Source organism: Mauremys mutica, chromosome 7 (genome assembly GCF_020497125.1).
Source record: "Mauremys mutica isolate MM-2020 ecotype Southern chromosome 7, ASM2049712v1, whole genome shotgun sequence".
Classification (NCBI taxonomy): domain Eukaryota; kingdom Metazoa; phylum Chordata; order Testudines; family Geoemydidae; genus Mauremys; species Mauremys mutica.
The window spans coordinates 84927620-85071798 of NC_059078.1; the positions used below are offsets into that span (position 1 = coordinate 84927620).

The 144179-nt window shown below is 42.2% G+C and overlaps 3 protein-coding genes and 1 long non-coding RNA gene across 8 annotated transcripts in view; 2 read left to right on the forward strand and 2 right to left on the reverse strand.

Moving 5' to 3' along the window:
* SIRT1 (sirtuin 1) overlaps positions 1–957 on the forward strand; it is a 28625-nt gene extending 27668 nt beyond the window's left edge. The window contains exon 9 of the mRNA XM_045023051.1: positions 1–957. This exon is cut by the window's left edge and continues 1191 nt beyond it. The gene's annotated coding sequence lies outside the window, so the exon portion shown is untranslated.
* Positions 958–13088: 12131 nt separating this feature from the next.
* LOC123374057 (cytochrome c oxidase subunit 5B, mitochondrial-like) lies at positions 13089–22315 on the forward strand. 2 transcript variants are annotated; one of them, XM_045023486.1, is made up of 4 exons: positions 13089–13261; positions 18852–18922; positions 20634–20733; positions 22053–22315. In XM_045023486.1, exons 1-4 carry the CDS (start codon positions 13171–13173, stop codon positions 22163–22165), a joined length of 375 nt encoding a protein of 124 aa, XP_044879421.1. In that variant the 5' UTR covers positions 13089–13170; the 3' UTR covers positions 22166–22315. The 2 variants fall into 2 exon arrangements, with proteins under 2 accessions (XP_044879421.1, XP_044879422.1); XM_045023487.1 differs by lacking the exon at positions 13089–13261 and adding an exon at positions 15159–15276.
* Positions 22316–23325: 1010 nt separating this feature from the next.
* On the reverse strand, positions 23326–117361 carry HERC4 (HECT and RLD domain containing E3 ubiquitin protein ligase 4). Of its 3 annotated transcripts, XM_045023475.1 has the most exons (26): positions 117232–117361; positions 115733–115829; positions 113714–113814; positions 111102–111384; positions 102315–102474; positions 94852–94928; positions 92264–92485; positions 90260–90351; positions 86178–86308; positions 84606–84766; positions 84058–84134; positions 78846–78970; positions 76441–76500; positions 76183–76294; positions 75359–75548; positions 72081–72253; positions 67177–67296; positions 61144–61242; positions 59241–59408; positions 58939–59082; positions 50772–50938; positions 48981–49047; positions 48389–48471; positions 37268–37451; positions 31290–31392; positions 23326–24611 (listed from the first exon to the last, which is right to left on the reverse strand). In XM_045023475.1, the coding sequence occupies exons 4-26, from the start codon at positions 111325–111327 to the stop codon at positions 24403–24405; spliced, it is 3150 nt and encodes a 1049-aa protein (XP_044879410.1). In that variant the 5' UTR covers positions 111328–111384; positions 113714–113814; positions 115733–115829; positions 117232–117361; the 3' UTR covers positions 23326–24402. The 3 variants fall into 3 exon arrangements, with proteins under 3 accessions (XP_044879410.1, XP_044879409.1, XP_044879411.1); XM_045023474.1 differs by lacking the exons at positions 115733–115829; positions 117232–117361 and adding an exon at positions 115253–115623; XM_045023476.1 differs by lacking the exons at positions 90260–90351; positions 92264–92485; positions 94852–94928; ... (3 more) ...; positions 115733–115829; positions 117232–117361 and adding an exon at positions 86893–86911 and having other exon boundaries at positions 23327–24611.
* A 13268-nt stretch (positions 117362–130629) lies between these two features.
* Positions 130630–144179, reverse strand: part of LOC123374059 — a 14247-nt gene continuing 697 nt past the window's right edge. Inside the window, exons 2-3 of one of the 2 annotated variants that reach the window (XR_006580995.1) lie at positions 142217–142279; positions 130630–130703 (exon numbers count right to left, since the gene is read on the reverse strand). This is a non-coding gene — a long non-coding RNA (uncharacterized LOC123374059). The remainder of the gene's footprint in view (positions 130704–142216; positions 142280–144179) is intronic. The other variant, XR_006580993.1, reaches the window with a different exon arrangement.

The following is a 144179-nucleotide window of genomic DNA, read 5'->3' on the forward strand; positions in this document are numbered from 1 at the left end:
TCCTTTCTGATAAACTGCCAAGATGTTAAAATGCAAGCTATTATGAATTTGTAAATCTCTTACTTCCAGGAGATTGTAAGGAGGGGAAGATCTTTTCCCAAATATTTGAGTGTTTATCATTTAAACTTGTTTCTCCCCTTTCTATTACACAAAAAGTTGGCAATTAGCTGCTTACACTTCTAAAGTAATTGGTAAAATGCAGTTTAACCATAACTCAACCAGAAAGCATGCCTCTTGGAGGTTCTGTCTCCTGTTTGGGGAATGATACCTTATTACCTACTAGTTCAGTGTTTTTGTACTAGAAAACAAAGCAGCTACTGAAATTGGCTCCTACAGTATATCTTCAAATGCTAGGTTGCCTTAAAACTGGATGTCACAATTTTTTTTCAACTGCAGATTTGTTTCCATGCTTTTAGAATTAAATATTTTGTAAAATTGCAAAGTATAGGAGTAAGTGAAGCATTTGTTTTCTATAAACCACTTCCATGCAACACTGACCCAAAAGAACTCTACAGACGTAGATTATTCATACTTTGCTTTAATATTTATTATGTTTAGGAATATATATATATAGTAGCTGTTCTTTAAACATAAAATCTGTTAAGTAATTCAGAGACTTTCAAATGTATTAAGAATGGCCTTCTGTGTTCATCTAAAAAATGTTGACGTCTCATGGTCCAAATTTTAAGACAGATTTCATTTGGCTACATTAAAGAATGCAGTATGTTTAGTTTTCACTTGCATGTCACAATGTATTAGTTTGTGCTATAGGAGATATTTTAAATGGAAAGATTTTGTTTTAAATTATTTTTACAGTGAGGATTGTTTTCTGCTCTTTTATATTGTATATAGCGTCTTTTATGTAATCTACTGGCATATGTTTTGTAGAAGACTGTTTAAAATGACTGGCTCTCTTCCTGCAACTTTTGAAATACAAACCAGTGTTTTATACTCGTACACTCTGTTTTAAAGTCTATTAAAATTGTCATTTGACTTTATTCCTGTTAAGAATTTGTGTATAGAGCTTTAAGGTGTCTTATAAAAGTTATAAATTTGTCAACAGATGTCATGAAATATTTACAGGTTCAAGCTATGAAACATTTATTGTGGCTCCTCTTCTCCCTTATTTTATTTCAGTGAATGTGAAAAGATAGCCAAGTGCTAGCCCTAGAGCTTCTCTGTGTAGGACAGACATGGTAGTGCCAAAGAGTTTTTTTTTTTCCCTTACCCATTGAGTGGCCCCCTGAAAAAGAAAGCAGGAGTGGTGAATGAACAGCCTACTCTCAATTTCCGTGCAATCTTTAACCTCTTAAATAGTAAAGAACCATCTTCCCTGTGCCTTATTTCATATATAGCAAGCTACGAAAACCTTTAGTTGAAGGTGGGCAGCAATAAATTAACACACATACTTTAGTAGACATCTGTTTTGGTCACAACATTCAGCACAGTACCCAAGACCAGCTCTTTGCAAAGTAACTGCTCTAGAGGTATGTAACTGTGTAGAACTAGCAATCTAGCCAATTAGAAATTAATAATATGGCATTGGGTTGTTTGTTTTTTTTTATTACGGAATGGTAAGATCCAGTGTGTTTACTCTTCCTTTAAAGGGCTTTTTTACTTCTGTCTACTCCAAGGCATGTTAACATATTGGATTACGTCTAAAAGCATATAACCTCTTGGTACTTTGTCCCAAGTGCTTGTGTGAGACTTGCTATCCTGAGACCAAATAAAAAAGATAAATAAAAAAAAAAAGAAAATCAAATACAGAGGTACATTGTTCCTTAAAAGTATTGTAAAGTCAGAGCATTTAAATGACAAGCCTGAATTGACTATGACTGGCTGAGGGTTGTTATCTGAATTCAGAGTCTTTTATTTCATGATTAGCATTTCACTCTTCCTTCATGACGATTGTCTACACTAGCAAATTACAGTGTTATTACTAGAACACAGCCTTGTATAATCTTATTTGAAATGAACAGTCTTTGTGTCATTCTTGAACTAAGGCTTGCACTTTCTGGAGGGTGGGAAAAGCATAAGCAGCAGTTTGAAAATTAGGATGCTGAATAAGTGTTATTAGTTTATGCTGAGTGCTCTTGTGATCTCAGATGGGGAATTTGAACTCTTTGATTCCTCTATCGTATGAAATAGACTGAAAATTGATGCCAAGTGCATGTATATATTATATGGGTAAACAACCATCTGGAGGGGAGAGGGGAATGTTCTTCCTTGAACCATCCCATCCTATCTGTGAGTTTAATTATGGCATCCTGAAATTCTATAACCACCATTTATTGCAAACCAGATTAATTAAATAACATTAATCTGAAAGTGTAGCAATAAGCATACGAAGGCACTCAGATTTTTACACATCAATCATAGAATTCTGAAAGTGCTTTACAGGTGGGGGTTAGAACTAATTATAAATGTGGGGGGAAATTAAGTTAGAGTTGTCATATCTGTTTTTATCTCTGACTTAGCAGCAAGTGCTGCTTCTGCTCCTTAATAGCTCTGTTCCAGCAATATTTTGGCAGAAGCGGAGTCCCAAAACAAATCATGCCCTCTCCCTCCATTTTGCACACTGTAGCATGTCACTACATTATTAAACATTTTTATCAATGGAATTAAGTTCACATATTTTAGCTAGAGTTACAGGATAAATTTCCAGGAAAAAAATATTGACTCTCATAGTTCTTTATGTTTGCCGAGTGATCAGCATTCTATACTGCCTCTAATGTCTAGAAATCCAAAAGATATTGCTAATTGGCATTTACTGTTCTCTACCATTTTAAGATTTAAAACCCACTCTGTGAAGAGCTAACTATTTTCCAAATCCACTTTAAGGACCTTCATTATCCTTTCACAACATGCAAATGAAAAACAGAGTATCTATACATTTGGGACCAGAACTGTAACTTTTAGCAACAATTTAAACTCTTTAACTCAGCCATTACCCATTGTCTGTCTATTAGGAATTTATTTGAGCCCTATAACATAATTTGGATTGGGTCCTTAATGTGTATATCCAGGCAAATTAAAACCGAGTTTCTGGTCTCCAACTTCTTCTAAATGCATGTCAATTACTTTAACCTTTGGGCTGTTAATGTGACCTAACTCAGCCTGACATCTCTATCAACCTATTTCCCTCTTCTTTTTTATTTTTAAGATCCTCCTGCAGTTTTTCTTGCACAATGCCTTGACTTCCTCTACTCTAACCCCTACCTTGATCTGCTCCATTCCACTGAAACAGCCCTCACTAAGTGCTTGTCTACACAAAGCCCAACTTTTTGCTGTACATCAGATAACACACCACACAGAAGCCTCAGTAATAGTGTGCACAAGGGCTTGTGTGTCCTCTGTAAGTGCATGTCATGTACACACAGCAGTGGTGTGCTGTGGATTGAGAGTATAGCATTCTTAGAGGCTATCCCCATTGGCCTTTGCTGCTGAGTGTGCATTATGGGCTGCCAGTCTAGTTCACATTTTTTTAAATTCCATGATCAGCTATCTTCATCCTATACTTCCTTTATGGTTGGGCTAGTGCCATTTTTGAATTGCTGTTGGCCAGCATGGACCCAACTGCACCATGGCACTGTGCTGTCAACCTCAAATATATAGAGGCTGCCTGGCCTGTATTTTAGCATGTAAAGTCAGATGAGTTTGACTTTGGACTTCACCATCTGCACCACTGAGCAGATGATACGGTGGCAGCAGCAGGTGCTCCTCTAGTATCAGGAGGGTCTTCAACGGAGGTGGAACTGGGCTGTGGATGAGGAAGATCGCAAGCAATTGATAGTAGAGGACCAGTTCCTGAAGCATCTTCAGAACATGCAGTGCCATTTCTGGGCTTGGAAAACCGGCATGGATTGGTGGGAAAAGATCATTCTGCAGACCTGGAATGACTACCTGCAGTGAGAGAATTTCAGGATAGAGAAGGCAACTCTTTTGGAGAGCTGTGCTGAACTAATCTGGGAGCTGTAGAAGCAGTATACTGACATGCGATGCCCCATACTCAGGAACAAGCTGATTGCAACTGCCATCCAGAAGCTGGCCACTCCTGAATGCAGTTGATCTGTAGTGACCCAATTTGGTATGGTGAAATCAGTTTTGGGACCATTGTCATGCAGGTGTGTGATGCCATGGAAAAGGTACTGTTGCACTGGGTTAGAACATAAGAATGACCATACTGAGTCAGACCAATGGTTCATCTAGCCAAGTATCCTGTCTTCTAACAGTAGCAAATGCCAGTTGCTTAAGAGGGAATGAACAGAAGAGGCAATCATCGAGCGATCCATCCCATCATCCACAGGCTAGGGCCACCCAGCGCATGGGGTTACAACCCTAACCATCTTGATGTATAGCCATTGATGTACCTATCCTCCATGAACTTATCTAGTTCGTTTTTGAACCCTGTTATAGTTTTGTGCAGTTGGCCATCTAGCTGTTAACCCGTGTAGGGATGGGGTGATGTAGAAGTATTTTGTGTAGTTCAGTGTTGTTTATGGTGGGTGGAAGTACAATGTTTTGGAAATTCCTATTGTACCTTGTGTCTTTGCCAACATGTTTGTAAAACCTTATAAATTAATGCAAACTTTTATTTTAGGTGTAAAATTAACTGACTCCTTATGAATGAATTTTTAGACATTTTTATTATTAAACAACCTATTATGTAACAAACAAATGAAATGCAAAGTAATGCATATTGGAAAACATAATCCCAACTATACATATAAAATGATGGGGTCTAAATTAGCTGTTACCACTCAATAAAGAGATCTTAGAATCAGGGCTAGTTCTCTGAAAACTCAATGTGAAGCAGCAGTCAAAAAAGCAAACAGAATGTTGGGGATCATTAAGAAAGGGATAGATAATAAGACAGAAAATATCATATTGCCTCTATATAAATCCATGGTATGCCCACATCTTGAATATTGCATGCAGATCTGGTCACCCATCTCAAAAAAGATATTGGAATTTGAAAAGGTTCAGAAAAGGGCAACTAAAAATATTAGAGGTTGTGGAATGGCTTCTATTAATAAGACTGGGACTTTTCAGCTTGGAAAAAAGACAACTGCGGAGATAAAGGAAGAGGGAGGTACATGTCAGGACCCTAATTGGACCCTGGGTGATCACTACTTCTCACCACCCAACACAGATGTAATGAGGCTGAGTAGTGCCTGTATAAGAAAAATTAAAACTACTGATTATTCCTCAAAAAAGGTTTTTAATGACTTTTGACTATAAAAGCAAGACAGACAAAATAAGAAAAGCAAGAATAAAGACCAGCACTGAATAAGGATTAATATAAATGGCAAGTTATACTGAAGACAAGTACATGTAAAGTTATTACTCATTAGCTATTTACTACTATTCTTAACACTATAGTATCGATACAACTCAAGATCAATTCTGCCCGAGCAACCAGACTTCTTTACTCCATAACCTTACCCTGCATTCGCCTGAGAATGCGGTACCCTTCAGTCCGCCGTTTTCCCCACTGGCCAGGTACAGACGGTCGTGAAGTGCACGTCCCTTCAGTTCAGGGGGTGTGGGTCAGGTTTCCCTTATGACCGAAACACACACACAGTCCCGTGCCTACGTACTTTTTATCTGATCTGTCCACTATGTCTTAAAACAGACCAACCAATCAGAGTCAGCCAAATCTTTATTGTGGTTAGCGTTGTCACCTTGGCTGTATAATTTATGCTTACTTATCTCCTTGTGTCGCTTTGACCGTATAATTTATACTTATTTATTTTCTTGTAGCCAGTTGTTTTAATTGTGAGTTAGACAAGCTGTACCCAGGGGCACAACTTATCTCCTTTTATAGGAATTAGAATGTGTTATCTGGTTGCAGCGCATTTTGACCACAAGTCTTAGCTTATGTCTGCAAAGCATGCACTCTTCAAAGCGTGCCCTTTTTACCTTTGCTAAGCGGAAGTTTGAGGGCTAACACTGACAATACCTTTGTTCATTTTAAGCTTGGCAATACTTTTGCTCAGAGATTAATCACAACAACTAAGGGGGGATATGATAGAGATCTATAAAATCACAACTGCTGCAAAGAAAGTAAATAAAGAAGTGTTATTTACTCCTCATAACACAAGAACTAGGGGGTCACCAAATTAAATTAATAGGCAGCAGGTTTAAAACAAAAGGAAGTATTTTTTCACACAACGCATAGTCAACCTGTGAATGCCTTGCCGGAGGATGTTGTGAAGGCCAAGACTAGAACAGAGTTCAAAAAGGAACTAGATAAATTCATGGAGGATAGGTCCATCAATGGTGATAAGACAGGATGGGCAGGAATGGTGTCCCTAGCCTCTGTTTGCCAGAAGCTGGGAATGGGCGATGGGACGGATCACTTGATGATTCCCTGTTCTGTTCATTCCCTCTGGAGCACCTAGCGTTGGTCACTGTCAGAAGACAAGATACTGGGCTAGATGGACCTTTGGTCTAACCCAGTATGGCCGTTCTTATGTTCTTCCACTGAAATGATAAACTAAAAAAAAAACACAAAAAACCCTTGTCTAATTAGAAAGAACACTTTCATCAAACCAGCAATGAAAAAAACCAAAACAGTAAAGTGTAACAGTGATGTGCAGGGCACAATGCAAGTGGGGTGTTGGGCTTAAAGACACAGGCAAGTATACATCTTGGCTCTTACTCTTCTGTTTTATGGGACTTCTGACATGGAGTGCCATGTCAAAGTTACCAGAATGATAGAGGGATCAAAAGACTGCTGGGGTCCCAGGGGCCATAGTTCTTGGTGTCCTGGGCTGGGAGGGGAATGTCCTCTGGGAGCAGCAGTGCAAGAGTAGGGAGGAAGGGGATGTTTGTTTACAGTAGTCTGTGCTGTCCGGGGGCTGCATAACATGGCTGGAGGCTAGTCTGCAGTACAGAGGAGTCACATCATACGCGCTTTTAACTTACGCAATTTTAACTATACGCGCTAGGCAAAACAAAAACAAAAAAGAGAAAAATAATTTAAATACTGTACCTGTAGTGTGAGCGATTCCGCCCGCCATTACACTCAATGAGCATTTGACTATACGTGATTTTCGCTTTATGTGCTGCCTTAAGAAACTAACCCCCGCGTAAGATGCAACTCCCCAGTACTTCATTGCTGGTAACATGCACTGCAACAGGGCCTTTTGGCTTTGCATTGCCTCTGCGACTCCTTGTCTTCCTCCATACTGTCTTTGGCCATGGCAATGTTTTCTCTAGCACCTGCCATGCTGTCCTTTGCCACGGCAATGATCTCCCTGGAAAGCTCCTTATCAGTTTCCCTCCCTGTGTTCAGTTATTGCTTCCACCTCTCCACTTTTTTTTTTTGATTCTGTAACGATGTCTGCAAATATTTAATCCCAAGTTTTCCCATTTTTTCCCTCTCACATTTGTCAGCTGCTCAGCCTTACTCCTCATTATCTGGCCAGTGCAGTGCCATAGCTGTGGGGTTATTTTTTTTTTAAAAGGCAAGCAGTTATTTGTTTATATTCTAGGAAGGCTGTGATAGCATTCTTTTTTCATGCATTTCTGGCTTTTCCATTCTGAGATTCCTCCCAGATTTGGGGCAATCTCAGAGACAGTAAGTGATGTGTGCACTGGGATTTTTGTCTGTGCCATACATGCTGTGGGGTTTTGCCATTGCTACTTGGAAGCTGGGGTGGGAAATTATCTTCATGATCTGGGGATGGCATTGGGAATTATGTTCCCAGTCTGGCTTTGCTTTGCCTTGGAGGTGCTTATATGGTATAGGAGGGGTTATCAGGTGAATCTGGGGGTGAGTTTAACCGTAATCTCTACATCTCCTGTAGACTATCCTGACTCTGGATGATGATACATTGAGATGAGTGACTAGCAGTCTGTGACTGGCCTTATTCAAAAAGGGCATACCAGCAAGATACACTGTGAAATGATTCACCAAGATGGTTGGTCTTCCCCCCCAGAAGTGGAAAGGAGTCATGAACTGTACTGGAGGGAAAGGCTGTGCAGCTATTCCTCATAATCTCCTAACAACAAGCAATTTCTTAGCCTTAAATTTTGCTTTATTTCTCCTGCAGACATGTTGAAAGTGCAGAGAAAAATAGATAGGGTCCTTCAATGATTACTTGAAGCATTCACTGATACCAGTCTGTAAGCATGCATATTACAGGGCATTTACAGAAGAGCTGTACTCTTTGTGGCTTTGCAGGCATGCAATGTCCATGTCTACTCATGTAAAATGAGAACACCAACCACTTTTCCTGTAACCACTTTCTGAATAAACTTTACATTTCACACAAAATAATGTTTTCCCTATTCAAAACTCTTATGGGAGCACGTGGAGTAGAAACTGCAGTTGTGTCATCTTGCTGGCCGCCATCTTGCAGTGGTGAACGCATTTTATTTTTGGTTGTGTATGGTTTTGGGGGAGGGGGGGCATATCCACCAGGCACAACAGCTGAAGGAAGGGGGCGGGGGGAATAGATACGTGTGCACATGCCTTTCTCAGCATGGGCCTGAGAATAGTTGGTAGTTGGGGCTTTAGCATGAGATGAGACCAGTTGTCCAACTGGAGCAGCCATCACTTTGGAAAGGGGTACCAGTGAGGGAGGAGGAGAGGTGGGAGAAGGGACAGCATGGGCCAGTGGAGGGAGGGAGGGACATTGGGCTTAGAAAGGCTTCGAGCTGGTATTCACCTGCAATGGCTACAGCCATGGGGCACCCAGAACAGAAGCTAGCATGACAGTATATTATAATAATAATAATAATTAATAAAACTTAAATAGTAAAAATCATTAAAAAAATTAAAATATACATGTCGAGGTTCCCTCCATAGGATCAGCCTCCTTCGTCCTGGTTTGGGTTGCTGCCTGGGAGTCAAAGTTGGTTGCTGCAGGGCAGGAATCAGTCTTCAGCCTGGCTAGCAGCAGGGTCCTGAGTCCCAACAGATCAGTGTTTCCAGGGAGATCTCTTCACTGGCCTCCTTGTGCTCATGAATCTTGCTGATCATCCTTGGGGCGGGGTGTGTGTGCAGTGAGATTGCAGCCAGCAGCTTTCACACGCTGCCTGGGGTAGGTGGTCCTGTAGTTTGATAAAATCCTATCCAGCTCCTCAAAAAATTGGCAGGTTACTTGTCCCCTACTACATGTTTTCCTGCTGTCCCTCATTTTAATATAGGTGCTTCTGAGCAGTTTTCTTTTTATCCAGCACCATTTGGAATCTCAGTCATGGCCCCTAGCAGACATCGGCCTATCAGTACTACAAAAAGGTCTTTATGGTAGTGGCTGGCCACAAAAGCTTCCTGCCCCAACATAAGAACATAAGAATGGCCGTACCGGGTCCATCTAGCCCAGTATCTGTCTACCGACAGTGGCCAACGCCAGGTGCCCCAGAGGGAGTGAAACTAACAGGCAATGATCAAGTGATCTCTCTCCTGCCATCCATCTCCATCCTCTGACGAACAGAGGCTAGGGACACCATTCTTACCCATCCTAGCTAATAGCCATTTATGGACTTAGCCACCATGAATTTATCCAGTCCCCTTTTAAACATTGTTATAGTCCTAGCCTTCACAACCTCCTCAGGTAAGGAGTTCCACAAGTTGACTGTGCGCTGCGTGAAGAAGAACTTCCTTTTATTTGTTTTAATTCTCCCCAGAAGGCAATGAGACCCAGAGTCTCGGTGAGACTTCAAGCAGCTGCTCAAAGCACATTATAAGGCTTCTGAAGTATAGCAGGTATTGTGATTAAACAGGAATCCAGGAGCAAATAGACAAAATCTGACTATGCACCAGCATATAAATGGGGGAGAGGACAGCCGGGGATAATTTGGCTCCAGAGCAGGAGAGGAAGCACAGGTAAACCAATAAGTCAGTAACCGTCACCCGCAAAGCAGTGTAGGATAGCCATTGGAAGACTGCCAAAGTAATTCACAGCAACATTGTGTGCACACAAACAATAGTCACTTTGAAACAAAGGTTTGCACTTGAAACTGGACTCCAGAGTTTGCGATAAATGCAGAATTAGTACACTACAATGACTTACGTTGTGTATATGAAAGCATTTTCAAAGTGGATTAATTTGAAAAGTTCCAATTAAACCAACCTTGTACACAAGCCCTACATCACCATGACCGCTTCCTTTCAAAGTGTAAGGGTATATTCTCCATCATTCTCAATCTTTCGTCTACTGTTGATATCACCTACATACTTCTTGAAACTAGAGCTGGGCAAAATGTTTTTGTTGAAACTTTTTCTTCTACAAAAATTGGCTTTAAAATCCAAATGGAATTTTTTTAAACTTTAAACTTTAAAATTCTCCACCTTTGTGGATGAAATACCAGAAAATCAAAAAAGTTTTGTTAAAAAATGTTGGCTTTCCTGTTTCAAAAAATCTGAAAGAGTTACTGAAAACGTTTCAAATACTATATATTTTGGGGGAGAAGGATTCAATTTTCTACTGAAAAAATGAATAAATTGTGCAAAATTTGGCATTTTTTTGGTCAGCTCACCTTGACACCTCTTGGGCTTCTAGGTCTCTGTCCTTTCCTGAGTCATCATCTGTTTTGCTATCTGATCCCTTGGCATTATATTCATTATTTCCTCCCCTCTTTTGGTACTCCCCAGGGCTTTTCCCTTGTTGTCCTCTTTCCCACTTATGACATCATCTGCTCCTCTAACCTTCCAATACCTTTATAATGATACTTTTCTCCTCTGACCTCTCCCATTTAGTCCATGTTCAGTTTCTTATATCTCGCTGATAGCTCCTCATAAATATGGTGCCATTTTCTTTCCCACTAAACATAGCAAAAACAACTCAGCATTCCCTCCCTCCCCCACTACAGCTTCCACCATTGCTACCCTGTAGAGGAGCTGCATCAATGGTAGACCAAAGTTGAAGAACTGCTAAAAATTCTCACAATTCTCAGTGACTATGTCTTTTAAAAATTTTCGTTACAGCTATACATGTTATTGGTAATAAACACTAATGAGAGTTCTGATTCTGTTGGCATCTTTTCTTTGAAATTAACGGTAATCCCAAAAGCTTTTATTTTGGTAGTTGTAATGTTCTATTAAAAACTCAGCTCTGAATCTATAAGGACATTATCCTCAAATGGAGCTTCTTAAATACATTACAGCAAATAAGATAAAATATTTTTGCCCAAGTTACCAAAGTTACCATATTAACCAATGGCGACCTCACAATGATAAATGATGATATCCAGCATCAGAACAAAACTGAGGATTTTCAGCTCAGAGATGTTAGCACTGAGACTATGAGAGCTGGAGATCTACCAAAACATTTAGACAGAAAACCAGACACCTTCAAAAATAAGTGCCTACAAAAGATTCTATGCATTGGTTGGAAAACCTTCATCACCAACAAAGAGATCCAAGAAATAACCAACCAGCAGCTCATTTCCACCAGAATCAGAAGGAAGCATTGGGGAATGTATTTTGGATGCCAACACTGTAACATCAAATTAAGTTACCAAACTTGAGATAGAATGTACCAAACAAACCTGGGCATGCAATGTAGGGTTAGAATCAGCTACCCATCAGAATTAGCTATCTTGCTGTTACAGAGCATGCTCAAGCAATCTGAAGTCCCAACAGTGTCATGTTTAGATCCTGTTTTGAAACCAGAAAAGGTTGCAGCCAGGGTGGAGAAGATCATGCATTACAATGAATCCTCATGCCACCTCTGGAGGGTGAGGAGCCCCGGTGGGCCAGCCTGTACTCCACCCTGGTCCCGAGGCCCGTCGGGGATATCAGTTGGCGGCTCCTCCATGGGGCCGTGAGCATGGGCGTGTACTTGGCGCGGTTTACCCCTGTCCCAGACACCTGCCCCTTCTGCGGCGTGAGGGAGACCCTGGCGCACGTTTACACAGAGTGCGCCAGGCTGCAGCCCCTATACCGGCTCCTCACTAATCTCCTATTGCGTTTCTGGCTGCACTTTTCCCCCCACCTCCTTCTCCATGCACTCCCTATCCGTGGCCCCACGAAGTCGCGGGACCTCCTGGTCAACCTCCTCCTCGCCCTGGCAAAAATGGCCATCTACGTGACCAGGGAGAGGCGGTTGGCCAATGGAGACTCCTGCGACTGTGGGGCTTGTTTCCGATCTTTAGTCCGTTCACGTCTCCGGGCGGAGTTCCTCTGGGCGGCGTCCGCTGGCTCCCTTGACGCCTTCGAGGAGCAGTGGGCGCTGTCCGGGGTTCTCTGCTCGGTGTCCCCGTCAGGCTCCCTTCTTATGACCCTTTGACCGCACTCCTGTCCCTGTTCTTTTATTAGTTGTCCCCCGCAATTAGTGGGTTTCTGAGGCTCTGTGGCACCTCCCCTTAGGCTGGGGGGGGGGTTCCGTTAGCATGGGGCGGGCTTTGCCCGCCCCATTTCCTGGAAACCCAATAGATACAATGAATCCACACAGTTTAGCTCTGCACATCGAACCCAAAACACTATCAATCACTAGGGCCTTGTCCAGAAAATGTTTAACCCACACCCCACACATGTAACCCATATGCTTATATTGCAATTGTGTTTGGTTTTGTTTTTCGTAAGTCCAAAGAAAGAGACAGAAGAATTGGGAAGGAGAAATTGATTTCAGTTAGGATACTGTGGCCCACATCCTCAAAGGTCTTTAGGCTCCTACCGTCCATGGAAGTTCGGGGGGCGGGGAGATTTAGGGGTAGGTAAAGTAAACTGCAGGGGGGATCAGCTCAGTCTAACAGAGGAATATCTCATCCCTCAGCATACGCTCCCCTAGCAGAAAGTTGGGAGTGGGCGACTTAGATAGGGAAACACAAACTGATTTGTCGAGTCCAGCCAGCAATTTATTATTTAAAGGTGAGTTTGGCCAGAGGGAAAACAAAGAAATTGCTCTTCCTGCCCCAAACAACGTGGCTCTAAACCGCAGTAACTTTCCCCAGTTGTCATTTACCCGACAGACAGCGAGCACCGTGTGCTACTCTCCTCCCTCCACGGCAGCCAGCTCTCGCTGGACCCCGCCAGACACCTCCTACCGCCCCACGCCGGGCAAGGAGAGCCCGCCCTGCCTCCCGCCCTCGCCCTGCCGGGTTGGCTGCTGGGCCCAGCGCCTCCAGCCCCTCCCGCGGGCTGGCCGGGAATGTCCTCGCGAGCGCGGTGACCCCTCCGCCGCCGCCGGACTCTGACCTTGCACCGGGAAAGGCACCATGGCTTCCAGGCTGCTGCTCCGCGTCCTCCAGCGCGCCCTGCCCGGCGGCGGGCGGGCCGCAGCCCCCGCCAGAGCCATGAGCGCCGGGGGTGTGTACAGCTGGTAGGGGGGGTAGGTGCGTGGGGCGTGTGAGGGCTGGTAGGGGGCAGGCAGGCCAGGTGCATAGGGGCGTGTGAGGGCTGGTAGGGAGTGCGTAGGGGGCAGAGGGTAGGTGCGTGGGGCGTGTGAGGGCTGGTAGGGGGGGTAGGTACGTGGGGCGTGTGAGGGCTGGTAGGGGGGGTAGGTGCGTGGGGCGTGTGAGGGCTGGTAGGGGGGGTAGGTGCGTGGGGCGTGTGAGGGCTGGTAGGGAGTGCGTAGGGGGCAGAGGGTAGGTGCGTGGGGCGTGTGAGGGCTGGTAGGGGGGGTAGGTGCGTGGGGCGTGTGAGGGCTGGTAGGGGGCAGGCAGGCCAGGTGCATGGGGGCGTGTGAGGGCTGGTAGGGAGTGCGTAGGGGGCAGAGGGTAGGTGCGTGGGGCGTGTGAGGGCTGGTAGGGGGGGTAGGTACGTGGGGCGTGTGAGGGCTGGTAGGGGGTGCGTAGGGGGCAGAGGGTAGGTGTGTGGGTTGTGTGAGGGCTGGTAGGGGGTGCGTAGGGGGCAGGCAGGCCGGCCAGGTGCATAGGGGCGTGTGAGGGCTGGTAGGGGGTGCGTAGGGGGCAGAGGGTAGGTGCGTGGGGTGTGTGAGCGCTTGTAGGGGGTGGGGGTAGGTGCATGGGGCCTGTGATGGCTGGTAGGGTGGGCAATACAGGGGCGTGTGAGGGTTGGTAGGGGGTGCATAGGGAGCGGGGGGGTACGTGCGTGGGGCGTGTGAGGGCTGGTAGAGGGAAGCAAGGTAGGTGCATGGGGTGTGTGAGGGCTGGTAGGGGGTGTGTAGGGGCAGCAGGATAAGTCCATGGGGCATGTAAGGGCTGGTAGGGTGGGCAATATAGGGGCATGTGAGGGCTGGTCAGGGTTATAGGAGTGGGCCAGGCAGAATGGGGGTAGGGGCATGATGGCTGGGAACGTGGAGTGAGTGAGTGAGTGCGGGTGATCAAGAGATGAGATGCTGGGGGCAAGGGATAAGGTGTCAGCCCCTTATGGGTGTGTAGAGGATGAACAATCTTGGTAAAAGAGAGAAATTCCTCCACCACAGTTGTAGCCAATTAGTTGGGGGCACTGAATCTATGTTGGGACTCATAAAATAAGTTTTTTTCATCCAGTGCTTTAGGAATTTGGCTTTATGTTTATTGCCATTCAGCCAAGCCCCAGGAGCCCTGAAAGCCCATCATACACACAAGTAACATTAAGTTCTGTTCCTTGTATCTGGAGTGCCTCGGTGGCCGAGTGAGAGCTCATTGTGCTGCCATCAAAGGATAAGGGTTCAAATCCAGTTACTGATTTATAAACTGTCATACAGATGATTTAAGCTGGAAAATGGGCTAAAACTATAAAGCAAACAAAACAAATCAAAACAAAAATCAACAGACATGCTCTCTAGGGACATGTCTTCATTTGGGATTTTACACTGGTGTAGTTGGGGCAAAAATCCTTAATGTGTAGACAAACCTTAATTAAATTAGGAGACGGAGTGAAAATGGAAATATATCAGTGCTAGGAATTTTCCCACTTTTAGGGCTACTTGATGCACATTGGAAGCCAAATTGTTCTTCTATCACATTGGTGGAGTATCAACAAGAATCCTGCTTAAACTTTGTGTGTGTGGCTGCTTCTACTAATGATTAACAAACAGAATCTATCCAGGAGTAGGATGCTTTCAACAAGAGGCCCTTTACTCTGGAACTCTCTCTTGGTCCAACAACACATAAGGCTCCAATCCTGCAAGCTGCTCCATGCAGGTGCCCTTAGGTTTGTCTTGAGTCACACTAACTACACACAGTGTAAGATTAATTTATGATTGGCCTACACACAGGTGCAGGAGTCTGCCTGCATGAATCAGTTTGCAGATCTGTAGGCCTTAGTTGTGGACCTCTAAAGCCCTGTGCAAGATCCATCTATTCACATGGGATTTTCACAGGGGGATATTGGGAGGAATTTAAAGTTTGGAGTTTTACAAAGGGTGGAGGGAGAAGGTGAGTGTTTTAGTGAACAATTTGTAACTGTGTTGTTTTCAATTTTTGTAAAAGAACAATACTTCAGTGTAGGAGGATAGTTCATTAGCTAATGGTGTGGAGCAAATATGTATAAATTTGTGGATGACACCAAGCTGGGAGGGATTGCAAGCACTTTGGAGAACAGTATTAGATTTCAAAATGATCGTGATAAATTAGAAAACTGGTCTGAAATTAATATTATGAAATTCAATACAGACAAGTGTAGTATACTGCTCTTAGGCCAAAAAAAATCAAATGCACAAATACAAAATGGGGAATAATTGGATCAGCAGCAGTACTGAAGAAAAGGATCTGGGGTTTATAATGGATTACAAATTGCATATGAGTTAATACTGTTGTGAAAAGGGCAAATGTCATTCTGGGCTGCATTGACAGGTGTTATATGTAAAACACAGTAGGTAATTGTTCTACTATACTCAGCACTGGTGAGGGACCTCACCAGGATTACTCTGTCCAGTTTTGGGTGCCACGCTTTACAAAAGAGGTGGACAAATTGGAGTGTCCAGAGGAAAGCAACAAAAATGATTAGAGGTTTACAAAACATGATCTATGAAGTATAGTTGAAAGAATGGGGCATGTTTAATCTAAAAAGATGGCTGAAGAAGGAAATAACTCTTTATAACAGCCCTTGGTGTATCTGAAGACGACAATGATCAATTGTTCTCCATGTCCACAACAAAGTAATCAGCTTAATTTGCAGCAAGCAAGATTTAGGTTAGATATTAGGAGAAACTTTCCAACTATAAGGATACTTAAGCACTAGAACAGGGACATTTTTAAGAAGATGTTAGACAAGCATCTGTCAATAGGTATACTTAATCCTGCCTCTTCCTGGGGAGATGAATCTTGAAGTCACTTGCAGCCCTGCATTTCTGTAATTCTATGATTGGCCTCTGTGACTGCTAACAAAAGGTGCCAGCTGTGGTGGTGGTTTCTATTAGATGTGCAGTTGTCCACTAGGGATGGGACTGATGCTACCTTAAATGTTAACTTTTGGACACTATTAGCCAAGGCTGAAACTTACTTTTTATTAGAACAGGTGACAAAAAGTGAAAGTGTCTGAACTGGTGCATGGTCTCATTTGTGGAAGCAGTCATTGTGAGGGGATTTTATATGGCAAGGGCTGTAGCCTGTACTACCCTAATTTGATAGCTTTGAACTATCCCTTTGTTAGACCCAAAGAGGCCCCAGGCAATGTGAAAAGAACCACTGCCCAAAGAACAGTTAGATGGAATGGCTGTAATCTAACATCTAATGTGGGGGCCAGATTATCTCAAATTCACCTCTGGCAGGGTTCTCATACCTTTCTCCAAAAGCATCTAGTACTGATCACTATTGGAGACAGGATACAGGACATAAGAACATAAGAAAGGCCGTACCGGGTCAGACCAAAGGTCCATCTAGCCCAGTATCTGTCTACCGACAGTGGCCAATGCCAGGTGCCCCTGAGGGAGTGAACCTAACAGGCAATGATCAAGTGATCTCTCTCCTGCCATCCATCTCCATCCTCTGACGAACAGAGGCTAGGGACACCATTCTTACCCATCCTGGCTAATAGCCATTTATGGACTTAGCCACCATGAATTTATCCAGTCCCCTTTTAAACATTGTTATAGTCCTAGCCTTCACAACCTCCTCAGGTAAGGAGTTCCACAAGTTGACTGTGCGCTGCGTGAAGAAGAACTTCCTTTTATTTGTTTTAAACCTGCTGCCTATTAATTTCATTTGGTGACCCCTAGTTCTTGTATTATGGGAATAAGTAAATAACTTTTCCTTATCCACTTTCTCAACATCACTCATGATTTTATATACCTCTATCATGTCCCCCCTTAGTCTTCTCTTTTCCAAACTGAAGAGTCCTAGCCTCTTTAATCTTTCCTCATATGGGACCCTCTCTAAACCCCTAATCATTTTAGTTGCTCTTTTCTGAACCTTTTCTAGTGCTAGAATATCTTTTTTGAGGTGAGGAGACCACATCTGTACACAGTATTCGAGATGTGGGCGTACCATGGATTTATATAAGGGCAATAATATATTCTCAGTCTTATTCTCTATCCCCTTTTTAATGATTCCTAACATCCTGTTTGCTTTTTTGACCGCCTCTGCACACTGCGTGGACATTTTCAGAGAACTATCCACGATAACTCCAAGATCTTTTTCCTGACTCGTTGTAGCTAAATTAGCCCCCATCATGTTGTATGTATAGTTGGGGTTATTTTTTCCAATGTGCATTACTTTACATTTATCCACATTAAATTTCATTTGCCATTTTGTTGCCCAATCACTTAGTTTTGTGAGATCTTTTTTGAAGTTCTTCACAATCTGCTTTGGTCTTAACTATCTTGAGTAGTTTAGTATCATCTGCAAACTTTGCCACCTCACTGTTTACCCCTTTCTCCAGATCATTTATGAATAAATTGAATAGGATTGGTCCTAGGACTGACCCTTGGGGAACACCACTAGTTACCCCTCTCCATTCTGAGAATTTACCATTAATTCCTACCCTTTGTTCCCTGTCCATTAACCAGTTCTCAATCCATGAAAGGACCTTTCCTTTTATCCCATGACAGCTTAATTTACGTAAGAGCCTTTGGTGAGGGACCTTGTCAAAGGCTTTCTGGAAATCTAAGTACACTATGTCCACCGGATCCCCCTTGTCCACATGTTTGTTGACCCCTTCAAAGAACTCTAATAGTAAGACACGATTTCCCTTTACAGAAACCATGTTGACTATTGCTCAAGAGTTTGTTTTTCTATGTGTCTGACAATTTTATTCTTTACTATTGTTTCAACTAATTTGCCCGGTACCGACGTTAGACTTACCGGTCTGTAATTGCCGGGATCACCCCTAGAGCCCTTTTTAAATATTGGCGTTACATTAGCTAACTTCCAGTCATTGGGTACCGAAGCCGATTTAAAGGACAGGTTACAAACCTTAGTTAATAGTTCCGCAACTTCACATTTGAGTTCTTTCAGAACTCTTGGGTGAATGCCATCTGGTCCCGGTGACTTGTTAATGTTGAGTTTATCAATTCCAAAACCTCCTCTAGTGACACTTCAATCTGTGACAGTTCCTCAGATTTGTCACCTACAAAAGCCAGCTCAGGTTTGGGAATCTCCCTAACATCCTCAGCCGTGAAGACTGAAGCAAAGAATCCATTTAGTTTCTCCGCAATGACTTTATCATCTTTAAGCGCTCCTTTTGAATTTTGATCATCAAGGGGCCCCACTGGTTGTTTAGCAGGCTTCCTGCTTCTGATGTACTTAAAAAACATTTTGTTATTACCTTTGGAGTTTTTGGCTAGCCGTTCTTCTCTCTGATCTTCTCTCTGGACCTCTCTCTGATCCTTATGGTAATTCCTATGTAATGTCTTATTTCAATCAAAAATGCTTTGCAACTAAAAATTGAATGGACATTTATTTATGATGCTGTCCAGGACATGGGTTTAATGGTTTGCTTCAGTCATTATCTGAATCTGAATTTTGGATAAATAAATAGGAATAAAATACAGAAGTATTCTATTCCTATTTAGGTATTCCGAGTGATGAGGAACAGGCAACTGGACTGGAACGGAAAACTCTAGAGGCTATGAAAAAAGGACAGGTAAGTTTAATATTGAATAATTAATATTCAGACAAAATGAAAAGCATTATATTAGAGTTAAGGTTGTAAATATGTCAGTAACTTGAAGGAGGAAAATGCTGAATAGAATATTTTAATTAAAAACAAACCAAAGTCTGTAAGGCAAGACTTACACCCTGTAAGTATGAAAAAATTTGGGAAATGCAGAAATAAGGTCCCTTAAACCTTAACTTTGCATTCTTACCTCCTTACAGGGAGGCTGTGAAGCATAATTAAATATACATTTGAGATTCTTGTATGAAAAGTTCAATATAACTGCAAAGTACCATTTTCTATTGAGGAAGCAGACCTGGAGAGTCTAAAGCCCTGATTCTGCAGCTGGATCCACATGGGCGACCACACATCCACATGGAGGGCTCTGTGTTGGTCAGTGATCCACACATGGAGCTCCAGTTGCAGGATTGGGACCTAAGTGAACTATCTGGCTCTGGATTAGGTATGAGACTAAATGTTACACCTGTGTTTCAAACCTAGATTGATCACTCTTTATGTGGCCTTGGACAATTCCCTTAACTCTCACTGTGCCTGTTTTCTGGTCTGTAATATTTGCCTCTCACAGGGATGTTTGAGGCATCATCAATGTTTTAAAGCATTACAGAACCTAGGATGAAGGTTGTTTTATAGAAAATAAGCATTTATAAAGCCACCATGTGTGGCGGAGCAGCAAATAGAACTTAGAAGTTCCTTGCTCCTACCCCTCCATGCAATTCCCTGGAACACACTGCCTCTCCATATATTTCTTCTCCCTGCTAACTTCCTCCCCACACAAACATACTATTTCTGTAGAGGTCTCCTTCTCTCCCCCAAGCTAGTGATTCTTAGAGTGCTTTAGGAAGTTGGCATCTAGCTATTGGCCATACTAAGGCTTGTAAAGAATGCACAAACTGCTTTTAAGAACTGCACCTGTGCAGAGCGCAGTGCAGGGTTGGGCCCTTAAATAATGAGCTCCACCCTTCGATCTATTTGAAGACGGACCAACACACCGAGTTTCTAGAGTAAGCTGGGTTTAATGTGTGATGAGCCAAAGTACCCTCACAGAAGTAAAAGTAACCAAACTGTTTACAAAAAGGAGAAAGAAGGAGAAAATCTCTTTTGGAAAAACTCTCTCAAATACTTCATTTCTCTCAGGTTTCTCAGAATATTGCACATGGAAGTTCAGGCAGATTAGCCTTTATTGGCTGTCAGGAGGGGGGAATCAAAATAATCATGTATTGGAGTACTGTATTCAACCCTGACTAGGGAGAGACTAGTGTGCCTTCATAAAAAGGGACTATAAATAGCACGTAGCACCCCTGTGCTTTAGGCAGCTAGTATGCTGTCATGAGTTCAGCATGTATTTTTAGTGGCACAAAAGCTGCCACTAATAGTTGATACTCTAAACTGATTCTTGCATGTGAACTGACACCCTGCACAGTAACTTCAACATATTAGCTCTCTCCCACTTGACAAATCAGTATCTAACACAGTAAGGTTTGACATTCCTCATCTTCCCTTCTATTAGTTTCATGTACCTGTATGCTGGTATTCTAAAGATGATCTATCTGTGTTTGGCTGATAGAACAGCAGCAATTTAATTACCTTTATTATATACGTGTTACACAATCTTTGATACAACTGGTTAACAATGATCTTGGTCTAGTAACTGAGATTCATGTTTTGTTCTTCTCTCAAGGATCCATATAGCATACTCAAACCCAAGGGATATGCAGGAACTAGAGAGGATCCTCATATTGTTCCATCCATCAACAAGAAGAGGCTAGTAGGCTGTATCTGTATGTATCAGAACAACTGTGTGTATGTTCTTTTAGGTCACATACTATCTAATGTTATAAAACATGAATTGTTTTATAGTAGGTTTTTGTTTTAATACATCTATATTAATACTTCAAAAAAGTTCACACTCAAAATTAATCCTCTTTTCTCTATGGGTATTCAGTCATATCTGCCTATTTTAGTGACAAAAATTCATTCTCATTTTTTAATGCTTTTGCTAACATGGTAGAGTGAATATAGCTAAGAGGGAGTGAGCTATTTATGTATCATCGCCTGGGAGAAATCATGTTGAGTTAGCAGTTTGGAGCATGTTTACTTAGAAGTTGAGATATGACAACCTGCAATGTCATTTTTAATCATAAAAGAGCACTTATTTGGGGCTAGTTATCCATAAGGAGAGTCAAAGCACTGGCATTAACAACTAGTGTGTTTTAGGCATTAAACTGATTTGAGGTTGGAAAACTAGTAAGTGGAGTAGAATTCACTGCAACTAATGTGGGGGTGGCAGTTGCAATATGACGCTAGCAAAGGAATTTACATAGTTAAGGAAAGTTGCTTGCTAGGTTTGGAACTTAATCACTGCAGTGGTGCATATGCAGGGCTGAAGACGTCTACCAGTACCAGACACAAATCAGCAAGGGTGTATTGTAATGGTCAGCTTACAAAGTGGAAATTAGTATAACTAGTGTCTGAGGCATGACTGAATGAAAATCAAGATACCCTATTCTATTTCCAGTTATGAAAATGGTCCCACTTTGAATAGGGGTTATGGTCTCAAAAGATTACAGAAATCATGGTGGGTATGTTACTTTTACTAATTCCTTAAAAGCATATATTTTTCAGTAAGACAACAAAAGTAGCAGGAGGTCATTCTAGGGGTACAACTGTACTATTTGAGTTCTCTGGTGCCTGCCCAGTGCAAGATTAAGCATTTTAAGGTGTATGTATGTTTTTCCAAAAGCTAGTTTCCTCCCCCCCCCCGTGAGAGTGATCACTATGCACTTATTCAGCCACAAGTAAGCCTTAAAGTTCATCACCTGTTTCACCCCCCCAAAAATCCAATACGTTGCACATTAAAATATAGACCAATAGTGATGGAAATTGCCATTGACATGAGAAAGGAATGATGATAGGGTTCCTCACTTTCTATGTTGATTCAGTTATTGACTCCTTCACTGAAACTTTCTGTTAAGATGCCCACTGGGTTAAGAATTCTAGCCCACAGGACACTGTAGAATGCACATGTGACAGAAGACTTGAATCTGACAAATCGAAAGAGGAATGAACATTTAATTTTGCTTTTCCTTTCTCACACCAGGTGAGGAGGACAACTCTGCTGTCATTTGGTTCTGGCTGCATGCAGGAGAAAGCCAACGTTGCCCATCATGTGGTGCTCACTACAAGCTTGTCCATCATGATGTCCCACATTGAAAATCTATGTTGTTTAACTGAACCAAAGTGGCTTTCACTGTGTCTAAACTGCACAATATGATGTGCACTTAAATCTGCATGCAAAATATTGACTACCTTCATATTTGGTTTCTATTGGATTTCATTAAAAACTCCAATCTTGTTGTTTTACTCTAGGTTAATTAAAACTAAATGCACAACACTGCAGAAACATGTCATGGATTATCATCCTTCATAAAACTGAGGAGAGTTTAGGAAGAAGTGTTTTAATAGTACTGGTTAATAAATGTGGGTTGGTTTTCTTTCTCCCATCTCTAATAAAATTCTTTAGTTTTATGACTAAACCCCTACCAAATTCACAGCCATGAAAAAACACATCATGGACTCTGAAAAATCTAGTCTCCCCTGTGAAATCTGGTCTTTAGAGTACTTTTACCCTGTACTATGTCTGGCATGGCACAGTATTGCCATCCTTACATCTATGCTGCTGGTGACGGTGCTGCCTTCAAAGCTGGGCACCCAGCCAGCAGCTGCCGCTCTGAAGGCAGCAAAGTAAGGAGGACAATACCATGACACCCCCACCCCACAGCCTTGTTACCCCATGTTGGATCAGGACACCCCCCCCTTTGAGAAATGCTGTATCTTAAGGACTTTACATGTTTATATTTTGTTGTTTTTAAATACATATTTGTGGCTTGTTACAACACCATGAAATTTAACTTTTAAATATCTGAAACCTTGCAATTCAGGATTTTAAAATGTTATGATTGTGAAATTTACAAAAATGGACTGTGAATTTGATAGTGCCCTACTTATGACCAAAACATTTTCATTGGTGTTGGTTTCTTGACTCTCACATGATGGGAATATGCCTCCCAACAGTAGTATGTGAAGAAAGTTAGAGGTCACACGTGAGCTATAGGCATTTGCATGTATAAGGTCATGGCTGCAATCATACACCACCAGGAGACAGTTATAGCCTTATTTACATTTTCCCTGTGTGCTGAATTGTGTCAATACAACAGTCACAGCCAGGATGGTCTCAATATTCTAACTAGTCTTTTGCTTAATGAAGTTACCTTCTGATTAAAGAAATATGCATGATATGTGCATCCATACATGAACACGTACATGAAGCAACAAACTTTCATTTAAGTATTTTATTTTAGCTTTGTTTTCACTGCATTTTAAAAATCTAAAAAAAAAAATAAATATTTGTTTCACAGGTGAAAGTCACATATGTATCAATAAGACATAAGTATGCTGGAACTTAACCAGACCAGGAAAGTCAAATCTGAATACGTTCCATTAAGCACAGTCATCTCAGAGTACTTATATTAAAATTCAAAAGAAGTTCCAAAAAGGGTATTTCAAATGCATTTTAGCTGGAAAAAGGTGACCAAAAACTACACTTTCAACATTTAAAAATGAAATGTTTAAACTCTTGATAGGAACTGCCTTGCTCCTCATTTATGTTTTTAACCTATAGCTGCAGAAGTTGGATTCTCAATGCTAAATTAATCCCTTATAATTTTATCAATTTAATTATACCATCGGTAATAAAATGAAATGGCCTACTGAGTCTTCTCGTCCATCTTAACATAAGCCAAATTTGCAGTTTTGCAGCAGCACGAATAAGTGATTGCGCCATGGAAATTGGACTGTACATCATAAAGGGCAGCTCATTTCAACCATCATTGCTTTCATTAAGTTTTCAAAAACAAAAACACCCCACCACCAGAAAAAGACATCTCCAGAATCCCACTTCTTTTGTTAAGCCATAAAATAAGCTCAAGTTTAATTACACACAATAGAAACCACACTGCTATCAGAACTGAAACTATTTTATTACAAAGCTTTATTTACAAAATGAAATATAATCAAATGGGACTATCATAATAGGAAGTGTTTTCACTCTGTGATTGAAAAAAAATAAGCAAGTCTTTCATGCACTCACACGCTAAATTGTTTTTATAATATGTGAAATGTTGAAATTCATGTTTGTGAAACTTGAGTCTCATTCACAGTCTCATTTTTATTTTAAGATGACAAAAACATGGTTCTATACAAGCTGTGTATTAACAGTTCATTTTTGTAAGGACTTTTTGCCTTCCATGAATATTCATATCACTGAACATTTTGTAAATAACCAGTTGTTACATTGTCAACTTGTCCACTGAACTTACCACCACAAGAAAGACACAAAGAATTAGTTTAATGCTCCCACATTAAACAACTACAATATCTCACTTCTAAAGTTATACTAAACTGAAACCTTCATTGTGATCTATTGCCTGGATCAGCTTAGATTTTAGGGTTTCTTTGTCTGTGTATTTTGGAAGATCAAGAAGATTAAAGCAAGTGTGAGATACTGGAAGATACCCTTCTCCACCTCCTGTTGGCTGGATGACTAGTTTAAGACACTTCATTCCAAGAATAGGAATACGATCACTGCCTGTTAAAAACACTGCCAAGGAAAACAGAAAAATGAAAGCTGAAGAGAAAGTGACTACACTCTGTTTCACAATGACAGTTCCATGCAATATTACACTTCTAAATCACTATTTTCATTTTTAAATTCTTCTATTACATGGCTAGCTTTTTACATTAAAGTAGCATGGCTTTGAAATTAAAAATAGTAAATGAATGCTGCTTTGTACATGTAAACTCTGATTCATGTACGTCTTATTCTGTTTATATTGTTAAATGTGTATCAAATAGAACAAAGTCCCTCTTGTGCCACAGTTTACTTATTTAAAGAGCAGTGAGTTCACATCATTTTTGTGGACACTATCATATTTGCAGCTAACTAAGTAACCAGGTTGTAATTTGTTCAATGTCAAATGTGTCTGCCCTGTATTTGAAATGACTGCATGAGCCATTACCAACAACTTTGTTTCTGAGTAAGGGAATTTCGTATGCAATTGTCCTCCTTTTATACATTCCTGCAGCCCAGCATCTCCCACAATTCTGCTGGGCCTGGGCTATTCCCCTCCTATGCAGTTCCAGCGGTGGTTTAAAGCTGCAGCACAGCTCATGCTGGCCACACTCCCTTTTCTCCAGCTTGCTGCCAAATCTGCTGCCTCTGCAGAAACAGTCAATCATAGTTCTCTTTGCTCCTGGCCTTTCCTGTGTCTTTATTTTTGGGGTAGTAGTGAGCAGCAGTCTTTGTTTTCTACTCCTCTCAGTCTGGGTAGTCAGCAATGCAGTCAGTGGCTGAGCTCCTCTGCCCACTTTCAGGAATGGCACAGTAGCCACACAAGCACACGGATAAGCCCAAATAAGGCTGCCTCACAGATGGAGCACTAACAGGGTGCATGGAGGGTAAATTATGACCTTGCTTCTCAGCCATCTGATCCTACCACCATGGCACAGCACTTTGAGTTGGATGGATATGTTAGGACCTATCTGCCCGCCCCCCACCCCCCCCAAGCTGCAACTCTACTACAGAAAAGCCTGACTGAGGGAGACTGAGCAGAACTTGAAGAGGCTCTAAGACTGAGGAAAATTTCATTCAGCAAGGGGCTGAGTCCTGGAGCAATTCAAGACCACAAGGATAAGTTCCTAGGAGGGCACCAAGTCCACCACAAAGTCCTGAAATGGGTTCCAAATGCTCTGGGGAAAGAAGCAGGGCTCAAAATCGGTCCTCCCTCCTCCCAGCTTGAGTCAGAAAACTCTTGCAGTGAGTCCCCCATCCTGGGAAAGTGAGAATTTACAGGGGAGGACTCCAAGGGAGAATTTTCCAGAGGGCTCAGCCCTGTGCAAGGCTAGCCATGTACATGCATGAATTTTTTTAATGAAGTCCAAAAAGAACAAAAAGGATAAGAAAAAGCCCCAAAGATATTAGTCCTCCAATTCAGACTCATACTTTACCAAGGAAGGAGAGCCACCAGACTGATTCTGAGCAGAACATAGACAAAATGCAGCATAGACTTTTCCCCCTGAGGACTCTGAAACGAAGTGCATAAAGGTTGTATCAACTATGCACATCCAAACTGAGCAGCCCTTTGAGGACAAGCCTCAGAGCACATAACTTCCTGCTAAATCCTCTCCAGAGGCTGCATTTCTCCCTGATTACCCTCTCAAAAGAAGTGGGAAGCTCCTGAAAAGGGCAGGCACTTTAACAGGCGCACACACAGATTCTACAAGCTCCAGGAGCCAAAATGTCATAACTGATGTGCTGAAGGTCAATGCTGCAGTAGCATCTCTAGCTTATGTGATTATTCCATCCAAAGGAAACTTCTTTCCCAAGAAGCCAATGGATAAGGTGAAAGTTACCCACAGAAGGGACTTTGATGCTTCCTCACCAACTTTCAGAGCATTTCTGACAGCCAATTGGTTTCCTTAAGTTACAATGTCATGGAGCTGGAGGACCTGAAAGCCCTTAAGGACAGAAACCAAACTTACTAAGTCTATATTTAAGAAGATCTCTTCAGCAACAGCATTAATGGCAGATGCTTTAATGGATGCTACGAGGTTTTCTGCCAGGAGACACATATGACTGTCTTTTGAAAGTAGACACTTCAAACATGTTTCGTGCTCTTCTAAATTCATAATATCTCTCTTCTTCAGAGAAAAACTGGACAAGACAGTGACTGAAAATGTGACTAAAATCAAATAATCCTTCCCCACTCAACTTAGTACTCTAAGGGACTACAAACCCCAGAGACGCTCCTTTTGTCATCTTCCTCACAGAGGTTTCAGAGAAAACCAGATACAGATACATCAAGGGAAAACCTTGGAACCAAGGAGCAAGAGGAAAATCTAGAGGAGCTCCTGCAACCTTCAAAAGCCCTTTACGACAACAAGCAAACGTGCCTCCACCATGACCTAAGCAGCAGGATTTCCCATTTTCCAGATGAATGGTTTGTTTCAACCACAGAAAGGTGAGTGTGTTCCAGGAATACTCTCTTGAGCAAAGGGCTCCACCACCATCCCTTCTTCATCCAGTCTCCCGCAACCCTGCAAAAGTGCAAGCTGGTCCAGAACAAGATTTCCTAACTTCTGGCCATGCAACAATAGGAGAAGTTCCCGCAGGAGAGTATTGCTCAGGGTTTTACTCCATCTACTTCCCTGCTCAGAAGCACACTAGAGGAGTCAGGGCCATCCTCAACTTCAAAAGGCTCAACAAACAAATGGAGGAAAATAAAGTTCCAGATGGAAACTAACTTTGATAGTGACATCCCTGTGTCAGGGCACTTACTAACCTCATGCAATTTGGCAGATGCATACCTTCAAACTCCAGTGTGCCCCTGCAGTCTTCTGAGATTTGCTGCTTATATCATGAATCACTATTAGTACTTAAGACTTCCAATCGGTGTCTTATCAGCCCCCAGGGTATTTATGATGATGCTGGTGGTGACCATAGCCAGACTCAGGTCCCAGGGTATTCACCTATACCCCCTTTTTGATGAGTCCTTAATCAGAGCCCCATCTCAGGCGATAGCACACAGCACCACAATTCAAACTCTGGATATCCTGCAAGCGCACGGATTCATAATAAACATGAAGTAAAGTTCCTTGAATACGATATCCACACTGGCCAAGTGAAAGAGCTCACCTATTGTTCCCTGCCCTCAGCTTCTGGGCCGCCTGGTCTCACGCACAGGGGTCACCCATTGGCAAAAATCACACATCAGGTGCCTTCACGCTTTTCTTCTGAAAGCATGAGACTACTCCCCCAAACTCATGCAACTTCACTTACACGTCCAAAACAGGTCCTCAACTCCCGGATATGGTGGAAAGTCTGGGGAAACATCCTCAGGGTTCTTTCCGTATGCTTTCAAGACCCGTAGGTTCTCACGACTGATGCCAGCATGAAGGGATGGGGAACACATCTGTGACCTAGAAGGGTACGAGGCTGTAGCTCCTTTGCCTGGGGTTTCAGATGCATCTATCACTTGGAACTCAGGGCAAACTAGCTCTTCTGAGATTTGAGGGCCACCTGGATGGAAATTGTGTCCTGGGCATACATAAAACAACCAAGGAGGGACAAGGACTGCAGCTCTACATGCAGAAGTGATGGAGATAATGGAATGGGCAGAAATGACTCTCCTTTCCCTAAAGGCAATCCACATACAAGGGGAACTGAACCAAAAGGCAGACTGGCTCAGCCAGCGCAATGTCAGCAACTCAAAATTGTGCCTAAAATCAGAAAGTCTTCAACCTGATCTCACAGGACATTCAGTTTCATCAGTTGACTTGTTTGCCAATCTCAAGAATGCAAAGCGGCCAAAATACTTCACCAGGGAAGGAGACTCTAAGTCTGAGGACAGATACTCTGTCACACAGATGGCCATAAGACCTGCTATATGCTTTCCTGCCCTTTCCTCTCACAAGGAAAGTGACCCAAACATAAGGTCAGAGGATGCAAAGGTGACAAGTGTTAACTCCCACACTGGCCAGGGATACTCTGGTTCTCTGACCTAACAGAACTACAGCTGGAACCACCATTGCAAGTACCATTCTTTACCAGGGATCATTCTTCCATCCAGACCAGACCATCTTCATCTAACAGCCTAGCTATTGAAAAAGGAAGTACTAGCCACACTCAGCCTACCTTAAAAAGTGATAGGGACTTCGCTCTCTTCTAGAGCTTCCACTCTAAAAGCCTACCCATCCATCTGTAATAAATTCAGCCTTTCGTGTCAAGAGCATAGAGCAAACTCACAGCATCCCAGGATTCAAGTTATTCTAGACTTCCTTCAAGAAGGAATGATAAAAGAACTTCAGCCAAGCATCATTATGTGCTAGGTGTAGGCCTCAATATTGTACTGTTCGCAGGATATTCAGGCTCCCTGGTCAAGAACCCTCAGGTATCCAGGCTCCTCAGAGCTGTCATATTGCCCAAACCAGCAGTCAGACTCATCTTTCCTAAACAGGATCTACTCCGGTGTTGACAGCCCTAACCACTCATTCTTTTGGACATGATTTCTGCATAGCCATTTTACCTCTGCCTCAAAACCTATTTTCTGGTGGCTATCACAACTGCCAGACAGGTTTCAGAATGGGCACCTATCTATGCATGAAACTTACCGCACGTTTCATGATAAAGTGGATTTCAGAAATGTTCTTGCCAAAGGTAAACTCTCTTTTCCATTCCTCGCAGGGAAATGTCCCTCACATTATGTCTGAAGCCACAGTACCTAACTGAGAAGCCGTGGCACACTTTAGATGTCAGAAAAGCATTGAAGATTTACATCAAGCACACAGAACCCACAAGGAAGTCAGGCGTTCTGCTTATCTCCTTCCATCCAGAGGCTCATGGATTCAGTCTCCAAGCTCTCCTTGCTAGATGGATCAAGCGATGTATCGATGAGACATACAAGGCAGCTAATGTTCCTGTCCCAGAAAGCATCAAGGTGCACTCCACAAGACCAATCGCAACCTTGTGGGCTGAAAGAGCACATGCTTCCACCACAGAGATCTCCAAAGCAGCAACATGGTCACTGGCTAACATCTTTATCAGATGTTGTAGAGTGGACTTAACCTTCTGCAGAGGCCTCCTTTGGCAGGAAGGTGCTGGAGGCATTGATCCAATAATAACCTTGCTGCTTGAGCAATGCTGTAAAAAGGGAGGGGCTTCCCCCCTCCATTTTCCTTTTGTTTGTTCTCTTACCCTCCCCTACCCCTATTCACTGGCTCACTCTTTCCCATGCATAGAAGAACTGTGGAAGATGCTGGGCTGCAGAATGGAAAATTTCTTACCCAATAATTTCTTTCTGCTAGCTGTGTCTCCCCCATAATTCTACCTATCCTGGACTGCTCATCAGCCGATGGTCAACATTTTATTTGTATAAGTTATCTTATAAGCAAGGTCTTCTATGTATAGTTGCTTGATTGGCATTGGAATTATTGTTCCTATTTTCCACAAGTTTTTACACAGCTTTAGAAAGAAAGAATCATCTGGCAGCAGCCAGAGAAAGGGCCAGAACAGGCTGTGCTGCAGTGCTGATCCACCTCCAGAACTGCACAACAGAAGGAAATAGCTAACACGTAGTAAAACTGTGGTAGATGCTACAAGCAGAAATGAAATTATTGGATACGTTTTCAATTATTCTCCTATAGCTATAATCTTTTAGCTTTACAATCAGTGATATCAAATGATATTTCCACCTAAGAAAAAAGTAAGTCTTGTAGGTAATGAAAAGGAGCCTATTCCGGGATGGACAAAATTCCTAGATTTATTGGACAGATGAGAATGGTGATTTCAGTCTTTTTCAGTTATTTAAAATTTACTGACTGCCATGAATAATAATCCAACCACTTCATATTTCCCCAAGCACCTGTTCAAAAAGTTGAGCACTGCAACATATTATGAAGAGCAACAAATTTGGACTATTACAGATCATTGAGTGAACAGGGAAATCAACAAGGGCTTTCTTGAAAAGTGTCCTGATGAGAGCTCCGTTACAAAACCAAAGGTGCTCCAGAGTGAGCACTTCAATTGGTCACAGCTGTAGCAATACTTCATGAGGAGAAAGAACAGTGTAAACAGTTCTGTCTGAATGTGCTTGATTTTTTTTCTGTACAATAACCTGAAATTTCTTCACTGGGGAGGGATTTGCATCAGCAAACCAAATGAGAACAGTCTGAATTAACCAGGCTATCCACCACCTAAAATAAATCCACTTATCAAGACCTGGTGAATGCAGTGGTAAATGCCATGGCCTACGTATTAAAATAAATAAATAAATAAATATCAAAGTGCATGGCAGTGCTGTTCTACCCTGTTGGCCACTGTGAAGTGATCAAAGGGCCATTCAAATAAGGAAATCCAGAACAAGATACACGATTATCATTGCCAACCATCCACTCACTAATTAATGAAGCACAATAGATTGTTGCATAGTCAGTAACGGCAACCAACTATCCAAATGTGACGATAGCCCTCCAGATACCAACCCAGAGCCTCACAACTCAAACCTTTTGTGACCGTACAAGACTCTCACACAAAGTTATTGACAAAGACTCCCTGCTCAGACAGACTTCCTCCCCCATGATGCATTCACCTTAAAAAGTAGGTAGACATAATTATTAGTTATTAAAATTAGGTGTAATTTGTTTTGTCCCCTTCTAGAAAAGCATCCAGCTACAGTAATCCTTCTAGGTTTCCTATTTCCATACATTAGTTTCAAATACTTACACAGAAACTGCTTTTTCTTTTCCAGTGGTAACTCGTGAAAAACATCCCAAAATATTTTAATTGTAGGATGGTCTGCCCAATATTCTCCTTTATATTCTGTATTCTGAAGTGACCAAAATATGTGATTATTAGTCAAATTCACAAAATATCAGGACACTGAATAAGTAAATACTGTATGTAGAAAGAGACAACACATTGCTACTGAGTTAAACATAACTACAAATGTCATTGTTCTATACACATTTTTATTTTTTTCACCAAGTTTACTTTATGTTTTTATCTCTAAAGATATGTTTTCTCCCACATTGGATACTAGTTAACATCCTACTACTAAAGTAATTCTAACACTAGTAAATCCTAATCATGGTATTTACACTCTGCCTATATAAATATCTCTTGCACTTTCAGTTGAATACATTATTATTTACCGGAACTTCTTGTTCTGAACTACTTGACTGTACACAGTAACATTGTTTAACCACCACCACATTTCAGTGGTGGATGTACAGTGACGCATAAAGGACTTTGGGATCTTCCTGAAAGTTAAGAAATTTCTTGTGTCCATTTAATATAAAATCCTAGCTTCTAACAAAAATCCTAAAGACTTCCCAGTAAAGTGTACATCTACTACTCTGAACACTAGAACTGGGTGTCTTTTTCTGTTATTTTATCCAACATAAGCAGGATTTGTAGCATTACATGAGAAGTCTACGAAATGTGTGTGTATTACCACTTGTTAACATCTACTGTTCTCAGCTATGGTACACAGAGTACAGGGATAGGCACCTCTTCATCACCAAGCTTTTTATCCAAAAAACACAAAATGAACCAAGAGACCTAGTGGAAAGTTCTACATTAGAGCTATTGTTTTTAATACTATAAAACTACTGTCCTCATTTATTAACAGCATGGATTAGTATTTGTGGATGTATAGGGAAAGATTTGAAAGAAAAGAAAATGAATGGCACTGGGATAGGGAGGAAATTCCACACAGCAGGGTTCTTGTGATACCAAACACCACAAACGGAAAAGACAGTTACCTTTTTGTAACTGGTGTTCTTCGAGATGTGTTGCTCATGCCTATTCCACAACAGGTGTGCATACTCGCCACGTGCACTGGTGCCAGACGTTTGTCCCCTAGCAGTACCTGTAGGGGGAGAGCGCTTCCCGCGACACCTGGAGTGGCGCCTGCCTGGCGCGATATAAGGGGAGTTGTGCCCTCCCCGCACCCTCAGTTCCTTCTTGCCAGACAACTCCGGCAGAGAGGAAGGAGGGCAGGATGTGGAATAGACATGAGCAACACATCTCGAAGGACACCAGTTACAAAAAGTTAACTGTCTTTTCTTCTTTGAGTGATTGCTCATGTGTATTCCACAATAGGTGATACCAAGCTATACCTTCTGGAGGTGGCTAGGAGTTCACAAGTTCTCAGGACAGAGTACCGCCCTGCCAAACCTGGCATCATCCCTAGTTTGGGAGACTATCACATAGTGCGAGGTGAACGTGTGAACCAAAGACCACGTGGCAGCCCTACAAATGTCTTGTATAGGGACGTGGGCCATGATGGCAGCTGCCAAGGCCTGTGCCCGAGTTGAGTGCGCCCTCACAATGGGCGGCAGGGGGGACACCCACCAGCTCATAACAGGTGTGGATGCACGAAGTGATCCAGTTGGAAAGCCGCTGAGTGGAAATCGGCTGGCCTCTCGAGTGCTCAGCTGAGGCGACGAACAGTTGCGAGGACTTTCTGAACAGCTTGGTCCGCTCGAGGTAGAAAGCCAGAGCCCGCCTCACATCAAGCGCGTGGAGACGGCACTCCTCACTAGTCACATGAGACTTGGGGCAAAGGACTAATAGAAAAATGTCCTGACCCATGTGGTAGGCGGAGATCACCTTCGGGAGGAACTTGGGGTGTGGGCGGAGCTGGACCTTGTCTTTATGAAAGCCCATATACGGTGGCTCGGAGGTCAGGGCCCTGAGCTCCGAGACACACCTGGCCGACGTGATAGCAACCAGGAAGGCCACCTTCCACGAGAGGTGAGACCAGGAACACGTGGCTAACGGTTCAAACGGGGTCCCTGAAAGATGAGCCAGCACCACATTCAGGTCCCATTGTGGGACCAGGGGCTTAGAATATGGGTAAAGCCAGTCCAACTCCTTAAGCAACTGGCCAGTCATGGCATCAGAGAACACAGCGTGTCCTTGCACCAGGGATGGAAGGCCAATATGGCCACCAGGTGCACCTTGACTGATGAGGGCGTCAGGCCCGAGAGGGGGTGGATCCCTGCTGACAGCTGGCGGGGTGCCCCTCAGCGTCCAGTCAACAATGCCTTTTTACCCACCTGCTTGCCCTTAGAGGACCCAGGCTGGGGGGCAGGCCGGGACTGCCTCTGTGGGCATTTTCTATTGTCCCGCTGCTTCTTAGGGGCAGCCTCGTACTTCGGGAGGGCAGGAACCTGCTGCAGCTTGCACTTGGGTTTTGCCAGAGCAGGGACATAGAAGCCCAAGGTCTGGAGGGTCGTGTGGGAGTCTTTCATGCCATGCAGCCTTGTGTCCATTTCCTCAGGAAACAGAGCCTTCCTGTCGAAAGGGAGATCCTGCATTGACGACTGCGCTTCGCTGGATAGCCCAGAAAGCAGGAGCCATGACGCCCGTCTCATGGACACCGCCGAGGCCATGGACCGTGCAGCTGTGTCCGCTGCATCCAAAGCGGCCTGCAGGGATGCCCTTTTTACCGTGCTCCTGGAGAGAGTCCTCTAATCTCTGGGGATCTCTCCCCAAGTTCAACTCGTAGCAACCCAGGAGAGTCTGACGGTTTGCTACTCTTAGCTGGAAACTTGACGACAAATAAACTTTTCTCTCGAAAGTATCCAGCACCCAAGAGTCTTTGTTCTTAGGGGTTGGGGCTGGCTGCCCCTGCCGTTCCCTGTGGTTGACCGACTCGACCACCAAAGATTTGGGCACCAGGTGGGTATATGTCAAGGTTCCCTCCCCACTCTGAACTTTAGGGTACAGATGTGGGGACCCGCATGAAAGACCCCCTAAGCTTATTTTTACCAGTTTAGGTTAGATTTACGCTGCCACCACCAAGTGTGTGTTCTAAATATTTAGGGAGAGCCACTTGGAACTCTGCCTTTCCCCAAATATCTCCCAAGTCCCTAACCCCCCTTTCCTGGGCAGACTTGAGAATAATTCCTCCCCCAAGCCCCTACACCCCTTTTCCTGGGTAGGCTTGAGAATCCCCCTCACCAATTAGTCCTGGTGAACACAGATCCAAACTCTTGGATCTTAAAACAATGAAAAATCAATCAGGTTCTTAAAAGAAGAATTTTAATTAAAGAAAAACAGGTAAAAGGAGTACCTCTGTAAGATTAGAATGAAAGAAACTCACAGACAATCAAATTCAAAACAGAGGGTTTCCCTCTGGGCAAAACTTTAAAGTTACACAAAGAACCCAAATTTATCCTCTCTCTTATTTGCAAAAGAGCTCACAAACAAGAAAATAAAAGTAATCTAATACATTCATTCTCTAAATACTCACTACCCTATAGGAGCGGGATGGCTCCTTCTTTCTCTGTCTCCGGCAAAAGCTCACACAGCACAGACAAAAGACTTTTTCCCCCTTCCAGATTTTAAAGTATCTTGTCCCCTTATTGGTTCTTCTGGTCAGGTGTCAGCTAGGTTATGTAAGCTTCTTAACATTTTACAGGTAAAAGAGGAATTAACCCTTAACTGTATGTTTATGATAGTATACAAATACTCGTGCCCTTAGTGGGTACAAAGTACTTGCATTCCATCTTCTTAGAGATGGGAGCCAATGAGGCTGGTGTTTGCCACAGGGCATTTGAAATTCTTGCCACCCCTTCATGGAGCAGCAAGGCCACCCTGCCCGGTGCCGAGGAGGACAGCAGAGAGTCTGAGGGCTCCTCCATCTTCTCTGCCTGGAGGTGGAGGCTCGCGGCCACCCTTTTTAAGAGGCCTTGGTGGAGCCGGTAGTCCTCCTGTGGGTAGTAGCTGCTCCGCAAACAGCTTCGATGGGTGGACCCGTGACAGCGAGATGCCGGCGATCGACACCCAGGGCTACGGTGCCTTGGCGGAGACTTGGAGAGGGAGTCTGAGCAGGAATGGCGTCGACGTTCGTGCCGTGACCGACTGCGGTACCTCCTTCGAGACGAGGACTGTTGGCGACATCCACCACGGTCCCATCGATATTTGCTCTGCGAAGACGAGTGGAGCCATCCAGTCAGTCTGGCCGGCGTCAAGAGCCATCCACATGGACTGAGTCCTGAACAGTCGCTGGGCAGTGAGCAGTGTTGGGAACGTTCCCTCGACTGAGACCAGTACCAGGCTGGTGGCGACCCAAGCGGCAGCTTGCCCCTGGAGCGCAGGGCCAACATCGGCAGTGCTCCGGACACTGGCATGGACATGACATCACTGGCTGCCTGGAGGACTTCGGGCATAGATGGCATCCGGATAGCAGGACGTGAGTCAGAGGCCTAGGGCCCGGTGGGGACTGAGGGCTACCCAACATGGGCCGGCCAAGCCTCTGTCCCAGACTTCCCTCGGTGCTGTTGCAAAGAGGGAGTCTTTCTTGTCCTCTTGGCATGGGAGGAGAAGCGGTGCCAACTGGTCAATGGTACCAGAGAGTCGCTGCGTACCGACGCCGCGGTGCCAGGTACCGGTTCGGAGCGGCTTGCCGGGGTTGGGGCCAGCGCCGACTCCATCAGGATGGCCCGGAGCCTAATGTCCCTTTCTTTTTTGGTCCAGGGCTTGAACGACTTGCAGATCTTGCACCTTTCGCTGATATGGGTTTCTCCCAAGCAGCGCAGATAGTCCGCGTGCGGGTCACTCCTTGGGATAGAATGCCAACAAGAGCCGCACAACTTAAATCCCGGGGCATGCCCCGGCCCGGGCTCACTAACTAACTAAACTAACTGAATGAATGAATGGTTCTGGGGACAAGCTGCAGCAAAGCTGGAGCTGAGAAGTTCCAACGCATCTTCACTGGCAGCAAGAAGGAACTGAGGATCAGGGGAGCGTGCAGTGCCCCTTATACTGCACCAGGCAGGCACCACTCCAGGGGTCACGGGGGGGCGCTCCCCACAATGGGTACTGCTAGGGGAAAACTTCCGGCACCGGTGCACGTAGCGAGCACGCACACCTATTTTGGAATACATATGAGCAATCACTCGAAGAACAACTTGTATAATGTCCAGAAGATATTTTAAGGATTTATAGTCCAAAAAAGGAAATGGGCTTTTTTCAGTTTATAAAACACCTGGATAAACATTTTAAAATATTTTCATTTCCTTTCTGCCTGCGTAACTTCTAAGGCACCACACAAAAGTAAAAATAATTCAGAATATGTAACTTGTTTTGACTATACAACCTTGTCATCACACCCATGCACTAAGATTTGGCCACTTGTTGACTAATGCATTGCATATTATGATAAGGAAAATTTCTACTGGTTCGTGTGTCTAGATAATAAAGGGCACTATTAAAAAAACAAAAAAAACAAAAAAACCCAACAACAAAACTCACATCTGGGTCACCTGTCAGCAAATGGAGCTCTGTGATGGTTTTTGGAGTAGATGGAACTATCATTCAAACAAGAGATGTGTGAAACCACCAAAGACCCTTAAAACTAAATTCTTTGAACACAGAAGTTCATGTGTTAAACATTTTTTTGTTAACTTTTTCTCCTTAAAAATTTAATATATATATGGTTCTCTCTCAGTTCTCTGCAAGGTTTGACCAAGAGACTTTAGAGAGATCAGATATGAAACATTAAGGGTGAGGATGAATCTGTGGAAATTATAGAGACTCCATTTACTGTTAGCAAAGTTATGCTACCTCATCTTTAGGGAAACTGGAAAGCTTAACTTCAATATAGGAATGTGGAGAGGCAATACCATCAAGTGTTTTGCTTTTGCATTTTAAATGTTTACCAATTTAATATACTCTAAACTAGCACTTACCTTCTCCAGTTCTTTCCAATCATAATTTGTGTTTCCAATCACCATCGCCTGCAGCTCACTGGGCTGGAAGAGCTGAAGAACTTTACCACCACACACCTTATGAAAGCCTGCATGGAATGCATCAAATAAGGAAGCCACTGATTTACTGAAGATGTAATCCACATAGGCATCTACAAATTCTTGCCTGTAGAGTGAAGACAAAAGCAAACACATTTTAAAAACTGAAGATATTTAAGTACCATTCTTCTACGAATAAATCAATGGTCAACCTAGCACAAAATACTGATTTTAAGATACTGTATTCTGCCTATGGTCTTTGCTGTGGCCACAATGAAGATCCTTTAACCACGAGCAGAGCATGAATTCAATTCTTCCCAAAACTGAGAGAGTATGGCGTGGACAAACAACATTAAATAACGCATTTCAGACAACATGAGCCTTTTAATAATGTGTACCCTCCATAATGAATTGACTCTTCCGGAGACTTGCACTGCCTCTTGAAATGCTGATTCACAGTGTAGTGGTCTGAAACTAATTATTCAAGTCACTGTTGTTCCTTTAATAAAAAAGGGTTATTTTCAATTTTAGGGAGTGATTGTGTATGCTCCATGTTGGAAGACAAGTTCGTAACTCCCATGGATATCTCATGTTCTGTATAGTGTCTGGGTCACACAGAAAGGGTTAATTATGGTTAGGGAAAATAGTTTGACTATGAGAACTACTCCTTGTTACTAAAGAACATATCAAGCAAGATACTTGAAATGTTTGCACTCAAGTACAGATGGCAAAAATCCAATAACTTACTAGTTTACTTTTGACTGAATATTTTTACACCAGTCTAGTCAGCACGAAGTGGTTCAATCATGCTGCCATTATTTCTGTTAGCAGATTACCAGTAGCCTACCAATACATTTTCTTCAGGGAAATCCATAGTATTTTTGTGTTTTATCAGGGTCATCATTTATCTCAGAAGGATCATTTGAATGCACCTTGCAAACAGCCTGGCATTTGTTTCGGTGGTTGCCACGCAAATCTTTACAACACTACCTTTTGCCTAGGTAACGTTGCTGCAATATTCACAATATTATTAAGATTGTAATTGAGATTGCTATACAAAGGAAAATAAAAGGTGCTAAATGACAGAGGACTGTAAAAACTCTCAAAACATTGTCAGTGTCAGACGATAATCAGTACTAACAATTATTGATAAAGCACACCTTCCCAGTACACTTCAGGCAGTACCTGAATCTCTTGGCATGTTTCCAATTCATGTAAATATACAACAATTAAGCAGGAAAACCAAAAAAGTGAATAGACATCTTCATGAAACAACAGGTACTTCCTTAACAATGAAATCCCACAAATACTGGCAGCACCATAGTAATCCTTTACTATCAGCCAAGAATAAAAAAAGGAGGCTACTCACCTGTAACTGGAGATTTTTCAAGATGTGCAGTGTCTATCTGTATTCCACAAATGAGTATGCAAGCACATGATCTCAGATCAGAAAATATTGAAAATAATGTCTGTTGGTCTGTGCCTGCCCCCTGTGCTCGATACCAATGGTACAAGGGGAGATGCAGAGCAACTACCTCTCAAGTTCCTTCTCTACTACAAATCCAGTCGTATCCAAAGCAGAGGGGAAGGAAGGCAAGTAGTGGGATATGGATCTGGACCGCACATCTCAAAGAACCTCCAGTGACAGGTGAGAATGCTGGTCCCTATGAGTATTTCACAGGTGGGTGACTGGCAAGCAGTAGTCAAATAGGAAGGCAGGTGTGAGGATGCAGGAGTACAGATATCCTTAACACTGCAATTCTGCTTGTAGCAACGCATAATACCTCTTGAAAGTGCAGACGGAATTCCAAGTTGTTCCCTTAAAAATGTCTAGCAAAGGGACCTCTCAAAGAAATGCTACTGAGGTTGCCTGTGCTCTAGTGAAAAGGGCCCTCAACCCATCTGGAGGAGGGAGATGCACCAACTGATAGCAAAGGAGGATACAATCAGATATTCACTTAAAGAGTCTCTGAGCAGATATCGCTTGTCCCCATGCTCACTCTGCTACAGCAACAAATAATCTAGGTGATTTTCTACATGATTTCACTCTTTGCAGGTAGAATGCCAATGCTCATTTGATGTCGAGAGAATGAAGTCTCCTCTACTCACTGTAGGCTTGAGGCAAAGAATACCAGTAAAGCAAATCAACTGGTTTTTGCAGACCTTGGAAGTTACCTAGAGGATGAATTTGGGTGGAGGCAAAGGGATACCTTCTCTTTATGAAATGTAAGTGTATGGCAGGTAGACCATGAGGGCCTCCAGCTCACCTTCTCTCTTGGCCAACATAATGGTCCTCCGGAAGGCAACCTTCATAGAAGATGGGACCTCAAGAACATGGCCAATGGTTTGAAAGATGGCCTGTTAAGTGTTGAAGGTATGAGTGTAAGATCCCACTGTGGCGCTGGCTTCACTATTGGTGGGGAAATCCTAGTCAGACTCTAGGAATTTGATTGTTACCGGGTGAGTAAAAATATGGCAGATGGAATGTACTGATTACTTCTAGTTGGATTCACAGCAAGCTAACGGAAAGATTCGTCTTGACAGTGACGACAGTTTAAAATAGAAGTAAGACCTGCTGGCCCTGATTATAATTCGTTCTGTTGCACCCAGAGAGAGAGAGAGAGAGAGAGAGACACGCACACACCCCTACCTCTATTTGGTTAGATATCATTTCCTGCTATGATTATGAATAGTTTGAATGGCCTGCGAAGATGAATGCTCTAGGTCTGACACCCATCCAAATATCAAGCTATGAGGTCAAGAGAGTCCAGGATGGGATATTTGATACTTTCTTTTTCCTGAGTCAGCAGGTCCAGAAAGGACCAAATACTGTTGGGTTGACATTCATAGGCAGTTCAGAAACCATAACTGTCCGGGCCAGTTGGGTGCGATGAGGATGACTTGTGCTTTGTCATGATGAATCTTTCACAGAACCTTAAGTAGCAGCGGGATGAGAGGTGAGTCACGACAGGAGTGTCCACTGCCACAGAGTCCTGACCCTGTGTTGCTCTAACAGAACTTCTTGTTCATCTGGGAGATTAACAGGTCTCAAGATAGTGTCCCCCACTAAGCGAAGCAATGTTCATGATGAATATTCATGAACTGAATTCATGATGTTCATCACGGAATTGAGTAACTCTCACTCGTGATCAATGACCAAATGCCTGCTAAGGCCGTCCACCACTGAGTTCTGAGTACCTGGTGTGGCAAATTGCCGGCACTACTATGATGGGTCTCGCGCTCTCTCTTCTTGGGGGGTGGGCGGGGTCAGGGTGCCATTTCTTCCCCTGAACTGGGATATTAACTGCCCCACTAGCATCCTAAAGGAGGGGAGTGGAGAGGGAGGCACCCGGGCCCACCCTCTACTCTGGGTCCCAGCTCAGGGGCCCTAGGGATAGCGGTAACCCACTTGAACTAGCGGTTCCTTCCCCTGGGCTACTTCCCTCTCCTGCCCTTCAGCTTGTGGAGGCTTCCTGCCCTCCCTCTGCACAAGCCAGGTGTCCTTTTACCTAAGATCTTGGTCTTCTTAGCCCACCGCAGCACTTCTCCAATCTTTCCTCTGCTTCCCTCCAAACTGCTCTCTGCTCCAATTCCAAACCACTCTGTTTCTACTCCTTCAAACTGATCTCTGCTCCAACACCAATCCTCTCTGCTCCAACACTTTCCCCTGTCTGACTGAAGCAGGGGGTTTATATCAGGTGACTGAGTTCAGGTGCTCTAATTGATCTATAGCAAACTTTCTTCCCTCTACAAGGAATAAGGCTCCCTTCTAACCCTCTCCTGCTGCCCTCTGGCCATGCTGTATCACACTGGGAAGTACGTTGCAGAAACTGATGTGGTTCCAGATACACTAATTCCATAAATTGTCCAACTCTACACACAAGTGGGAGGGATTGCTTGTGTGCGCGCGCACGCATGCACATGCATCTGTGATTGTCATGTTGGGTGTCAGAGGTAGGAAAGGTATGCCAATACACATGTGTTCCAGGTTCATCTACTAGGTCAGCGATACCCTGGCATTGACAGCGATTGTCACTATGGTGTTCATGCTATGTCTGTCTGGCATATTACTAACCAGAGCCAGAGGAGCAGCCTAGCAAACAACGTTATACAAGTACAGAAGGCCATGTGGCCTAGCAAAGAAAGACAGACCTGGACTGTTGTTCAGGGTTTGAGAGTCACTTAGTTTATCAGACTGCTCATGGCATGGAGTCTGTCCACAGAGCATCCTGCTGTTAAGTTCAGGGTCATTCCTATAAAGTCTATCGGCTGCATGGAGGTCAGATTAGACATCTTCACCTTCACACAGACTCCCAAGAATACCAGGAGGCAGAGCAAGGACAAGGTTGCCAACTGTACTTCCAGACAGTATTTACCTGTTAGAAGCCAGTCGTCCAAGTACGGGAAGACGGTGTAGCCATTTTGTCTTCTCTATGGTGCCACCACTGAGAATCCCTTTATGAAGGCTGTAGGTGCTGTGGCCAGACCAAACTGAAATTCACTGAACTTGTAGTGTTTCCTGTCCTAACAGAAACCTGAGGAACCTTCGCTGGAATGGGTGAATGTCCACATGAAAGTAAGCATCTTTCATATTGAGAGCTCCAAACCATGTGTCTTTTCCAAGGAGGGATTTATTGATGCCAACATAACCATGCAAAATTTTAAATTGCAAATAAAAATATTTAGCTGAGTAGGTTAAGAATGGTCCTTCATCCTCCCTTTTTCTTTGGATCTATGAAGTATTTGGAGTAGAACCTTCTACCTGATGCTAAAATGGCACTTGCTCTATTGCTTCTCATTTGAGGAGAGAGTCCACCTCCTCTTGGAGGATCTCCTCATGAGAGTGGTCCCTCAATAGGGGCTGGGAAGGAGTTATTGGAGAAGTTGGAGAAAGAAACTCAACGGTGTAGCCAGAGTAGATGATATCTAGTATCCACTTGCCCATTGTTATAGCTCTCCAATTGTAGGAAAATAGGCTAGAGCTCAGCAAAGTCGATGTCAGAAACATGCAGGGATGGCATCACTTAGGTTGCAACTCAAGCGTCCCATCAAAAGTAACCTTTAGTCAGTGGATGAGGTTGGATGGCTGCCATCAAGGTGGATGGGGCTGAATACCTTGGCCTCTGCACTCCTTGATGATTATGTGGCAGTTTGTATAATCGTTGCTGGTAGAAAGGCAGTGGAAGAGGCCTTGGCTTATACCCGTTTATGATGTTTTCTCTTCATAGCTAGGGAATAAATTCCCAGAGAGCGGAAAGTTATTGTGGTGTCTTAAGTATAAAAACTCATCTGTTTTATGGTTAAAGAGGTTGGTTTAATTGAAGGGCAAGTCCTTGATGGTATTCTAAACCTCCCTGGAGAACTCCAAAGAACGAAGCCATGACGCTCGCTGCATTACTATTGCGGTCAATATAGATCTTGATATGGTATCCACCAGGTCCACTGTATCTTGCAGTGAGGTTTTAGCGACAAGTCTACCTTCCTCAACAAGGGCTTGGAATTGGCCCTGTCCTCCTGGAAAAGTATCATCTGTGAACTCCAGGAACTTAGAGCAATTAATAAAAATCACAGTTCGCTAAGCTGGCCCGTTAGTCAGAGATTCTGAACTGGAGGCTGGTGAATGTACATACTTTCCTTCCCTGAAGGTCCAGGTGTTCAGCTCCCTTGCCTGCAGCGGTGATCTTACGGTGCTGCTGCCCCAATCTTTCCATGGCTGCTTGTACTACTAGGGAATAGGGGGCAAGGTAAGTAAACAAGAATTCTGCTTTCACAGAAAAAAAAGTAATGTTTCTCAGGCCTTTTAGAGGTAGAGGTACATGTTGCTGGTGTATACCTTACCACTCTAGCTGGTTCCTTACTGGCCTAATTCACCAGAAAAGCTACCCTATTGGATCTGGTGGGCTGCAGGATCTTCGAGACATGTGCTGTGTATCTTGTACTACTTATAATGGAATATGAAGTTCTGCAATAGTTCTTGACATTGCCTATGCTCATCTGGTGGGGATGGTGAAGATGGGGCAATTGCATCATCGGGTGAGGAACACAATATACAGGTTGGTACTGCTGGTACCAGCAAATCCGGCTTGTTGACTTCCTCCTACAGGTACTCCTGTGTACTCCTGTGCTGCTGTCTAGAAGGAGAGGGGGGATATAACATGACTCTGGTAGAGTGCACTGATCTGGTGTGTCATGCATAAGAATCCCATGGACCCAACAGAACCAGCATGAGGGATGAAAAAACTAGTTGGGCAGGGGCCGCAAGGCATTGAGTACCAGTGATTTCTGGGAGGGTAACCATGGTTGAGTGAAGATTGAGCCCTAGAAACTCTCAAACCTGGCTGGTCTAACCTCCCTGGGCTGTGGAGGTGATGGTCCACCCTGGACATTGGATTCAGCCAACAAGAAAGCTGGATTCAGCTTCATCGGGGATTCTGTTGTTGTCAGTGGGAGGAAGCTCCAGTCTAGGGACTGTCTAGGAGAGTAAATCCTTACTGGGGTGGTATCCTTTTCTGGGGGTCAAAGTGACCCTCAGAAGGACTGGGCCTGAAAGAGAAAGACAAAGATAACTTCCAGATTAGTTCATGTCTCCATTGATCCCAGAATACAAGGCGTCCCGGTTGATGGTTCTGCTGTGCCAGACTTAGTGGTTGGTGGGTCCTTATGGGGCCAAGTCGGTACTATTGCAAAGAGCGAAAGTCTCGTCTAGAGCTCTTGATAGGTCCTGGCAGATATCGGTCCTTCGGCTTGGTAGAGGTCATCGTCTGCACTGGAGCTGCTACCACTGGAGCTTTGCTTCTGTGCACTCTCTCTTCACATTTGGGAGGCTTAGGCAGACCTAAATCTTTAGGACCTGCATGCAAAGACTCACCTGACCTGGAAGGAGTCAGAGAAGCATCCCTTCTCCTGGAAGCAGGTTTAGAGGGGGACCTGTTTTTAATGTCTGTGAAAGTGCCTCTTATTCTCATGAGAAGCCCGAGAGGGTGGGTCTTCAGGATTTATCTGATCCAGCTTCTGCTACAGAAAGCACAAAGCTTGAAGACTGCTTCTGATGTACAGGGTGGTCTCCCTGACATGGATCTGACTGGAGTCATGTGGCTTTCTCCATGAGGGGCATCCTCACTTGGAGCTCTCATCTCTCTTGGGTCCAGGGTGGGAAGGAACAACAGATATTACACTGGCAGAGACACGCCTCCTCTAAGGCAGTACAGGCAGCCCCGGTGGTCGTTGCTGACAGAGAAGCTGTGAGGACAAGAGAGAGTTTTTAAGTCCCAAAATTTTGGGCACAGTCCTACTCCCGGGAAGAGACACAGACAGACAGGGTCCCTAAAGTGGGGAAAAAACTATGCTTCTCTATGTAAAATTAAAAAAAAAACTACAACAAAACCACTAACAAATTATATACAATTACATTTGCAAAGGTGAAAGTGAAGGTGAGAATAACTCTGGGCACAGAGGACTCCGATTCAGGCCATGCGGAGGTAAGAAGGAAATGGAGAGGCGGTCAGTCTATACTTTGCTTTATGCCCTTCATGCTAAGCATGGGGAGAGATCCAGTGCACAGGTATGGACCAATGAATACTACCGGAAAGATTTTTCTGGTCTCAGGTGTACAAGATGCATGCATACGGACATGTGGAATATACAGAGGGACCGGCACTCAAAGAACTGAGAAATTACAGGTGCTGGTGCTATTACCTTCCCATAACTGCTAACCTCCCAGTAAAGTAGTTTAGTGTATTTTTTCCCCACATGACATAAGCCATCAGCTAGAATCTTTAAATATATTTTAAATATTCATTTTTAGAAAAGGATTCTTATTGGTTTCAGAAAAGGAAGCATCTTTTGATTTATAAAAAAAAAGTGTTCATCACAATGTTTCTGGGCTCACGTACATAAATTATTAAAAACAGTACTAATCAGATGGCCTATATCTAAATCTAAAGGAACAATTTCACAATCAGTTATAGACAGATATGTCCCACTAAGCCATAGACAGAACATCTAATGTTTATACAGTATTATTCCTTTGACATATGTGAAGCTGACTCATCTAGTCCATCAGTCTTCAGGGGACGACGAATGCAAGAACTCCACCACTAAGAAGGTGCAAAACGGGACACTCTTGACCACAACAAATATGTAAATTTAATTCCCATATTGGATCTCCAATCCGGAAGCAAAATGTGGTGAGTTATATAGGCAGAGTCTGAAGTTACCTGGAATGGGTCCATAGTTGTTACAGCATGAGAGCCCAAGTCAACTACAAGGATATGTTATCCAAGAAATGTAAGGTGCAGTAAGACAACCTATGCATCATTGCTATTCTTAATGTAACCATATTCCATGACTCAAACACAAGGTTAATATTCTCAAATGAGACTATTATTGCATAAGAAAAGCTCCTATACCCGAAGTCATAGACAAATAGCTAGAACACCCCAAGGAACACTCTTAATTCAAACTGAACTAGGTCACTGCCTACAGAGAGCTGAATTAACTAAGGCCTTGATGTATCAGCCACTCATGTATTTATACTGCATCCATCAGATATCTGTTCTAAAAAAGTCAGATGCCTCTCTCATGATAGATGGTGATCAATTTACTAGTGAACAACTCTGCACTGAACAGCATGGACTGAGTAGTGTCCCAATCAGCCAATGCCCTAGGCTTCTGATGGGAGACTTGTGGAATTGCTGACAAAGTATCACACACCTGGTCTGCACCTGAAAAGAGCATCCTTCTTGCTTGTTTTCCCACCATAAGCTCTACGACAGGGGTCATAGCATCAAAGTTCTCAGAAGCTTTGACACTATTTTACTTCACAGGAAAAAAGACTGGTCTCTCACAAGAGGACTGGGAGAACTGGCTCCAATATTAGAGATATATAATAATTATGGATGCAATTTTTACTGAAAGTTACGAGCTTCTTACGGAGGTCTGAAGTGATCGTGGTGAGGCACAGGACTGCTAAAGAAGCAAAAGCAATGCTTAGACTTATGAATGCTGGAAAAAGAGCACATAAGAACGATTATGCATTACATTTTCTGAAATATATGGTGTTTAGGAGCATCACAACACAGCCACCACTTCTGGCCCTTTCCTACTGTTGTCAAAAACAATCTGGGAGCACTATTTCAGGGGGGGGGGTGGAGAGGAAGAGGTAAGGGAGTAGAACAGTGGTCCCCAACCTTTTTGTGGCCAGTAGCACATTCATGTTTTCAGAAGAGCGTGGCGGGCCCCAACAATTTTTCAAGGCTTATTTTGTATTTGTACATTAAATAATATAAAAAAAATATTTGATATTACATAATATATGAATCAGGAGAGAAGAGAGAAGCCGGAGAGAAGCCACAAGGACAGAGAACACCGGTGCCCACAGCCCTGGAGTACTCTGTCCCCAGCAGGTGCGGGGCCCCAGATTCTCTTCTCTGCTGGGCACTAGGTGGGCCCCGCGCCTGCCGGGGACTGAGAACACCAGTGCCTGCAGCCTGAGTTCTCTGTCCCCGGCAGGCACGGGGCTGCGGCCCCGCACCTGCCAGGGACCGAGAACACCGGTGCCCGCAGACTGCAGCCCCAGAGTTCTCTGTCCCTGGCAGGCGTGGGCCGCAGCTTCTCTCCCCTGCTGGGAACTAGGCAGGCCCCGCACCTGCTGGGAACAGAGAACACCACGCCCGCAGCCTGAGTTCTCTGTCCCTGGCAGGTCCCCTGCTGGGCACTACGCGGGCGCACATAAATGCCCCACGGGCACCACATTGGGGACCACTGGAGTAGAAGGATTGAGAGGCAGGAAGGACTGTGGTGCAGTGCTCCCCCCAATTACACAGCTAGAACACAGACATCAAGCAAAACATGGAAGTTGTAATTTTACTCTACGTGTTTCCCCACCAACCTAGGGTCCAGCCCTCCTGGTGGTGGATGCCAGATTAGGGTGAGGAAAACTGATTCACTGTGGGATATCTTCACTGCAAAGACAGTCATAGCTATGGTGAAACGAGTGTATAGCTCCCTCAAAGCCTCCCACCTTTCCTCATTACTCTATACTTGCCCCTAATAGATCCAGTTGCAGAAATAGTTTTCAGATATCGGGCTATAGGCTCAAGCAGCAATCTACCCAGCCAAGCATTTTTCCCTGTCCTCACAAACACTCAGTCCAGCTGTAAACACATGTCATGGTCTCAAGGAACATGTCCCCTGCTCCACCTGTCCATGAAAAGGAAGCAAAAACAGGAGCATGCAAAAAAGAAAAACTAAGGAAAGATGAAAATACACAAAAAAACCAAAGGGAAAAAAAAGACCAAAGGGGAGGGGAAGAAGAGAGAGAGAATGAACAGGGGGAGAGGGGGAGGAGAATTGGTAGCAACTAAATCAGGGCTCTCCACAAAGGGACAAGTGGTGCCATCCCCATCTGCCAATACATTGAAAGGAGTGGAGTGGAAATGAATAAAAAAGAGCTTGTTTTAAAGAGAATAGAATCCACGATTTCCATGACAAAAATCTCTGCCTGAGAATGCTACAAGTTCCTTACCATCAGACTCATTCACCTTTTCTTCAAAGGGAAAAGATGTCCCCAGAACTACATTTCCAAAATTGGGGGAGGCTACAAAACTGCATAAAAAAGGAGGCTTTGATTGCTACTCAGCAAATTCTAATTATACTCATGTTCCTTGCAGGTCAGTGCAGTTTTGTTTATGTTAATCATTTAGCAGTCTACAGCCATTACTAAGAGATACGAGTTGTCTTCTCTAGGGAGGCATATTTAGCAAACAACCTAACCTTATAAAACAAAGAGAATTGTCTAAATGGGCCCTACATAGCTTTCAAGTTAAAAATTCGAGTTGAAACAACGTACTTCAAATAGCAACTAATAAATTACAACACGAATTATGTTTTCTCAGCAACTGGAAGAATTCATTATGTTAAATAAAAGCTTTTTTCCCCTATACCAAATATGCTAATTTCTGGATCAGAGCAAGTTATGTTTAGCAGTCAAGTTATTCCTTTCTGAAACAAGCTAAAATTGAAGCACAAACTGACCACTAACTTGCACTGTTATAATTCACTTACCTATTTTGTTTGACCACAGGAATGTCGGCACCTTTAGGAATCAGCTCTTTTACTTCTGTTGTTCCAAAATTTTCCACAGTGATCTGTTTAAAAGTAAAATGCAGAGTACACTTCATTTACTGTTCCAAAAGACCATTTCCCTCTACTCAGGGCAGGCCTACACTACTGCCTAAGTCGATCTAACTTACGTTGCTCGGGGGTGCAAAAAAGCACCCTCTCCCCGAGCAACACAAGTTTCGTTCTGCTCACACTGCTGCTATGTCGGCAGGAGATGCTCTCCCACCGACGTAGCTTATGCTTCGCGATGAGGAGGCGTAATTACACCAACAGGAGAGCACTCTCCTGTCAGCACAGCACGTCTTCACCAGATGCCCTATAGAGGCACAGTTGCACCAATGTAGTGCTGTACTGTAGACTTGCCCTCAGCCATGGGCAGTGTTTCACAATCAGCTTAACATTAAAATACCAACTGAATGAAAATTCTAATAGGAGAGCAGCTAGTGTTTTTGGTAACATATATTCTGCCAGAGGTAATCATAATGGATAGTTAAAACTACAAGTAAAATACTTTAAAAAAAATTCAAAAGCTTACCGTAAAGTTGAGACAAAATGTCTCCTCTATGTCATCTTCTGGATAGTCCAGTAACTGCTGCATACTTCTGTAAAACAATATATTTTGTCTTAATCTCAATGCATTGAAAAATTAACATATGTTGAGTATATGTTCTCAGTATTTTGTGAGTTCTGTATCTTTCTACAGTTATCTTCTTTGGATTTCTCACTTAGATGATTAGCATTTAGAAGTGCAAAGTTAGGAAACCCTCCACTGATTCATATTTCATTTAAGTTGAAATGCAGCACAAAGCTTATTGAACATTTTCTTTAAAAGCAGCAAAGAATCCTGTGGCACCTTATAGACTAACAGACGTTTTGCAGCATGAGCTTTCGTGGGTGAATACCCACTTCTTTGGATGCAAGTCGTATTCACCCACGAAAGCTCATGCTGCAAAACGTCTGTTAGTCTATAAGGTGCCACAGAATTCTTTGCTGCTTTTACAGAACCAGACTAACACAGCTACCCCTCTGATACTGAACATTTTCTTGGTTTTCCTTCATTTCTGAGAGGCCTTAATTCCTTCCAATTGTCTACGCTAGAAGCAAGGTGAGGGGGTTCTTATTTTGGAGTTGGAAAGGAGCAAGAGGGTTCACAGAATGAGAAAAGAGGTAGGGTGCTGAGAGAAGTAGAATGACAGCAGCCTGATCCTTCGTCTCAGTACCTGAAATATGTATTTCAATACTGTTTATGGAGTAAGTGAAAAGTCTGTAGAAGTAGAAAATATTTAGTAATAAAAGGCAAGTTCTACAAGAAGTCTCTTAATTGACTTCAATGGGAGCTCAGAGGGCTCAGCATTTCAAAAATCCGTTCAAGCTTACTTACGAAACTAAATATGGATTTAGGAGCTTAAACTTTAAGTCCTCTTTTTAAATTTTGCAATGGGATTTATATTGTTGAATTCTGATTCCTCATTTTGCTATGACCTTATATGCTATTACATTTCTTAAAATATTTTCTCTAACTCTTCTTCATTCCTAGCAATCTGGCTTTACACCTAGACATAACACAAAAAAGATGGCACATATTCCTTTGGCTGATGGAAGATGGCAGAGCTGCAACCCAAAAATATATCTCAATCTCCCTTAATTGCCTTGCACACGTCAAACAGAGGTGGATGGGAACATGGGACACTACAGTTATGAGTCATTGAGGAAAATGTATTAATAGCCCATCAATCTAATTCTTTGGATCCTCCTCAAAAGAGTATGATTTGCCAATTGGTCAAAATGTTGTTTTATTTTTGTTTAATGAAGATGGGAACAATATACATACAATACATTAAAAATAAATGGTTTTCTCTGAATTTTCTGGTTTCAAATGCTTCAAAAATTGATATTAACTATATATCCTCAGCAAATAAAAAAAAGTTCAAATTCATAACATGTACTTGTTTTTGAAATATGAAAATCAATGTCATTAGAAACTGAATAAACTGCCTAAAACTGAGATTATGTTCAAAGTAAGATGAGTTATATTTACAACACACAAGTCTGAACCAAAAAATTTCAAAATTTGGGGACATTAAGTTCCAAACAGGAAAGAATTCTTAATCCCAAAACTAAGTATCTGAAAGTAGGGGTTTATAAAACAGTAGTGTAAATCCAAACTCAACTTTTAGCCTAACGGTATTATTCTAGTTAGAGCTTTTTGTCTATTTATGGAGATATTATTTATTCAATTTCTTGTACATTACAGGAAACTACATAGTGCATTTAATAAGAAAGATGATACACCTGTTATCCTGTCATTCAATTTATATTGGCTCACCTGCCAACATCAGGCATTAACTCTTTTAAGTCATCTAGGGAAGGCTTCTTATTCAACAGCTTCTTGTACAAAGCCAAGGGGAACTGAAGGTCTACAATAGTAAAATTATATATTGCTAGCCCACAGACAACACCAATCAAATGGAACAAGTCACTGTCTTCAAAGGTCTACGATGAACAGAAAATACAAGAGTTAAGAGTTAAAACATTTGTCAACTTAAAAAAAGAAAAAATGTTCAGATTTTTAATAGGTTTATATCTATTTCATTTACATTTTCTATAAATAAAAATATAATCTTATTTCACAGATATTGTTAAAACAGGTAAGTTTTTAACCAGTTGAGTAAGACTGAAATCCAAGGAGAAAAAACGGTTACCTAACCTTTCGTAACTGTTCTTCAAGATGTGTTGCTCATGTCCATTCCATTCTAGGTGTGTGCGCGCCCACGTGCACAGCTGTCGGGACATTTGCCTTAGCAGCATGCGTATGGCTGGCTGTGGCACCTCCTTGAGTGCCGCGTTCATGCATCGGTATATCAGGCGTCACTGGCCCTACGCCCTCTCAGTTCCTTCTTGTCGGCAACTCCGAGAGGGGCAGGTAATAGAATGGACATGAGCAACACTGTGACCCGTCTTTCTGTATTCTTTATGGAAATATGCTTATGATATGAATGACATAACTGAGATATACTTCCTGCAAGATGGCTCATGTGAGATATCACTAGAAAGGTTATGATTAACTGAATGCAATTATCCTGTTTGTATGCATGTATCATTTCTGTATCTAAAATTAGGAATATTGACTCTCTGTATTTCAACTATGTTACTTTGGGTGACGGCCACTACCAACACTTCAGGTACAACAATGGAAAAGCCAGACAGGGCGGATGGCCCATCAACAGGGACAATGGACTGTAAAAGAGCTTAGTCCTCCTGTGAAGAACGGCTACAAGGGTACAGAGTCAGGTGGTCTTGTCACCTGATACTAAAACATTATCTGGGACTTCTTGTAACTTTCCACTGAAAGGGAAGGGGAGTCAAACTAGAAAACAAAAGACTCTCGCCTTATGCAAATCCTATTTAACGGTGGGAAGTGAGGTAATCCTGGTCGTTAGTTCTCGCCTACTACCCCACCCAAGATGATTGCTGGGAACAACTAAGACTGAATGGGGGAAGAACTGGGCCCAGGCTGGAACGGCGTCTGGCCTGTGAAGAAGATTATTAGAACCACATTTAGGATGAGAACGCACATGTAACCAGTTTCTTTAGTGTATTAAGCTTAGCTTGCGTGCTCTGTTTTATTTTCTTAGTCAACTGCCTTGTTCTGTCTGCTACCTCCTTAACTGCTTAAAAATACACCTGTTATAGTTAATAAATTTATTTCTGGTTTATAATACAACCCAGTTTATATGATTTCTAACTGGGTGGGGGGCGAGAAATTGTGCATACCATCTTCCACATTGAGAGAAGATGTGAATATAATATATCTTTGGGTCTGTACTCCAAGGGAGGTGGACATCTGAGTGCTGGAGCAAGTCCCTTAAGCTGAGTCTTCCCAGAGCTGATCTGCAGCTGGGGTGTGACCCTACCTGTGTGTGTGTGTTAGAGGAGGTTTTAAGAGCCTGGCTTAGCAAGACAGGTTAAAGGGGGCCCATGCTGGCAGAACAGGTAGACTCAGTTGTATCTCAGCACATCAGGTGACTTCCCAAGAGATCCAACCCGTTACAGTACACGTCTCGAACAACAGTTATGAAAAGTAGGTAACTATTTTTTCTTCTCCAAGTGCTTGCTCATGTCAATTCCATTCTAGATGACTCACAAACAGTATTCCTGGAGGTGGGCTCAGAGTTCACAGTTGAGCAGCTTATAATACCACTCTACCGAAGCCAGCGTCATCTCGGGCTTGCTGGGTAAGCACATAGTGAGACGTGAACATATGGATGGCTGACCACATGGCAACCCTGCAAATATCAGAAATTGGCACACAGGCCAGGAAGGCTTGTGCTCTCGTTCAGTGGACGGTTACGATCATGGGTGGAGGCAGGCTGTGATCCACGATGAAATTCTTTGGGTGGACACTGGATGACCTTTCATCCTATCTGCCACCGCAACGAACAACTACGTCGACTTGCGAAATGGCTTGGTCCTCTCTATGTAGAAGGTTAGCGCTCTCCTGACATCTAGGGAGTGCAACCTACATTCCTTCTCAGACGTACAAGGCTTTAGGCAGAAGACTGGTCCTGGCTTGTATGAAATTGGAAAGCACCTTGGGCAGGAAAGCCGGATGTGACTGCAACTGGACCTTGTCCTTGAAGAACACTGTATACGGCAGCTCCAATGTAAGTGCCCTAATCTCGGAGATCCTTCGGGCAGAAGTTATAGCCACCAGGAGTGACATCTTCCAGGAGAGCAGAAGAAGGGAACAGGATGCCAAGGGCTTGAAGGGAGTTTTCATGAGCCACACAAGTACCAGATTCAGGTCCCACGGAAGGACTGGGACCCAGACTTGGGGGTAGAACCACTCTAGACCTTTAATTACCAGACCATCATGCTATAAGTGAAGACCGAACTGCTCTGGAACAGAGGGTGAAAGGCAGATATAGCAGCCAAGTGGACCTTAACTGATGAAAGGAACAAACCCTGGAGCTTGAGATGCATAAAGTAGTCCAGGATCAGCTGCAGCAAGGCCTGCTCAGGCTAACCGCTTGGGCCGAGGCCCAGCATGTGAATCGTTACCATTTGGCGAGGTAGGTTGCTCTAGTGGAGGGCTTTCTATTCCTCAGTAGGACCTGTTGGACTCGGGTCAAACATTCCCACTCCTCAGTAGTTAACCGTGGAGCAACCAACTGTGAGGTGGAGTGCTGCCAGATTTGGGTGCAGGAACTGGCCATGATTCTGTGACAGGAGATCCAGCCAGTGGGGCAGTGGCATTGGGATCATCACTGACAGGTCCATGAGCGTGCTGAGCACCTTTGCTAGTGAGGCCAAGCCAGGGCTATCAGGATAATCTTGGCCTTGTCCTGCTTGATCTTCATGAGGACTTTGTGAAGCAGTGGCACCAGTGGGAAAGTTTACATCAGAGCCCTCAACCAAGGAAAGAGAAAGGTGTCCAACAGGAAGCCCCTGTTGACCCCCCCAAAATGAACAAGTCCACCTGGGAAGATATCCACTTTCGGAAGATCTGGTCAACCATATCGGGGTAGAGAGACCATTCATGGCAAGACGAGAAGGTTCTGCTGCAGCAATCTGCCAACATGTTCCTAGTTCCAGGGAGGTGCACTGCCATGAGATGAATGACATGCTGCACGCAAAAAAAAGGATGAGAAATTCTGTTTGTGAGCCCAAGAGCCATCTGGGAAAAAACAAGTAAAAGCCTTAGCAATAGTAATAATAACTAACTTTGCATGCATGAAAAAAATCTGAGAGTTTCCTGGCAGAGAGCAGATGGCCTGGCTCCACCCTGCTTGTTGATATAAAACATTGTGGTGGTGTGGGCAGTCAGGACTTGAACCACTTTGCCTTTTAATTGGCACAGAAAAGTCTGGCAGGCCAGGCGAACAGCCCTGAGCTCCCTGACATGTATGTGGAGGGAGCGGTCGACCGCTGACCAGCAGCCCTGTGTACTGACCTCGCCTGGGTGGGCTCTCCAGCCTAGGTCCTAGGCGTTGGACACCAGAGTTAGTGATGGGGATGCATAGGGTACTCACTACAACACCGATGCGGGGTCCTGCCACCACGCCTGTGATGCCCAGATGTGGCCCGACACGTTTACTACCAGGTCCAGGTCGTGCCTGTTGGGGATGTAGACCAACACCAACCACACCTGCAGCAGCCGGAGGTGGAGCCAGGCATGATGGACCACATAAGTACAAGCAGTCATGTGGCCTAGCAGCCGTAGGCAAGTACAGGCGGTGGTGAGCGGGTGGCCCCTCATATAGAAGATTACATCTGACATGACTCGGAAACGGGTCTCCGGAAAGAATGCCCGAGCCTGTGTGGAATCAAGAACCGCTATGATAAACTCTATCCACTGCACTGGTACGAGGGTCGATTTATTTTTGTTCACTAACAGGCCCAGGTCGTGGCATGTGGGCTGCACCAGATTGAGGCTGCTCTGCACTTGATCCTGCGATCTGCCTTTGATAAACCAATCATTGAGATAAGGATAGACCTGGATCCCCTGACACTTCAGGTAAGCAGCTACTGGGGCCATGCATTTTGTAAAGACCCATGGGACCAAGGAGAGGCCAAAGGGGAACACTGTGAACTGGGAATGTAATGGCCCACCATAAAACGGAGGAAACGTCTGCATCCTTGGAAGACAGAGGTACGGAAATAAATGTATTTCAAGTCAAGAGTGGCGAACCAGTCTCCTGGATCCAGGGAGGGAATGAGGGAGGCCAGGAACACCATGCGAAACTTCAACTTCTTGAGGTACTTGTTGAGTCATTGCAGGTCCAGAATTGCTCACAGGCTCCATTTTGCCTTCGGGATCAGGAAATAGTGGGAGGAAAAACCTTTCCCCCTCATTTCACAAGGGACCTCTTCCATCGCCCCCAGTTGTAGGAGACTGTTTACCCCCTGAACGATGTGTTGCTCGTGAGAAGGGTTCCTGAAGAGGGACAGGGAAGAAGGTGGCCGAAAACTGAAGGTTGTAGCCCAGCGACACAATTTCTAGCATCCAACGGTCTGAGGTGACTCTCGACCAGGCCAAACAGTAGGCATGAAGACCGTTGAGGAAAAGATGGGGAAGATCCAGGTAGGTGACTGGGGCGTTGCTCTCGAGTGCACCCTCAAAATGCCCACTTCTGGCCCCCATGGTGTTTCACTGGGCCAAGTTGTGAACAGGAGGAGGAAGGGCAGCGGCGACAGAACCCAGTCTCCCTTCTCCTCGTAGATCCGTGCTGAGGCTGCCACGGCCTTCGCAGCAGATGCTGCCGGAATGGCTTCCTCACAGACTGAGTTGTATGCATCCCCTGGGGACAGAGGGTGGCCCGAGTGTTCTTCAGACCTTACAGCTTTGCACCCATCTGATCAGAAAATAGTCCGATTCCAATGAATGAAAAATCTTGTATGGAGGACTCCATCTCCTGGGACAGGCCGGTAGTTGGAAGCCAGGAGATATGCCTCATGACCACTGCTGAGGCGACCACCCTGGCTGCTGAATTGGCTGCATCCCAGGCCAACTGGAGGGAGCACAGAGATACCTTCCTCCACAAGAGCCCCCAACTCTTGGGCCACTTCCTGGGGCATAAAATCCTTAAAGTTAAAATTATAATACCCCAAAAGAGCCTGGTGGTTCACTACCCAGACCTCGAGATTCGCCTTGGAGTAAGTTTTAATTCCAAAAAGGTCCAGTCTCTTGGCCTCCTTATTTTTGGGGGTGGAACTAGCAGGCCTGTTGATCCTTTTTGTTGGCCACCGACATGACCAATGACCCCAGGGGCAGGTGGGTATATAAGTATTCTAACCCCTTGGCGAGACAAAATACTTTTTCTCGGCCCTCTTGGAAGTGGGCGAGGTGGAGGATGGGGTTTTCCAGAGGGCTTTGGCAATGTTCAGAACCCCTTCAGGCACCAGGATTGCAACACATGCAGGGGTGGACGATGAGAGCACATTGAACAACTTATCCAATTGCTCCGCTATCTCTTCCACCTCAAGGCCTAAGTTAGTGGCCATCTGTCGGAGCCGGACTTGGTGCTCCTTACATCATCCAGTGGGCTAGCACAGGAGGGCCCGGCTAGCATGGGAGGGCCCCGCCACCACCTTATCTGGAGAGGAGGAAGATGACTGAACCACTGAGGGAGGGCCCGGGGCATCATTCCCCACAGGGGAAGGGGGTATCAAGGTGGGCATCTGTCCCTCCACCACAGTGCCCACCAGCGCTTCCTGCGCCAAACCTGGTGCCAACTGGGGTGTGTCCGATACGGTGACCAAGGACTGGTGAGATGGGGGCATCGACATAACCGGCATGCCTCAAGTGTTCCAGTAAGGCCATTGCACTGGCAGGTCAGCATCACTGTGGCGTATGCAAACTCCGGAGCTCAGTCATGATGGTGCTGTCTTGGTGAAGGGCTAAACTCCTTCTCCAAGCCAGAGAAATCCTCCTCTGGTGAGCAGAGCAGGGCCATCGACGCCGGAGTATGGCGGCTCACCATCACTGGGGGTGAGTGGTGCCTCGAATGGTCAAACCAATGTTGGTAGTAGGGGAAGCGGCAATGTGTTGGGGAGCATCCTCTAGGTCTTGGTGACGGTAATTGCTGGTGCGAAGACGACCTGTGCCAACTGTAAGGCAACCAGTGCCTCCTTCTGAGTGAGGCCCAGCATGACGGTGGAGACCGTGAGCACGGTGCCGGCGACCTGCAACAGCGAATCGGTGACCTGGGCTGACATGGAGACCAAGGATGCAGCAACAAAGGACTCTGCCTTGGCTCTGGAGACCGGTGGCACTCACTCACCTTCTGGGAGGCCTTCACAGCTGGTTTGCCCTCACAGGGAGCCTTTGCCAGGTCCATCACTGCACGTAGTGCCAGCTGCGGTGGAAGAGTCCATTGTTGTCTGGGCGCCGGGAGCTGAGAGGGCGTTGACTGCACCATCAGCCTGGGTCCTCTATCACTCCCTGGAGTTGGTGGCGAATCCCTTATGGGGGTAGTAGGTCCCCTTGGGGGCATGCCCCCTTGCAGCTCCGGCATAGGTGAGCAACCCGAGCAGGGTCCTTTGCGCAATGCCTCTCAATCCGACTTGCTCAGTGCCGGGTCCCTCCTTTTAGCTTTCTTCTTGGGCACCAGCGAAGGGGATCAATGGCAGGAAGAGTCCGATGCCAGCAGTGCGCTATGCACCGAGGCCAAAGCGCTTGGCGTTGTGTCCGGCCAGGCCGACTCCGAGGCTGGGCGAAGAGCAGCCTCCATGAGGAGGGCCATCAAGTGAATGTTACGTTCTTTCTGTGTCCCGGGACAAAAGTTCTTACAGCTGCAACACTTCTATTTAACGTGGGATTTCCCCAGGCACTTCAAACAGCTACCAAGTGGGTCACTAACAGGCATAGGCCTGTTGCAGTCAGAGCAGGGCTTAAAACCTGGAGACCGGGGCATGCCCCGCCTGGGTCAAAGTCCCCACCGGGACCCTACCTGACTAACGACAGTACTTAACAGCTATTTACTAAATAATCTACTATAAACAAACTATTTACAGCTAGAACACAAGGTTCAAGGAGTAGGAAAAACTGCTGACCACTTGCGAAGCAACACAAAGAGGCGTTCCAACCAACCACCATGGATGGTAAGAAGGAACTGAGAGTGCATAAGGCCAGCAGTGCCTAATATACCGATGCATGAGCACGGCACTCAAGGGGGCACCACAGCCAGCCCTATGGATACCGCTAAGGCAAAAGTCTCCAACAACTGTGCACGTGGGCGCGCACACACCTAGAATGGAATCGACATGAGCAAGTACTCAAAGAAGAATGTGTTTGTTTCACTCAGCACTTTTTGAGCTTCTGAGGAGTTCTTGCAATGTCAAATGTGTTTAAGTATTCCAATCAAACAGTGCTTTTAATGGACTAAAATTTGATTACTCAATCCTTTGAAAATTAGGATCATGATATAAAATTTCCACTTAAAAATATAAGCGATATCCATTATTGACCTCTCTAGACCCACTATCAAAAGGCAAGGTACGCTAATGTTTTATCGTGGTGTGACTGGATCTCAACTTGTATATCCAAAAACGGAGGCAACAAACTGGTGAATACTTGAAAATTTGGGCTTTCGTGACTTGCTTACACACTTAGTTAATAACAGAGCAGGAACAGAAGCCAGGTCTCTCGACTTCACTGTCTACATAAGCTCCGTAGACATGGCTACATAAGGGAAAGGAAGCGGTCAGACATGATGTTGCCTACTTTTCTCTGCTATCCTGCTTTATGGAGTTTCAGCTATTTGTACCACCATACATTTCCTGGCATTTTTGGTTGCTATACTTGTCAGGATTATGAGAGAATTAGTGAGGAACGGCAGAATCTTAGCAGAATGTGCGATGAAGGGGGGAATTTTAATCCAATGGTGAGAGAATGAATCTCTATGGCCATTTATTTCAGCTTCTCTAGAAATATTTCCTTGATGTCCATGATGAGTCAAAAGAGGATTCATTCACTGCAGAGTAAAGCGTACCTTGTCAGAGAACCAGATGAGCCTGGACTCTTCATAGTACCTAAACATTCCATATTTGGGATCAAGCAACTCTCTCATGATGAGCAAGAAAAATTCTTTGCGAACACCTCCTGCATCAACAGCTTCTTCCCCTACGAAAATAACCTGAAATGGGCACAGAATATAAAACGGAAATGCAAAACAAAGTACATTTAATCTAAAAATATACTGAACTTGTTAAGGTATAACAGATACTAAAATAAAAATTATGATCTGATTTAATGTTAGATTAAGGGAATTTAAGCAGTATAAACTGGCTATACCTTGAGTGGTTTCTTGTAATCTACATTCTTCGTTTTCCTTAGGACTTCCATAGCATCTCCTACAATATTGTCTCTGCGCACCACTAATATTAGACAAGGATTGACAGATTCAAATACAGGGAGAAAAATAGATGAGAAATTCTGTCTGTGAGCCTGGTCAACAGCCATCTGGGAAAAACCAAGTAAAAGCCTTAGTAATAGTAATAATAACTAACATTGCATGCATGAAAAAGCCAACATTTAAGAGCTTTTATCAATGTATTTATTTAGCAAACATCTCAGAGCTACAATTTTAGATTTAGCACACTATATATCCCTTTAACCTCAGCAAATATGCTTCCTACTAGCACTAACAAATTCAACAGTGCTGTTCAACAGTTCCATAAGTCTTAAGTTACTGTTTTTAACAATTAAAAACTTTTGTATAACAGAAACAAAGCCAAACACACACTACAACCCATCCAAGGTCTATTGAAAAGTGGCAAATAGAGGTTGAGGAGGTAAATATTAATCTGGCATAAATAAGCATTAAGAAGTGGTTTCACAGAGTAATATTTGTTCATATTTTTCTCGTAGCTGTTTTGTTTATATCATTTGAGTTGTATTTTCTTCCACTAACAATCTTTTCACTTGCTTTCCTTCTCCTCCATAACATGAAAGATCATATTAAACAAAATACTGTCATGAGTATTCTGATTATGGCACAGAATTCTTAAAAGCTTGCCAAATATATACTAAAAGAGATCATTAACAATCTATTCTGTAAATGGGCACAGGCATAGAATGAACATTTTCCTTGAATTTTCATTTATTTTTCTGTTCACATAACAATTGCTGATTTTTGAGCATCAGTGGTGAATACAAGCTTTGAAAACACATTCAAACTTGTATTTATTAACTTATTGTGATTCGTATTTTTCACCAGGAGTGCATATCATACAAGCACAGTCTCTCTTTCCCATCTATCTTCAGCTTCAAGACACAGGCTCTTATCACTGTAAACAGGCAACATGAAAATGGGCATGTGGAGGATGGGGAGCAGTTCAAGTAGTCAGAGTGTTTGGAACTATTATTTCAGTCACTTGCTTTTATTTTCCCTTCACTCACTCTGTCCCCTTTATACATGTGATTTTCGTAATTCATGACTCCTTTACAACAGCTTTGCAGGTATGTATTATACAGAATACCAATTGTTGAACAATTGTTCATCACATCACACGTTTCAGCGTTGCTCAGATAGAAACAAAGACAACAAATAAGAAACATGGACTTCCAATGCATAACACACACAGTTAGGTGAACATAACTCATGCTTAGAAATAAAAGGACACAATATAGGGTACATTTTGCAAACAATTATATTTATGAATTCGCTTTATCCAGATTAATGCAAAACTGAAATAACTAAAAATAGCAAGTATGTAATTTGATGGCAGCAAATAGGGAAAGAACCAATGATGCTCAACATTAAAAATGAAATCTTCATATTGCAACAATTTTTCCAGATTAAGAATTTCAGTCCCACCTTTCCACAAAAAATACATTTAAAACAAGTTCCAAGCCTTGGCTCTCTCCCGTTGCATTGCAGATGTAGGTAAGAGCATACCTATTACAGTTTGAGATAAGCAATCAGTTGGCTGGTAAAGTGCCACCTAGCTACTGAAAAGGAGAGAAATTGCTACAAAAGATAACAATTTACACAGATTACCAAACAATACAATTTCAACCAGATTCAAAACATTAAAAAGGGGGAGAAAAGTAAACTACTCCAAATTTATATCATGCAAATTACTTGTACAAAAGAAGGAAGGAAAAAAATAGATCTCAAAATAGTTAATAGATTTTAGTCCTTTTTGGATATTTTAAAAAACTGATGTTTAGAAAGCGTGAAAAACCATTTTACCTGCATTTGTAAGACAGCATCTGTTTGCAAGAGCGTAGTTTTTGCCTGTGCATCGAACACGAAAGGGTATGTGCAAATTGTAACTGGATTGTCTGTTAGCTAGAAAAAAAAGTAAAATATTAGTGCACAGAGTTATCAGATGGTACTTAAAAAGTGTGGTTATAGTCAGAAAAAAATGGGATTGTAAAAATGGTTCTCTCTCATTCAATATATCTGCTTTATTGACAAAAAAGATTTTACTTGTCAATGCAGGGCCAATATTGTTGTGGGAAAGGGAGTGGATTTTTGAATTCTCTTATGTTTCATCAACAGTTAGATCATTTCTAAATCTTTATTATTGATATAGGTATGAGGTTAGAAAGCATTTTGGTTACAGATCCTAGTCTGAGCTTGCATTGCTTACAGTTTTAAAAGTTTTTTAGGCCTTGTCTACACTACAGAGTTTTGTCAATGCAAGTTATGCTGACATACAGCCACCGTTTTAGTTAAACTGCTGTTGCATGGCCACACTTCTGTCGGCAGAGTGCATCCACAATAGCAGCTCTTGCATCGACAGAGAGCAGTGCACAGTGGGTAGCTTTGGGAAGGCTTTGCAATGCCTCATGGGGCAGGTACAGCAGCAAATTATGCAGGTTTCTCAATCTCATCGTTCCAGGATCATCCTACTAGATTGCCAACCGCTCTTCAACTGAAGTGGGAGGGGGAGGTAAAAGGGTGACAGGGAGTGTGTGTGGGGGGGGGGGTGAGAGACAGGGTGCGTATTGGGAGACTGTGTGTGAGGAAGAGTGTGTGTGTGTCGGGGGAGAGTGAATGTGTTGGCTGTCTCTAAGTTCAGACAGCAGCTGGAAGCAATGAATCCTGAGGCAGGGGGAGGAGGGACACCCTCGATATCAGACCCTTCCTCCCTGCTCCCTCTCTGAGTCTCTTCCCCCTTCCCTCTCCCCTCCGCCACCCTAAGCAGCAGCCTACCCTGCCTGCCTGCCGCGTTCCTAGTGCCAAGAAGAGCAGGATTCAGAGTTAACGTTTTGATTCTGTGATTTCTTCAGAGTACTCCCACAGCCTCCTCTCCCCACAGATCAAGATGATTCCCCCCTCTGCTGTAGTCCAGGCAGGAGTGCGTTTGCTAACTAAGCTAGCATGCTCAGCTGGGCTGTAGCTATGTGAGCTCTCCACGCTGAAGAATTTCAATACTTCCTAGGGCTTTGAAAGGGGAGGGGTGCATGCCTGTGTAGCTGGATAGAGGCAGTGGAGTTCAAAACAGTGAGCAGAGCGGTCACGGTGGGCATTGTGGGATACCTCCTGGAGGCCAGATACGGCGATGTAAGGAACACAGTGACTACAATGATGTTTTGTCACTCTAACTTTGCTGCAAAAAGCTTTATGCTTCTCGTCAAGGTGATTTTATTTTGTTGGCAAAACAGGAGAGAATTTTGTTGCCAAAAGTAGCATTGCAGTACGTGCACCTCCACTGTTTTGTCGTCAAAAGCTGCCTTTTGCCAACAAAACTGTGTAGTGTACACAAGGCCTTATAGTTGTACTCCATCAATGACTTCTATATCCAACCTGATTACTTAACGTCTTCAGAAAATTGTGCAGCTATTTTTCTGACTATACCCACACGAATTTTAAAGTCTTTCTTACATCTAATACTCTACAATTAATCCTTGACAGAACTAGATCTTTATCAAAATTTCTGGATTTCCTTACACTCTGAAAAGGAAGCCAGATTACAACCAATCTTACCTCAGATAATCCATGGTTGATGTCCTATGACAGCAATGCACAAAGGTAGCAATAATTAAGAGTAAAAAGCAGCATTAGTGTCTGCATTAAATTATTCTTCTCTGAACCAGCAAAAATATTTAGCTACAGTATTTTTAAAAACTGAATTATTAGAGAAGCAAATAAAAACAAAATTTTGCATTTAGAATTAATCTACAGACTATAACCAGATACTTTTAATTACTATATCTAGGGTCTTTAAAAAGCAGTGCTACAGTAAAGTTTTCTTGGATGTACGGCGCTAAAATAATAAATGCTAAGTTATGGGAAATGTATTATAAATGTTATATTAACAGCAGTATTATCGACTTAAAATACTGGCATTCTACATATAATGCTTACTTACTCTCTAAGAGTCTTTATGTAAAAAGAAAGCTTTTTGCTTCGTCCCTCTTCTCAAGTTGTTATACCATATTATATGTTAAATGCAACAAAGAGTTAATACATGTTTTGATTTTCAAGGTGCAAAAGCCATTTAGAGCAGGAGTTTAGATAAATCATCATTTGTTTCCATAATCTGTAACTACTTTATTGTACACAAAGATTAAGAGAGAATGTGCAACTTTTTGGATGATCTTGAAGGGGAATTTAGTGATAGAAGAGGCATATGTTGCTGGAACACTTAAATTCTCTCTTTCCTGCATGTTTCCTTATCACTCTCTGTTGAATGCTAAGACAGAGATTTCCCAAGAGTAGAAAATGGAAAATAAATTTAAATAGCACCAAGAAGTTTAAAAAAATTAGTACTATCAAGAAAAATCTCAAGGGACCAGATGTCTGAGTCCTTCACTTATAAAAGTTAATGGCCAAAATGATAACTACAAAGGTGTTTGTTTAACACACACACACCCCTTACCTTTTCTGAAACACTAGCTTACCTAGAAGTTCTCCAAATATAATGCATGTGAAAGTGCACATTTGTGGAGCTGTGTACACACATGGCACCTGTTTATTTTTTTCCCTAATCACTCAGACTACAGTAATGTTCTTTAAACAAAATCTAAACTGCTTTTAAAGCAACTCGTTATATTAGTATTTTATTATTAGACTGTAATGGTCTTTTTCCAACCAATATCTACCTCATGGTTGAAGGTTGGCATTGGTAAAGCTCTTCCAGTGACTTGGAACAGAGCCCAAGGAGTTGACAAGCTGTGTTTCCCAAATAGAAGCTATGATACGATATGCTATTTGTGTTCAGAGAACATTTCATTTGGTCTCAAGTTAACCACCAGAAGGTATTCTTAAGACAAACACTTCCATCGCTAGAAGAGTAAAACACAACTGTACTAATGAATTCTGGAAGACCACTAAAACTTTCAATTAAAGTCTAACAAAAGAATATTACAATCAGATTTTAGCCAAGAAGAACTGACGCAAACAAGACATTGTACATATAAAAAGTTTTATTCCCAGAGTTAGCAGATTAATAAAAGTAGATCCCAGAGCTAGAATACTAACTAGAGGGAAAGTGCTTCCAGATAAAGGACTGTGTTAAAGTTCGTCCAGTAAGTGACTGAATTGACCTGCCAGAGCTTGCCAAGTATGTAGGTCAACAGAATACCTCAGTGCCAAAAAGTCCTCTTGAAACCTCTAAAATCAGGTCCTCTAAAGTTTAGGGAAAGAAAAAGGACAAAGATGTCCATTGTGTTATGGACCAACTGACAATCCTCCCTCCCCCGACCCAAAAGCAATCATGACACATGATGGCTCCCCTCTTCACTGAAATTCATATTCAAAATCTCAACAATGAATGTGCCTATAGAGTAGCGTTTTCAACTTTTCATAGAGCATTTGAGCCCAGAAACCAATGAAAGCAATAGCAGAAAAAAATATCAATCCCATAAACCTAACAAGCAAGCCATCACAAAAGCATGACGATCCTACTATGCTGAGGCTAACAAAAGTTGGATCAGGAAACCTCTGTAGAGCCAAAAATAAAGAACATATCTACCAATGAAGAGGTTTCATCTGAACTGGACTAAGGGTGAAAAAAAGGCGCCTGCAATGAGATCTAGAATACAGACACACATATTGGGTGAAGAGACTAAGATCGGAACATTCTCTTCCGATAAATACAAAACAGGTCCCAAAAAGTTGAGATTGTACAGAAAGGAGAAGAGATTTAATCAACTTTTGACAAAACCTTTACTGTGGGGGAAATCTTTACTGTATTCCCTTCTTCACCATTGAAGTTCTTCAGCTACCAGTAAGAGAAATAATTTACCAGGTGTCAGTACTGAAACTTCTCCCTCAAAGTACCTTAAAAGAATGACACAGGAATGAAAGAACAGTCAGGGAGGATGACCTGAAATGGATTCAGTCCATCCATCAATAACCCAGACTTAGGACTCAGCTAAAAACAGCCTCTGTTATTATTTGTATTACTGTAGTGCGTAGGAGCCAGAGTCATAAACTGGGACCCCACTCCGTTAGGCCTTGTAGCCTGGGAAACTCCCTACCATTAATGCATATTTTGAAAATAGCACTAAGTGGATAAGAGCCACATTAGAAGTGCTGACAGAATAATTACTCCCACTGAAAGGACCATCAACGATTTCTTTGGTATGAAGCTCAGTGCTAAAGAATTGTTTTAATTTGGACCATGCTCCAAAGAATGAAGGTGGGAACAAAATGAACAACAGACTGTTAGGATTTTCCATAAGCAAAAGATAAAAAATACATCCCCCTCACTTACTGGCTCAATATGTCAAGTAAGAACAAAACTCACTTCCTTGGAACACATCTTCACCTCAAGCAGTTTGTACAAAAAAGTGATTTGTAATGGACAAAATGTGGTATTTCTCAGAGCTTCAATTGGCATTTTTTTCAAACTTCGCCAAGGAACTGAGCAAACAATCATGCCCCAAAGTTTTAACAAGAGAAGTAACAATTATAAAGAACTCAGACTTACAGTTATAGGTTTGACAGTCAGATAATAAAAAACAAAACAAAAACATACACTGTAAGGGAAGGTTTTAATAAGTTCATAGATTTTTAAGACCAGAAAGGACAATTAGATCATCCAGTCTGACCTCTGGCATAGCACAAGCCATAGACTTTCACTCAGTTACCCCTATAACGAGCCCAATCATTTGTGTTGGACTAAACCAGTTCATCCAGAAAGACATCCAATTTTGAAGGCTTCAAATGATTAAGAATACATCACTTCCCTTGATAGTTTGTTCCAAAAGTTAATCGCCTTCAAGATCTGTGCCTTATTTCTAATTTGAATTTGTCTGGCTTTAACTTACATACAATGGCTCTTGCTGTCTTTCCCCACTAGGTTTAAGGATCTGTATCTGGTATTTTGTCATTGTGAAGGTACTTATACACTATAATCAAGTCACCTCTCACTATTCTCTGATTGTCTAAACCTTTTGAGTTCATTAAGTCTTAAACACAAGGAATTTTTTCCCAGCCCTCAAATAATTTTTATGGTTTTTATGCACCCTCTCTAATTTTGCAATATTATGCTTAAAAATACAGATACCTCCCCAGTGCTGTATACAGAGGTCAAGTCATCTCCATATTCCTCACCACTACTCTCCTGTTTACACATCCAAGGACTGCAATAACCCTTTTTGACACAGTGCTGCACTGGGAGCTCATGTTCAGCTGGTTGTCCACTATGGCCCCTTAATCATTTTTAGAGTCACCGCTTTCCAGGATTCAGTTCCCTATTCTGTAGGTATGGTCTGTATTCTTTGTTCCAAGATGACTTTGTCTTTGACTATTAAAGCACATTTTGTTTGTTTGAATATGTCCATTTTACCAAGTGATCCAGATCACTCTTGTGTGACTGCCCTGCCTTCGTTATTATTTACCACTCCATCAATCTTTGTGGCATCCACAAGTTTTAAATCAGCAATGATTTTATATTTACTTACAGATTATTAATGAAAATGTTGAATAGTATCAGGCCTAGTACAGATCCCCGTGGAACTCCATTCAAAATACTATGTTGTTTTTTCATTAACAACTACCTTTTGAGATGTGTTTGAATAACTGCTTGTGTAGCTGAATTTGAAAGCCCTTGTGGCAGATAAGGCACTAGACCAGTAAGGGCTCTTTCTATACTAAACATTTCATTAATATAAATTAATTTATATTAATTTCATACCTTATTAACACAATCACCATTCAGCCACCTTGATTTTTGAAGGCATTTTACAAAGAACAAGAGATACCCAAAGACTAGAGGGAAGCTACAGTTATATTTTAAAAGGGAACACAAAGAAACAGGAAACTCACCATTCCATATGCCTGCTGCTGGATCCAGTTGATGTAGTCATTTCTGATGTCTATCAAGTCTTGTATTTCATGAATGTAAAATTTGTCATACTGTATAATTTGTCCTCCTCTCTCATTTACCTGACGAAAAGTATGATTGTTTACTTTTTATTATTTTTATTTGTCATTATTACTTGCTACTAAAAGTTTGCTTAGTCTCTAATGTTTAACATAAGAAGTCTTTTTAAAAAAAAACACAACAATTTAAGCTATGTCAGTCTAATTGAACTTGGATACCTTACCACAAAAAAAAAAAAACTAGGAAAGAGGTTTTCCTTCCCAACAGAGTAAACATTAAAGGTGTCCAATGCCCACAAGAACAGAAGAAAGGACATATGGGAGGTTGAAATGTAGATTATTCAGAAATCCCATGAAATTGCAAGAAAAATGGAACAGCGATAGCTGCAGAATATAGTGACATACTGTACAGTGCTGTCATTTTAAAATTACTGCAGACTTAAGAGTGAATGAAGCCTTGTGAGATCCACCAGAAACCACATTCTGGGTGGCCATCTCATATTTGCTCATTTAAAAGTCCAAGGATCAAGGAAAGGGTGGGGGATGAAGAAAACTCTCTATTCAAGTACTGTTTTTTGTTTGTTTAAAGGCCCTCACTAAAGTGCAATTTTTAACCTAGTTTGTAACCAATTAATGACAATTGCTTTGAATAGCGTTTATCAACACAAACTTAGCTACCTATGCTTATAGTTAATTATGAGTCTCCCTTGTTAGTCGTACATGATGGTACATGTCTTTCTTCCTAAAAAGCAAACATTGTTATTTTGCCTCCCAGGCAGGATCCTCCAAACCTGGCTGTGTAACCAGAATGCCTGATACTTCTTCCTTCCAGATTTTGGTGCAACAGGACATCCCATAGTATACTGCCCTACTTGCTCCTGTGTAGGGTATATTTCCTCCTGGTACTTAATCCCCTACAAAGCCAGTATGGGATAGCTGCCCAGATTTTTCCAGAATTTACTGATTCAAACATAGTTTAGCAGCATACTAGGTGTGGATGCCAACCTGGCTGCTGTGTGGCTGGCTTATGGAGGAGGGAAATTGCTATGTAGATACAATATAAGTTTACTGTAATCTAGGTAGACTGAAGTACCACATAAAAGGATGATAATATATGTTACAAAAACATGATTTTACTTACAGTATAGCTAGGGGACCCCCCCCCACACCCACCCACCCACCCAAGATTAGAAAGACATGAATGTAGAAGATGAAAACACTTCAGGAATTCATATCATTGCTTTAAAAAAAGCCAACTTCTATTGCCCCTCCTTCCATTTTCTGTGTCCTGAAGATGAAACCACCGTAATACTGCAATACAGTAGAAGGACAGGCAGATAACTTTAGAAGAGATCTAAAGCAACCACTAAAGGCATGTGTTCGTAATATTCCTATTATGGAAATAAAAACAGACAGCACAGCTGTAAAGATTTCAATCAGCCTGTCTTTTTGAACATTAATCTGCCATTCCAATTAATGCCCTGCACTGAGTCTGCTCTATGAAATCTGGAATTTCCTGTGAAGCAAGGGGCAGTGCAGCAATAAAAACTACCATTTTTTAAACTGCACTTCTTTCACAGAGAACAGTAATATAACATCAAAAACATGAACTGAAGATGTAAATGTCTCCAAGACTAGACTGATTCTAGGGTCTCAGAGTACAATAGGAGATATGGTTCTCATAAAGGATGTAACACTGTGCTGATTAAAGGTCACTGAACATCTGAGAGCCAAGGGAAGATGGACATCTGATCAGATCCAAGGGTTTATGAAGGCAGCAAAAGAAAAAAAGAAAAGTTTATTCACCTTAATTGAAGTTTTAGTAGTTTGTGAGAACACACACTTTTCAAAACATACCTCCCACCCTCTGAAGAGCTTTGGCTACTGGGGGCTGTGAAGACTTCCACTTGAAGCTACAGAATATTTTAGGTAATGTTATAAAAGGAGGCATGGCGGCAATGGAGAGTAAGCCCTGTACTGTGCACTGACCATTCACTCAAAGAAATCCAATTACATGTAAGCAACTTATTTTTCTTCTTTGAATAGTGTTGCTGTCATTGGGAGATTGACAAGCATTAAGCTCTCTCTAAAGAAGTGAGTTTGACAAGAGTAATTCAACAATGACTGCAGAACTGCTCTCCCAAACATAAGATGATCAGTTTAAGTGTGAGGGGGGAGGATGTCAAATTATTGAGGGGGAGCCTGGAACAATAGGTCTGCCTTCCAAGAATTTAAGAAGATAGAGTATGGTGTCAACAATAAAGACCTAATCAATTATGCCAGGAACTTATGAATTCAGCATGTCAAACCAATCGACAATTTCCAGGAGTAGTGGAAGCTCAAAACCCTGCTATTCTGGAGAAAAAGGTCTTGGAAGAGTTTAAAATCTTCTGGTGGAGACACGGATGTCTTTCACACCATCTTCCATGTATTTCATCTTCCTTATGGACATTCTCTTCCTTTTGTATATATTATTCATTAACCAACTGTGGAACAGGAAAGACAGATGCCTCAATAGGTTTCAAGGTTGACCTTTCAGGTGCATATGATGGAAAAACATTAGAAAGTCATCTCTACTCCTGTGCTACCTCACTCTACAACAAATAATACCACCTTGCTTTCACATAACACTTTTTACCAGTAAATCTCAAAGCACTTCACAATTTTATAGAAAGGAAAACTGAGGCATAGAGAGGTGATATGACTTGCCCAATATCATCCAGCAGGCCAGTGGGAAAGGCAAGAATAGAACCCAGGTTTCCGCAAATCCAGCACTCTATCCACTAGGCAACGCTGTCTCCTTTCTCAGAAAAGAGGTCTAATTTGAGAAGCAGAAAACCAAAGACCCCAAAAGTAAGCCTTCAACTCCATCTCACATGGCACCAAAGCAGATTCCAGAAACCCTCAGATCTGAAATAGATGAGGAGTGTTTGGCGATGGGCTTCTACTCAGCTGAACAGACTATGAAGCCTGTAATGGGAAGGAGTGAATATAGTCCTCCATATGTCCCTTGAGAACAAAGAGCAAACCAAGAAAGGTAGCTTCACTGGAGAAGATTAGCTTTTACTTGGTTCCAAGAGAGGAGACTTAACTATCTGAACTGGGAATAAAGACTTTTCCCTCTGAACTACGAGCACCAAGAGCAGGAACCTCTACTTCAGCATCTTACAGTTCCACCAATTGGTGCCAATTTTGCTGGAACTGCTACTCTCAGGGGGGAAAAAGTGGGACTTTGCAATCTCCTTTTCTCACTCTTGATATCGAGAAAAGATGTTTTGGTGCTGAGCCCAATGCTACCTTTGGCTTCTCAGACCCTCTTATAAAACTCGACTCACCCCAAGATCGGCACTTAGAAGACCTAGAGATAGTTCCAACTCTCCATTTACTCTGAAAGCTTTAAGAATTGTACTATCATGGACTCCAACGAAGATTCATAGCTCCTGCAGGCCTGGACAGTGAACATCATACATGGAACTTCTGCTGGGTAAATACTTTTCAGCAAGCAACAAAGGCTTTACCTATGGGGGATCTGTAATGGACATCTTGCCCCCACAAGAAGGGTGGTCCTTAAATGCAGTCTTATTCCAAAGTACTGTCAAGACCGCAAAAAAATAACTCAACTGGGTGAGTCAGGAGGACAGTTTCTAAGGAAGAAAAACATTTATCTTCCTGAAGATTTATGTAAAACATGAATCACTGTGTTCAATTAACTATTAAACTAAAAACAGCCTAAAACAGGAAGATGAAAACCAAAAAGAGGCAGATGAATTGAAAGTCAAGAGACCAGAGGAAGTTCAAACTTGCTGCTTTGGCAGCTGTAAAGAATCAAGGATGGGCAAGAGTCCTGTTTATATATATACCTTTGCCTGGAATGTCCCACAGCTAGAGACAAAGCCTACACTACCCCAAGAGTCTCAGTTTTTTTGGGAAGCTTCCAGGCTTTGGTGCAGTGTACAGGCATACCTCAAAAGTAGGTCTCTCCGCTAATAATATTTGAAATTAAGGATTTAACTGGCTCTCCACATCAAATCTCATGCACTGAAGCACCATAATACTTCATGATTTTATTTTTTAAAATTGTTATTAAATATACAGAGTGTACAAATGGCCCAAACAGGATCAAGGCCCAAATATGCTAGATGTTGTACACACACACACACACACTTAAGAAGATATGGTCCTGGCCCCAAAGAGCATATAAAGACAAAATGCAATGAGAGAGTAGTGAACTACAGAAAGGAAGGGGGAAGGAAAGTCTATGATAGCTAATAAGGCAATGCAATTACACAGGCATGCAATGTGAACAAAATAAAGGTTCCAAATTATGAAAACCATTTTTGTCAACATTTAGAACGTCATTGTCACTATAGATTAAGTTTCAATGCTAATACTCCATTCAAATAAACTGGGAATAGGAGGGAGTAACCATAATTCTCTCAGAAGTGCTGTCTCATTTTTTTTTAGCTGCAGTCTTAAAATAACTGCACATCAATGCATAGTCTCAATTTTATTACGGTAAATGAAAGTTTGAATCTTCTAATGTATTTTACTGTATTCTCTCAAATATAATTACTCCATTCAATTTGCGTTTCCATGAAAACGGTAACTGTCCTACCCAATGCACATGCTTGCCAAATTAAAATTTAGTATTCCACTGATTTAGACATCCATAAGGCATTGCTAACAAGAAAAATATATAGTGTCAATCCATAGAAGAATTCTAAATCATTGCACTTTAATTCCTTCACTGATTACAAAATAAAAGGAACTTAATTAACACTGCACAACAGTTAACAAAATAAGCAATTTGGAAACAACAATTAACTTAATATGAGCTCAGGACATACCCTATGTAAAATTTCCAGAACTTTGAGAGAAGTGTGTAGAAAACTGGTAAAGATTCTTCTTTCAGAATTGGGGATACCAATCTTGTATAATTTCAGGAGGTGGACCACAACATCCTTGTACAGCTCCACTATCTTGAGGAACAATGGAGGTTCAAGTACAGACCACCAGTTTTCTGTCAATAAAGAGTGAACATATACATGTAAAACTTATAATCACATCTTTCACTGTTATACTGTCCTTCTTCCTAAAAATTATACCTCTCAGAGATTGAAAGCTATAAAGAGATTAGGGTGGAGAAATAGAAACACAATTTGCATCTCTACTGAAATGAACTAGTGTAGGAAAACTGTTTAGAATGGGAAATGGTTATCTACCGTTCCGTAACTGTTATTCTTCAAGATGTGTAGGCTCATGCCTCCTGCACAGATGTTGGAGATTTTTTCCCCCTCAGCATTATCCATTGGGGTGACTTAAGCATGTTCTGTTGACACATGCCACTACATGCTGGTACAGTAGACCTGACTATAATGCCCTTCGCAATAGCAAACCTTACAAACGTAGTCCCTGGATCCCACCTCCAACCTTGCTGGTTGTGGTGGGGGGCTGACAGCTTCTCCAGCCCCAGAGCTGCGGTGGGGAGGGGGGGCAGGAAGGAAAGAAAGATGACAGCTCCTCCGGCCCCAGGGCCGCAGCTGGGGGGCAGAGAACTGGTGAAACTAGTACTGAGAGGCTGAGCAAGTCCCTTGCAGCAGCATATCCCTCTCAGTTTCTCAACTGTCTCTCAAGGGACAACCCCAACAGACCTGGCATCAGCTCAGGAGGCAACAAAACCCTTTTAGATGGCGAGGCTTCTGAAGCAGCTCTCTCTGCCACACACTTAGCAGAGTCCTTGCCTCTGTCTTGCCTTGGTACCAAGATTGATGGGTGAGACACTGAGCCTGAAGAAGAGGCTCAGTGACGCATAGCTCAGTGGTTTGAGCATTGGCCTACTAAACCCAGGGTTGTGAGTTCAATCCTTGAGGGGGCCACCTAGAGATCTGGGGCAAAAATTGGTCCTGCTAGTGAAGGCAGGGGGCTGGACTCAATGACCTTTCAAGGTCCCTTCCAGTTCTAGGAGATTGGTATATCTCCTATTATTAAGATCTGTGTCTCTTCTTTGGCGCCGGTGATTGTGATCGAGAAGCCGAAGATATTTTTGATGGAGCACTCTGTACTGACACCGAAGTATTTGGGGTGCTCTCCCCATGTGATGATTCAAAAGGGTGTCTCAGTGCTGCTTTCATAAGCAAGCACTTACGCCTTGCTGTTCTGTCCTTCTTTTGCAAGGGCTTCAAATCCTGGTCAATGTGACACCTGTCACTAACGTGTCTCACCCATGCACTTAAAGCAGGTTAGATGGGGAATCACTAACCAGCATCAGCTTTGAACAAGTCCCACAGGACTTACACCCTAGGGAGCAAGGCATCTTTCCGGTAGTGAGCTCGATACTAAAAAAAGGACAAACAGTCCAAAAGGACACCTGAAACATAACACTAATTTATCTAAGAAAACAAAAATCTAAGAACTAACAATAACTGCAACTATCTACGAGAGAGGGAAAGCACTTGAGTTAACAAAACAAAGATCGCTCCAACAACCGTCACAGGCAGTAAGAAGGAACTGAGGGGAGTCTAGGTGGTTCTGTCCTCTTATACCAGCACGCAGTGGCATGTGGTGACAGAGGGCGCTCAAGCCTCCCCAACAGGTACTGCTGTGGGAAAAAAATCTCTGACATCTGTTTACAAGACATGCACATACCTACAGTGGAATGGACAAGTGCAATCACTTGAAGAAGAAATTACAGATACTTAGGCTTAAAAATAGGGACATTATGCTGAAAAGTTCAGGGGTTTTTTTTTAATCTATTTTTTCAAAATTCCTAGAAGTTAGTGGCAAATATGTATGCTAGTATCTATTGCACTGGGGCAGCTTTGAAGGGAGATGAAGAGGCAGCAAGGTAAGCATATTGAATAGGCAGACAGAGGGGATTCCAAAAGAGCTGCATGTTTGTCAGTATGCAACTGTATATGGAGACAGAAAAACGGCAGGGGAGAGGAGCTATAGAGCTATCCCTAAAGTACTGCCTCCTTCTACGGAAACGGTTGTAACATGATGGGCATGCAGCAAATCTTTGAAGTAACAAGCTGTTCCTAGCACAATACTTTGTTAAGTCTTTAAATTTGAACATTCCTTATTCTAAATTAACTTTGCACAATAAAACAGTTACCTAATTACAATACACTCTAACGGAATCAGTTTTGTTATAAACAGAGGAAATAAAATATGATATAATTCAAATATAAATTAAAGCCAGAAAATCTGTGGGGAAAAAAATGTGTCAAATAGCTATTCAATGGGAAGATATAGTGAAAGCTGCACTGTCTAAAAGGATCTTGAGGCAATAAAGACAGCTAACAGGATATGAAATTGTAATGCAACAGGGTAAGAAAGCTAGAGTGGTTTTAGGCTGTATATGATCAGATATCCTGGCTCAGAATAGGGAGGCAATATCCCTCTATGCAGCACCGGTGAGACCTATTGAAAAAAACGGTAAAATGCTTTGTCTAAGTAAATCAAAGATGTGAATTCAATGTCTGTTCTTTAGCAATCCTGGAAACTGCCTACAGGATGCTGTTGACAAGAGAGGTGAGCTATGACTCTTCCAGTACGACAGCAACTATCTACAAGAGAGGGAAGGCATATGATTTCTTAGAAACACAACTGACACACACACACACCCCGCCCCCACATTCTTTGAAGAGTGAAGATGAGTGAAAACACACCTGATTATGCAGATTTAAATTTTACTGATAATTGTGAGTATGGAGAAGACATAGAAAATGTAAACACTAATTAATCAGTCTAACAACAGGAAGCACCAAAACCCTCTAAATCCTTTAAAAGAAATCCATGAAATACAGAGATTCTCACTCTCAAAAGAATCAGACTGAAGACAATGATAACTGATCCATTTTATGGACTGGCATGTAGCTCACGAAGATATTAAGAAAGATATACACTTTCTTATCTAGTTAGGAACATACCTCTCAGTGATGGAGTAATAGAAAAGAAGAGAAGAGAAAAAAACTAAATTCCTAACTTTTTCTTTGAGGGATTCTACAGAACTATATAGAGAAATATTTTGCAGATCCTATGAATTCATTTATGCAATTTCCACATACTACCAATTTTCAGCTAGAGAGAGTTTCAACATAGAAGATTTAAAAAAAATTCTTACCAAGTACTTTCAGTGGAGCTTTTTCTAGATTTACAACAGCTGTTCCAAAAGGAATAGCTAATGTTGTAAAATTGTTCACATCACTCATCAGTGGGCATTCTGGCAGAGTGAGATACAGCCTTAGGGCTTCAACATCAGGTAAGGAAGTAGTCAATTTAGGAATAAGGTTCTTCTCCAAACTAGCTGCAACCTACAACATTGCATAGAAGTAAACTCACTTTATTTTAAAACAAAAAAAACAAACCAAATATCTGAAAGTATAAACACAACGTTAATGAAAGGGCTTGATCCTAATATGAGACGAGCAGGTGTGCAGTGCAGAACAATAATTTGAAAATAGTATTACTGCATGCATATGCGTAAGCACAATAGTGAAGCTATTCGCTTCATGTACCAATGTTTACCTCAGCTAAAAACAGAGTAATTATTCCACAGCAAAAGCTTCATAGTTAAACACTTCAAAATGTGCTTTGTGGAAAGATGAAGGTTACAATGCAGAAAATATACAATGCTTAACACAAACCACGGTAATTTAGAAAAAACAGACCTAGATTATTATACACATTATAATGTTTTATTATCTATGTACATATTATAGCATTAAAATAGAAAAGGTATGGAATTAAAATCACAGATATTTAGACATAGAAAATGTACCGTGTGGTTTACTGCTGCCCACTACAAAATGTTTTTACAAACTCCTCATTAACTTAGAACTGGTTTATACAAATTACTTTTTTATACTAAAGAACCAGATCAAGGTGTAACACCGCAGAATTTATGAATCCGTGTAACTACATCTAAGGAAGATTTGCAGGACAAACCTGTTGTGATATACGAGGATGGTCAGGACTTATAAGTTTGTGAAATAGTAGTCTAGCAGCGTTCATATCAACCCCCGAGAATCGAGCACTAGTTCTATAGTGATCATCATTGCTGAAGGGGAAAGAAAAAAAAAAGCCTGTAAGAGAATTTTGCATTCACCTCCTCTCCACACCAAACCCACTCCCCGCCCCAGACATTTTTATTTCTGCTTCAATAAACTATCTTGAAATCTGAAATTTACAAGATTATCCACTCACCTCACAGCTAAAAAACTCCCATTTAGGCAGCCAGCTGAAGAAAACGTTCCATCTATTTCACTAAAAAGATATGTATAAGAAAAATTAGATTTACATATCAAATTAAAGTTTGTGTTTACTATAAATTGTTATTTATACCCCAATGACACTTCATATAATATCTAATCATGCCTATCTGCAATATCAGTAAATGAAATTGGATAAGACAAAATGCTAACCTGAGATAATCAAAACAAAAATTTTCACAGGACTGCTTTATATATATAAACTGACAAACAGCAGACCCCAAGTTCTGAATGTTTCTCAAAGAAAAATAAACTTGTATAAAATTGGTACTTTTCTACAGGAAAATACTTCTGACACTTGAACTGATTCAGGCAATCACTTTTATAAAGTGCTTTTTAGGTAGCTTCTTTCGTGGACTTGAAATGCTTTAAATGCTCATAGATATCTTTTTGCCAGTGCTATTAGACATCTGATCTATGAAAACTGATAATGGGCCCTGGCTTTATCCACAACCAAAACACAAATTAGTTAGTGGTACAAGATCCCCTCTTACAAGTGGCCTGTTATTTTATTACATATTATATAAAAACCTTTCAGACTAGCAAAGTGAATGCATGAAGAGAAAATTCACTCACAACCTATTCCTAGATGCATACTGTTAGATGTGAAGTTTGTGAATATAAACATTTTTGCTAATTTACAAAGTATGAATTTGTTCAGAGGGCTAAAAAAGTCACTGAACATCAAATGAATAGCTAGTATCATTCACTAAAAAAACAAAACAAAACAAAAAAAACTGAGAAACTACATGCACATTATATCTCATGCAACGAATAGCTACAGGATATAATGCACATATACAATAATAAATCCACAGAACTCTGCATTAATAAGCTTGAGGAAATAATATTTCAGTTGCTTGGATTTCTCTTTATTTTATACTGTAACTATAGGAATTTCAGTCCAATAGGGAAGGGCCATCTACACTCAGAAATAACCACAGTCAGCCTGGCCTACCAGGGAACAGGGAAATTTCCTGAAACCCAGGGAAGCTCATCTTAAAAAAAAAAAATCCGTGTTCTAGCTAAGAGGTCTGTCTCTTTAGAGCTGCCAAAGGGGCAGGTTTCTCACTTGCTTTGTCCCACCAGGAGCAGACCCTGTAGGATCCTCATTCAAAAGTCAGTGACTGCTACTTTTTGAGGCTGTTCTCACTTCTGACGCAAGTGCAAGAGTACACTGCAGACCCAGACAACGAACACCACTCGACACTCTAATCTGATTATGACAACAGAAGAGTACTTTGTATTACAGGCTGCATTTAAGATGAATTTCTTTTGTCCCAACTCATTTATTAGTTATGAACGGCAGCAAACTTGAAATTCACAAAAAACTTACAAAAACATAGCTTCACATTATGTATTGAGGTAACTGGTAGCACACGGCCTTCACCCTCTATTCCTTCCCTTTGAGATTCTTAGTTCACTCTCCCTCTAAAGCCTGACCTGTTCTCCACCTATGTTACTGAGGCCATTACTTTGATGACCAACATTCTGTCAATACTCCCACTCAAGTCATCTCTCCTGATGTCAAATTCCTTATACTTTACTGTTCTTTAAAGGTCTGTATAAAAAGTGATAAAGTAGATCTCAACCAGCTGTACTGAGGTAAAAGGAGTTAGCATGGATCTAAACCAGCAGTTCTCAAACTGTGGGTCGGGACCCCAAAGTGGGTAGCGACCCCATTTTAATGGGGTCACCAGGGATGGCTTAGACTTGTTGGGGCTGGGGCTGAAGCATAAGCCTCTCTGCCTGGGGCCAAAGCTGAAGCCTGAGGGTTTCTGCTTTTTTCCCCCCTGCCTAGGGAAGTGGGACTCAGGCTTTGCCCCCACACCACGATCCCCACCAGGGCAGTGGAGCTCGGGCGGGCTCAGGCTTCGGTCCCCACTCCTGGAGTCGTGTAGTAATTTTTGTCGTCAGAAGGGGGTCGCGGTGCAATGAAGTTTGAGGACCTCGATCTAAACAAGGGAAAAGATCAAGGTTATCTAACCTCAACCACTTTTCCCAGTCCAGACAATCCATAGGCCCCCTTTTTCCCTACCCGAGTCCCTATGCACACCTTACCCCCCTAATATCTTCAAATCCCTATCTTAAGTCCACATTTTGTATCTTAAATGTTTGTAATTACTTTTTATTTAGTTGCTTCAACAGGAAGGAAGTAGAACTTCTATAAGGCTTTAAATTGAATTACAAGCAGCATTGTCAAGAACAAAGCTCTGATGTGTACAGCAAAGACAATAATTAAAACATTCTCTGTGAAAAACTTTTGCAACTGTGTATATGTATTATAATTTAGTTTAGTTTTCAAAAGATATTTTTCTCAACAATTTAATTTGGTCTTACTCAGCTATCTCCACAGGAAGTCTTCCAGATGGACAAGTCAGCAATTTCTGAATAAATACTTCATTCACAGTCCAGATCTGCTTTGAAGAGTCAGGACACCTGAAGTCATCTGGTGGCATCATGTTCTAAATTTAGAAGAGGGACATCAGCCATAGAAAGCAGAACAATTTTCTCATTTATCAGTCTTACTGAGGAAAGCAAGCCCCTAAAATGTAATTGACAAAACTCTTTATTCATACATTCATGTTCCATGAGAATATTACAGTAGTGAAATACCATATTAGAAGACAGAAACCAGATTATGCAACTTTCATTTGAATAAAGTATATTTCGTGTTAGGCCTTTTAGCTCTAGTTGGGAAATAAATTTTTGAATGTTGATTGCAACTGGCATCTAAGTTACACTGTAATATCCCTTCAAACCATACAGAAGATGTTACCTGAATAGCATAAAGAATAACAGCAGGTTTTCTGAGTAATATACAAGTTAAAACAATGAGTTTTTTCAATTTGCTTAATACAAAACTGATTAATTTCAAATGAATAACTAACTATGCAAGACTAGATAATATTACTTGCTGTGAAATAAATATTTCTCAAATGTTTTAATACTGAGGGTCATTTCTTTAGGAAGAGATCCTCTTATGAGCACCTCCCCTCCCAACGCTGATTACACAACCTATCCATCCCAATGCTGATTTTACACTTACACACACACACAGGGCGGGAGGGGATCTCCTCCCTTTGCATCAGGGATGGACACGGATAGAGAGGGGATATTGGATAGGGAGAGCCAGGGCTCTGAGGTAACGCTGAGCATTCTCTCTCTGGCGCTTGGGTTGCTGGTTCTTGCTCATGCATTCAAGATCTAACTGATCACTATATGTGGGGTCAGGAAGTGTCCCCCAGATCAGACTGGCAGTAAACTTGGTTTTTTTTCACTGTCCTCTGAAGCATGTGGGTACGGGTCACTTGCTGGGATTATCTGGGCAGGTCACTGTTTCAGTGAGATATTGCCATTGCGAGGGCCTCAGGTATTGGTGCGCCTCAGTCCCTTCTAGTCTCTGTCTGTGGCACATAATAGTCTAGTCTCCTATGGGTTGTAATACTTTGGTCTAATTTCAGTTGTTGGGTTAATTTGCGGATGCTGGGAGGAGGTGGTAGCCTGCGATATACAGGAGATCAGACTAGATGACATTAAACACTAAGACTATGAACTATAGTGCTTGGTAACATGAAAAAAAGTAATATTTGGACAGGAAGAAGGCGGCAAGATGAAAATAAACTCACTTTAGTACAAAAATATTTAATTGTCAAGTTCTATCTCTACCTCATTTGCTGTCCCCCTTCCTCTCCCCCTTATTGCTGGATTTTACATTTACTACTACTCTAATCCCTTTTATTGTCTGCAGTCCTCACCACTTCAATCACCACAGGTCACTTCACAATTTATTTTTGGTTTACTGTGATTAGCACCCATTTGGTATCATGAGCAAATCTGATATCATGGGTAAATTTAAGAAACAGTTCAAATAGCTTTCCACTACTGAGCAATAATCTCAAACACTCACAAGGGAGTGCTCTTCTTAACAGATTAATACATGCTCAACTGAAACTCCTTAGTGGGATTATTTCATTTTTCATTACATGCTTCCCCACTGCAGCGAAAGGAACTCTGCAGAAAACCTGGAAGCATTCCATTGACTTCTTTACACACAAGATAAGGACCAAGAAGAAAAGGGAAGCAGGGCAAAGGAGGGGACTTACATTTTAAACGCTCTTGGTTTCTTGAAGCTGAAAATTCACTATAAGGAAATCCCAGGGCAAACTCTAACAAACTTGACCTAACCTATACTAAATATCCACTCCCCTAAGCGTCTCCCAGACGCAATCTCAAACCAGATACTAGCAGAATGGCTTGCTAAATTGCTGTGCTACCACTGGTTCCTTTAGTGGGGTAATTCCTATTTCCAGCTGCTCCCAGTGTCCAATGGGAATTGAAGATGCAGACAACGTTAGTCACCACGTTCAGTAGCTATTCTAACTAATCTCCCCCCCCCAAACTTCCCTCAAACACTATGTGCAAGGAGGCTGTAGTGGGAGAGGAGTTTGACTTCCCCTCTGATCAACCTCATTTTTGTCTGATAAACAGGGGCCCCTACACTCCTTAGGGTTGCCACCCATCGGCGTTTTACCCCACAGTCCAGTTTTTGGCTTCTGTTTTCCTGGTGCCAGATGCCCGCTTTTCAACCAGAAAATATGTCAAAAAGGGGACGTGGTAGTGTCCAGTCAGATGTACTGAGTGAACACCAAAAGTCCAGTTACTGTGGGGTTGGGGGAGGTGCTGGGTCATTAACCTGTGCCAGCCCCTGCTCAGCCAGGGTTGCCTCCTACTTGCAGACAGGCTCCTTGTCAGGCTGCAGCAGCTCCTACCCCAGCCCTGGAGGAGAGGGAGCCTGGGGGTTGAATTTAAGGAAAAAAATTGTGAAACTAATGACACACAAAAAGCAATACAATTTAGTTGAAATTTGGTACATTGTCATTCCTTTATCCTATCCTGTGTCCATTTTGTCTATTTAGATTGTAAGCTCTTAAGGACAGGGATCTTCTATGTCCGAGAGGGTTCTAACACACTTTTGGATGCCTGAGAAATAATATACTAACAAACATGTTTTTGCTTCTCTCCACACCACAGAGTCAATCATGCACAGTATCTGTGTGCCTGCACACAGGAAAGAGGACAGAGTGAGACAAGTAGAGTGTTTTCTTTATTTTCTATAAAGTTGCTTTCTGCTAAAAACAAGAACAGTGCCTTATATGCTTACGCAGGGAATTCTTATGCTTTTCAAACATTTTTAAAACAACGTAACAACAAAATGTTAAACTGTTAAGTAGCGCCCTGCTTAGATTTATGGATATGTGAATTAATTCTAGAGCAAAATAAAGATAAATAATGGTTCCCCATGCATCAGTGATCTCCAGTTAACCTCAGCTAATTCTTGTCAAAATGTACTTAAAAACTTATTTTGGCAGTTTATAGGAACTGATTTTTTTTGTAAGATATTAAAAATAAACAAACAAACAAATAAAATAAATAAACACACACCTCACTGCAACTATATAAATACCAACTACATCTGAGCATTTTTACATATAAATTTTTCATTTCTTTTCCAGTTCTAGTTAACATACTGACCAAGCTACATTGCTTCAGTTTTAAAAGATTTTGAAATATTTTTCCCAGGTGCTGAAGACAAAACAATGAATAAGAAAAATCAAGAAGACTTATTAAAATTTATGTTGGAACTAACTTCTTATGCTGCTTCATCTAGAATTCCAAAAAGACTACAAAGTCTTAATCATAAAAAAAGTAATGTGCAAGGTTTGTTCAATTTTGTGGTCAAGGTCTGGAGTTTGGCATTTTAAATTGGATTGCTGTGCAACTATTGTTTTGAACAAATTAAACTGTACAAAAAATTAAGGTTTTAGGCAAGACTGTGTATATTTAGACAATGTAGATCTGCACATGAATACATAATTGTCTTTTTTTTAAATTGCTATATAACTATGCTTGTAATCTAAGCTTTCGTTTAAAAATGAAGGGGGGAAGGGTAGCTCAGTGGTTTGAGCCCTGGCCCGCTAAACCCAGGGTTGTGAGTTCAATCCTTGAGAGGGCCACTTAGGGATCTGGGGCAAAAATCAGTACTTGGTCCTGCTAGTGAAGGCAGGGGGCTGGACTCGATGACCCTTCAAGGTCCCTTCCAGTTCTAGGAGATGCATATATCTCCTATTATTATTATTATTATTTTTAAGAATAATTACATTTTTAGCTTTCATGGTTGTGAAGAAAAACTTCAGAATCTTAAGTGGAAAGTAAGTCAACGCAGTTTTGTCTGCCTGAGTTGACAGATAGCCTGTAACAGTAAATCCAGGGATCACATGAATGACCCACATTCATCTGAGTCAGGGTGTTGTTATTTCTATAATACCCAGAGAACTGTACTAGCCACTTTACAATCATTTAAGAAGGAAGGTCTGAGGCCCAAAGAGCTCACAGTTTAAGCAGAAGAAAAACTGATCGTGAAGGGAGGCAACAAACAAGCAAAATGACTCAGGTAATGTTTTATGTAGTGCAATTGTAGCCATGTCGGTCCCAGGATATTAGACAGACAAGATGGGTAACAAGCTCTTCTTCAAGTCTGGAAAGATACTCCCAGCATCATGGCAAAACCCAAGGTGGAATAGACTGTTTAGCTCAAGTAGTTACCACATACTGTGAGGGACTAACACCTCTGCAGTCATAGGACAAAAAGAGGGGGTTAGGGAGTCTCAAACTGCTGATGTCACAGTGTCTAAGACTGTAATGAATTCTAAATGACAATTTAAAATGTCAGCAATAAACTATTTGGCTACTAATCACTGTAGCAGAAACGATCAGCTAAACATGCTTATCCATCACTGCTGGACGAAATACCAGATACTGGGGCAAGGAACAACAGGGAAGTTAGCTGCTGGTAAAAGTTGGTGAGAAGTGGCAGAAAACAGGAAGTTCAAACCCCACTCATGTCTGAGCCTGCCTGAAAGGGAAAGAGGACCTGCATCCCATTACCGAAAGCTTCAAATGCATTGTAGATGCCAAAACCAACAACAGGCTTTCCACTTTCCTGAGCGTCCAAAATCCCAACTGTGAACTAACCCAGCCATGAAAGACTCAGGATTCCCCTTACAACTTGTACTATGCAGTTATGCATTTTCAATACTAAAACCAACAGAAGGTCAAAAAGAGAAGAAAAAAATGGGGGGGGAGGGGTCAGGGGAGATAAGCATAAATTAAACTCAACTTACATTAAAAAACAACGTATTATACTGATTGTGCTGTTCTGGACCAAGGCTGAGTGCTATGAAGTGAAGAAGATATGGGAGGCAGAGGTACATACACCTCTACCTCGATATAATGCTGTCCTCGGGAGCCAAAAAAATCATACCGCATTATAGGTGAAACCACGTTATATCAAACTTGCTTTGATCCACCGGCGTGCGCAGCCCCGCCCCCCCAGAGCGCAGCTTTACCGCATTATATCCGAATTTGTGTTATATCAGGGTAGAGGTGTAATTCTAAGGTTCCTGTCTCATAATTTAGGTCTAAAATGCCACATAGGACAGAGCCTTGGTTATAGGCTTTGAAACTGATTCACAGTATTTTAATTTATTACCTGTGGATTAAAGTAGTGTGAAAAACTCTGATCTCCACCAGAGAAAATTCTCTTTACACAATAATATTCTTCACTGTCTGCAATGAAAATAAAATTTAGTTAATTTCAAATCTTAGTTGAAATGGGGTATCACATTGCAATTGATACAATGACTGCTTGTCTATGAATCAAGCAATCAAAAAGGGTCTCTCTGCAGAAAGCACTATGTTATCACCCCTGATCAAAGCTGGTCGACACAACACAGAGCTTAAAATAGCAGCATCCACAGAAACCTTGGACTACACTCGCACATGCAATTTTGTTATGCCCAAAGGACCTAAATGAGTGGCATCATCTGTAAGATTTTAGCAAATATTTCCTGGTGCAGAAAAGGTTTTAGGGAGATGGAAGTGTTTTTCTCTGATATCAAGACCAATATCCCACTGTTCTAAGGAAGAGACAATTTGACAGAAGAGAAACTGCACTGGGAAATCATAGTTGGCTACCTCCCAAAGATCAAACAATGCAGAAATAGTTTGAAGAGTTAATATGTAGTGTCACACATTTACCTGTGCTTGGTGGGCACTGTCCACTATAAGGAATCCAGTTTCCTTTTACTGTGAAAGGACTTTTCCTATTACTGGTTGATCCTGTTCCTAACTGTCCATTACCTCCAAGACCAAAGGAGTAAATTCTTCCAGATGAAGGAACAAATGCAGAGGTGTGCTGCCTACAGCAGAGATACAAAATTTAAAATAAATTATGCACACATTGTAACATGCTCTGTGCAGGTCAAAATAGGACTGCTAACAGCATATTTAACATCCTTCAGCATGTTACCAGAAACCACGCGTTCCAACGCAGTGAAATAAAAGGACCTGCTTGGAACATTAGGGGACAGAGCAACCACTTGGAGCCTGCCATCCCTTCTCACCCAAAGTCTGACCTGGAGGGTGGTCTTGGACATTTAGAATTTAAAGTTTCTGCCAGATTGGCTGCAATTCTTTTTCTTCTCAGCCTTAAATTCATGGTAGGGGAGGGGACAGAGTGGGATAAACAGCCATGAATTAATGTAGACTGTTAACAGGGAATGATCCAGTCACGGTCACCATGGATAGACAGAATGGTAATTGAGGACAGTTTATATCAGGGGTAGGCAACCTATGGCATGTGTGCCAAAGGCAGCACATGAGCTGATTTTCAGTGGCACTCACACTGCCTGGGTCCTGGCCACCGGTCCAGGGGGCTCTGCATTTTAATTTAATTTTAAATGAAGCTTCTTAAACATTTTAAAAACCTTAATTTACTTTACATACAACAATAGTTTAGTTAAATATTATAACCTTGAAGAAATAGACCGTATAAAAATGTTTAAATGTACTACTGGCACGCGAAACCTTAAATTAGAGTGAATATTTGAAGACTCGGCACACCACTTCTGAAAGGTTGCCGATCCCTGGTTTATATTTAAACACCAGCACCATCATTTTGCTCCTGTGTGTATCTTTCTTCCATTCTTTGTCTTTGTCCTTTTAGATTACCAAATCTTTGGGACAAGGACAATGTCTTCAGCTATGTCTGGGAAGCATCTACATTTTGGGTGCTACTACAATCTGAACAATGATAAATATCCTCTCTGGCTTGAACTAGGACTACACACACATATGTTGAACACCCACTGCCCTGAAGCCATCATCTTATGCCTTTTTTTTTTTAAATAAAAAAAAGGTATGTTTTCAGCCCTTGTGTTACACTCAATAAGGCACGTACACATCTTAATTGTTCAGGATTTGGAGGGGTTTTTTTTGTTTGTTTTTTTTTAATGCTTGTTAGATATTGTTTATTGCCTTCACTTAACATGAAAGGACCAGAATTAGGGAGGCAAGGATGGACACAGGTTAAAAATAAATGATTATTGCAGTTGTTCTGTTTAGAGAGTCATACATCTTGGTGGTACAATTTTCTTTATTTTTTTTATTTAATACTGTTTAAGATAACACATTTAAGTACTTCAAGTCTAACAATTTTGTCCTTACCCCTTATCTTTAAGGGTCAGAGTTCAGATACTTCACTATACAACTGGATGCTCAGTATACAAAATATTTTTGCCATTCATAGCTCTAGTACAGAATGGATCTTACCTCCCACAAGCAATCTGTGTGACAATACTTCCCATAAGTTCAAAAACTTTCCTTGGGTTTATCTCATGGCTGGTAGAGTTATGACCCAATTGTCCATAGCCTCCAGCTCCAAATGTAAAAACCCCACCTTCCTAAACAAATATATTTAGATTAAAATTAGAATGCATTTAACAATAAGAATCATCTATTGTACAGTTCTCCTTTCTTGGTTTATATAATTTTAACAAGATAGTGGAATAGAAAAATAAGGGTACTCATCTATACAGGGTTACAAATTAATTCCATTTATGAAAATGTAGTACACCTATCATATATTACACCACTGTTAAATAACGTTTTTGAAATTTCCACATTATTACACAACAATTCTGCCATTAACATGAAACTAAACCTTGTTTTTCCTCTTTTCCACAGATGAACTATAATTGCACATAAAAACTCAAAAAAACCAGGAAAATCCTAAAATTAATTCATAAATATATTTCATAATAATTTCCAAATAGGAAGCTGCCCTCCTCAAAGAAATGATGCAGAGTATGATTGAAAGCATTAGCTTCACCATTTGAAAGCACAGGATATCAAAAAGTTTCAACATGGTTGTAAGGCAAGTTCAATTTAAAAAAGATGTTTTTGATTAATTTAACAGGAAATTAACCAAAAACCATAACAGAAGAATGTTAATCAAAAACGTTTTTAAAAAAGTTACGCAACTTACCTTCCAACAACTGTGAAAATTTCCATATTCAAATGCTTTCAAATTGCAAAGCTGATTCTTTCAATTCTACTCTGCACCAGACTGGATCTCTGCTGGAAATCGTCATTAAAATGGCAGCATCCGCTGAGAAAAACAGCCCCATTCACTGAATTAGAATAAACAGTGCCAGGTACTTCTACATTCTGGAAGGGCTTTTAAAATACTCTCACATACAACCAGTTTCTCCACACACAGAAATATATCAAGACCCTAATTTTGCAATGTACAACATGCAGAGGGACTGCTGGGCTTGAAGGGACTACAGAAAAATCATGTTGGTTTTAGTATTTACAGTAAATTAACATAACTTAATCCATTCACTTTAATTAAAGGGATAGTGTCAACTTACACTTCTTGTAAATCTGAGTTAACTATTTTACTAATAATGCCTTAGTAAAAGGAAAAAAGTTTAAAATACAGTCTACTGGTCACTATTTTGTTTATACTGTGCATGTCTTAACTTGGACGATAAGTACCAGTGAAATCAGTTTCAATTTCAGGATTATAGTGGTGCCAATATTTGGTTCACACACACTTCAGGGTAATATTTGGTCATAAATAATTGCTTCTATTAGACATCTTTTCCTATAGTTATGGAGAGATTTCTATTATTTGAACATAAATAACACACTTACACATATAAACTGAAGGTAAGTGTCAGTTGTGGTTCAGTTTTTCACCTTTGTATAGGACCGAGCTATAATGACATAAAACTAAGAACCCTTCAAATAAAGGATGTTTCTTTCATGAGAGGGCTGAAGCTATTGGTAAAACCCTGAAGGAAGCTCATACTCTGCTTGCACAGTAGTTACCCTGTGGATAACGTCGGACAACTTCCACTATTGCCAATTACTTACCATTTACAAGTAATACTTCTGCTGAATTAAAATAAAATCCATCAACCGTACAATCTAATTTGGAACTAACCTTGTAAGTGAAAACTTTATGACAAATGCAGTAAAAGTAAAACCATCCAGCTCAGAACTTTATGTTAGTATTTAGAACAGTGCACTCTAAAGCTCAACTATCGCAGAGTTTAAATAATGCCATAAGCAATGTTGTGGTCACAAAGTGTTTTTAATAATGTAAAATCTTGCAAATTCATTTTTAGTAAAGCTGACACACACCTTAGAGCAGGGGTTCTCAAACTTGGTTCGCGGCTTGTTCAGGGTAAGCCCCTGGCGGGCCGCGAGATGCTTTGTTTACCTGAGCATCCGCAGGTACGGCTGCTCGCAGCTCCCAGTGGCCGTGGTTCACCGTTCCCAGCCAGTGGGAGCTGCGAATCAAGTCTGGGAACCCCTATCTTAGATTGAAATCTGGTCTACGTTTACAAGTTAGGTTGACATAGCTATGGCACTCAGGAGCATGTAAAACCTCTTCCATCATTATAGGGAGCATCTACACGATGGTGCTACAGCAGCGTAGCTGCAGCACCAAAGCTGTGCCACTGGACCAGATGGCATTCACCCAAGAGTTCTGAAAGAACTCAAATGTGAAGTTGCAGAACTATTAACTAAGGTTAATAACCTGTCCTTTAAATCGGCTTCGGTACCCAATGACTGAAAGTTAGCTAATGTAACGCCAATATTTAAAAAGGGCTCTAGGGGTGATCCCGGCAATTACAGTCCGGTAAGTCTAACGTTGGTACCGGGCAAATTAGTTGAAACAATAGTAAAGAATAAAATTGTCAGACACATAGAAAAACAAACTCTTGAGCAATAGTCAACATGATTTCTGTAAAGGGAAATCGTGTCTTACTAATCTATTAGAGTTCTTTGAAGGGGTCAAACATGTGGACAAGGGGGATCCGGTGTACATAGTGTACTTAGATTTCCAGAAAGCCTTTGACAAGGTCCCTCACCAAAGGCTCTTACGTAAATTAAGCTGTCATGGGATAAAAGGGAAGTTCCTTTCATGGATTGAGAACTGGTTAAAGGACAGGGAACAAAGGGTAGGAATTAATGGTAAATTCTCAGAATGGAGAGGGGTAACTAGTGGTGTTCCCCAAGGGTCAGTCCTCGGACCAATCCTATTCAATTTATTCATAAATGATCTGGAGAAAGGGGTAAACAGTGAGGTGGCAAAGTTTGCAGATGATACTAAACTACTCAAGATAGTTAAGACCAAAGCAGATTGTGAAGAACTTCAAAAAGATCTCACAAAACTACGTGACTGGGCAACAAAATGGCAAATGAAATTTAATGTAGATAAATGTAAAATAATGCACACTGGAAAAAATAACCCCAACTATACATACAACATGATGGGGGCTAATTTAGCTACAACAAGTCAGGAAAAAGATCTTGGAGTCATCGTGGATAGTTCTCTGAAGATGTCCACGCAGTGTGCAGAGGCGGTCAAAAAAGCAAACAGGATGTTAGGAATCATTAAAAAGGGGATAGAGAATAAGACTGAGAATATATTATTGCCCTTATATAAATCCATGGTACGCCCACATCTCGAATACTGTGTACAGATGTGGTCTCCTCACCTCAAAAAAGATATTCTAGCACTAGAAAAGGTTCAGAAAAGGGCAACTAAAATGATTAGGGGTTTAGAGAGGGTCCCATATGAGGAAAGATTAAAGAGGCTAGGACTCTTCAGCTTGGAAAAGAGAAGACTAAGGGGGGACATGATAGAGGTATATAAAATCATGAGTGATGTTGAGAAAGTGGATAAGGAAAAGTTATTTACTTAATCCCATAATACAAGAACTAGGGGTCACCAACTGAAATTAATAGGCAGCAGGTTTAAAACAAATAAAAGGAAGTTCTTCTTCACGCAGCGCACAGTCAACTTGTGGAACTCCTTATCTGAGGAGGTTGTGAAGGCTAGGACTATAACAATGTTTAAAAGGGGACTGGATAAATTCATGGTGGCTAAGTCCATAAATGGCTATTAGCCAGGATGGGTAAGAATGGTGTCCCTACCCTCTGTTCGTCAGAGGATGGAGATGGATGGCAGGAGAGAGATCACTTGATCATTGCCTGTTAGGTTCACTCCCTCAGGGGCACCTGGCATTGGCCACTGTCGGTAGACAGATACTGGGCTAGATGGACCTTTGGTCTGACCCGGTACGGCCTTTCTTATGTTCTTATGTAGTGCCTGTACCATAAACATGGTTTATGTAACTTATGACGAATGTGGGTCTTTATTTAAATGTGTAACCTTTCTCTTACTATTATCATGATTTCACAGGCCATATTTTATCCATCCAACTTTTAAGAAATAAATAGAAATATTGCATTTAGAGACTTTAAAAGAGCATTGTTCACTGCTACAGGAAGTGCCTAAATTAACAAATCAGACGATACTTTAAGTACTGTACCTTTGTAAGAGCAGCTGTATGATCTTCTCCACAACAGATGTGAATAATTTTCTGAGATCTTAGGGACTTCAGCAGATTAGGAACATACCTGTCTGAAGGTTTTAATAAAAAGTTGGTCACATTATGATGTCAGTATATTTAACATGTTTTGAAAAAGAAGTTGCATCAAAAAGCTCTGTCTCCAGATTTAACTTTCAAAATTAGTGATTTTAGCCCAAATTTATTAATTTATAGGATTCAAAAATAAGAACAAAATACATAGGTGAGAGGTACCATATAGAAACACTGTATAAAAAAATATTCATCCTGAATTTTGATAAACAAAGGATTACACTCCTTAAAATTAAAGGCACTGGCTCATGAACATTATCCCACAGATCATAAAATACAATGCAGTACATTAGACCTAAGGTGGACAATGCAGGAGAGATTATCCCATGCATATGTTTTAGATGATGAAAAATGTTAATTTGTTTTTTTTAAAAAGAAAAGTGTACAGAGGTAAATTACCTTGAATTTGCACACTCCAGGAGTTAAAAAAATGTTTATACACAGCACATGAGATACTGTTATAGCAATAGACCATGTTAGAGTTCATGTTCGTTTTAGAGGCAGAAGTCAATTTCCCTGCAGATATAACAGACTAAACCAGCGTTGTCATCTAGTTGCACAAGTGAAAATTTGTAAACTAACAATACTAAAGAAATGTTTAAACGTACAATGACAAATTGTATAACTTTATTTAAAAATAATTCTGTACATTAAAAATGTATGCTTTATCAGTGCCTGATAAAAATGGGGTAATGCGGACTCTAAAGAGCATCTACAAAGACTATGAAATGTGATTTTTCATTTTCCACCAGACTGATTAACTGTGAAAACATGACCACTAAAAACCATTTTCATTCTTTCTAATTTTCTCATTGTAAAAAGGACAACCATATTTAAAACTATTACTTCAGAAATAAGTTTCAGTTGTATTGTTTTTATTGAGAAATTTTAGGTAATTATACATTTTCTCCATTCTCCACCTAACATGGAACCGACACACATCATCATTTCCATAACTAACTGCCGCATTAACCAGTTCTCAGCACAATTAGATGAAATCAGAACAAAATGTCTGAGATTAAATTTGGTAATTCATAAATTCTGCATCTGTAGATTAATTTACAGACTATATAGTCCCCAAAAGGGGTCATTGGGGGACAGAAGACAAGGAAAATATATAATGAAAAAGATATGTTAAATTTGTCTGTGTATACTATTATCTAATAGACTTTCTGAGACTGCTTTTAACCGATAATGTGATCATTTACCAAAAGGTAGATTGTTCAAGTTCTAAGCAACTGAACAGAATCATTCTTGCTAAGTTAACTTAAAAGAGCAAAGGAAAGGTTAAAAAGAAAAGAATGAGAGCTCAAAGAGCTCAAACACTTTTTCATTCATAAATAGAAAGGGAAAGGGACTCAGCAGAATTACAGGACAACTTTGTCAGTGAGAGCTTTTACCATGAAGCAATGAGACAATAATCTTTTCTATTTTCTCTTTTGTATGCAACTATGACTTCAGCTCTCATGAGCAGTATCTGACAGGACTGTCTGGATGATCCTGTCCCATTTCCAGGGACCCAGTTATACCTGACCTTATTCTGGAGTGGGCAAAAGAAACACAGGTTACACACTTTGGTCCCACTTGATAAAAGCTCAGCACATATGCAAATATTGGAGTCAGGGCCTTACTTGCTAATTTACAATACATCTTTAGTCTGTCAAGAGGGAAGCTGTCCTGGGTTTTGAGTTACAAACTCAATCCAGGGTGCCCAGGCAATAGTGAATGTAAAACCAGACACTGAATTAACGAGACCAGGATGTTTATATAACTCTGCTCGTCAATGATGCGGACAAGAATTCCAATTTGAAGATTATTCCAAGACACTCAGTACAAGGCAGAGCCACAATAAAGACTTCCAGTGTGAAATATTTTGAAGTAACAACTACTCACCATTTTCATCATTAAGACCAAGTTGACCAAATTTGTTGCGTCCCCATCCAAAAATGGCTCCAGAAAGAGTTAGTACAAAACTATGTGCTCCTCCTGCTGCAATTTGTGCAAAAGGGATTCCCAGTAAAGATTTAATCAGTTGAGGTGAAGTCTGCTTTTTAAATTCATAACCTATACCCAGTTGGCCATATTTATTCTGTCCCCAGGAATAAACTTCACTTCCTGTTAAAGAGAAAAAAAGATCTAAGATGAAGCAGGATCAACATAATTTAAAAGTGTGTTCAATCCCTTTAACAAAAAAGGACAAACTCATGACCTTTCAAAAAATTAAAACAGCTGGACTATTTTTTACAGGGAATTCAAATAATTTCAGTAGTTCAGAGATTTTTATTGATTTGGCCTTTCAAACTCAAAACTGATTATAATTTGAGACTGAAGTCAAATCCAGATGTCAGACGAATTTGAAACTAATATTTAAATCAATTCAAAAACTTCAAGGTTGCACATAACTTTTTCACATCAGTAGCACCAGCTAATTATTAGCCTTATCAAGGAAGATGGAAATGGAACAGTACGTGCTTCCATTACTTATTAAAAATGCCACTGAAATGAATACAAATATTGATGTAATTAGTCTCAAATAAATTTAATAATTTTGCTACTGAAATGATAATTTACAGCATGAACCACCATTCTGTAACTTTACTATCCACAATAGCTGGCATCTATTGGATAGTTTAAGAAAAGAATTATTGCATGAAGTTTTGAAGCCTTTTCAATCAATGTTACAATGTTTCAAATTTTATCCAATTACTCAGAGAGATCACTACTTCCCACTTTTATTGGCTCAAGTTAGAAATACTTATCTATACACCATTTTTAAAAGTATCAGAGGGGTAGCCGTGTTAGTCTGGTTCTGTAGAAGCAGCAAAGAGTCCTGTGGCACCTTATAGACTAACAGACGTTTTGCAGCATGAGCTTTCGTGGGTGAATACCCACTTCTTCAGATGCAAGCCTTGCATCTGAAGAAGTGGGTATTCACCCACGAAAGCTCATGCTGCAAAACGTCTGTTAGTCTATAAGGTGCCACAGGACTCTTTGCTGCTCCCATTTTTAAAAGGGCAGCCTTGTCCACTACAATAAGGAAGTTTTACAAAAATTACTCACTATTGCCAACATTTCTTCAACTCCACCCACATCAGCAACATTGCAAAGCCCTAGAATGGACGGACCATTGGCTTTTTAAGCACAGGCACTGATTAGACCTGTTCTGAGCAGACTTAGACGACATGATTACAAATACTAGAGGCCCATCTACACAATGACTCCCAATGTTGCTAACACTGGTGGACCTGAGTCAGCACTAGTAATGGTCATATTTTTTTTTTAAATTTCCCTAATGTAGACAAAGATAATATGGCAGTTGTGTTGAGTTCTTTTTTACAATTAAATATTCTGTAAAAACAATAGCCCTTTGCAGGTATACAACTTTTTTTTTTTTGCTGTGCCTGTCAGGAATTGACTCTCAAATAGCATATATCAAAAACCAAGTGTACTTGTCACAAATTATTAAACTCAATATGTAACAAACAAAAACAATTCAACAACTGTTATAAAGATTTGGTTCCTATAAGCTGACAACATAGGATGTGAAGAACAATGATGGAGGCAAGTGATGCACGTTTCTTTGTTTTTTACATAATTGTCCATTTGTAAGTTCAACTTTCATGATAAAGGGGTTGCACTATAGTACTTGTATGAGATTAATTGAAAAAAATTTTACAGTGCAAATATTTGTAATAAAAAATAAATATAAAGTAAGCACGGTACACTTTGTATTCTGTGTCGTAATTGAAATTAACATATTTGAAAATGTAGTAAACATCCAAAAATATTTAAAATAAATGGTATTCTATTGTTGTTTAAGAGTGCAATTAATCCAACGATTAATTTTTTTAATAATTTAACAGCCCTAGTATGAACCAATCAGCTAATAACCAGGCACTTTACAATCATCACTGACAAAGCTGGCAAGACTCAGTTCAAGACAACTGAAAAAACAAGAACATGAATGACTTATTGAAATAAATGGGACTACTCATACACATGACATTATGCAGATCCATAAATGTCTGCAGGATTAGGGCCATAATTAACATTGTAAAATGCTCTTATTCATCAAGATCAAGTGATAAATTGGATTTTCACATTTTGATTTCCATAATACTCTCAAAGAACATCAGTAAAACAATTATATAATTTGGAGACTTGTCATACATTTCATTATTTTCTTTTAACCCTATGTCAATTAGAGAGTAGCAGAGAAAAATAATTCTAGGGCTATCAGGACAGAGCTATGTTTTTATAATAAATATCAAGTAAAAAATTCACAATTTTTTTAAAATTTTTTTATTAAATATAAAAAGGTAACATAGCTAAGGCAATAGGAGGTGGAACTTGGCACAGTGTCAAAGGCACCTTGGAGATATATTTTAAAAAGTGGTTCCTTCTTAAAAAATTTCAATAAAAAACCCTTTTGAATTACCCCATAGGAATTCACATAAATACTGAAGAACAACTTTACTTACCTTTTGAGAGTGCAAGTGAGTGACAGTAGCCACAGGCAACTTGCATTATTTGGATATCTGATAAGCTTTTGATATTTCTATGGGATTAAAAAGCAAAAGGAATTAGACCACCAGATCCTGGCACTACGAAACAGTACAACATCTGAAGGAGGAATAATACAGAAATACAAGTTAAACCTTTCCACAAAAGTAGAGCTAAACCTACTTGAAATATTATAAAACATCTTTTAATTTAATTTGTAAAATTACAAAATATTAATCCAAAACTCTGGATAGTTGGAACCCACAGAAGTTTGTTACTGAGTTTTATTAATCGATCAGAGATTCCTCTGCAGAAGTAGGACTTTTGTTTGGTGTTATCTTGTTTCAGGGGCACAAGTGTGAAAGCTATTTGGTGCCCCCCCCCGCACCCTTTTTAATAGTTTTGCAAACGGCCTGCAGGTGGAGGCAGAAGCCTCCAAAAACCTCACGTACGCAGTACCCTGAACTTTTCAACTAGCTTTTTTCTTCTGCCACAAAGCAGCTAAATCTTGCTCCAAGCCAGTTTTCCCCTGACCAGATAACGGTTTCACAGGGTCCGGTAACCACCAATGAAGCGTTAACACGGCATGGTCTTTGTCTGAAAGTGTATAAAAAGCTTGTGAAACTTGTGTGCAGTAGAGTCTTCTGTATCTATTACAGAGCTCTCCTTTCTTCTGCAGAATAAAGCATTTTTCCTTATCCCTGTCAGGCTGTTATTGGCTCTCAGCCAGGCAGACCCGATATTTCGGTAACAGTTTCTGGCGACCCAGATGGGACTCTCCTAGCTCAGACATTGGACTCCGGACGGCTGCGGCGAACTGGGAACGGCGCCAACGGGGTGTTTAGCCCCTCTTTCTCTCCTTCACCGCGGCCCCTGGGGTTCGTGTTCCGATAAGGTGAGCCCTAATAGGATAAGGAAACACTATCTGGTTTTCGTGCACTATCTGGTTCTGGTTTGGTTCTGTTTAACCGGTTACTGTTGTTTTTCTGCTCTGTTCATTTGGACGTTAGGTGTGTGGGCGGAACTGAACTTCTCGTTCATAATTCCTCAGAGTGGAAGCCATGTGTGCGATGAAGCTCTGAGGTTGTATTGAGATCCTTCTGTCCCGTCCCTTGTAACGGACAATGTAATAGAAGTAGGAAAACCTGGATTAGACCGTAATTCCCACTGATCTCTGAGTAATTCTCTTTTCAGGTTGAGTGTCAGCAGACAGATGGGTGGGTCTCTGGATAAACCCTCTAAGGATAGCCCTTTAGATCATATGTTAAGTAAATGGCCTTTACCCGGTGTTCAGAAAGGTATATCAAGGAAGCGCTTTGTACAACTTTGCACCCAGGACTGGCCAACCCTGGGGACTGCATGGCCCGAATTTGGCTCCTTTGATATTCCGACTTAGCTAGCTCCTTTGTGCCTGATATTAGAGAATCAAGCGCCTGGTCAAATGGACTATTGGGTTTTGTGGGACGATGAGGCTCATCGTCGTTTAAAGAAGATAAAAATCCAGACCCCTCTATTCCCGAAAGCTTCTGCCTCAAGTGAAGCCGATTGTTGGGAAGATACCCCCCCCCCGCCATGTATTGTCCTAGACCGCGGTCACCCTCGGCAGCAATATCACAGGTTGTGGCGGACCAGATTTCCTTGTCTACGGGGCCCAAGACAGTGGCCACCCCACCAAAGACTGAGGCAACCACAATTCAAGTTAATGAATCAACTAGTGGAGCGACGGGTAGTGGGTACACTTCTGTTCTGTCTACCGCCATTAGTCCGTCTCGTACGAGACAGGGAGTAGTCTATGGGGAGGATGCGGTTAAAACCCAAGCACCCCTTCGGACCATCCCGGTACCCACTACGGATGGAGAGGTTGTAGACCGTTATGTACATGTCCCTTTTACTACAGCAGATCTTATGAACTGGCAAAACACTACACCTCGCCTCAGAGACGACCCGGACGTCGTTCACAGGCGATTCCGTGCTATTTTTCAGTCTCATAATCCTGATTGGCAAGACGTGGGCCAACTTTTAGATTGCCTACTGCGCACGGAGGAGAAAGAGCGGGTCCTAAGGGGGGCCCGGGAGGCAGCGGAGGCTGCCGGTGACAGGCGTGATTTGATAGCTCTCACTAACCCTACCCAATGGAATCCGAATAATTCAACCCACCAGGCAAATTTAAAGAAATACCTAACCCATCTTTTGACAGGTATAAAACAAGCAGCAGAAAGAACTCTAGATTGGTCAAAAGTCCATAATACTGTGCAAGGGAAAGAAGAACACCCTTCTGACTTTTATGAGAGACTTTGTAAAGCATTTTGTACCTTTACTAATATAGACCCTAAGGCTGCGGACACACAGTCCACGGTCAGGCTTATTTTTATCTCTCAGTCAGCTCCAGACAATAAGCAGCGGTTGCAGCAGCTCGAAGGCGCTGAGGGAAAGTCCCTGGAGGAACTGGTAAGCGTAGCCACCCGTGTGTATCACACAAGAGATAAAATTCAAGAGACCAAACAGGTGAGAATGCTAGCAGCCCTTGTGAACGTGGGGAGCGAAAGACAAGGAGGGAAGTGGGGACCCCCCAAGTGGCAACCGAAGGCAGATCGGGGGGGGGGGGGGGAAGCCGTGCAAATGATGTATGCCATTACTGTAAGCAACTTGGTCACTGGAGGAGAGAGTGCCCAAATCAACGTACCGGACGACAGCCCCGACCTCGATATCAGATGGAAGTGGAAAGAACAGACGCTGTCAATAGTGAGGAATGACGGCGACCCGGGGGTCCACTTGTTACCTACTCAAATGACTTTACCACTTATGTTTGTTCCTCCACAGACCCCCAGGTCCGTTTAACTCTGGGAGGAACCACTTATTCTTGTCTTTTGGACTCGGGGCTACCCTTTCCACTGTTATTGCCAAGCCAAAGGAAGGAAACCTCACAGATAAAAGCATTCCGGTAATGGGTATAGGCGGAAAGCCATTTGAGTGTTCTGTATTGCAGGAGGCTGCGGTAGAAATCTCTGGTGTCTCAGCCTCCCATGCATTTTTGTTAGCTCCTGACAGCCCAGTTAATCTTCTAGCCAGAAACTTGCTGTGTAAATTACGCGCTCAGATTTTCTTTTCAGCTGATAAAATCATTCTTCGGTTGCCTCAGAATCAACTCCCCCAGCTATGTGCCACATTAACCCTGGCTACCGAGGACCCGATCCTGCCTGCGAGCCCGATGAACCTGCCTGAACGACTCAGATGAGAGGTACACGCCTCCATATGGGGCACTTCCAAAACAAACCTTGGCACTCTCCGGACAGAGCCTGTGCAAATAACCCTGAAGCCAGACATTGACATTCCTCGAATCAGGCAATATCCCATCCCCCAAGAAGCTCTGCTGGGCCTCCGGAATCTTATCAACACATTCCTACGGTTGGGAGTGCTTATTCGTACTTCATCCCCTTTCAACACCCCCATTCTGCCTGTTAGAAAACCTGACCTGGATCCAAAAGGAAAACTGGTATACCGATTTGTACAGGACTTGCGTGCAGTGAATTCTGACTGCCATTCCAGCAGGTCCTGCTTGTTATTCAGTAACAGATCTGTGTAATGCCTTTTTCAGTATTCCTCTAGATCAAGACAGCTGGGATATCTTCGCATTTACATGGACAGACCCAGAGACCGGGAGAGCAGAACAACTGACCTGGACTCGGCTACCACAGGGATATGTTCGAGTGCGAGAGCGTAACAATTGGATACATCACACCCGAGTCAAGCTAGCCCCTAGGCCGGGGCCAGAAGCAGACGACTCCGGACCTCGAGGGAGCCCCGCCAGCTCTTCCCACCGCGACCTGGAAGAGCCTGAAGCAGATGATACCTGAAAGGCTGAGCCTCTCGAGGGACTAAAGCTCCTGTTCCGATGGAATAAGCCTTGAGACTTTTACTGACTATGAATTTCTGGGTGGTGGGACAATGGTTACTTGCTTTCAGTTTGCCCTTTGTACATGCCAACCCCCACCCAGCGGTTGAATCCTTGCAGCGACTGGCCCAGAAGTGGCTTTGCAAAATAGACGTGTGTTAGATGCCATGAATGCTGAAATGGGGGGGGGAGGGCTTGTGCTCGCATTGGAGAAAAATGTTGCTTTTATGTTAATCACTCTGGCTTAATTGAAAAGGATTTACAAGCTATTAAGACTGCTGCTGTTGTATTTCATGCTGTATCTCTTGATCACACCTTTAATTTTGAGGACCTCCTCCCAGACCTTGGGTCTTGGTTCACTGGCCTTTTCCGTACAATTGTTAAATGGATTGTTTTCTGTCTATTCTTCCTATGTGTTATTTGGATAATGATTCAATGTAGAAAATGTCTGTGTAATACTGTAACCAAAAGCTCTGCTGTCCGTAAAACAACCCCAATACCTGTCTCTTCAGCTTGATCGTAAATTAGGTAACGGGCCTGACAATCTGAGCTTATCAGGCCCGAAGGGGGGACTGTGAAAGCTATTCGGTGCCCCCCCGCCCCGCCCTTTTTAATAGTTTTGCAAACGGCCAGTAGGTGGAGGCAGAAGCCTCCAAAAACCTCACGTACACAGTACCCTGAACTTTTCAACTAGCTTTTTTCTTCTGCCACAAAGCAGCTAAATCTTGCTCCAAGCTAGTTTTCCCTGACCAGATAACGGTTTCATGGGGTCCGGTAACCACCAATGAAGCGTTAACACGGCATGGTCTTTGTCTGAAAGTGTATAAAAAGCTTGTGAAACTTGTGTGCAGTAGAGTCTTCTGTATCTATTACAGAGCTCTCCTTTCTTCTGCAGAATAAAGCATTTTTCCTTATCCCTGTCAGGCTGTTATTGGCTCTCAGCTAGGCAGACCCGATATTTCGGTAACACAAGAATGTCATGCACCTGAAGATCTAACACTGAAAGGGAGATGCAAAAGGAGATCAGCCTCCTAGATCTAACAAAAGCTTTAAAATGTGTTATTCGTCACCATGTTAATACAACTTTTTGGCCAAATAATTCCAATGGGTTTACAAGGATCAGATTGTTTTTAGCTTATGCCACATACATTTGAATGTGAGGGTTAAATCCTCACTCCATTGCAGTCAATGGGAGTTTTGAAACTGCACTCAGGGGGGCCAGAATTTCACCCTAGGAATATAACAAGCTTAGGTGAGCTGTCTGACCTGACAATCTTACTCAAAAACCTGTAAGTGCATATAAAGATGCATTAAATCAGTCACAGCATTTTGTTTTAAACTAATGCTGTGACTGTGACGCTGGCAGACCAGGTGCCAGCCCATGCAAAGGTCTCTAGGCCTCAACTGAATATTGACCAACACATAGCTGGAAACCAGTCTGGCTCACCTGTGTGTTAGTATTGTTACCATATATGTTACTCTGATAAGAATGTGTTCAGACTTGATTAAATGCTTGTAGGATGCTGCATGTACTAATCTCAGCTATAACAGCCGCACCTCATGTTATAAGTTTATAGTGTTTGCATTGTAATCCTCTGTAATTATATGAACACATGTCTACACTACAAATGTATGTCACTTTAATTACGTTGCTCAGGGGTGGGGAAAATCCATACTCCTGAGCAACATAGTTATACCAATCTAATCCCCAGTGCAGACAGAGCTATGTTGACAGGAGGACTTCTCCTGTTGACATAGCTACTACCGGAGATGGAGTATCTACTCCAACAGGAGAAGCTCTCCCATTGGCATAGGTAGCATCTTCATTAAGTGGCATATTGGCCCCTGGAGTGCTGTAAGTGTAAAGAAGTCATCAATCAAACAGAAAAGGAGCCTTAATGTAAAATGCTGCCTTCCTACAGAAGGTGTTAGGTCCTACCCACCAAGAAGGCCCACTGAAACCAAATGAGCCATTGTGAAACATCAAAGAACAATTACTTGGTTAATAGTATCAGAGGGGTAGCCGTGTTAGTCTGGATCTGTAAAAGTAGCAGAGTCTTGTGGCACCTTATAGACTAACAGACGTTTTGGAGCATGAGCTTTCGTGGGTGAATACCCACTTCATCGGATGCTTTTACTTGGTTAATTGCATTCCTCCCCTCACCCATGAAGAGGAGACGTATGTGAACTCATCCCATCAGCTTGAACTCTGGGGCAAAAGGAATAAAAATACCCCACAAGAAGAAACTCTCTCTCTCTGCTGCTTGGACTTTGAGAGGGCAAGATTTCTAAGCATACATCAGAGATCCCCAGCTGCTTAGGCTGGGTTGGCCCTAAAGGACATATAGAGATTGCATATACAGCAACTTCTGTCACCTTTTGAAACACTAAGGCTAACTCATTAGTATGTCTATGTTTATCTGCTTTAACCATGTAAATAACTAAATTTGTTTTTCTTAGTTAATAAATCTTCAGTTAATTTATTGCAGGACTGGCTACCAGTGTTGTCTTTATTATAAGCTCTAAAGTGGAATTAACATGGGATTCAGCATAACTCCTTAATGTTGTGATGATTTTTGGTATAAGGGACCATCTATCACAAAGGCAAGCTTGCAGAGGTGGCAAGATAGAATAGGAGTACCCAAGGGGACTGACTGTGACTCCACGTTAAGCTGTTAAAGTGCCTGAGGAGTTTACTGTCAATACTTGGTTGGTGAAATCCAAGTACAGAATTTACAACCAGTTTGGGGTTTGTGCTCTGCTTCTTAACAGTCTGTCCTGAAGCTGGTACTCAAACTCTTGAGCCAAGCTAGACAGCTTAATAGTGATGATTAAGAACCCAATCCAGCAAATACATACAGCTTTATCACCATCATTTCAACGTTCCATTGATTTAAATAAAACTACTCATGGTAATAAAGTTGAAATATGCTGGATCAGGATATAAGGTTAAGTTATACCAAAAATATTGCTTAAGTTAATAGGGACTGTTTGGTGGAGATGCAAAGCAAGCCTTTCCCCTGCCCCACCTCACCTCCCCCCCCCCCAAAAAAAAGAAGATGACGACACACACACACACAACATAACCAGAAGGTATATTATTCCAACTCAGCTAAGTACTTCAGGTGTAAAATTAGAATAAAGATCAGATTGCAAACATATCCATTTTCCTTTACCCACATGATTATTTAAAAAAACAAACAAACAAAACAAACCCAGGCAAGTTCCTAAAAGGTTAGTTCACTTCAATTGTTTTAAAAATAAAAGCCAGTAGCATCTACTTATCTTAATTTGTGTTTTTAAAACTTCCACACTTCTCTTCCAATGTATTCATCTACCAAGTACGCACTGAGTGACTTGGGAGGAGGTAATAAAAATTATCATAGGTTCCACAGCTGTTAAGTAACCTTCTATATTTTACAGAATTACTTGACAAGTATTTTAATTATAGAATGGTTTGAGTAGTTTCACTTACACGTCTTTCAACGTAACAAGTTTTCTTCCAAAAAAAATATATACAAATTTTACTTTGATCACTTTTTTATTTACCTGGGTATTCTGATACATTCCTCTGTTCCAGGCAAGCCAAGCTGTCCATCAGTAGCAAGACCCCAAGCATACACTTGGCCCTTGTCATTTAATGCTAGTGTGTGGGCTTCTCCACATGAAACAGACACAATATTTTGGGCATCCAGGGCACCAACATGCTCTGTAAAAGTAAGAGAGGAAAGAAATTATGTTCTAATATATGACAGTTAAACAAAAAATTTCCATTCCTGCCATTGTATATTAAGATATTAAATGAAATATCATGGAAAAATTAGTCTAAAAGCATGCCAAAATACCTTTATTAATGACATAACAATCCAACAAGGGCAAGTTAAATCTCACCCCATTATTATCCCATATAAACAGTGACCAGGATTAAAGTATCGTTACAATACAGGGGCACTCTATCAACTGGAATGCACAGAAAATGCAGGATAATAGTAACGGTTCTCTTCTAACCTTAAAAATCTATGAAAATGAATGCACAGACTCAATTAACATTAAGGTGATTATTATTGAATGATTAAATGTATAACCATTATATAAGAGGAAAACATTCCATTACGCACTGATTATCATCATCATCATCATCAAGAAGTCCTTTAATAGCAAGGCACAATAAGGCAGGTTACAGACTAAGGCCACCATCCTGCAATGGACTCCACACGGGTGGTCTTCTGCATGCATGCACAGAAGGATCAGGGCCTAAAAGCTAAATTTGATGCACAGATTCACACAGCAGACCTCTGAAAAACATGTAGTGAATTAAGGACATAAGACTCCATTGTTAACCTCTCGTTTGTCACTACTCTGTGTGTGCATATCTTCAGATATGTTTGGCTGTACTCAAAGTGTGCACTTGTGCTGGTCAAATAAGCTACATTCCCATGCACTCAATAGCAAACTTGAGAAACTGGGCAGTTAAGCAAAATCATTAAAAAAAAATTGAAGATGTGGTTTTCATAAACTACGAATTAGTTATAGACTGAGAAAGAATGCACTGGGACGTAAGCTAATGCAACACCTGATGGGAGACTGTGAATGGTTTCAAGGACAAACTCTGAGAAGTGATGGAAGGGACAGAGAACCTATTAGAATCAAAGCTGTTTTCAAAGGTCATTTACTATACATTAAATGATTTTAAAATTTCAATTATAAATAGCTGATTGGATTCAAACATTAATAACCCAAAAGCTCCAGCACTAGACTACTGCATGAGAACCATAAAGTCAAATTGAGTTGTCCTTTAATTTTCCAAGCAAAATTAAGTGCAAAAAAAAAGTAAAACAGCATAAACAGTTAAGACTAAATGATATTTAAAAAAAAAATTGTTCATGTTTTCATAATTTATGATTGTATTAGTAGTAGTACAGGTAAAGCAGATGTTTTAAGATAGATGTTTTTAAATCTCTCAACATGCCTTTAAAGGAGAAGACGTAAAGAAAACCATAATAGTCAGAAAAGGAATCCAAGGTAGTAGAAACTGCTTTTGGTAGCATTTATGGAATTAAAAAACAACTACCCGGTATTTTCCTCCTCTCTAACTTCTTGTGTTCAGAAACCTCCAGAAATTTTTATTTCAACTTCAACAATGTTATGAGGCAATATCAGAGTCCTGTCATTAACACCAAAATGTTCATAAGTGTCCATGAATCATGTGCTCATTTTAAGACAGTTTATGCTCAATTTTCTAAAGTGCTGACAAACGAAAGCTGTGAATCCTGAGCACCTTTGAAAAATCAGATGTAAGATGTCAAATTAGGCATCCCAAAATCAAAGCACACAAAATAAATGAACATCTGAAGCGTAGTTTTCTAACGTTGTGTTTTTCTTAAAGCCCCAGATCCTGGAGTCCTTTGAATCTCAACTTTCATTTTTTACAACATACTTTCTATGCCTCATGGTTATTGGGAAAAGTCTGAAAACATGACTGGAGTGTAAAGATTCAGAAACCAGAAGGCTAATAAAAATAAATTTTAAAAATCACTTTAAGCCAATCATAATTTCTGAACATGAGTTTGGCAACTGAGTGACTGCAGCAGTTACAGAATGCTTATAGATAAGTTAGCAGTTGGCAAGCATACATAAGTACACATATGCTCGTAAGTGAAAACAAACAGGAAACCACTCTCTTTTTCCCTCCCTCACACACAGTCTTCTACAGAACATAAAAATAACTTGAATGGTAAGTGTAGCTCTACCCTAAGCATTCCCTGTACTGCCAAATAAGAGGTAGACCAATATTTCAGGTATCTGGTCATTTTATAAATAAGTCAAACTGGGGGAAAAGATAAAAAGAAAATAGGAGCTCAGGAAGAAAAATTATGCAAAACAGAAATAGTTTGTAAATTTCATGCTCACACTTGTTCCTAATTTAAAAGTTCCATTTGGTGAGATGATTAAAACCCACTAGTAATCACCAAAAAAAAGACAGTCATTAAAAGTGAAAGCTTTTATTCTGATAACCCCAGACAAATCCAGGAGCTTGCGGCACTAAATGCTAAAGGGTTGCAGAAACGAAAGAACAATTTGCAGCAATTATGCTGTCAAACTCTCCTGCTGGTCTAGTGGTCCCAGCTTCACTACCACTGGAGGCAAAATGAATTAGTTATTTGGGTGTAAATAATTATTTCTGAGAAAGAGTCCTGTGATCTTCCCAAAGCTCACAGCAGCACCTCTCCCCACATAAGGAAAGATTATGGTACAAAAAGACAGAACTGAAGAATATCAACTAATCTATTTAAAGCCTTCCCAAATCCTTGAAGAATGAATCCCTTTTGGAGATCATGCAACTACTACTACACAGCTCTGTCTTACCGCTTAAGCAGGAGACCCTGCTACCAACGCTACTTGGCTTTTCTTTTATGGAACACACAGCTAGGAACCACTTAAATAGCAATAAATGCTAGTATTCAGGACCTGTAAGTATTTCTGTTATAAACACTAACAACAAGATAATAACTTGGCTTTAAGGCTTCAGACCAATTTTTTTAAACGCTTCCAAACATGAACAATTTGATATTTTCTTCACACTCTTAATAATTTGGTGCATTTAAGTTATTTAAAAAATTAGAAACAGCTTGCTTTCAACCCCTCTCTCAACTCCAACAGGTGCTAGTTAAACAGAGCCTCACAAATTCACTTTTGTTCATAGGAGGAAAATATCATGCAGCAGCCCCTAAGACAGATACATTTGGGTGCATAAAGCAATCCACTACATCGCTTAAAAACAGAATTTTTGCACCAGTACATTGTCTTTTAAGTTTGGTTTATTTTCAAATTAAAATGACAAAGATACAGAAAGTTCAGTGAATAAGTACTGTGCACACAAGTCATAGTTTAAAGCACACACAGTATATTTTAAAAGGATCTATATGTTTATACCTCATGATGGAATGTACATCATATACGGTAATCTAGTTATACAACCTCTCATTTACAAACTATTGTCAGTGATCTATGGATTAATAAAAACATCAGAATAGCCATACTGGGTCAGATCAATGATCGATTTAGCCCAGTATCCTGTCTTCCAACGGTGGCCAATGCCCGGTGCTTCAGAGGGAATGAACAGAACAGGTAATCATCCAGTGATCCATCCACTGTCACCCATTCCCAACTTCTGGCAAACAGAGGCTAGGGACACTTCAGACCATGGTTTTGCACCTCTGGCTAATAGCCATTGATGGACCTATCCTCCATGAACTTATCTAGTTCTTTTTTGAACCCTGTTATAGTCTTGGCCTTCACAACATCCTCTGGCAAAGAGTTCCATGGGTTGACTGTGTGTTGTGTGAAGGAATACTTCCTTTTGTTTGTTTTAAACCTGCTGCCTATTAATTTCATTTGGTGACCCCTAGTTCTTGTGTTATGAGGAGTAAATAACACTTCCTTATTTACTTTCTTCGCAGCAATCATTATTTTAATAGACGTATATCATATCCCCTTTAGTCATCTTTTTTCCAAGCTGAAAAGTCCCAGTCTTATTAATCGCTCTTCATATGGAAGCCATTCCACAACCCCTAATAATTTTTGTTGCTCTTTTCTGAACCTTTTCCAATACATCTTTTTTGAGATGGGGTAACCAGATCTGCATGTAGTATTCAAGATGTGGGCATACCATGGATTTATATAGAGGCAAAACTATATTTATCACTTTTCTTAATGATTCCCAACATTCTGTTAACATTTTTGACTGCCACTGCACATTGAGTGGATGTTTCCAAAAGAACTATCCACAATGACTCCAAGATCTCTTTCTTGAGTGGTAACAGCTAATTTAGAGCCCATCATTTTATATGTATAGTTGGGATGTTTTCCAATGTGCATTACTTTGCATTTATCAACACTGAATTTCATCTGCCATTTTGTTGCCCAGTCACCAGTTTTGTGAGATTGCTTTGTAACGCTTTTGCCCTCTGCTTTGGACTTAACTATCTTTTAACCAGTTACTGATCCACAAGAGGACCTTCCCTCTTATCCCATGATAGGGTTTAGATAAAGGCCTGAACATCCTCAGATAAAACAGTGCCACAGAAAGTCATACAAAATACGTGAGTATTTTTAAGCAGCATAGGGGTTCCAACAAGCCACATTTTTTTTAAATTCTACAATTGAAAAAAGTCGGTCTCAGTATGGAAACCTCCTTTTGTATTAATTCTAATAGCATTAAAAGACAATTGTCTCATTTTGCTGCTTTGCATGCAAAGGTAATAAAGGCCCCAAGTCAGTTAATTATTTTTCCAAGATGGAAAAAAATGTCTATTGCAAGCATGCTATTTACAATCTTGGTCTTCAAAACGGTCTTCAAATTGTGTCATTTACTGGACAAGGTTAACATATTCAGATCTTAATAGTTATTTAAAGATAATTCACAAAAGTCATATCCTGCTAGCTTAATCAACATGCAAGTTCATGCCAGCAAATGCTTGCTAGCAATTAGAGAAGCATGTGTTAAAATTACAATGAAGCTTGAGTTAATCAGTTTAATATCCACTTATCAATTTTTTTAAAATAAAAAAATACTTAGTTTTAAAAAGCTAAATAGCAACCATCTAGAAATCAACTTAGGAAGCAGCCCTTTAGAACTTAAGTTCTAAATAAAGACACTACCCAATAAATGGACACAATCTATTTGAAAATCAAATAACCATTTGAAAAAGTTTTTTTAAAATCTGATCGTTACAAGTAATTTCTAAAATTCCTATAACTGACAGATATTAGAACAAAATATTTTCCTCCATCCAGTTTGTTTACCTATTTCATTTGACAGCTTTTTATGCTTAGTCAATTTCACTGTATGGCAGTAGAATGAAGACACCACTCACAAGTACTACTCTGGAGAGAGCTCACGTGTTTACTCCTCCACAATTCTTGCAAGACGGTGTTTGCAAGTAACAGAAGCAGCAAAGCTGGTATGAAAATGCAGAAATAATACGCAGGAGAGGAGGAAGGAATGAGCCTGAATTTGTTTGGTATTGTGACTTTTTAGGCTTACCCAGAAGACCCTTCCTAACATCAGTATGGAAGCTAAAAGCTCCTTATTTAAAAAAAAAAAAAAAAAATCAGGACACTATTCAGAGTACGCTTTCAGAAATTTTATTTTTCTAATTATTTTAAATGAAAACAAGAGAGTGCTGCTTTAAACAAACTACCTTCCCATCACAATGATTAATTAGAAAATAAAAAGCTCTTTGTCTCCTAAATAATTGCATGTTAACATATTGTTGGCCAAACTATCATTTTTGCCACATGATCCCCCATCATGTGGAGATGTTCCTTAACTTGTGGGAGGCAGATTCCCCCCACACTGATATCCACTGTGAGCAGCTGGGTTACTGGGACTGTGGTAAAAATGATGATTTGGCCGACAACCTGTTAACACGCAATTATTTAGGAGACAAATAGCTTTTATTACATGCATGTCAATGAAATGACTGAAGGATTCATACAGCTGTAGATAGAGTGGTTCTACACTGGGTCACAGATAGCTGTGCTGGGTCCCACGATCATGCCTGCCTCAAGAAAGACCACATTGGTTCTGCTGTACTCTATGGTTTCTTCAGCAATCAAAGAGAGGAGCGATTTAACTCTTACTGACTCATCTCAGAATTCAATAGCCTGGACAGGCTGTTTCCCACTTGAAGGCTTATCATTAGGACACCTTTCAAACTTACATGAAAGAGGATCTAGTTAAACATTACACCAAACTCCAGATGTTGCTCTATGTTTGCTGTTTGAACTATATTGAAGAAGAGCACCACCATCACCTTTGCCTCCAACAACTGAAACTGTGGTATGTTGTTGGGTTTCTTTGGGGGTGGGGAAGTGGTGTGGGAAGTGTTGCATACTATGTATATTTGGACTGTAACCATAATACAATTTTAAAAAAGAATGAAGCCCAACTGATGGAAGTACAGTGAATTACGCTAAATTAATTCCTCAAAGGATTCAGACCAAACATCTTTCACTTTCAAACATATAGCTAAGGTTCTTCTATGGCAGTGGTTCCCAAACTTGTTCCGCCGCTTGTGCAGGGAAAGCCCCTGGGGGGCCAGGCAGGTTTGTTTACCTGACGCGTCCGCAGGTCCGGCCGATCGCGACTCCCAGTGGCCGCAGTTCACTGCTCCAGGCCAATGGGAGCTGCTGGAAGCGGTGGCCAGTACGTCCCTCGGCCCATGCTGCTTCCCGCAGCCCCCATTGGCCTGGAGCACCAAACCGCAGCCACTGGGAGCCGCGATCGGCTGAACCTGCGGAAGTGGCAGGTAAACAAACCGGCCCGGCCCGCCCGGGGCTTTCCCTGCACAAGCGGTGGAACGAGTTTGGGAACCACTGTTCTATGGACATCATCAACATACTTTTTGAGAATTTGCCAATGGTGCTTAAGCACTCTACGGTATAAAATAATTTAAGTTTAGAACAGCAACAACAAATCAGAAACATATAAAATAGGAAACTATTCAAACGAGGGGATTTTAGGTATTCAGGACTATTCACAGAGGAAGACACTGAAAATTATTATGGTTTGTCATGTAACTGGCAAATTATAGTGCTATGATTAGAGCCCTGTGCAGATACACAATTTATATCTGCAGATATAAGCGTAGCTGCAGGGCTCTAGTGACAATGAGCCAGACCAGCAGGACCATGGCCAGCGGGTGGCCCAACATGCTGCTGCTTCGCCACTATCGCAGAAGCCAGTACTCAGCCCACGCAGCTTCTCCAGCCCTGCCTCACTGGTAGCTGTCTCTAGTCACACCGGTGCATGCAAGCAGCTTGCACGCTCCCAAATAGGAGTCCCAGTCATGCAGCGGTGTGCAACTCCTGTCACTAGTGTGTGCAAGTGGCCCTTGTACTCCTGTCTGGGAGCGTGCGAGTTGCTTGCACACACTATAGTGACCAGGTACCGCTGCCAGTGACCTTGGTGCCCACCACAGTGGGCAGGGCTAGAGGCGGCACAGCCACGCCGGAGGAGCTGCCTGGCTGCAGTTCCTGGCTTGGTCGCTGGCCATGGCCCTGCTGGTCTCCCTCATTGCCACTAAAGCCCAGCAGCTCCATAGCTATAAATTGTGTAGCCATGATATACTGTTCTATGAGATAATTATTTCGTATATAAGCAATTATCTATATATTAAATGAAATTAATTTTCATAATGGTATAGTTCCACAAGGTAATCTCACTAATATGTTTTCTGGGTAAATATACTGTAAATGAATACTTAAATGACTAAAGAACTATAAACCAGCTATTACATGTGGTGTGAAACTGTAAAAAGCATGGTCAGTCTTGAATCTAATATTTAATATTTTAGTGTGCCCTAGACAGAAGAGTGTAGCATGCACATATCAACAATATCAGCAAACAGAGAAGGGAGGAATGGCAAGCACTGTGGAACAGAATTAAAACTACAGAGTTGTTAGAGAAACAGAAGTTAACAGAAAATGCTTTAGTTATAATAAATGAAAGGTTTTTCATTTAGAGAATGTTACAGAAAGATCTAAGCATGACAGACAACTGGAACTTAGCCAGGCAAAATGATGCATCTAAACAACAACAAAAATCAAGTACTAAGAGTTACACTAGGATGTACAAACTAAGGTCTTTAGCCTAAAAATTGTTCTGTCAGAGGGGACCCCCACATCCACATACAGACTCTTTGATAGGGACAGGGGTCCACCTATGTAGAGCAATTTGCAGGATTGAGGCCTAAGGTTCTGTGGCCTGCAATGTGCAGGAGGTCAGAATAGATGATCATGATGGTCCCTTCTGGCCTTAAAGACTATGAGTCTATAACATGGGAACATGACATAAGTAATTACCTTTTTAAAATAACCAATAAAATTATAACATATTTACTAGATTTAGAGAAGTAATGGCTAAGAACTGACATAATAATTAGAGAATCTAGACAAATAATGGCTAAGAAATGATAACTGTATGTACCTATATACAACCAATAAAGTAATAATAACTTAATTTCAGGCTAAGTGGTAGATAGCATTTTATAAAAATGAGATCAATGAGGCTGGGTTGGGTAATTATATATATCTTCATAAGATTTAGTATGCTTACTACTTTCTACACAATGAAACAGAAGTACAAAAATCAAAACCATAAAAAGGAAATCTTTGAAGTCCCAATTCTGCAAATATGCACATGCTTGGGACTACTCACACTCAGAAAGTTAAGCACATGTAAATATGTTTGCAGTTCTGAGGCCTAAATGTGGTAACTAAAGTTAAAAACACCACCCACACAAAATCCACTCTTCATTACTTTTAACTTACCTGGTCTCTTTCTGGATTTTTCATGCCCTAATTGTCCTAGATCATTACATCCACATGTATACACAGTCCCATCATCCAGGACAAAAACAGTGTGTCTGAGTCCACATCCTACATCTCGGACCTTTTTATTTAGGAAAAAGTCACTTTTTCTGGGTTCTAATACAATCTCTTCATCAATTCCACCCAATCCAAGCTGTCCAAAGGATGCATTTCCCCAGCACAACATGGTTCCAGTTGTCTTGATCAGTAAGATCTTGCAACTTCACTGTTCAAAATGTTCCTTCTGTGACAGTGTTCAGGGGGGAAAAAAATAAAGTACCGTTATGAAGGAGCCAATACTTAAAGCAACACCCTACATTCAAAAGTATATGTAAACAAACATTTGCTTTTTCTATAGCAAAATCTTTGATAATTGAAACTGAAAGACTTTTGAAAGTCCAACTTACTTGTCACTCTTTAAGCTCTTCATTAACTTTCTGCATTACTCTCAATTTGGAGACAGATAATTTAAGTCACTTTCACTCGGTGGATTTGATTTAAATCAAATTTATTTAAATCATGATTTAAATCACTAGTAAGGAAGACTCGATTTAATAATGGATTTCTACGTAAAAGCTCATTCTTGTTGTTTGTTATAACCTTAATACATATTCTTCACAGGTAGAGGAACTTCATTAAAATATTCCCAAACTGGGTCTCTTTTATGGCCTGCTGCCATTATAGGTTTTCCCTTCTAGTGAGAGAATGTTATGGTAGATCTCAAATCAATGAAGGCTACATTCAGAAAGACCTCAAGACTTCTGGAATATGCTGCTCAAAAAGTTTCACTTTTGTTTCTACTGCCTGTCCCTCCCTTCTCACATTTATCTCCAGATTTCTTCTCCTTGTCCAGATCTATTCCACTCCCAACAATCTTCTATTCACTGAACTTTTTGAAACTTTGCACTTTTAGAGAGAGGTAAGGAACTGACTCAGTGTACACAAATTTGCAGAGGGACAATAGGGTTGAGGTCAGTTATTTCTCACCTCTATATATTATTTATTTTAAAACATTTTTGCTGTTAACAAGCATATTATCTCTGGAGACACAAATCCATAGTTTGAGAACTGCAAAACTAAGCATCTCTGATGGTATCTTCTAGACTGAGCACTGAGTCCCATTGGGTAGATAGAAAGATTAACCTAAATAATCTATACAGAAGCCCCTGGAGCCCCATAAGATTAGGTCCCTAATCCATGAACTACTAGAACTCATTTACAAAACTTTTCTTAAAACACAACATGAATATATTGTCTCATACTATAGACTTAGAATTTATAATCCCTATTCTATGATGAGGTATCTTTGAGCTATAATGTATCTTAATTAAAACTATCTTTAGATAAAATGCTTTTTGAGGAAAATAAATCTATCCAAAAAATCCAATTTAAATAAAAAAGATCAGATATTTTAAATTTAAAATATCTAATTTTTTTTTAAATCATTGATTTTTATCCACCCTGCTTTCACTACCAGGATCCAAGTGTTGCAGTATTTAGATTTCAGTCACCACATGGGAACATTTATTGGTTTAAAGATAACTATTTCCTTTGGTATTTTCTTGAAAATTTAGAAAGATTTCTAACATTTTCTAGTCTTCGGTTTTATAAAAGTTTATTTTAACAATTTATATTTTGGGCTACATTTAATTTGCCAATGCCCTTTAAAAACTTCAATGATGTTCTATCAACTTGTATAGTTGATAATACAAATTGATGTGCCAATAACTATAATATTTACCATGTACGAGTCTCTTGACACTTGACATTTTAAAGTTGTATTTTTTATATTAATCAGAACCTAGACCATGATCCTGCACTCTGATCCAGGCAGATGGACTGCTCCGTCCCGGTGCATTTCTCTGGAGCTTCACAAGAGCACAACTGTCCATGGAGGCAAATCACAACGTAAACTGAGGCCCAAAGATGGCAACCACTTCTTTGAATTCACCTTGTTAAGTTACATCCATGGACACAAGCTCATCCATCCCTGCTCCCTGGATCTCATTTTTAAGTTTATACGGACAGATTACAGCTCGATTTTGAGAAGACACAATGGAACATTTCTCTCTTCTTTTTGGTTTCCAATTTAGTGTGAAGTATTTGTGATTTAAAAACAAAAAACAAGAACTGATTTCACAGGAAGAGGAATTTCCCCATATTTTTAAAACAGAACCTACAAATATTCTTGATTAAAAATTACTGCAATTCTTCATCAATTAACACTGTAATCAAAATAGCATGACATTTACAAAATATTACATCCCGAAAGATCCTCATGTGCTTTACAAACTATATAAATACAGCATCACACACAGGGTTACTGTTGCCAACTACCACACTGAGCACTGCATAATAGCGAAAGGGGTGACATTATGGGCAAGGATAACAGAGCAAACCATTTCTTTTACCAAAAGTCAATATGCAAAAGATAGAACATCGACTTTCACAGTCTCACTGTAAACAACCCAAATGCAGTAACCTATGTGGAACTCAATTTATCTGTCTCAGAAGGTTAAAGCATAACCAGATAGAGATAATTACTTTTCCCATAGAGTAACCTATTATCCTACCACATTCAGAAGAGGATGCTCAAAGTGACATTGGCTTGACTTGGGACATAGTTATAGATCCATCACAGATCCATATAAATGACTGCCATACAAGTTTCAACCTGTAACACAAAAGAATAGAACAGATATACAATTGTAGTGATCCAAGGTTTCCACAATCAAGTAAGTACTCTTCACAGCTGCTGGAAAAGGAAAAATACATCCACAAATTAATTAGCTTTTAACCAGAATAGACTGCAGAACAATCAAGTCTAAAAACATTAATTTAAAGGAAAAAGGTATTCTAATATTTTCACTTAACTAGAAATTTAATTTAAACCCTAACTTTATTATTCTGCAGGAAAATATTTATGAAATTTAGAAAATGTCAGGACTTAATAGTAGTGTTCTGCACTTCTGTTATGGTTCCAGCCAAGGATCTGAAAGGCATTTATTTTCTAGCAAGTAATCATGAATCTCCATGCATTTTATTTTCAAGTCTGAGTCACTATTTATTGAGACATCCACTAAAAACAGTGCGATACTGACAAGGAACAAATGGGAAAGATGGGGGAAGCAACCTCCTACTTTTCTAGAGCAAGAAACAATGATGGGGCCAAAGGAAAAGACTGGAAAATTCCAGTATGCTTTAGTGAATTATATTTACTTGCTGCACACACAGTGAAGAGCTCTGAAAAACTACAGCATAAACCTAGCAGCTTAAAAGGCTACAGTATAGACTATAATTCTCCTTTCTTCTTGCAGGCAACATTCTGCATTCATGGAAAGTGACAAATTCTGAATCCCATTTTCAAACATCCCACGCAGAATAAATAATATTTAACATTTATTGTATACAGTACCTTTCAGCCTGAAAGATCCCAGACTGCTTTACAATCAACGGACCAACGAAACACAACCTTACTGCAGATAAAACTAGGTGCACACAAATTTTGGGCAAGCCTGCTGATACCAACTCCGGCTTGTCAAACAGCACCCCGGGGTCTTATACTGCCCAGAGAAGTCTAGATCTTTCAGGTCTGTTCAAAACCACCCACCAGTACAAACTGCGCAGTCCGTCACGCCCCACTCGCAGCACACGGGAGGAAACGGGCCACCAGCCACCCCCGAGGAGCGGGCCCCCAGCCGGGCAGCGGGCTCCCGCCGCGCACAGGGAAATCGCGGTGGAACATGGTCCCGCAAGCTGATATGGCCACGGGTGTAGCGCAGTTCGGGGCGGTGAGTGAATCTGTCTGGGGCCCGCCCACGGGGCACGGGCCGTACTGGGCCGGGCGCCGGCCCTGCAGGGCTCAGAGGAGGCGGGCGCCCGTCCCGCTCTGTGCGTGCCGCAGGCCAGGGCGCCGGTCCCACTGCGCTGTAACTACCGCCCCGCGGGCACCGCAGGGATCGGCCGCCGCTACCGCAGAGCTCAGCCCCTGCCCCTCCCACCGGGCCGGCACGGGGCCCACACGCCAGAGCGGAGCCCGGTCCCAACCGCCAGGCCCGGCCCCCAGCGCACCCAGGACCGGACAACAAGCCTCACGCGCCGGTGGAACTCACCGGAGGGCCGGGGAGAGCCGGGTCACAGCCCCGCGGGGACCCCCGAGAGAGGGGACCCTGCTCCGGCGAGGAGGGAGCACCAGGAAGAAGTGACAGGCCTGTAGCACCGCGGCTCCGGCGAGGCTTCCGCACTGCGCATGCGCCTCGCCCCGCGCGTGGCGGGAGGGACTCGCTCTCCCGTCAGTGGGGCGAGCGCGGAGAGACCCCGCTCAGACCGGCCCCGCCCCACTCGGGGCGAGGACAGGACTCCCTCTCCCGCTCGCCCCCAGGCCCGGCCCCGCGCGGAAAGGGCGCCCCGGAGCCCAGGATGAGTTTGCAGAGCTGCCCTCTTGAATAAATCGCTGCTGGTAAAGGGAGCAAACTGAACCGGAAACCATCGAGCGGAGCCCCCCAGTGCCTCAGGGACCGCCTCTTCCCAGAGCCCCCCGGCAACTCACTCCTACTGGGCGCTGTCAGTATCCGGCTTTCAAACGGTTTTACCTTCGAACAACGTTTTGTTCAGACTTCTACCTCCCTTGTCCGCTTTCACTGAGTCTGAGAAGACAGGGTCCTGGTGAACGTCCCAGATCTGTGACTCCTACATGTTCAAGATACAATATCCAATGTCAACTGATTGTCATGATTAGAGAGAAACTTGTGGTCAGGCTGACGTAAAATCGCTCTGTGTCAAGACTTACTTAAAGATGGTATTGAGATAGATAACAGTTTACAGAAGCTCATGAAAACAAACAGAATCAGATGTACTACACTATATCCTATGGTTTTCAAAGTATGTATGAACATGGAAGCAAATACAGAACTCAAATGAACTTTGCCCCCATGACACTAGATGCCCTAAAGTAAAGGTTGAAATTGCCTTTATGGAGGAAAATAACTGATATAGTTAGATAGCCATAAAACTATCAATATTAAGTAATTCTGTGTTATTTGGGTTATATTAAATTAAAATTATTGTCAATTTCCTGTCCTATTGTTTGGGAGAGTAGCAGCGACATTCAGAGAAAAGGCAGCAAGGGAAGCCTACACACAGCAAAAGAAGGCCTGGAAATGAAGCCGTGTGAGAAAGCAAGGATAGGGAACTTTGGGGGCTGAATGCTGTTTGGAAAGAGGCTTGGAGCTGTGAGTAAAGAAACTGCCACCTGTTCGATTCATACTGTGTTCTGGGAAACAGTCCTTTGTGTACTTTCTTTGTAAATAAACAGGATTGCATACAAGGAATATCTATCATCAGTTTCTCCTCCTAATAGAAACAATCTGTAAGCCCCTAAATATTGGCTAGCCACTCATGCCCAAAGGTGTAATACCGGTGGAAATCATTACAAATCAGGCTTTTCCGATTTTCACCAAAATCAGGAGGGTTCTTGAATCTCACCTGAGTGTGGGGCAGGGTGAGGGGCCTGGCTGGGTGTACAGTTTGGCCTGCCTAAGCAATGAAGTACGTGTGTGATCCTCTAGTATAAATATTAAAATGAATCCAACCCCTGAATCATAGTGTATTGGTAGCATTATAGCTTTCAGCAATTTCATCCAAGATACATTAAGCCAGGCTGCAATATGTAGTGTCAGATCCTTTCAGGCTTGCCAGTTGCAGCTCTGCATTCGACAAAGTCAGCTATAATTTGCTGGCCTGGATGGGATCCCCCACAGTGACTATCATAAAAAGGTCTGTGGAGGAGGTAAGGAGACCCTTTCTACTTCTCTTGACCTAGCAGGTCAAGATCATGTTAAATATTAAAAATAATTAGTAATCTATTTAACAATCCTCAGATAAATATCTATCTTGTACATAATTAATTTAACACTCTGCTTTTGAAAGATGAGGCAACACATTTTTCCAATAGGTTATACAATCTGTGAACAATATATGTATAAATATGCAGGTGTTAAATTAGCCTAAAATGAATTCCTCCATTGTCCCCTGTATGCAATAGGAAGAGAATTACAAGAATAACATTAATTTAAGAAAATATAAAGTCTACCTTGAGCAGACTAATTTCATACCAATATCTATTGTGGTATGCAAAATTTATTACAAATCAATCAGACAATTTACTCTTTGAGTTGAGGTGATGATCCACCATTGGCTATGATGGGCCATGACCATGTCTCAACCGTTCTCAGATATTTCAGAACAGGCAACGGGTCACCACGGTAAATCCCCCACCCCCAGTACATTTGGTCTATGGAGAAGTTCTAGAATGAGAGTATGACAATGCTTTGGTTGTCCAATGAGTTCTATTTGTTTTACTACTTATAATCAACCACAAAACATAAAGCGCTAAGCTTATGTCATTAATATGCTAAAAGAAGTAAAGTGAGGTGGAGACACTTTCACAGGCATCAATGTCTTAAAGTTAAATAATAGATTTCTTAAATGGTTTGCATATACAAGGTTTGTGTATTCAAAAGAGTCCTTGGAAATGGACAAAAGATCTTTCAAGTGCACCAATATGCATCCATGCAAATTAGGAGAATAAAAACGGAAAAAAATAAACAAGTTTGTTTAATGATCTTAAACAAATATATTGTGACCTGAAAATACATTTATAATTGTGAACTGATTTCTAAACTGGGGGATTAAGTTAATGTGAATGAATTAATGCCTGGGCACACAAACCCTCTGGGAACTATAAAAGGAGGGTGTCTTCAGTTATATAGGGAAATATAATGGGATTTGACACTGGATTTAAGGCTTGTCTACTGCCCAAAGAAGTTGCATCAGGTTAAACCAGTTAGTTAAACCAGTGCAACCTTGTGTATAAACACTTGTATCAGTTTAAATATGATTTACAGCAATTTAGCTTGCCCCTGTTATTTAAACTGATGTAAAAGTGTTCATACACACACATGACCCTAACAGCCCCCTTATGCCAATTGGCAAAGGGCATGCTCAACACGCTGTTGTCAGAATATTTTGCCAAATAGTGTCTTGTAAGGTATGAGATGACAACTGGTGACACGCTGGTCATGAATATCATTGCGTGATGTATATATGGGTTATTTATAAAGAGTAATGTAAGTGTGCTGGAAATTTGTTGTTAAAATATATTTCGGAGCCAGTAGATAAACTAGCCTGCCTTAGACAAAGGAATGTGGATTTTACCCATCTGCCTGGCTTGATTACAGGCGGAGGACAATGAAAGTACATTTACATATGAGGTAAATAAAGCAATCAAACTAACAAGTGGCAGGGGAAACAGTATCAGGGCCTGGTCGGGGAACACACAGGAGCCTGAACCCCGAGGAGGTCTTCCTGGCTCTTGAGACAAAAACAATGGTCTTCAGGAAGTATAAGGGGAGCAAAAATTCATTCTAGTTATCTGTTACTCAGGGGGAAAGGAGACAGAACCTTCTGATTCTGTGAACATTGGATCTTCCTGCTGCAAGAACTAGTAATGCTGGTATCTTAATGTCAGTGAGAAAGCTGTTTAGGAAAAGACTGTAGCTGCTACAGTTAAGGCTCAGAGACTAGAAAGTATGTTTTGTTTGTAACTATGTGTCCTTTTCTCTTGCTTAATATCACTTAAATCTATGTTCTTTATTAATAAACTTATTCTTAATTTCACAATAAACTATCTCAGTGCTGTTATATTGAATTAAAGTGTGAGTCTCATAGACTCATAGACTTTAAGGTCAGAAGGGACCATTATGATCATCTAGTCTGACCTCCTGCACAATGCAGGCCACAGAATCCCACCTATCCACTTCTATAACAAACCCCTAGCCTATGTCTGAGTTATCGAAGTCCCCAAATTGCAGTTTGAAGACCTCAAGCTGCAGAGAATCCTCCGGAAAGTGACCCGTGCCCCATGCTGCAGAGGAAAGCGAAAAACCTCCAGGGCCTCTGCCAATCTGCCCTGGAGGAAAATTCCTTCCCGACCCCAAATATGGCGATCAGTTAAACCCTGAGCATGTGGGCAAGACTCACCAGCCAGCACCCAGGAAAGAATTCTCTGTAGTAACTCAGATCCCAACCCATCTAACATCCCATCACAGACCACTGGGCATACTTACCTGCTGATAATCAAAGATCAATTGCCAAATTAATTGCCAAAATTAGGCTATCCCATCACACCATCCCCTCCATAAACTTATCAAGCTTAGTCTTAAAGCCAGATATGTCTTTTGCCCCCACTACTCCCCTTGGAAGGCTGTTCCAGAACTTCACTCCTCTAATGGTTAGAAACCTTCGTCTAATTTCAAGTCTAAACTTCCTAGTGTCCAGTTTATATCCATTTGTTCTTGTGTCCACATTGTTACTAAGCTTAAATAATTCCTCTCCCTCCCTAATATTAATCCCTCTGATATATTTATAAAGAGCAATCATATCCCCCCTCAACCTTCTTTTGGTTAGGCTAAACAAGCCAAGCTCTTTCAGTCACCTTTCATAAGACAGGTTTTCCATTCCTCGGATCATCCTAGTAGCCCGTCTCTGAACCTGTTCCAGTTTGAATTCATCCTTCTTAAACATGGGAGACCAGAACTGCACACAGTATTCCAGATGAGGTCTCACCAGTGCCTTGTATAACGGTACTAACACCTCCTTATCTTTGCTGGAAATACCTCGCCTGATGCATCCTAAAACCGCATTAGCTTTTTTTACGGCCATATCACATTGGCAGCTCATAGTCATCCTATGATCAACCAATACTCCGAGGTCCTTCTCCTCCTCTGTTACTTCCAACTGATGCGTCCCCAATTTATAACTAAAATTCTTGTTATTAATCCCTAAATGCATGGTCCTCAACTACACCAACAGGCTGTCTCTTTGGAGGCGGCAAACTTAATAATTTCTGTGAGTGTCCAGTCAGAGGGATGTCTCTGGGGAACTGGGGTTCATTAAGTGTTAACTGCAAGGCAAGGTTAAAATTGGCAGAGTCTCAAGGAGTTTGCTGACAAGGCCCACAGGACTGGTGTGGCAGGGAGTGACACACAGTTGAAGCCCCAGCAAATATCACTTCTGCTGAGGCAGAGAGGTAACAATGGCTTATGGTTCTGGGTACCCTGAGGAGAGTAGCACAACACAGTTGCACCAGTTTCATGAAACTGGTTCAATATCACATCTTTAGTTAAACCAGTGCAACTTGGTGTGAACAAGGCCTGAGAGACTTCTTGGGACATGAAAATCTGACTGGAGAACAGGCACACCTTCCTGGGATACTGAAAAGACAGTTGACTTTCTAAAATGTCAGGCTTTAGTTTTCAGCCTGTGCGATCAATATCACAATTAACTAAACCAAGAGGCTGTTTTAACTACACTTTAAGCAATGTTTGCCTAGTTATGTTTATATTCTAGTTAACCTTTATTTTGTGATGTTATCTATACTGGCTATATACACTGTTGGTGAGCATAAGCAGTGTTAGGAGCCCTGGAGAAGAAACCTGAGCTCTGAACACAAAAAAGTCTGTCAGGAAAGAAAATGTTCCAAGCACCAGCTCATGGGGAAAGGGATAGCAATCTCTTCCCCATAAGGTTCTGTGAAAAAGATGATTGTGGTCAGTATGAGCACAAGGAGATCCTAAAGACATAAGGGATGTGAGGCTAGATTACAGGGAATCTGATGACGGGAAAAAATACTGGAGTTGATTTGAGCCAACAAAGATTGGGCTTGGCCTTCAGTTTGTGGAATGAGATGTAGAGAAGGTGGACTGGATATCAGTGAACCCCTTTGATTCTGCGGAATTTCCCCAACAGGCAAGAACTGATTTATAGATCTGCTGTCTGAGTAATTGGTAGAAGGTCTATGGTACTGAAAGCACATGTATCTATCTGTAAGCACTGAGGAAATCAAGAGAGTTTATCTCTTCTGACTCTAAATAGCATCATACTGAACGAAGTTCACCCCTCACTTATATTATTATAACCCTCTTGACTTCAACACATTTGCCCTGATGTAAATGAGAAGAAAGTTTGACTCGTTGGCCCTTTTGGAATGATCCATGTTTTTGTGTTATTGTTTTTGTTCCTTTGTTTGTAAATACCAATTTACATAAATCTATTTTATAGTATATCTTACCTAGTGAATATATTACTTGTAATTAAAAGTATAAAGTAGGGCATATAGTCTAATTTGACCACCGTAGGGACACACAATCAAAACCGTGCAGGAGGGATCCAGGTGACACATTTTGTCATTATGAGATAACAGAAGTGTGTATTGATGGAATCATAGTTATTCAGGAAAGCCTATCAGACAATACTCATTATGAACTCACCCAGTACTTGTAGTATGTATCAATGGTAGGGAAGATGAGGAATAAATGCTCAAAAATTGTCTGGATTTGGCAAATGTGCTATGTTAGCCAGTCACAATGCAATTAACCAACTCACAAAATGCATTCCATGGAAATATTCTGTATTCTGTTTTTGAGTCAATTGACTGCAAAGAGATATAAAAACCTACCATGAATACAAATGCTGCTACTATAATTGTACGTTATTATGTTGTCATATTTCCAAATCAGCAATCATAAATTAATCCTAATAAAAATAAATTCTCAAGGACTGGATCACACTCTCTGGGTACGTCTACACTACGGGATTATTCCGAATTTACATAAACTGGTTTAGCAAAACAGACTGTATAAAATCGAGTGCACACAGCCACACTAAACACATTAAATCGGTGGTGTGCGTCCACGGTCCGAGGCTAGCGTCGATTTCTGGAGCGTTGCAGAAATGTGGGTAGCTATTCCGTAGCTATCCCATAGTTCCCGCAGCCTCCCCCGCCCCTTGGAATTTCCGGGTTGAGATCCCAGTGCCTGATGGGGCAAAAATCATTGTCGCGGGTGGTTCTGGGTAAATGTCGTCAGTCACTCCTTCCTCTGGGAAAGCAACGGCAGACAAGCATTTCGCGGCTTTTTTCCCTGGATTGCCCTGGCAGATGCCATAGCATGGCAATCATGGAGCCTGTTTTGCCTTTTGTGACTGTCACCGTATGTGTACTAGATGCCGCTGACAGAGGCGATTCAGCAGTACTACACAGCAGCATGCTTTTGCTTTTGCATGACAGCAGAGATGGTTACCAGCCATACCATAAATTGGTAATAAGATGATCATGGCTGCCAGTTCTTTTGCACTGCACTATTTGCTGCTGTCATAAGTGCCCCTGGCTGAGATCAGCCAGGGGCGCAAAAGCCAAAATTGGGAATGACTCCCTGAGTCAATCCCTCCTTTTTGGTATCTAAAAATAGAATCAGTCCTGCCTAGAATATGGGCAAGTGTACTAGAGAACCACTGTATCATAGAACCAGAGAGCACAGCTGCTCTGTGTCAGATCCTGCAGAAATTATGAGCTGTATGCTATTCACAGGGGGTTGCTCCTGCAACAACCCCATCTGTTGATTCCGTTCTTCCCCCTGCCTTCCTGGGCTACCGTAGCATTGTCCCCCCACTTGTGTGATGACACAGTGACTTGTTAGTGAGAAATGAGTGGAAGGCAGCCTCCAGCTGCTATGATAGTCCAGACAGGACATTAAGCAGTGTGTAGGAGAGGAGCCCAGCATCCCGCTGCTAGTCCAGGGGCAATTGAATCTTTTCTTTACATATGAAGGGTGGGGGCTGATGGAGCTCAGCCCCCTGTTGCTATGATGAAGACAGTTACCAGCCATACTGCACTGTGGCAAGATACCTGCCCCTCTGCTTGTTAGCTCAGTCCGTCCTAGCTTCAGAGGCACAGGCTAGGCACAAGGGAAAAAAAAACCCTTCTCAATCTCACAAGGCCGGGCTGATTCCTTCTCAGCCAGCCTCCTAGTTCTAGTTTCTTTCCCCCCCCTGGGGAGAATGCCCTCCGTCCTGCAGCGAGTCTCAGAGTTCAGCTGTCCCTCCTTGCTGGCAGCTGCCCTGCTTCTCTCGTCCTCCTTCCCCCCTGGCTTCCTTGTCAGGGAGGGTTTAAAAAGGTCTCTAGCAACTGGGGCCAGCTGAACCTGATTAGTTTCTTCCCAACCCCTGCCCCAGCTGAACCTTATTTTGCTGGCTAAGCCTTCCTGGCTAATTGTTACCCCTCTCCAGGTAGCTAATTGGCCTGAATTTGCCACATATCCCCCCCCCCTGCTCAACACTACGGGGTTGGGCCACTTGGGTCGGAAAACAATGTACCCTTGACAGGCCATCCGCATTGCCATGTTGAGACCCGGACCGGTGCCGAACCGTGAAGTGGAAGGGCTGAAGCGACAGGAACCATCTCGTCACTCGCGCGTTCTTGTCCTTGTTCTGGTGCATCCATTGCAACGGGGCATGGTCCGTGACCAGGGCAAATCTCCGTCCCAGTAAATAATAGCGGAGGCTTTCTACGGCCCACTTTACCGCCAGACATTCCTTCTCCACGATGGCGTACTTCCGTTCTCTAGGCAGGAGCTTTCTACTGAGGTAGAGGACGGGGTGTTCGTCATCTCCGACCATTTGGGAAAGCACTGCCCCCAGGCCTACTTCCGAGGCGTCCGTCTGTAGGACGAACTCCTGCCGCCCCCAGTCTGGGGCTACCAGGACAGGGTCCGTGCAGAGGGCCGTTCGTAGATCCACAAAAGCGGCTTCGGCCGCAGCAGACCATTTCACTATGTCCGGGCCCCGAGCCCTGGTCAGGTCCGTTAAGGGGCATGCCCTGGTGGCAAAGTGGGGAATGAACCGCCTATAGTACCCCACGAGTCCCAGGAACGCTCGGACCTGCTTCTTCCGCAGTGGCCGGGGCCACTTCAATATGGCGTCTAGCTTGTTGAGCTGGGGCCTCACCACGCCCCGCCCCACTACATACCCCAGGTATTTGGCTTCAGCTAACCCGATCGAACACTTGGAGGGGTTCGCGGTCAGCCCGGCCCTTCTCAGGGTATCTAATACTGCCTCTACCTTTCCGAGATGCGTCTCCCAGTCGGGGCTATATATGATGACGTCATCAAGATAGGCAGCAGCGTACTCCCTATGGGTCCGTAACAGCTTATCCATTAGCCGCTGGAAGGTAGCGGGGGCCCCATGTAATCCAAAGGGAAGAACGGTGTATTGATATAGTCCTTCCGGGGTTGCAAAGGCCGTCTTCTCCTTGTCGGTCTTCGCCAGGGGGATCTGCCAATAGCCCTTGGTAAGGTCCAGGGTAGACATGAACCGGGCCTTTCCTAATCTGTCGATCAGTTCGTCGATCCTGGGTAAGGGGTAGGCGTCAAACCGGGATACCTCGTTCAGCTTGCGGAAGTAGTTGCAGAACCTCATACTGCCGTCTGGCTTTGGCACCAGAACCACGGGACTGGACCACTGGCTATGAGACTCTTCAATAACCCCTAGGGCCAGCATCTTCCTGACCTCTTTCCGTATTTCCTCTCTTTTGGCCTCCGGGATCCGGTATGGCTTGACGTGCACCTTCACCCCGGGCTCTGTGAAGATGTGATGGTGCACTTCCGTAGTTCGACCGGGCTTCTCCGAGAACACGTCTTGGTTGCGTTCGACCAGGCTGACCGCCTCGGATCGTTGTTCTGGGGTCAGCTCCCGGGATATTCCCACCTGGTTGGGCCGATCGTCTTTAGGGGGTGGCGCCCCCAACCCCGTTACCAGGGTTTCTCTATCCTGCCAGGGTTTCAGCAGATTTATGTGATAGATCTGCTCCAGCTTCCGGCGACCTGGCTGCCGGACCTTGTAGTTAACTTCCCCTACCGCCTCAATTACCTCATAGGGTCCCTGCCATCTGGCCAGGAGCTTGCTCTCTGCCGTGGGTAGGAGCACCATCACCCGGTCCCCCACCTGGAACTTCCGGGCCTTTGCTTGACGGTTGTAGTAGGTCCGTTGTGCCCCTTGGGCCTTCTCCATGTGTTCGCGTACTAGGGGGGTGACCCTGGCGATTCGGTCTCTCATTTGTAGCACATGTTCCACAATGTTTCTCCCCGGGTTTGGCTGCTCTTCCCAGTCTTCTTTAGCCAGGTCCAGTATGCCCCTGGGGTGCCGACCATATAACAGCTCGAAGGGGGAGAATCCCGTGGAGGCCTGAGGTACTTCCCGGACGGCAAACAGCACGTATGGTAGCAGGGTGTCCCAGTCTTTTCCATCGCAGCTGATCACCTTCCGCAACATGTTTTTCAACGTCTTGTTAAAGCGCTCAACGAGGCCATCGGTCTGGGGGTGGTAGACCGACGTTCGGAGGGTCCGTATGTGGAGCAGGTCGCACAAGTCCTTCATCAGCTTGGAAACAAAGGGGGTCCCTTGGTCTGTCAGGATCTCCCTAGGTATCCCTACTCTGGAGAATATCTGGACTAATTCTTTGGCTATGGACTTGGACAAGGTATTCCGCAGGGGGATGGCCTCGGGGTATTGGGTGGCATAATCCAATACTACTAGGATGTACCGATGGCCCCGGGCTGACTTTTCTAGTGGCCCCACTATGTCCATAGCTATACGCTCGAACGGGATCTCAATGATTGGTAGAGGGACCAGAGGGGCCCGCAAGCATGGCCGGGGCCCATGTAGTTGGCACTCCGGACAGGAGGAACAATACCGCCGGACGGCTGCATAAATGCCAGGCCAAAAAAACCTCTGTAGAACCCGGTCGAGGGTCTTATCCATCCCTAGATGGGCCCCGAACAGATGACTGTGGGCGAGGTCCATTACCGCCCTTTGATGCTTCCGGGGGACCAAGAGTTGTTCGATGACTCGCTCTTGGACCCGGACTACTCTATACAGCAAATCCTTTTTAATCATGTAATACGGTCCTGGTCCCTTAGCTCTTCCCTCCACCGGGACCCCGTTCACCTTGACTGCTTCTTTAAAAATGTTATGGTATAGGGGATCATTGGCCTGATCCTGACCAAAAGTCCCACGTGCGGCCCCTATGGGCCCCACTTCGGGGGGGTCCTCCTCCCCCTCTCCCTCAGAGATAGCCTTCGGGGAACCCGGCCCAACAAATGGGCTGGAGTCGGCGGGCCTGGCCCCGCTGTCAGCTGCGCCCCTTCTTTCCCCCACCAATGTAGGCGTCAGATACCGGGTCAGGATCCTCGTCCCCCTCCTTTTGTCGGCCCTCCGTTCCCTCCGAGGCTTCCTGGGCTTCCCCGGTGGGGAGAACACGTCCTGGCCAAACTCGTGGAAAGCGGGGAGAGGGTCCCCCATCTGGGCCGCCCCTGGGCCCCCAGGGTTCTCCCACCCTTCCTCCTCTTTCCCGGGGAGTAGGCCATCAAATCCCAGGAAGTCCCGTCCGATAAGGACAGGGTAAGGGAGTTTCGGAACGACTCCTACCGTCACCTCGGTGGGGTTTCCGAGCACCTCAATGCGTACAGGGACGGTCGGGTAGTAGCCGACATCCCCATGTACACAGGATATTCCCGAGCGCGGGGCCTGGGATAGTTGGCCCGGCTTGACCAGCTTCCCAGAGACCAGCGTAATTGCACTGCCTGAGTCTATTAATGCTGTGGTCCCTATCCCGTTCAGCTTAACGGGCCGAGTGTATCTATGAGGGACCATCGTGTCCCCGACCAGACTGATTAGCCCGCACGGTCCCCCTATTTCCCCTAGTTCGCACTGCATAGGCTCCCCAAGGTTAGGGCATTGGGCAGCAATGTGCCCTAGTTCACCACAGGCATAACATCGGTATCCCCCCTTGGGCAGCCCCCTATTTTTCGGGCTGCCGGGACGCATTCCCGGAGCCCTTCTTCCCCAGTCCTCCAGTCTTTCCGGGCCTGCCGGTGGTTCCTTCACCTCCTGCCTCCCCTCCATTTTCCGGCCCGGGGCTAGGGCGAACGGGGGCCTCGGCGTAGAGGCTGGCCTCTGATATTGGCGCCTCCCTCCCCCGGGGGTCTGAGATAGTTCTTGGGCTGCCAAGTGTCTCTCCACGAGAGCAACCAGATCATCATAAGAGGAGGGGTCGTTTTGGCAGACCCACCCCCGTATGTCCGGCGGCAACCCTCTCATGTATCTGTCCAATACCAGTAGTTCTAATACCTTCTCCGGACCATGGGCCTCGGGGCGGAGCCACTTCCGAGCAAGGTGTATCAGATCGAATAGCTGGGACCTCGGGGGTTTGTCCTCCCGGTACTTCCACTCGTGGAAGCGCTGGGCCCTTATGGCAGGCGTCAGGCCTGCCCTCGCCAGGATCTCCGCCTTCAGCCGAGAGTAATCCATGGCTGCTTCCGCGGGCATGTCAAAGTAGGCTTTCTGGGCCTCCCCGCATAGAAATGGAGCCAGCAGACCGGCCCACTGGTCCTGTGGCCAGGCCTCCCGCCCGGCCGTCCTCTCGAACGCGAGGAGATATGCCTCTACATCGTCCTCTGGTATCATCTTCTGCAAGTAGTTGCTTGCCCGTAGCGGTCGGGTCCCCTGGGCCCCCTGCGTCATCGTGGTCAGGGCCTTCAACTGATTCACTACCTCGGTCAGGTTTGCTCGATCTTGGGCTGCCTGGCTCATCAACAGCTGGTTGGTCTCCTGTTGCACCCGTACGGACTCCCGCTGGGCAGCCACCTGCACTCGGGTGGCCTCTTGTTGAGCCGCAGTGGCCTGCATCAGTGCCTTCAGCACATCCTCCATTTTAGAAGAAAAAAAAAATTATTTTTTTGGGGGGGGGGGTCTTCACCCTGCCCAGTTACGGCTTGCCATGGAGCCTCACTCACTGGGCGATCCCACCCCTGACACCATGTGTGGCAAGATACCTGCCCCTCTGCTTGTTAGCTCAGTCCGTCCTAGCTTCAGAGGCACAGGCTAGGCACAAGGGAAAAAAAAACCCTTCTCAATCTCACAAGGCCGGGCTGATTCCTTCTCAGCCAGCCTCCTAGTTCTAGTTTCTTTCCCCCCCCTGGGGAGAATGCCCTCCGTCCTGCAGTGAGTCTCAGAGTTCAGCTGTCCCTCCTTGCTGGCAGCTGCCCTGCTTCTCTCGTCCTCCTTCCCCCCTGGCTTCCTTGTCAGGGAGGGTTTAAAAAGGTCTCTAGCAACTGGGGCCAGCTGAACCTGATTAGTTTCTTCCCAACCCCTGCCCCAGCTGAACCTTATTTTGCTGGCTAAGCCTTCCTGGCTAATTGTTACCCCTCTCCAGGTAGCTAATTGGCCTGAATTTGCCACATGCACCATCTACCAGGAAAAATTAGAGGCAGGCACCCTTGATCGACCTAACTGATGCTAGTCGGCATGGTTACCAGTCCTTTTGCACTGCCCCATGTGCCAATAGGCTGATGATGACGATGGATATCAGTCTTATTGTACCATCAGCCACCCATGGCGGGGGGGGAGCAAGGATGTTGGTGTTGAGTGCTGCAGCATCACGTCTATCTGCAGCATTCAGTAAAGATAGGGTGACATGTAAAAGAGTCAAGAGAGGATTGTTTTCCCTTTCACTTCTGGGGCTGGGTGGGGGGATGCGTAAATTGCCGAGCTATGCCCTGACCCACCGCGGACACTGTTTTTGACCCTAGAAGCATTTGGAGCTCAGCCAAGAATGCAAATGCTTTTCGGATACTGCAGGAACTGTGGGATAGCTTGAGTCCTCCAGTCCATGAGCATCCATTTGATTCTTTGGCTTTCCGTTACGCTTGTCACGCAGCAGTGCGCTGACTCCCTGCTATGGCGTCTGTCTGGAGATTTTTTAAAAATGATTTTGAATTTCGTCTTCTGTAACAGAGCGCTGATAGAACAGATTTGCCTGCCCTTACAGCGATCACATCTGCATGGTCCATGCTGGAGCTCTTTCTTTATTTTGATTTTTAACTGCATCGCCATACGTGCTGATCGGAGCTCCACTCTGGGCAAACAGGAAATATTCAAAAGTTCGCGGGGCTTTTCCTGTGTACCTGGCCACTGCATCCGAGTTCAGATTGCTGTCCAGAGCGGTCAGTGGTGCACTGTGGGATACCACCCGGAGGCCAATACCGTCAATCTGCGGCCACACTAACCCTAATCCGATATGGTAATTCCGATACTAGCGCTACTCCTCTCGTTAGGGAGGAGTACAGAAACCGGTTTAAAGAGCCCTTTATATCGATATAAAGGGCCTCTCAGTGTGGACGGGTGTGGCATTAAATCGGTTTTACGCTCCTAAAACCGGTTTAAACGCTTAGTGTAGACCAGGCCTCTATTTCCACAGGTAGAGGGACTCAGCTCTAATGCATCTCCCCTCAGGTGCAGAAGTGGGAAGAGACTCAGCTTTATGCATTTTCTCCTTTCTTGTGACCTACGGAAGCCTCTCCACAGAGCTATAAAGGTAGGGAGAAGGTCAGGCCAAGAATGCAGAAATGGAAGTAGAAGGTTAAAAATAGCAGGAGGTAGCGTGTAAGCTCTGGGCTTCCATGGATCTCTAGGGAGCTCTAGGATCTGGAGACAGCCATAGATTTAGGAGGCTCAGTCCACAGTCAGTTGCATAAGGGCAGAATTATACCCTGTTAATGGGAATACTTAGAGAAAATTCTGCAAGTGGAAATGGATAGAGATTTTTTATACCTAGATTGTTTTTTCTCACATTTAAGGGACAATTTGGCCTCCAGTTAATCATATAGTTTTGAGCTTGCAATCTTTGTTTGAGAGTTCTAAAAACAATCATCTGTTATACTAAATATATATATCAACTGCATTTTCAGTGGCAGCGACAAAATGTTCAGGAGATATATTGTTACTGAGCATAAATACTCCCTGTTTTTGTAGGATTTGCTTGGTAATTACATGGAACTGATGGTCTCTTCCACTTGTGTGGGCAGATGGAAGCAAAACCCACTGCAACTGAGATGAGGGGCATAGAATGGGGGAACAGTGTCTGTAACGCAAATCTTCTTTCCCAGAAGTCAGAAAAATCTCTCCTCAGCAGGTCTGTGTTTCAGGGTTCTGTGAGTAAGGCCAGCATTTAGGTACTCTTTACAGCAGTCTTTCTCAAACTATTGAGGAAGACTCCACCTGTGGGATTTGACACTTTTGTTTTGCTTTTCTACGTAAAGTCTAAAAAAATAAGAAAACAGAAAATATAAATTGGTGTATGATCTTTTCTCTTCAATATTCTTGTTCTAGCCCAAACTAAAATCTCCCTCATGCATCCAGCCAGGCAGGGACTCAGCAGGATTTCTCTAGCATTGAGGGTTCCTCTGGTTTTAGTATTGAGGGTTAAAACTAAAAAGATGCAGTTCATTTATAAAGAAAATTATACATTTAAAAATTTGATTAAAACCAAAATGATTTAGCACTTTCAGGGTAACAATGTCTCATTTTAAAGAAAGTGTGACTGATTCACATTTACCGTTCTCATTATCCTAAAACTAGTAGTGTTTACTTAGATTAAATATATATATTTTGTCTATTCATCATGTTTTCATTCTCTGTATTGCTGGTTTTAGTCATGTTTCTTTTGCTTCAGTATAATATATGAGAGCATCAGGATATTAAATGTAAAGAATCACAATGTGAAGTAGATTTTAAATATTAACACTCACATGTAATATGTCCTCCAACCAGTGTGTGGAGATGTATACATGTATTTGAAGATAAAGGATCATATTATTACAGTTGGTACAATTCCTGCAAGGAAAAATATTTCCCTATAATTTGCTTAAATGTGCTGCGGAAGGAGGAGTTGGGTATGAAAATACATTAATTTATCCCAAAAATGTCACATCTCTTTTGCAATACATGTAGTTGTTCATTAAACAGAAATTATAATTTAATGCTGGGATATCTCACAATTTCCATGTAATGTGCCACCAGGAAATAAGTAATGAGTAAGTAGAGACTTGGGTGTAGATTTAAACAAAATCAAAATCAAAACAATATTTTGAGTTTGTTTCACTGGTTATCTTGGGAGATTTTCCTTTCTTGGCCCTTATAGTTCAACACTTCTTGCTCAATGGCAATTTTGCCTGAGTAATAAGCAGTTGGATTCAAATGCCTTTCAAAGGCATTCTTCCACAACCTCTTTGTCTCAAATTTCACTTTTGCAAGCAGAGATTAAAAGCCCTAAGAGCCTTTGCTGGAAGACAAGTAGCATCATACTCTCTTTTCTTCAGGTCTTGTGGAAGCCCATTTGTTGGGCTGGGATCCATAGGTTGCCTACCCCTGCTCTAGGATGACTGGGCCAAAACTATTGTTTACTCCACAAAGAGGGCAAATTCACCTCCCCTCACAGGAGCAATCTGGTGGAAATTGCAGTGGGAATCTCTCAGAATTTTCTGTCCTTTGTGTTAGTTTTCTTCTATAGAGAACAACTGGGGCCTCTAGATCTGTTTAACCAGCTCTGAATGACATATAATCAGGCATTTTCATTTTTGTATATATGTTGTTAAAGGGAATTTGAGGCTATTTATGAATAAACCATGTCTGCATTTGAAGGCTTATGTCTACTTATTTTAGTTCTTGCAAAAGAAAAATGTTTTGGAAAACCGTGGCAAGAGAACCTGAAAATACAGCTGGGTGAAATTTTGGGGATGAAACTTTTTTTCAGTGAAAAATGGAGAGTCAGCAACATCAAAATGTTTCGCATCTTTGTGTCAGTTTCACAGAGTTTTTTCATACAAAAATATCCAAAAAGGGCAAATATTCTATTTTGACATTTTCAAAATAAAACATTTTGATTTTTTTTTATTCAAAACAACTTTTGAAATTGAAACAAAATGTTTTGTTTAACCTGAAACAAAATATTTTGGACTTTTTCAATTCACTGAAAAATTTTAAAATGTTACTTTGGGTCAACCCAAAATGATCTTTATATATATCTTTACGTTATTATATATTATTTTCAAATTGCCAGCAAACTGAAAAATCAGTTATTTGCACAGCTCTAGTACTGAGCACCAGTAGCTCCCATTAAAGTCAATGGGAACTGCAGGTGATCAGCACCTCTGAACAGCAGGCAAATTATTTTGGTACTTAAATATGGATTTAAGTGCCTAACTTTAGATTCCCAAGTTTGAACATTTCAGATTTAACCATTACATCTATAGTGCTTTACATCTCCAAAGCAGGTTGTAAACTTGTAATTATTCTCCTCCATATCCCAGTGAAGAAGGTAAGTGGTTCACCATGCTACTGGTATGCATAGTCTTTGATTTCCATCCAGCACAGGGGTCAATATAATTAAGTGCAACGAAGGATCTACCTCAAAGAAAATGTAGAAATAACAGTAATCACACAAACCCAAACACCCTTGTCCTGCCCTGCCCCTTCCCTGAGGCCATGCTCCCGGCCCCGCTCCTTCTCAGAGGCTCAGCCATGCTCACTCCATTCCACCTCCCTCTGTCACTTGCTCTCCCCGACCCTCACTCACTTTCACTGGGCTGGGACAGGGGGTTGGCGTGCAGGAGGGGGCGTGGGCTCTGGGCTGGGGCTGAGGGGTTCTGAGTGTGGGAGGGGCTCCGGCTGAGCCTGGAGCAGAGGGCTGGGATGCATGAGGGGGTTCAGGGTGCAGGCTCTGGGAGGGAGTTTGGGTACAGGAGGAGGCTCAGGGCTGGGGCAGGAGGTTGGGGTACAGGAAGGGGTGCAGGGTGCTGGCTCCAGGAGTGAGCTCAGGGCTCAGGCTGGGGTGCAGGAGGGCACGCGGGCTCTGGGAGGGGATGTGGGGTGCAGGAGGGGATGTGGGGTGCAGGAGGGGTCTCAGGGCTGGGGCTGGGGATTGGGGTGTAGGAGGAGGTTCAGGGCTGGGGCAGCGGGCTGGGGTGCAGGAGGGGTTCAGGGTGCGGACTCCGGCCATGTGCTGCTTACCCTGTTCCCGGCCAATGGGAGCTGCAGGGGCAGTGCCTGCAGGCGAGAGCAGCACGCGGAGACCCCTCTGGCTCTCCACCCAGCAGCCGCTGCCAGACATGCCGGCCGCTTCCGGGAGTGGCGCGGGGCCAGGACAGGCAGGGAGCCTGCCTTAGCCCCACTGCACCGCTGGACTGTTATCAGCCGATCTCTTTGGTTGCAGGAGGGTTGGAAACCCTATTGTGATCAACTGGTCCGCAATCTACTGGCTGGTGACCACTGCCCTATTGTATGAATGTTTCAATTATATTAAGGAGCAATAGGCTAAGTGCTAAAGAAACACCAGAAAATTTCCATACAATAGGTTTTGACCCAAGTCTTTGTATTCAGAGTGTCTTAAGTGATGGATAATAGGACATCAATCCAAGTGTAAATAAAATGTTCTCTTGATTACTTCTTTAAGGATGAAATACTGATCTTTAATGCTCTAAGTACATTGCTCTAGAAATACTATATCAACAACTGAGTCATTTCTGTCCTACAGAGACTAATTTGAGAACACAAATCTTAGCTTATAAAATAGCAGCTCCAAGTAGTGCCAGATGCTGCTGATTCTGACATGACACCATGTCTTTCCACGGCAGGATGATGAAGCGCCCTAAAATTAGCCTTCTTACTACTTTGTAAAAAGCAAGCAGGGAGGCAGCAGCCTGCACTAAGACAAGCAAAGAGGCACAGGACAGGAAGGACACTGTACCGAGGCTCGTTCACACACAGGCAGGTCACATCACGTCATGGTGAGTAGAGTTGGCTTTTTGATACATTTCTGTGCTGGATTGTTTTAGTGTAATTAATTATCCCAAAATGTTCTAGGGAGGAGCTAGGTTATCTCATTGTGAAAGCAGAAGGAAAGGTCTGAATGTGTTCTCCCAGGGGTTGGGGCAAGGAGGAGGGAGAGTCTCACTGAAAAGCAAAAGGGATGGATTTCTTCTCTCAGGGGGTGGGGCTGAACTGCAAGAGTTAACAGACTGGAGTGCTGCACTGGATGAGACAGGACTGGAGATGATGGGAAGTAAATAATGCTTGTGTGGAAACTGGAGATATTGTGATGACACCCCTTGTCTCCCATACCCCAGGCTGAAAGTGGGAAAGTATGTATCTGGTGAGTGGGGGGCAGCAACACAGAGCGGCAGAGAGAGAATTGAAATAGATAGTGGGGTTGCTGCACCAGGAAGAGGCTTGGAGTGGGGGAGCATCTGACCAGTGGGAGCAGCCCTGGACCTGCAAGTGGGGAAGAAAATCCATGAGGTAATGTTTGACTACAAGAGGGCAGGATGGACATAGAGTGACATGGGTGCTGGACTGGTTGATGGTAAAAAAAAGGAAGCACAGAGTGTGAAGGTTCAAGGTAGTTCTAGGAGCTGGGGATCTCAGCCCCTAGGTAACTGTAATAGCTTCAGACAACCTTCTGCCCAGGTGGTTATTGGACATGCTAATTCATTCCTCTATTCCTGTAATAGTAGGCAGGGAGAGAAAAGGCAGAAAGAAAATATGTACCGGTAAGTAGGAGGAACAAAATATTTAAATTCAGTCCCATTGGTTTTGCCTGTAGTTAACTCTCAAAAAGATGGGATGTCTGCCAACAAGGAATCTATCTATCTAGTCTTCTGTTCACTTTGATTAGTGCAGGATTGATGGTCAATAAAGTTTCCCACCTTTCATGATTTAATTAAGGACAAGGCCCCCGACTGTGCATGCATCACTCAAACTTAGTAGGAACTATTTTGGTGCAATTGGCATTCCTCGAATATAGAATCATAAATATGTATTGCCAGAAGGGATCTTGAGATGTCAGCTAGTCCAACCCCTATGCTGAGGTAGGACCAAATATACCTAGACCATCCCTGACAGGATTGTCTAGCCTGTTCTTAAAAGCCTCCAGTGACGGGGACTGTACAATCTCCCTTGGAAACTTAAATCTCCCTTAGTATAGATTACACCCATTACTTTTTGTCCTACCTTCAGTGAACATGGAGAACAATTGATTACCATCTTCTTTATAACCATGGCCGGCTCCAGGCACCAGCCCAGCAAGCAGGTGCTTGGGGCAGCCAAGGGGAAGGGGCAGCACATTGGGCTCTTCAGTGGCAATCCGGCGGCAGGTCCCTCGGTCCCTCTCGGAGGGAAGGACCTGCCGTTGAATTGCCGCCGAAGAAGAAAGTGGTGCGGTGGAGCTGCTGCCAATCACGGCTTTTTTTTTTCCTCGCTGCTTGGGGCAGCCAAAATCCTGGAGCCGGCCCTGTGTATAACAGCTCTTCATATAGTTGAAGACTGTTATCAGGTCCGCCCTCAGTTATCTTTCCCAAAATTGCTTCAGCTGATTCCTTAAGTATCCTAGGGTGAATTTCATCAGGTCTTGCCAAAATGAATACATCTAACTTATCTCAATATTCTTTAAGCTGTTTTTCCCTATTCTGGCTTGTGTTCCTTCCCCCTTATTGTTAATATTAATTATGTTAAGCATCTGATCACAATTAACCATGTTAGTGACGACTGAAGCAAAATAGGCATTGGACACCTCAGCCTTCATGGTGTTGTCCGTTATTAGCTCTCTTTCTCTGCTAAGTAATGGACCTTCACTTTGTCTTTCTCTTGCTCCTAATGTACTTATAGAACCTCTTTAATTCCCTTTTATGTCCCTTGCTAGGTGGAACTCATTTGTGCTATTCGTTTGTACTCATCTTTAGCTATTTGTCGATATTTCATAGGATTCCTTTTTGATTTTCAGGTAATTAAAGAGCTCCTGATGCAGTCATATTGGTCTCTTGCTATTCTTCCTATCTTTCCTTTGCACTGGAATAGCTTGCTGTTGTGCCTTTAATACTGTCTCCTTGACAAACTGGCAACTTTCCTGAACTCCTTTTCCCTTAGATTTGCTCCCCATGGGCACTTACCTACCAGTTCTCTGAGTTTGTCTCCTTTTTGACATCCTATATCCTTATTCTACTGCTCTCACTCCTTCATTTCCTTAGAATCATGACATCTTTCATTTCACTACCACTTTCACCCACATTGCCTTACACCTTCAGATTCACAACCAATTCCTCTATTAGTAGGGTGACCAGGTAGCAACTGTGAAAAAACGGGACGGGGGTGGGGAGTAATAGGTACCCCTATAAGAAAAAGTCCCAAAAAACGGGACTGTCCCTATAAAAACGAGACATCTGGTCACCCATTAGTCAGAATCAAATCTAAAATGGCTGCTTCCCTGGTTATTTCCTCCACCTTCTGAAATGAAAAGTTGTTCCCAATACATATCAATAACGTACTGAATATTTTGGGTTTAGACATACTGCTTTTCTAACAGGTGTCTGGGTAATTAAAGCCCCCCAATACTACCAGGTCTTGTGTTTTGTATATTTCTGTTTTATTCTATAAATGCCTCATCCACCTCCTCTTCCTGATTTAATGGTCTATAGTAGACTCCTACAATGATGTCACCCCTTTTATCTTCACCCAGATACTTTCAACTGGTCTGCCTCTCACCTCCTTCTGGACCTTAGAAAAAGCATATAAATTCTTGATGTTCAATTCAACACTCCTCCCTTTTTTTCCTGTCTCTCCTTCCTGAACAAGCTATACCCCTCTGTAGTGATATTGCAGTCATAAGATTCATCTTACTGTGTCTTGGTGATACAATTAAGTCTTGATATAGCTATGTACTAAGAATTCCAGTTCTTCCTGTTCATTCCCCATAGTTCTTGCATTTGGGTGTAGACATCTAAGATGTTGAGCAGATTCCCCCACTGTATTCCATTTTGTTGTTCCTATGACCCTATTGGTGGAAAATGGACTGAAAGGGAATTATCAAGGAGGTAGTATGGCTGTGCTGTTTGCATCTGGTCTAAACACAGGAGATTTCCCACTCCAGAAATGAACTGAATGCAGTGTGTTTGTGTTGGATGAGAGTCCTGGAATTAAAAGGGGAATAGAACCATTTTTGGCTTACAGATCATGTGGAGTACCAAAGTCTACATGTGAGCAGATGGGAGTTCCTGACTCCTGTTTGAACTTTTACTAGAAATTTCCTTCTTTTTCTGTGATTAAAATCTCAACCTTACCACTGTACTGATGTATTTTTTGCATAATTTACTTTGATTTAGGGGGAAAATTTGAAGTTGTGCGATAAATCCAACCAGAACCAAAGGGAAAAATTTGTAGAAGATAGAATCACAACTGCCATCTAGAGCACAAAATGTACACAGATATTCCACTGACTCCTTATGTCACTGGAGGTCTCCCATCTAAATACTCACCAAGTTTAACCTTAGGAGATTGGAATGGATGCAAGCTAGTGATCTTTTTTTCCCTGTTCATTGAAACAAGAATTATGCTAGAGGGGTGACAATTTTTGTTGTTGATTTTTCACATCAAATTCAGGTGATTTATGTCTTCCTACTTTTTATTTTTCTGGAAAAAATTGACAATGTTTCTTTCAAAATGTGAAAATACAAAAAGCCACGTTAATTCAAAATTTCACATTTGCAGAAATACAAGTCAAAGCAATTCTATATATTACCTTCAAGCAGCAGCAGTGGAGCAGTTACTTTGGCAAACCCCCATCATCTGTACTTGGTGTCTTCTTATTTGATGGGGAAGAAAGTATCAGTGGCTTACTCCAATCTCCACCGACGAGCTACCAAGCATGATTACTGATCCCTAATCCAGAATTCCCTCTCCCCGCCACACACACTTTGCAGCACAGACAACACAGAGCTGCTACCTGCTTCTTGACAGGGATCTAGGGCAGAGACACAAGCCTTTGTAAGCACGTTTTTAAGGGAAATCCTAGGACCCTGGAGATACAAGAGACACTATATTTCTGACAGTCTCAGAGGAAACCCACAAAATGCAGCCTCTCCCCACTGTGAAACTGAGTCATAATAGTTTCTGCTCTCCCTCCTGAACACTTGTGGTAGGCACAGCCAATCAATATACCAGAAGAAATACTATACAGTAACTCCTCACTTAATGTCCTCCCGCTTAAAGTTGTTTCAAAGTTACATCGCTGCTCAATTAGGGAACATGCTCATTTAAAGTTGTGCAATTCTCCCTCATAACGTCGTTTGGCTGCCTGCTCTGTCTACTGCTTGTAAGATTCTGTGGAAGAGCAGCGACTTTACAAGGGAGCATTGTACAAGTTCCTCTTCTTTGCCTCTTCCCCCTCCCTCCCATCACTTCCCCTGTTTGGCGGCGCTTAGGACTTTCTGGGAGGGAGAGAGAGGTGCGGGGAAGTGCTGCATCTCCACTCTGCCCCCTCCCTCCCAGAAAATCCTAAGCACCGCTAAACAGCTGTTTGGCGGTGCTTAGGACTTCGGGGGTGAAGGAGCGGGGATGCGGCATGCTCTGCAGAGGAGGTGGAGTGGGGGTGGGAAGAAGTGGTCCTGGAGTGGAGCAGGGACAGGAAGAGGCAGACCTGGAGTATTCCCAGCAAAGTCGGCACGTGTTCTTCTCCAGGGAAGCTGCTGCTGCTACTGCAAAGGTGCTTCCCTTGCGTCCTTGCCTGCAGCAGGCTGTGCCTGTGTGGAGTAAGCCAGGGCACTTCCCAAGCACAGTACAGTACAGTACTGTACAGTATACAATGCCTTTTGTCTGCCCCAAAAAAATTTCCTTGGAACCTAACCCCCCACATTTACATGAAATCTTATGGGAAAATTGGATTTAACATCGTTTCACTTAAAGTTGCATTTTTCAGGAACATAACTACAACGTTAAGTGAGGAGTTACTGTACAACCAATTTCAGCTTAAAACTCAACATTCTAAATACTCCACAAAAAATGTTCCACAAAAAATGCTTAGATAGCCACCCAGACTTGCAAAAAATGGTGTCCCCAACTGACAATAATTTTCATAAATGTGAACATTTCCATACAGAAAATACTATATAATGATGAAATCAGGATAAACTCAAAAGTCAGACAAGACTGCTTATCAGATGTAAACAAACCAAATTTATTTTTGGTATAACTCCACCGTTTTAAATACGTGGGCTGAAACCAAGGGCTATTTGGCCCTTTTTGTAATAATAAATATTTTTGTAATAAATAATATTAGGAATTAGACTTCCTGAAAAATAGTCATTTTATGACCTTTATAAACCCAGTTGGCCTCCTGGTGGAGTTCGTAAATGGGCCTTTAAATAGTCAGTTCATGACCATTATAAACCTAGTTGGCTTCTCCAATGAGTTTATAATAGCCAGGAGCATTGAAATGGTCTGTTTATAACTATAATAATCTCCATTGGCTTCTGTGCAGCATTTATAATAGATGTGAACCTAGAAATAGCCTGTTTATAACCATTATAAACTCTGTCAACATGTCTAATGAGTTAATATTAGCTATGATCTCTGAATACAAGGTTCTTAAGAGTTATAATGTCTGCATATTTACACATCAAGTTTATGATAACCATTAACTTTTTAAAACATATTGCCTAAGATTTAGTTAGAATTTTTAATTACAATGGACCAAATCTTGCAATCTTCCCTAATGTAGTCCTCACTATTCCATTGACTTCACTATGAGCTTTGACTGAGTAAGGACATCCGTATTTAACCCAATAATTCTAAAATACATTATAATGATGATATTAAGTTTTCTGATGATTTCTTCCAACTCCCCCTCAACACAAACTCCCCCTTCTCAGCCCCCTCAAAACAAATTAAAAGAAAAATCACTTGACAAATAAAGAATTCAAAATTTGTATAAAATATAAGGACATACATCTACATAGTTTAGGTTCTTTAGGTTAAGATTAGAAATTTAAGGAAGTTAGTAGATAAAGTATTGTTATTGTAAAGTTTGTAGCCATATCTCACTTAAACATCAAAGGAGCATTATAGTTTGAAAGACACACTAAACAATAGAAACTCTGAAGATTCAACCATAATATTTAATTCTATACCCATAACTGCACAGTAATCAACATAAAAAGGGGAAAATCTGAGGGTATGTCTACACTACAGAGGCACAGCTTCACTACTGCAGCTGTGCTGCTGTAACACCATAGTGTAAATGCTTCCTACAGTGACAGAAGGGGTTTTTCCATTGATGAAGTTAATCCACCTCTCCAAAAGGTGGTAGCTAGGTTGACGGAAGAATTCTTCTGTCAACCTAGCTACATTTACAGTGTGGGGGATAAGTCAACCTAACTATGTCATTGTGACCGTAAGAGCATCCCAGTCCCAGAGGGCAAGGGGCTCTCTCATATCAGGTAATGAGTTTCAGCTGGCCTGACCAATTCAGTGTACCCGAACTCACTATGATCATAATCTATATCTAAAAAGGTGTCATGTAATATGTCATTGGAAAACTAACAACTCACTGATCATTAATATTGCTGTGCGATATATGTATACACTATGTGTAGCAGGGTGCTGGTGCAAAGGCATCTAATTAGCCCCTGCTCAGCCAGTCCCAATCAGGGGAAATAGATTGGGGCTGGGAAGAAGTCTGGTGCCTGGCCTTTAGAACTGGCTGCACCTGCGGGCCTGAGGGTTCAAGGGCTATAAAGGCTGGCTGGCGGCCAGAAGAAGGGGGAATGGCCAGGGGAAGGTCAGTCTCCAGGCTGAGGGCAGACACTGTGTAGGAGAGGAGATTGTCAGGCCTGCAAGCTCTGTATATAGCATATCACTAGTGGTGGGAGAACATGTGTAAATAAAGCCACAGGTGCTGCAGAACTAGATGCCTCTCTGAGCTTTATTGGGGCCGCCAGTGGGCCCCAGGAAGAGGGCGGGCAGAGGACCTGTTACAGTATGTATTAAGAGTTATAGATATATGCTTGAATTATAAATAAAGTGTGTTTATACCAGGCATGTCAGGGGGGAGTTAGTAAATAGGTCTGACCTAACAAGCGTGAGAGAAGACAGCTTAGAGGAACTTTATCTGGGCTATAAAGACAGAGGATCTGAACCTCAAGCAATAAGCAATTGAATCAACTGATTGTATACTATAAAAGTGTATCCAGTGAGGTGTTTTGTGAAAGTCTCTGACACACTGGTGCTTAATATCCCTGTGAACTGTATGTATTAACATGACATAAGGAATTATGGATATTCATTAATATTATGCTTCACAGTCTGTGACCAAAGGATAGGAGGTAATGTTACATTTATCTGTCGCCAATAAAATTAAGCAAGTTGTGACCAGGAAAAAAAATGGAAGCCGCATTTACATTCAAATTAGCAGGGGGATCGGAAGACCACAGAAAGGGAAGAAGAGCAGGAGGCTATCCTGCATCTTGAATAAAGGTCACTGAACTTTGAGAGAGATAAGCAGAGACAAAGCTATTTTGGCATCCATCATTAGACTGACACAAAGAGCCAGAGCTATTCACGCTAAGAAAGATGGGGCCCTTCAACTAAGAGTGGGTTTGAGTATCTGGAAACAGAATATAGGTGAGAAACATGCTGAGGCAAAGATCTTTCACCTAGGAAGACAAGGGAAGTCAGCACCTTGTACTTCTGTGGAAGGTCCTGCCTGAGGGAAAGTCAGCCATGGCTGGAAAGAAGAATGACTGGTGAGAGAAACCATCTTGAAGACAGCCTGTACCTTGCTAGATTAAGTTTTAGCCTTATAGGTATGTTTTCACACATCTGCTTGTAATCATCTCTGCTTTCATTTCTTTTTCTTGGCATCACTTAACCTATGTCCTATTGTTAATTATCTGGTTTTGTAAACCAACTTAGTGCTGAGTTTGAAGGAAAGGGTGTATTTACCCCACTTAAGTTAAAAAGCTGTAATGTACTTTAGTCTCTTTAAAGAAGCAAACAAACATTATTTCTCTGCAGGCTCCAGGAGAGGGTTGGGCAGATGGTTTTGTGAAAATTTGGGACTGGGACTGTGTTGGGGTCACCCTGAAAATCGTAACCATGGCTGGTGGAAGCCAGGGTGGGGCTGTTGTGCTGTAGGCAGGCTGCTGGAGTCAGAGCTGCTATTCTGGGGATCTACAGCACACAGGTGCTCAGGGTATGACCTGCACATCAACTGGGTGCTGGTGAGCCTCAGCAGCAGGACACTTGAGGCACCCAGTGTTACAGGGGAGGTAATGACATAACTCCTCACTTCTCTGGATTATACCCTGAAATGTGACAGTTGCACAGTGAAAGATCAAAATTAATGCTCTCCACCCATAGGAAAGATTTTTCATGTATCCTATATATGTGTGACAAAGACATTGGTCAAGATTTTAAAAAATGGGTATCTAAAACTAAGCTCTTTGAATCCATATTCAGACTCATAAATACATGTGGCCTTAAATCACCACTGATAATCTAATTAGATGTCCACAATGACTTACCTAAATAGATGTGGTTTTTTTCCTTGTATATTTTGGGGTCTGGAGTCTTCTAATGGTCTTCCTCTTTTAAGCAAACAGACAGAAGACATTTAAAAAATGCATTACAGGCATGCCAGGCAATAAGAAAATTAATTTTATAACTAGTATGACTGCACAAGGATTTAGTATATGTCACTGATGAACTAATTGGTCTAAAGTTAATTTGTAAATTGCATAGTTTGTCAGATCAGGCTATATTTTAAATTCTATGATCTATCTTTTGACCCTTTGCATTGGGTGAGTTGGTAGCTTATATTTGTCGAATAAATGGCTCAGGAGACTAAACTGTATATACAAAGCAACTGTGTTAAATCTAGTCATTAATATATGCTGATTGTTTGAGGGGGTTGTTCGAAATTTGTTGGTGATGTCATGTCAGTTTCTAATAGAGGACGTATATCCACAACAATAACATACATACACACAAATCACACTTGGCGCATATGTCATCTTTGTTGGGCTGCTCAGCATAGAGTGAATGGCTGATGCAAAAGTTCTGTCTTCTACTATTCTTAAATGTTATCCCTTTAGTCAAGGTTATGGTGCGTTAGTGGGTACACTTACATTGGCACTGCCCACACAATGCTTGCTCTTTGGATAAACAAAGGACTTCAGATTCCATCAGTGTTACACAAATTTGCACAACTTTTCACAAGTACTAAATTCATTTGAAAAGCTATTTTATTTAAAGAAGTTTCATTTTCACACTCGTATACTCTGAAAAGTTTGCCTGAGGTATTTTCTAAATGTTTATGTACTTTCTCAGTATTTTAAAGTGAATTCTGACTATATCATAAAAAAAAAGTAGTGTCTCGTAACAAAATTTTCAGTTTCTTCTTGAAGAGTCTTCAATAATTAGAAGGTTGAAATTTGTTTGTATTTAGTTAACATACAATTTTTGTGCCACATTTGTCATATAATAATAATAATACCTATCTCTTACATGGTGCTTTTTGATAAGTAGATCTGAAAGCACTTTACAAGATGATCACAACTTACTTTATATTGAAAGTCAGTTAAAACTAAAATAAAAAGTAAAGTTTAAAGACATGACTTAAAGAAGGAGATGGCTCAGGGGCCTGAGGGAAGAAGAAGAGAATTTCAGACAGAGGAGGCCGTACAAGGGAAAGAGTGAAGAATCCCAGGGAGGGCAGAGTAAGTAAGTTGATATAATAATGTGGCACACAAGAGTACAGGTAAAAGCCTAAAATTTATTTCCCAACCCAGTCACCTAACAAGGGTGAGGATTTCAGAAAGTTAACTATGTAGAAGCTACTATGTACTATGCTACTATGTAGAAGCCAGTAGCTACTATTACAGAGTAAAGGAAGTCCAATTTTAAATTCCATAAAACTTCTGTTCTACCCCCCGCTTCACTCTCCAATATAATTAGTCAATAAGGGCCAGATTCAAAGGCAGTCAAAGTCAACTGGAGTCTCATCATTGACTTTAGAGGGCTTTGGATCATGCTCCAGAGACAATAGTATTCTCCATTAGTTTCTCATCTAGGATATGTTGTGAGGATGACAGTGAAAGCTGTTTTCAACAAATATAGGCATCATGATTCTGGAACGTATTACCACCTACTTGTGAGTTCTACTTTATGATGGTTGATCATGAGACACAGTTAAATGGAACAGGCACATTTTACAGTGCCATCCATCTCAGATTCAGGAGCCTTAAGAGCACTGCTCTGTGTTGGCGAATGGATGCTCATTATTTAAACATAGGTAAAAGCTTTGTCTGTCCTTTTAAAAGACCCTAGTTTTTCTTGTTCAAGTCAAAGTCGTTTCTCCTGTGTAAAGCCTGAGTAACCAGTCTTTCTCAGCAGAAGTGTAGATGGGTTGGAGAGGTGAAATCTACACCCTCAACTCAGAGCCACACATACGTGTAGACACTAGTTCACTTTACTGGCTGGTGTAAT

Excerpts from the sequence above, each read along its gene's own strand:
- LOC123374057 (XM_045023486.1), top strand. The coding sequence starts at position 13,171 with ATGGCTTCCAGGCTGCTGCTCCGCGTCCTCCAGCGCGCCCTGCCCGGC. Across the intron at positions 13,262-18,851 it reads CAGAGCCATGAGCGCCGGGG|GTATTCCGAGTGATGAGGAA; the intron begins GTGTGTACAGCT and ends ATTCCTATTTAG. Across the intron at positions 20,734-22,052 it reads GAGGCTAGTAGGCTGTATCT|GTGAGGAGGACAACTCTGCT; the intron begins GTATGTATCAGA and ends TTCTCACACCAG.
- HERC4 (XM_045023475.1), bottom strand. The coding sequence starts at position 111,327 with ATGTTGTGCTGGGGAAATGCATCCTTTGGACAGCTTGGATTGGGTGGA. Across the intron at positions 31,393-37,267 it reads ATTGGAAAGAACTGGAGAAG|AATACAGAATATAAAGGAGA; the intron begins GTAAGTGCTAGT and ends TGGTCACTTCAG. Across the intron at positions 24,612-31,289 it reads AAAGAAAAAGCAGTTTCTGT|TGTTTTTAACAGGCAGTGAT; the intron begins GTAAGTATTTGA and ends TTTCCTTGGCAG.